This window comes from Anopheles funestus, chromosome 2RL (assembly GCF_943734845.2).
Source record: "Anopheles funestus chromosome 2RL, idAnoFuneDA-416_04, whole genome shotgun sequence".
Classification (NCBI taxonomy): Eukaryota; Metazoa; Arthropoda; class Insecta; order Diptera; family Culicidae; genus Anopheles; species Anopheles funestus.
Genome location: NC_064598.1, coordinates 20,176,240 through 20,311,472, shown reverse-complemented (window position 1 = coordinate 20,311,472; position 135,233 = coordinate 20,176,240). Strand labels below are relative to the sequence as shown.

Below are 135,233 nucleotides of genomic sequence, written 5' to 3'. Positions count from 1 at the left end.
TAAACTAACACGGGGACAATGTAACTCGATTAGAAAAATGATATATGAGCGTGCAATATTTCCGGAACTATTTATGGCACTTCGCCGTGCGGCACATTATATTGCGTACTCTTGCTTCAACCGGTATAGCGCAGCACTGTTCTTTGCCTCTTGATCGAGGTAGAAATGCTAGAAGACAGTAGGGAAGGCAAAAAAAAGATTGGACCAAACGCTTTTGCTTGTTAAAAATGGAACGAATGCAACACAAATTAAATACACCGCATGAGCTCCAGAAGCGCGCACGATGCTATCGGAGCGCAACGAAGGATTATAAAGTAAATAAAATCAAATTACTTCAGTTCTGTGAGTGTTTTTTTCTGTGCTTCAGTACCGTAGGTTGCAAGTGTTGTTTAGATTTTTGCCAATTCTACTCCTACACCAATAGATTAAGCAATATGAACAATAAATTAAAGAGTTTGTTCTATGCTGTTTTGTATCCGTTACGTTGCGCCATAGTCTTGAAAAAATGGAAATTGTAGAACAGAATGATACTCCTTCAATTAAAAAGAGATCAGTAAAAACAGCAGTGAAATATTACTTAATTTAAAAATGAGATTCGATACTGATATTTTTCCGTATGTCATTTGTCAAACATTTTGCAAATGTTTTCTAATCTTATACTTATACAGCTTATGGTTTATAATTCCACTTTCCAGTAAAATAAATATTTAACTTTAACTTAAACTGTTTCAATCACAACCACCAAACACGGCAAAACCTTTTTGCAGTCACAACCAATAAAACTGATCAGCAGAAATTCGTTAAACCCGTTTAATAGCATGATACGCTCAACATTCACTTCCCAGAACAACGAGCAAACGCTACCCCGAAAGAAGATGCACGGTTCCGTGATCACGCGAAGATCATCAATTTTCATTCATGCGGCAATGATGAGGCACCGAAAAATCGTGCCCTTTACTTTCGCATTTCATCACTTTGTTGTGTTTTTGTTCATCCATGTTTTTTTTTATTCTTTCGTTTTGTACGCACAAGAAGCCCTTCCGTATCCACATGGTCTGATCGATATTTCATTACGCCCCAAAACCGACACATACCTTTGCCCGGGTGCGAAAGGTGTTAAATAAAACTGTGTCGGTCCGGTAGAAATGGCGTGGAATTTTGGGGCGTATCGCAAATCAACAGCACACCCTGTAGCGGAGGCGCTGATTATGTGTGAATTTATTAACAAATTGCAATTCCACGCTTGCAACTGATGCACTTTCGGTTCAGGTTTTTGGCTGCCGGCGATGCTCATGATGTATCGCATAATTTGATAATTACAGAACGTGTGTAGAGCGGGTTTGTGCAGTGTGCGTTAATGCTGGGGATGCGTTTTTTATGCTCCCATCGACACTTGTACTGTTTGACCAATCTGGCCGATTCGCGTATCTGTCATAAACGAGGAAAAAACAAAAAATAAAAGATGAGTTTTGCGGTAAGTTGTGTGTTGTGGCGTCTTGTTTTTCTCTTCTTCTCTACTTACAAATTCATCCTCACGCTCAGTTTCGCCGAATTTGATGATACTGTGATCCCTTTTACATACAGCAAACGATAAATTATTAACTGTTCTTATGGATGGTAAGGATTTTTTGTTTGCTGCTACCAATTTGGTTAAGCATTGCGGTGCAATGAGCAGAACAAAACTGGGATTGAGAAAGAATGTGGTCAGATATTTGGAATACAAACATGATGCAGGCGAGTTTCATTAATTTTTTTGTCAAATTTGCGTAAAATGGAAGGACAATTCGAACAAGAATAAGTTGAAGAGCAATAGGGGCAATTATTTTAAAATTCGTAAAAAAGTAGTTCCAAACTTTTAAACGTCTACTGTTGAAAACAGTCTTGCCATTATTAAGGTCTTTATGCAAATTTAGAAATATTTTTATTTAAAGCATTTTTCTCATCACATGTTCTAGCATTTGATCATGCAGAATAAATAATTTTTCGAAAAAACCCGACCTTCGACCCGACCTTACCTAACCTTAAGAGTACAAATACCTGGGTCGACCCGTAATTACAAGCAGCTTCAGTAGGTGCAACGCTTCCGGTAGGTTTAAGAAAGCACAAGAGACTTCGACGCGTGGGTGCGGGGAGTTCAGCTCGGAACTATTGCCGACCTATAAACCTTCTTGTATTTACGAGTCAGTCCGAACCTGCTGCACCCACGCACAGAAACAAAATAATAATAGAAAGAAGTTAATAAAAAATAATAAATAATAGAAAGAATAATATAGGCCATGCGATATGAAAATCACTTAAAATATTTCGTGAACTTCAAAAACCTAATGTAGTAATGAATTAACAATCAGTCATGAAACAACAAATGGAAAAAAATAATTTTTACATATTTTCTATAGTCCTGGGCTAGTAGAATCTCCTTTTTTTCAATATTTTCATTTGTAACTACTATTTGCATACTTCCGATTACTATTACTTCACTTTTATTCTATGTATTTTGTTCTTCAAAACTAGTGTTTGTATAGTTATGTTATAGACTATAATGATAGCATGCTTGACGATTATCTTTATATTTATATTTGTATTCAAATAAGCTTAAACTAGATCTTAGCATAAGATGCTGAAATCTAAGTTATAAATACTTAATTCAGGTCATTGACATTCAATAAGGACTGTCACGATTGCTCTTGGATCCTGCTCCCAACGGAGCAGAATGTAAATATTTTTTATGAACTTTAAATTTCAATTAAGTTACACAATATTATATTTTTTGTTTAGAAAAATATAAAAAGAAACCATACACAATGCTTTGGATACCGATTCAACAGGGTCTATTATCAACAACAATCGCGTCTTCTTGCACCACCATTGTACAATCTGTTGCTTCTGTCTGCCCACGACAAACCAAACGATCGATGCTGCTTGCGTGCTGCATTGTACGAAAATAATGTGATATTTTTAATTTATTTGTATACAATTTTTCTTTCGATCAATTAACAATGGAACGCCTCCGATCTTCTCCCAATTTTCGCCGAACGTATTTGCACCACATTTGCGTTTCCATGCGGTGAAGGACGGTTCGGTGGCTCATTTAGCACACTCCAAAAAAGAAACAACCTTTTCCCCCCGGGGGGATCACGCGGCGAAGCGCCATTGTTTGTTGATTAGCGTTCGCGTACTTCCTGGCGCGCTCCGGTGGTATCCGTGAGCGAGAGCATCTTGTGAATCGTAAGCAATCGCCCATTGTGTACCGGAATGAAAGGATACCTTCCCTTGCTTTTGGTGCGACAAGTCGTTCGGAAGTCGCATATATGGGCGAAATGTTGCGCTCGTTCGTACCGTGGGGAAACCTTTGAACGGGAAGATGTTTGTCTTTGTCGGTTTGGACAATCCTCCTGGATCCTGGAAGGAGGATAAAGTAGCATCGACGGAAAACAACGCTTCGTACCACAGCGATGTGCACTTCAAGCGCGGTATCATCGTTATCATTGCGATCAGGCAAAACATTAAAAAGCTTTGTCATTTTCTTTCAAGTGCTTCGTCGCCATCAGTTGGATTTTTGGGTACCATGTACCCGGTGGGGGAATTGTCAAGCCAAGCGTACACACCCGGCGTTCGCTCCTATCTCCCAGTGGTACTTACGGAAGGTTCTCCGCACACTGTCACCGCACCGTACACCAAGCTTACGCCTTCAAAAGTCGAGTCGATGGTGAAGTGTGAATATTAAATTCTATTGTATTCTCACTTGGATTTAATTTATTTATTTTCCACCTCGCCTCCATACCCTCACCTAGGGAACAATAGAAACCTTCGGTGTGCGGAATGTACAGCTCCCACCATACCCGGGCAACCCGCGCACGCGAATTCGCGAGAGATGGATGGCAGCATCATTTCATTTGTTGCTCGCTAACCTCCCAGAGGAAACGATACGCTCGTTTCATTGTCATCTGCCGGCGAAAATCAAACATTACCGCGGTGAAAAGCTACCAGCCCGCGCTCGAGACGGGGGCCACCCAACGCGATAAGATCGCACCCGGGCAGTTTCGGGGCGAACAATCGTGCACCCGGGCCGTTATATTTATTTGGAAATGAATATTGTTGTAATTAAATTTGATTAACTTCCGACACTTGCCGTTACCGTCTAGCTGGTTCTACTACATCCCACCCTAGCGGATGGGATGGGAAGGGGTGCTCAGTCTATTTTCATTCTTTTACCATCACCATTTCGATGCGCTCGAACGCTCGCGGATGCCATTATATTGGCAATGTGAAAGCTACGTACGGTTGTTTTTTTGTGGCCGTTTCGCAAGTCAATTTAGAAGAAAACGATCCACTTCAACAACCACCGACAAAGCCCTAGCGTCAATAAACGTGCTAAAGCTCCAGCAGTTCGTCGCTCATCAGAAAATGCCACCATATTCCAAACGCCCACAGCCAAACGCTTCTGGGGGGGTGGAGCAACACAACCAGCGGGAAGTATTCCGCGAAAAACTGCCGCCGTCGTTTCGGTGAGCTCTCGATTTGCTAATTATTGGCCTTTTTTGGGGTATGAAGAAAACTTACCAATCTCATCTGCCTTCCCAATCTCATCACGTTGATAGGGACAATAAAAGGCAAACTGTTGAAATATTGATAAGCGACGCGGTTTGGCGCTTTTCGTCAAAAACGGAATCGATCTAACCGCACTGGAATAATGTTGATATGAAGAGCAAACTTCCACACCCAGGACAATAGACAATCGGCGCTGTCGGAATAGACAAAGTGATCGCGCAGTAGTAATTGCTTGGGCGTCATAATTATATTTTTCACGATACGCTTTTCATTTGTTTAATGAGTCGAACGTCCTCCCCCGATTACTACGGTGGAACCCATTATGGGCGAAATCATCTACCAAGGAGGAGTTGGAGTTGGTGAACGTATTTGCTTCATTTTCCACCATAAACGCTACAAAATGGCCAGTAAGCTTTGCAACATTTCTGCACTGTTTTTTTCCCCCAAAAACTCGTTTTGTTTTTCATTAATCCAAATGAAGGTTACACTAGCGAACGTTTTTTTCCGTGCTTTGTTTTGTACCTACCTTTTATTTGCTCAACTCAATTCAGCTCGAAAGCTCCATCTTCACCCATCCCACGCGGAACGGAACCGGCAGCATTAGGTAAAAGAAAAGGCACACGATTTTCGTCGCACGAAGCACACCCGTACACAGTGCCGAATTGGCTGACGATGTCCTTTCTGCACGGAATTGCCATCCCCGGGCCGGGCGATGCTGTGGCATGAAAAGATGGACTTGATTTATTTATCAGGCTTTAATTTCCTTCCTTTTTGCTCAATCGCAGGTCACGATTCAGCAAAATGACACTTACTAGCCAACGGCAAACTGGATGCGAAGGGGTTTGATGCGGTGATGCGGTAGACGGTAGATCTGGTTGGACGTTGCTTTCGCTTCGGCAATGACACACTGAAATCCTTTCCACACCCACACCGTCATTTGACCGAGAAGTCTTTTCAGGAATGCCTTTGCTACACGGTACACTGGGACACACCGGTGGTTCAGTTCGTTTCGGTTTTGTATGGATCTTGGAGATTCTTTTTACTTCCCACCGTATTCTCTGCGTCGCTTCCGAGTCTCATCCCCAAACCCCTCTCTTCCTCTATAAGCCCGAAAATGGCGAAAGGATAAACCTCTTTACGGAAGGATTCTGCCAGAAATTGGCAGTCTGCGTTAGCTGCTAAAAAGTCACGTCCGAACGTTGGGTGGGTGCGCCAGGTCCGTAAAGACGACAGGACAGGCATCGAATGATTCCATTACCAGCCGAACAAAGAAATAATCGACTTTTCATTGCATTCACCGACCTGGAGGGTTGCAAGTTCGATCGACTCCGGTACATCCGGTGGGACGTGAACATCCGAAATTGTGCCTGCACTGTCTACGGGTCCCCAAAATGAACCACAGTTGCTCACTATCCGTTTGTATCGTTCATTTTCAAAAGAAAAAAAAATCGAAGGCAAAAAAACGCACAACTACCCCGTGCCAGAGATTGCCCGAGAGAACTCCCAAAGACGCAAAAAGAAGGGTACGCTGTGTTCGGGACGAAAATGCCTTCATTTTCTTGCTGCTTGCCTGAAGCATCCGTCCGACACGCTGACCATGGTTTCGGGGTTCGCGCGTTGTTGCACTCCGTGCAGGCACTGTTTCGTGTGATGCAAATTTTTCGCAACCGTCCACCTTCACCTTCGGACGGGGGGGGGGAACGCATTCCAATCACGTGCCGGAAGTACAAGCTATGCTGTTTTGCATATTCTCACCATTTCATCATCTTCCCGAACGGAAGTGCCGTTGGTATGGGATCGAAATTCTTACCTGAATGGAACTAGCACTTCGGCCGAGGGTTTCTCCACCCGAGAGCCGAAATTTTCCATTATAGCTCTAATAAACACACAGAAACATGGTCAAACGTAGTGGAGTGACGCTCGAAGCATTAAAAAAAAAATAGTACAACCTACACATCCCGCTGCTGCCTGCAGGGTGGAGTGGAAAGATTCTTTTGAAAAAAGGAAGCGACAGGATGAGGATTTTGGAAAGTGTCCTCTGCTATATCATGCTCCCCCATAAGGACAATCCACTCAACGATATGCAATAGCATACGTTCTATCGAATTCGTAAAGTAGAAACACTTGAATATGCTTCATGTTTACAGTACAATAAGAACGACGCAGTAGAAATAATGGTAAATGGAAATGATTTCCTCATTGCTTTTAGAAAAGTGTGAAATAAATGTGCTTTCGTTTTTACTTGATTTTTTTTTATTAGCAATTCTATACATGTATTTACATTTGGAATGAAATTGTTAAGTATTTACAAAAACATTACATCTAAAAGGATTTCTTCTCAATCTTCAAGACTTACAAGGTATAAAAGAGCAAACACATTATTCTACCTATGAGATCTTAACAAACTCTCTCAACTCGTTTGATACATTTGGCTTATCAAACTACTTCTCAGTAATTTTACAACAATTTATTTTAACTCGTTTTATACATTTGGCTTATCAAACTTCTCTGTAATTCTACATTAGTACTCTGTTAGCTTTGAAATGATTTTGCAAGAAGTGTATTTGCAAGAAGTATTTTCTAAACAAATATTTGATTCCTTTCTGAGGAAATAATCATTTGGGATTTGACCATTGAACAAAACACACTAATAAATATCTCAGTTCTACACCTTAGACCTGAGAGTTGTGCTATGTAAAAAGGGAGAGACCAAGATATACTCTAAAATTGAGAGCTAAATGTAATCCTTATTCAGAAGAAGGCTAAGATTTGAGTTTAACTTGGTTGAGAACGGCATAGTGCAACACAAACCATAAGTCCATGGAAGATCTCATATTGAGTTGCTATGACCAGGATCAGGGCAGGATCAAAATACTCAACTTTACGAGAATACCTTGACGCATTTTTATTTATTAAACCATATTATCTAAACATGTTATCATACTATTACTTATTTGCCTTCGTGAGTGAGGATATCTCCTAATGTGTTCTCGAAAGACCAGCAATATTCGTACACAATTAGAGACTTACTGACTCTAGTACAAGGCAGACTATTATTCTAGTGTTTCTATACTTATATAATGTCATTACGATCTTATTTCTCGATCTTAACGTAAAATTAACTAAAAATAAAACAAACAAACTCCAAGTACCCCGCAACCTCACTGTATCTTTGATATCGTTATCTATTTTTCTCGTCTATTCCCCCAGAAGACGATATTATTTGGCAATCGTTCCGTAAATTCGTTACGGCTAAAGCGATACCACCGGCCAGATCCTTTTCGGACTGGCGTTGTAACGCCTTCGCCAGCAATGTCTCACATCTTTATCCACTATAAAAAGGGAAGAAAATGCTTTCCGCTCGGTAGTAAATCAGAATAACCATCCCTTTTGTATCAAGCTATGGCCTAGCTACCGGACATCCCAATGGAGACGCGCCTCGTGCTGGATGGAAAACGCACAAAAGAAACCAAACGGTCAGTACCGGTACGAATCGGAAGAAAATTTATGGCCAGAATAAATCACGAAATTGAATCGGTGCTCGTTTGTACAAAACGGGATTGATACCATATGTTTCGAATTTCATCTTTTTTCAATAATGCCAAACAAATGTTTTTACCCCCTCTGGTGGCTTTTCGGGGGTGGAGGGGTGTAACACCGATCGGTAAGAAAATCATAACCTGGCAAATGGCGACAAAAGATGTCACGGGCTAAAAGCCCATCCAGACCGGTGCGCGTATTGCACTATTGTTTCGTCGCACTTAGCAAAAGTCAATCATGTGCCGTTCCGTGTGACAAACCGGAAAATCTAACAATCCAATCCTGTATAAATATATCACTACCGATCAGACAATGCGGAGGGCTGGAGGGCGTCCAGTATGGACAGTGTCGGATGATGAAGTTGGTGCACAACGGGGCAGGTTAACGAAGCGGTGTCAGGATACGATAATGTTTGAATAAATAATTTATGAGAAACGATTTTCTGCAACCCTGAAGAAAAGAATCCTAGACCGTATCTTTCGGTATCCGGCAAACCATTTGCACCTCTGCCGATTCGCCAACACACCCCGACACACACACGTAGACAGAACCGTATGGATTTCAATCGTAGAAGCAAAAAAAAAGCTCAAATCGAAGCTGGCAATAGTGCCGAGTGTCGAAAAGATTTGAATTTATTTTCGAACATATTCAAATAAATGTATCTATATTTATGGCACGGATTTTCGGTCCCGATTTGCACCGTATGTATGGGAGTGTATCCATGCCGTAGATAGCACCAGAGTGCTTCCGTGCCCTTGCAATTGAGCCGGCATCGGTGACATTTGGTAGCGCACATACGAGAGGATTTTGGGTCCTTTTTTTTATTTCCGGCAAAGCGCATACGTTGGGGCGGTGAAATATCTGCAAAAGGTAGCATAAGGGGCGCGGTGTAAGAAGTTAACAATCGTCAAACACGTATATGATAAAGGTAAATATGACCCAGTGGAAGTATGGGCTATAGGATAAGGAGTGCATAAATTTGGCACATCCTTGCACCTTATTACTATTCCGATAGATTTGGTGAATCTTTTCCCTGGGGAAGTAGTATTGCTCAACCGTATCAATGGGAAATGTTCCATGGTGTGCTATCAGTACCAGCGGTAGGATATATTATTATTTTTGTAATATATTTTCATTTACACTAGATCACATGAATAGAAAGCTTTGTTTTAAATTATATATTGATCACGTTTTTTTAAAGATAAAAAATCGATTTAGTAATAGAGCCCACTGAACACTATCAATAAGTTATTAAACTACAAACAAAAAATCCACGTAGTCTATTAAGCGGAAAAAGGCTATTTTTGTAGTTAAGGTACTGAAAATTAAAAAAATCGTTGAAAATTAAACATTTCATTTTATTATGAAAGAAAACATGATCACGGCGTGAATTACTTTGAATATTTTAATTTGTTACAAAAAAGCTGTTTTCCATTAAAAATTTCCCAAGGAACGCCAGTTATGGCTTCCCATACTTCTTGAAGTTGTAGTGCCACAAAGGAAGAAGAAGATGTTTACCATTTGACAAAATGTTAAGACAAAAGGAATCCAAAATTAACACTTGGATTGCTAGAGCTTTAACCTCAACAAACTACAAGCAAAATATATCTAATTATTTTCAAATACGTTGACTTTATATCTTCCCTGAAGTAAAATATTAGTTTTTGCCTGCTGTATGCATATTCATTATTTTCTCTCATATAAAGATATCCAGTATATCATTTTATATTTTTCACACTTATCATCCCGGTGTGCGTTTGTGTGAGTGCCATTCCAGCACACTGCACACGATAAGAGCCGTTTCGAAGTAATACCAAAAATCCATCACATACATCATTTAAATTCCATTTAAACTTGAAATTTGTCGCAATCTTGCGCATCACTCACGGTGCAAAAAGATTGTTCCCCAAAAGCGCCCGGCGGTGAGAATAAAATACTCATACACAAGGTGGATAAGACAACAGCAGAAAAGAAAAAAACGCTAAAGTTATCTCCTTGGTCTTCTTGGCCAAAGTTGGACAAGTGCCATTTGCCAAGCGTGAAGCATATACAGCAAAGTTCCTACGCTTACACTTACGTGTAGAATGTCCTACAGTAGCAGCAGAAGAAAAAAGTGTATAAGTAAAAACATACCAAAAAAACCAAACCGAATGGACTTCTCCAAATGTTGGAACGTGCGAAACTGGGAATGCGTTCCTTTCCTCCCAAAAAAAAACATACAACCAAAGCGTGAATCTGTTTTCGGGCCAAAAGGGGGGCGATGGGTGCCAGTTAGGCAACAACTTTCAAATTAAAAAGTTTTACCTTACGCCCGAATGTGCTCACTTCACTTACAGCCAGTCGGTGTGTAAGCGCACCTCTAGTTGAGGATTGTTACTGATGGCGGAAGCTTTTTAAGACGCACACACACACACCAGAAGAACACATTCAAGATGTACTACTTTAGAAGGGAAAAAAATTTGAGATTTTTAAGGTGCGTAGTTTTGTTTCAAACATCTTTTTCAACCACTTACCCGTCTGGTTCGCTTTTCCATTCCGGGTTTATGTTTTTTTTTGTTTTATTCGAACGTGCAACATGCACAGTAACGTGTGCCGAATTTTAGCACTCGCTGGTAGCAACAAAATCATTACCGATTGAGACCCATTTCGTACAAACGATAACAAACAGTAACAGCGTACAAGAGCAACAAGGAAAAGCACACCTTTCCCCGGGATCAAGGTGAACGTGGGGAATAGGTAAAGTACATTAGACGGTGAAAGTTTGACTGTAATTTCTGTTCCCAATTTATGGATGGTTTTGCTATCAGCGACGAAAGTTTGAACGACGTTCGATGCGTGTTTCGTCGCCACACCCCCCAACACCCCATCATCTAATCCTTTTTGGGCTTAGAACGTCACACGTGGTCGGCACGTTTTACGGGCTGTGCTGATTACTCACATTCCCATCACAGCACGGGAAAACATTTTATGATTTCGTATCATTCGCTAAACGGCATTCGCTTTTTACCAGCAACGGGAGAAACACGGCAAATACGTACAATACTCATTAACGTATGGATTTTTCTTGTACGACTGCACATTGATAGGAAAAGTTGCATCGTAAAGCCGGATTTACGACCCGGATCATGTACTGCGTTGAATTTTATGCAAGCATGTTTATGGCTTTTTTTTTGTTTCAATCCAGTTTAGAAACAATTATTTGTAGGTAGTAGTATCAGTACACTTAACCCAAAAAAATAGCCGCCAAAAAACATTTAACAATAATCCTATTGTAAGCCAAATATTTCATTAAAAACTGAAATTATTTTTTTTGTATTTCCTTTTTTTTAATTCCTCTCAATTTTTGTTGTCAAACAAAATGATCTCAAAGGAGCATTTATTACGAACCGTTTATTTGGTACAGGGGTTGCGAGTTCAAGTGGTAAAGTTGGATCCTTTTCTGGATTCTGTTTCATTTGAACTAGAATGTGTTGATGTAGCTTTTGAATGCACAAACAAATCAAAACTCGGACCAGCTTTCAATTCTGTTCCATTTTGCAAGGTTTTCCGCATACCAAAGTTCCAAAAAGTGGGAATGATTTCAGTTCAACACACTCTGTTACTACTTGAATAGAATTCAAAATGAGACCCCTTTTCATTGCAAGTTGCGTTTGAAAATTATAAAACTTAAAAATGTCATGTATATTTAAATATAATTGCCTCCAGCAATTTAATAAACAAATCTCTCTCTCCTTCTCTCTCTCTTTTAAAAAAATCTGGATTTTTTTAAAAGGCAAAGTAAATAGAGCAAACAATTACTTATACCTACTGAAATACTAAATAATTAGCGATGGAGACGCCTAGTACTTTTGAAAAATGTTTTTTTTGCTTGGTTAGATTAAGACTTTTTTTACCGCATAGCCAGACCTTGCTACGGGAGGACGGTCCGGTTGGGATTTCATACCCGTTCCTTTTGTGTGGAACCAGCACCGTTTATCACATACACTACCGGTCCGCCCCAATAAACAACTAGAATTCATTTTGTTTTTTTTTTTTAAATTGATTGATGAATTGATTTTGTTTAGAAATTTTTGAACATTATAAGGGATGGAAAACTCTCGAACTCGCGTGTCAAATGGATAGACACAAACACACAACTTTATGTAAAAAAATATTCACTTTTTACATTAATATAAGTGTTTGTGAAATGTTTGTACAATGAATATGAAGTTGCTGGAAAAAATATCTATTTTTCGTTTTTCTTTTAGAAACAAATGATAACGAGCTTGTATGATGTGTGAAATGAGAATGTTTTGCCCACAATCGATTTCTTATCTACTGCTTCAAATTCTAATTAAAATGATTTCTATTGAAATTACAGCAGAATATGTTAAGGTAGATATGAAATCCTTTCTACATCAAGTGAATTACCAAAATGAAATAAATTTTTTTCTTTGTCAAACAAAATATTCTTCATATCGCAAAGTTTTGCAAGCATGAGAAGTTTATAATTTCGTTTTGTAAAAATCCGGATGAAAAATCCCTACACTGTAATTTCTATACATAAAATTTCTGCAATCCTATCCATTTGTAACGCGGTTATTACCTTCCAAAAATTCATTAAAAGCAACGAACAATGCTGAATGGAAAATTAACCCCCGCCAGCAACGATTCTGCGAAGAAGCATAATCGAACGTAACGAGCACCATTTGTGTGAACATAAATTTCGGCCCATGCCATCGAAAAAGTGCATTTAATCAGGCAAAGCGGGACGCTTGTAGAAGCAGCAAATACACATGTTCGGGTCACAAGCGCTTCTTCGTTTTGTGCCGTGATTGCAGCTAGGTTAAGGAAGGGATGTAAAGTAAAAGAGATGGTTTACACCGCTCAGTTCAGTCACACTCATACACACACATTCGGTGGCCAAATATAAAAAGTGTTCCCCCATGTACCCCCTTTTTCCGTGTGACCGTAATGGTAGAAGGGGTGATTTTTTCCCAATTTATCATCGCCACTTTTCGTCCTGACGCGAACGGGTATCAAAATACAATTTACAAGCGCCCAAGCTGTTTGCAACGCAGATGTTCAAGTGGGTGACTTTTTACAACCCATCCTTATCACGACTGCCCACACACTCCGGCACCAAAAGGCAGAAGCAATCAGCTGCACTGCCCGGTTGCAATGTAGCGCAAGTGCAAGTTGCAACGCGCGTGAAGGAAATGCATGTACATTTTTTCCTACAACAACACGCACTCACGTCTCCTCCCCCATTGAACGAGTGGTCGACAAAAAAAAGGCCAATATGATTTTTGGCGCTATAGACACGAAGTTGACATGTTAAGGCATATCTCGGAGAAGGAGAAGAAGGGAAGATGTGAAGGAAGAGTGTGTGCACCCTTCATCCCTTTTGACCATCAAAAACAACATGCTGTCCTTGGGCTTTTGGGGGTGTATCTTACGCGGGGAAAAGCCGTAGATGAAGTGCAACGGAAATATGGATGACAAAATGTTTTGAAATGATAAATGTTTCATTCTGTAAAAGCACCGCTTTCCCTCACAGGTCTCACAACGCTGGATGGGAAGCTTTTTTTCTGTTGTTTTGTTTGAAACCCGAGAAAGCTAACCAAAATCATGCCAAATGTGAGCAGCGTTGCACAAAAATGGGTGTATGATTTATTTTACCTCCGACAGATGCTGTTGCTGCTTTCGACATGTCAACACGTCACGTGGAGATGTTTGCTGCTTTTTTCTCTTTTTCCTGCATTTGAACGAGTAAAAATAAAGCTTCACGGAGGGTTGAGGAGAATGGTACAAACGGGGAGTACAAAAAAAGAACAGGACGAGAATCATCGCACTATCCCCCATCCCAGGCTGCTCAAGTCGCCGTTCTACAATCCCTTAAGCTTAGCCAATTTTAGCGAAAGCTTAAGTGAAAGGCATCCCTGTAGAATGTAACCAAACTGTCGCTTAGACATGACACGAAATATGAAAACGAAACCAAAAAAAAACCTCCTCCCTCACGAGTATGCTATCAAATGCACATTACTGCTGGTTTTGCCCGCGTATAAGCGACCAGCAGCTGTTTGTTTTATTGCTAAAGAAACCTTTATTTTTATACTGTAACAATACGACCGGGTTGTAAATACACATTGGATGACACATTAACACACAAAACAGAAGAAATGGAACAGTAAGTGCCATCTAAGCCAAACAAAGGAAACGCATTAGTGGGTTTTTGTTGTAACATTATGTGTGGACAGATGAACGTCCAGCGCACTTGTTCTTTAACAAGGTTTTGTTAAAGCAAAAAGACCATTTTAAGTGTGCGGATTGCCTACCTTTGGGGGGGTGGTTTAAATAGCTGGGCGACAGACAAAGGATTATAGTGTAATATTGATTCCAATGGTTATGTCCTATCTGTTTTACATCTCAGTGATTTTACCTCATACACTTCAGCTCGAATCTTTCTTTAATGACAATGGAAGCTTCCTGTCTTACTTATCCACCTTCGTCCATTAAAATCTCTCATAATCCACAACAACGTTTGTGTCGCCCTTGTAACTACAACAACAAAATTCCGTGTCCTGACAGCATCAACCGAGCTCGCTTGACCCATTTGATTGACTCTCGAAGCTTGAAATTCGAAAACTTACAATGAACTGTGGATCATATTTCCTTCCGGAGCGATAGTCAAAACCCCTCCCAAAAGCAGCATCCAAAGCCAATGTTTGTACAAACAACTCCAACTCGAACTCCACCTCCGGCTCCGGCTAGTGTTTTCGGGCCCAGAGCAAATGGATCGGTGCAGGAAGCATCATGCCGTATCCGTTTGCAACTTCGCTCTTCATTCAATATTGATTCGATTTCGGATAAAGTTCAAAACTTAAGATTGGCACCGACTAAAAGCAAACAATGGAATATCTTTCGCTCTCTCTCAGTTTCCTAGCTACCTCGTCCACTCTGCTAGTCCTGACTGCCCTCAGAAAGATCGATCAGCTAGCTGATATCTAAGCTGAAACTCTCCCCCCCACCGTTAAACTGTGCGCACCCATGCCCATTTGCCGGAGCAATCGTCGGTAGTGGTATACACTGGGTGCCGCCAGTCAAGGATAAGGCAAGTGTTTGTACATCGTCTTTGCTTTTGTACCATTGCACTTTGCTCTCAACCGCCGCCCCGGACCCAATGCACTTGCCACCGTTCGTAATGGAAATCCGAACCCGGTACAGAAAGCCATCCATCCTTTCCGGTGGAACTCAAAACGATCACAATCCAGGTAAAATGAGATAAGTATTCCCGTACGGGCCAACACGATAGTGCTGAAGTGCTCTCACCCGGGGGGGGGGGGAGGCCGGGCTGGGAAAAGTTACTACCCGGTTTTCTTAAGCGAAACACCCAGTATGGCTTCAAAGAAAATTGACTCCACTCCGGCAAAGTGTACCCCGGGGTTTCCGTCATCTGACTCGAAATGTCTGTTAACAGAAATAAAAAACAGACGAAAGAAAAGCTCACTCGGAAAAATGTTTGCTTCCGTACGCGAAGCATCCTCCTTTGGGGAAAGTTTTGTATTTGACCTGTACGTTCATCATGTCTTTTGCCGGAGGCATCTAGGAAATCGAATACCGCAACAAAAAACCCGTCCCCCCTCGTGCAACCGTCAAATAACTATTTATTTTTTTTCGACTTACCCGCAAACTCCAAACTCCGAAATTGAACTCATCATAATCAGCGTACGGTTTTTTTTTCGGGTGCGTGCATATAGTCGAGGGAATATGCTTGTTTGACGCATCCGTCAGGTGCAAGATGGCAAGTTTGTGTTTGAGCAGATGCAATCATTTATTCTAGAAGAAGGTTTTCCGATCGGGGAGGTTTTTTTTGTTGTTTTGTTTTTCCTTCCACCTTTCAGTATTCTGTCGCTTTTTTAAGCAAATCTTTGCCAGCAGATATGGCGCGGCAGAATGCGATCAGGAGTTGCGAGACAGCGACAAAAAAAAACCGAACAACCAATCCAATCCAATCCAATCATTCCTTTCAAGTCTTCGGCAGATACGTAATTGAATTCGGGAATTATGATCCATTTCAACATTTTCCATTTTCTTCCAAACCCCGAGATAGATCTTTAGCTTCGATACGTACGCAGAAAAGGGCTCACTTAACTTAACTGTCGGTGTGGGTTACGTTTCGCCCGCTTTTCCTCCGCACCAATAAATGAAGAGAAAAAAAACGAAAGCTTCCCCCTTTCCACTAAACAAACCGAAGGGCTGGAAGTGAGGCGGCAACCACTTGAGTTGGTTGAGGCTAAAAAGAAAATTCACCCGGCTCACCGCACACCAAGGCGACATGAGCTGAAATGGATGGTATTTCAATTTCTGCATCCGACGCCATTAGTTGTTGTGGTTAATGGTTGATTAAAAATTCATTCCATCATTCGCACTGTTCGTGTTTTTTTTTCTCTTGCAGACTCTTCGTTCGAAGCTTCCCCCAAACGCCATACTACCCATCCCGGCCGGGAAGACCACTATTTAATCGATGGTAAGGATGCCTTTACTTGCGTTGCTATTTTTCCTGAAAAACCTCCGTTCGCTTAAGGAGCCTCTTGTGGGTAATTAGCTTTCCACGCGTTCCATAGCTTTGGGCGGATCAGCTCGAAAGTCAATTAGTGAGCACCGAGGTTCGATTCATCAAAACGTAAATGCGCGCACCCTTCTCTCAGCAGATGAGATGCTATTAACAGTCAACAGTTTTTGGTGGGTGGTTCGAGCCCACTTGTGGCAATAGATTTGTATAGTGCTCCATTAGTGTGCCACGGTGAAGTAAAATATGCTTCAATTAATATTGCCTTTCACGCGCTTCAAAGATGGAGATGTTCATGTGGTATGCTTAAACAGTTAGCAGGTTGATAATTATCATTCTACGGGCAGCGATACGAAAGGACGCATTTTTAAGGACAAGACCATAATATTTAAAAAACGACCAATAAGTATGTTATAGGAAATTTTAAATCATTAAAATACAACAAGTATTCATCGATTAGGAACTACGTGAGCTAGTTTTCCTACAATACGCCTACAGTTATGCAATTTGCTATTCAAAGTGTATCATTTAAGCTCTTGACTCTTGTTGCTGGAACTTAATTCCCTCGTGCTTTCCAAAAAAGGTCTCTTTATTTGTCATGCATACGCTCTCTCGGTAAAAAGCATAATAATTAGAACAGTTTTGATGACAGCATTGATGACACTACTAAGCTGCTTAGAATCTCACCATGTTGGGGGTTAGGTTTTCTAAAGTTGAGTGTCAAAAACAGCAAACAGAAAAACTAATGCGGTACAGATAGTTGCAGATACATACGAAAATGAAATAATATTCTACATTTTCTCCTAAAAAAAATTCAACCCTTATTGTAAATAACCTACGCAACACTACAAATATTTCAGTTCTAAAAACTATTTTAGATACTAACGCGGAGTGGCATTTTCAACCCAAAAAACAAACATCCCAAAATACAAACTCATTTCACTCCAAACGCCAAAAATAATACTGTTTCGCTTCAAAGAACTGCCATCTTAATAAGAGACCCGGGAATGCAACGGTTGTCTTTGCATGCATTTCGTACGATGTTGAGCAGTGTTATTAAAACGGCACCACTCCAGTATAGGCCATATTCCGTCACGTAGAAAAGTTACGCAAAAGAAGCAAAACTATTCACCAAACCACCATCATCACGAGAGAGAGAGAGAGAGAGAGACAGAGAGCGTGCAAGGACACACCATTTTCCGGTTGTACCGTTCACCGTATCGCGCTGGGACGCTGTCCTTCTCGGTGGTTAGTTCACGGTTCTGTCCGGGTACGATGCACTATCAGCTGAAAGAGCTGCATTTGGCACGACCCAAATACGATGGGGATACCCGTGACCGTGTGTTGGCACAGGACCCGGTAAACTGGCACCTCCGGTGTCTGTCAACGCGGATGTCGAACTTTTTGATTTCTCTAATTAAACGAATAGCGAGCAGAGGTGTGGCCATGTGTATGTGGCAAACCGTTCGGTGCAATTCATAAATCGTTGCACTTTTTGAGCGTTTGTAGCATTAGCTGCACCGTTTCTTGCCTTTTATGCCTGCTACGCAAGAAGATGAGGCTGCCGCTATTGATCTGATGATGATGATGATGATGATGATGACGGTGATGTTTGCAGCATGTCACATGTAAGGGGCGTTGTACGGTCGTTGCCACATCTGCAAAACGATTGTACGGCAAATCTTTGGGGGCCAAGGGATATGGCCATCGCTAGACAATGCACATGTGCTTCCGGATGTTAATGTACGTACGTTTTAGGTGGACCGGGTGGCTTTACCAAAAACCCGGGCACAACTGACGGTACGTACCCTGTACCCCCCCGCAAAAAAGGGGTTGCAACCACACAGTTCCGGTGTGACAACCACAGCACAGCACACGTCGTTTTGTGCGATCGTCGGGTTTTGCCGTGCAGCATTGCATTGATTGAAAATTATTTTAATTGGACTTATTGAAGTGTTAAATTTATTTTCTATCGATGTGACAACAGCTGCGTACGGTGCCGAGTTGCCAGCCGAGAACCCGAGCCAAACGGATGCCGAAAAACATCGATCGACACACATAAATCGAAAAGGACGCGCGACGCAGAACCTGCAGCGGAAGCAAATGGGCTACAGTACGCGTACGAACCGAATACTTCCCAGTCTAGCAGAAGGACCCCCTCGTTCCTAACAGCCGGATGTTGCTACAAAAACTGGACTACCAACATGTTCACAACCCGTACCCGTACCCGATTGGTGATGCCGAATGCAATGGCAGCAGTTTGAGCTTTGTGAGGATGTGAGCTTCCACCACCCTCTAAAAGTGCACAGTTCCGGTAACGAAAGGTTTCCGCGCCAAAAAGGCGTAAGCAAAACACTTTCCCATCCGTGGCTGGTGTAGGCTTAGCCGAGGCCTACGTACACCTCCCGCCCCCCTTGTGTGCCGCAAAGGCAACCGTGATTTTCAATTATTTTAATTTTAATTGAATCCTAAATGGCCAACGATGTCTCCATGGCTATAGAGACACACAGTTTCCACCGTCCATTATCGCAACGCGATGCTAAGTCGACAATTGTAACCGCGTGTGCGATCGTTACGTACTATTGGATTTGCGTTTTTCTTTTTTTTTTTGCTTCCAGATTGTGCGTCCTTGCGACAGCATGAATTTAACTGAGCTTGTACGATGGACTTGTAGGTCGTTTTTTTTTTGTTCTTACCGGTTTAGTGCTTCACGGGTTTTTGATAGATTTGAGAAGTGTATTCGAGAAGAGTTAGTTCGTTTTTTATATATAAATAACAACAGTAACGTGAAATGTGTGCATTTCAATGGATGGATGCGAATGTCGTATTTCAGCGATTGAAACGAATAACATCCAGCGAGAAAGTTTATTTTGGATGTTGGATACAGTAACTTCAAATTACTGATGGGAGCATGACAGGATATTTTTTAATTTTTTATAAAATTTATGAAATTTATAAAATTTATGGCGCGCCTGAAAGTATGCAATAAGCTTTTCAAAATTATTCGTTTAGACACTAATACATTTTTAATAGTAATCCCAAATCGAGAGGTTGCATACTTTCAGGCGTCAATAAATCAATAATCAATACATTGCGATAAAATAGTTTTAAAATATTTTTTCCTGATGATTTCCAATGTGCTTTCAATAGGAAACTGTAATAAAATAATACACCTTTGTTGTGCTTAGCGAAAATAATCACGTCAATACTATCGAAGACATAAAACCAAAGCCTTACCTTTCGAGAGCTTTAATCATTGGGACGAGCCAACTTAAGTGAACTTAATTTTTATTTCAAAAATCCCATCAATAACATCCAACCACACGCTAATCTTGGGACATTAATCAGTTGGAAATAATAGCAAATATACACAACGTATTTAATGAGCCTTATAAAAATAGCAAACCCATTTCCTTAGGTAAATGGTTCCCTTTCGCGGTAAAAAAAAACATTCGTTCACAGGATGGAAGCTTAATGGGATAGGAAACAGAAACACGGAATGGCAAGTGAGAGAGCAAGAGTGGGTAAGAAAATTAAAATACCATTTAAAAACTTTATCTGTGTACGCAGTCTTCGCAGCAAGCGTCACTAGCGCCGGAGGTTAATTTGCTGCGAGTGTAGCACCAGGCATGCAAAACTTCGGTCCCCGGCCCCGGTAAAACAACACACATACACGTCAAACCAGGGGGCAATATAGGTAAACCTCGAGACATTTCACACTCCGGCGGAGGGGGGATGTAGGACAATCCGGGGTATGAGGCTGCGCGGGTTTTGCAATGTAGCATAAAAGTTGATAATCACGAAAACAAGTGAAAGGTGCGATGTTGCTGATGGTTGCACCAAAAAAACCCCTTCCCACGGGAATGGGCCACGGTCGAATGGACGGATGGTGGAGTATGTGTATAGGTTTGGATCGGGAAAGTTTGTGTTTAGCAGGCAGTTTCGAGCTTGCTCGCAGGCAAAGGCAAAGTTGGCATGTTGAAGTCGGCAAACTGTGTACAAACCCCCGGCTAGGCGACTAGACCAGACCGATGGAAAGCGCCCGGAAAAGTCCTGCCCTGATGGGTGCTGGTCGCATCGCATGTGTGCAACCGTGCCCAAGGTGTGTGTGTGTGTTTGTGGGGGGGGGGAATTTCGGTGAAGCATAACAAAATTAAAACTAGCTTGCAACCGGAGCACAAGAAACAACATTCACATATAAGGGCTATCTGGGGGCACTTCCGATGAAGGGCTGCAAAATAAGTTTCATAATCTAATTTAAATTAAATGGCAGCAATTTTTTGGTTTCTATACCCACGTGTTTCAGGGCTATCTGTTTTTTTTGTTTTGCTGCACTTTCTTGCTTCCCTTGTTTGATGGCTTCATTTTGAGGGCAGCAGCACTGCTTGGCTACACGGAAGACACGGAAGCCCGTCGATTGGCAAAACAGCAAAACAGCCGGCGTACGAACGAGTCGGGACCGTTACCTCCGGTTCGTCTCCGGTTTATTATCCTGTCGGGAAACAATTTCCTTCCCAGCACACGGTGCGGCAAGGTTCCGGGTCTAGGGTGTACCGAGCGCACAACGGGTTTCGAGTGCTTATCGTATGGCTGCTGCGTGCTAGTGCTTCCTTCTACGGGCGCCATCCCGACGACGGCCCGGTCCTGCAGCGGATATGGATGTTCGAGTGCTCGATTTTATCCTGATGCTCATGTAAAGAGTGCAGCTGAATTGAGCGACTGAAATCGCAGCCAGCTAGCGTAGCGAAGCCATCAGCAGCAGCAGCAGCCTGTAGTTCCCGGGTATCAGCAGGACCGAACGAACGAACGTCGTAACGGCACGACATACCGATTGCAGCGCGGTAATGCGCTGAAATTATGCATGCAAAACAAGATTAGACATCGTAAATTGCAATCCAATTACGAAAATAGATTTGATTTCCCGGAGCGTAAATGCGAAAGAAACTAACTGCGAATTAGTATTTATTTTAACGAATTTTGCTGGCAGTTGCACTAAGGGGACGGTACAGAACGATATACGGTCCAAGTGCAACAGATTAAAAAACCCGAACGAAGCTTATTGTTATTGATACACAACATAATCCTTATCGATGATTATTTGCTAGCGTATAATTTTAACGTTAAGCCTATTATTAAACAGCAGATCATCATCAAACATAGAACTAATGTGAACAAAATATAAAAAAAAACTCCTAGCAGAGGTCCATTGACGCCGTCCACAAAAAGAGATGATGAATGATAGACATTGGCAATGAAGACTTAAAACACAACCAAGCCATGGATACTTCCACTCAAAGAAGCTGGAAAGAAGCTGTAAGCATAGGTGGCTCATGGTCACTTTCAGCTAGTGATACGATTAATTTCCCGACTCTACACGAAATTAGGTGTCAGCCAATAGTACCATTCAATCAATTTTCGGTTAATAAATTTTCGGTCTACGATAAATTAGGCGACAGTCCCAATCAAGGTGACAGGTGTTATTTATTGCATACTGCTAGGCGCGCAAATCTAGTACAGAAATTAGCAATTAGTAGACATTAGAAGAAATGTTTTCTTATTGATTTTTTATTCGTTCACTTTCATGCATTCGATATCAAACCAATTACAGCCGTTGCCACCAATTTGGGTCACGAATTTTTTATACTGCTCATCAAATTTTGTCTGTAAACCCTCAATTTTTGACTATGCGCGTCAATTTTTTGTCTCAAAGGCATCAATTTTTGCCAGTGCGCACCAATTTTTGATTATAACGCACCAATTTTTGAATCTAAGTCATTTTTGCCATGAACTAAAAACAAGACCAATTCTCTGATTCAATTTGATGACTTACAGTCAAAAAACTTGATGCTTTACAGAAATTTTTTTTTGAGCGCTGTCAAAAATAGATGCCTTCGAGACAAAAATTGGTGACTTAGGACTAAAATTTTGTGGCAACGGCTGTATGTTGTAGTTAAGTATGGCACCAGCGAAGAACATCTCCTGCAAGACATCAGTACTAAAATGTACTAAATGTATTGTTTGTACTAAAATGATCAGAAAATGCTTCCAGGAATTCTAAGCTCTTCAATCCAATGAATCTATCCAATGAAAGAGTTAAACAAGGCAAATTAAGAAAATATTCTCTTTAAACCGGGTTTTAGATGCAAATCTTAAATAAATCTATAATGTTATACCACAAGACGCCTCCAAATAGTTTTATTTTACCTTTCTAATCTAACTGCAAAATAACTTTCAACTTGAGCAACTTGATCCTATAGCTGCTACGATCCTTTTGGCGATCATTCACGCTTGTAGTGTCGATCTGGTGGAAAACAAAACAAAAAAACCCAACCAAACAAATAAAGAAAACACGTGTTCAAATAATGCACACTTTTCTATTCTCTCAACAACAACAAACAAACAAAACGCCAATCCCCATCAAACAGCCCAAAAACCGAACTTGATGAACATAATTCCAAATTGAATCCGAATACTTTCGGAACAGTGTCCGAATCAGAAGCGGCAGTAGGAGAAAATTTATTTTAGAAAAGTTTCACATTCTCAATCACACAAAGGGCATTTATCTGGAAAAGCACCCGAGTTGATAGAGAGAGAGAGAGAGGGAGGGAAGTGATATAAAAGGCCAGGTAAAACACGAGCCACGGGAAGTGGAAACGAAAGAAAAAACTCTTTGCAAATAGTTTTGCGCAAAACTTCTGCCCGAGCTGGAAGAGCTTTATAAAGTGCGCCAGCTTTGTGTATATCGTCTCGGACGGTTCTGGCCAACTGGAAGCGAGGCCCAGCCGAATGCAAAGAGGTCACCTGCTTCATCAATTTCTTATCTTCACCTGTGCTATTTTACAATGCGAATGTGCTGTGTCGTGTGCAGGCACTGCATTGTCCTTTCTGTGACCGTTTTGGGATGCGCTTGGTATATCTTTTTTTCCCCCCCCCGCTGCACACTATCTCCACCATCGCATTTTGGGTGACCATTTTTTGAGTGAAGAAAAAAAAACTATCTCCTCTTATTCACTGGGTGCTAGCCGCAGTGCAATAAATCATCTGCGGTAGGATATTAACGACACCAACGAGCAGCCCAAGAAGACATAGAGAGAGGAAACTCGAGCGCGCGCGCGTGCCCAAACACGCACGATGGTTGGCGCGGACGGGTATTCGCGCTGCACCCGAGAAAATGCTCTTCGATACTGGCAGAACCGAAGATCGACTTCAGCAGCCCGCGGTTCCCGAAAGTGCTATACAACAAAAACTTTTTCACGCCTTTTGTGTGCGAGGAAGAGTCTGTCTCGCTGCATTCGAAACTGCCTTTTGCGTACGCGGCCCGATAACATTTTTAAGCGAGGGGGGGAAAATGATACAAACCGTTGCTGCTAGTACTGCCCTAGGCCCAAAAACCGTACCGTCGCTGGGACGCGTTAAGGCAAAACGTTGTGCCCGCCGTTCATTGTAAAAGTGCAGAAGTTAAAATGAATTTCACCAAAGTTTAATGAGGTGTACATTCGGTGGACCGTAGTTTTGGAAAGGGGGGAAAATTCTTTGACAGCCTGTGCGAACGATGAATACGGAAAGGAACTAGTATCTGGCACACCATTTTCGAAAGTGTGCCCATACCGACCCCCTTCACCCTATTCCGATCCGCATGGCGCGTTTCAAACCATGACAAGCCTTTGCCTAGAATAATGCTGCCGCAGTGTTACCGGACGAACCGTTTCGAATGGGGAAACCGTGTCGATTATCACGGGACAAAACGGGGAAAAACACGCCACGGTGTGGGATGGTGTGTGTGTGCAAAATCGGTTGCATCCTTCAGTTCCGGTACTTTTCCTGGCGTAGCGGAAAATACAATTGCGGTAATGCGGTGGGCTCTAATTCATGTGTGAATGTGCTTTCGTGTGCAGCGTCATCTAGTGCTGGTAAGGAAAAGCTCCAAGTTGCTGCCACAAAACCCGGGTTTCAGAATCTCTTATCTCTTCGTTCAACCATCCCTTCCTCTCCCCACCAAACGCCCCAAAAGACCACCCGCAAACACACACACACTTACGAAGCGATACGAAAATCGTGGAGAAAATGCAATGTGGAAATGTGCATAGTTTATCTCGTTTCTCAAGCGACTGACGAGGAAAGAACCAGAAACCCCATTCTCTAAAGCTCGACAATACCGGGACTCCGGAAATGTACCCACACACACACATACATCGTAAAAGGTTGTCAAGGGGAAGAGGGTGGAGGAGGGAGGGAAACCAGTGGCGATGGGAAAATTGCATTGTAAATTGGAAGATTTATATATTCCATTCAATGGATTCTGCTTCACTGGCAAAACCCGGTGCGAAGTGTATTGCAGGCGACATCATTTTGTTATTCGCCTTTATACGCCTTAAACTGCTACGAATCTTCGCATCCTTTGGATCGCGGTACGCTTCAGTTGCTAGGTAGGGTATATAGTGCCCTGTTTTCCTCCTCTCTCTCTCCTACTACCCGTTAGAAACTTTTCATCGCCTACTTCGCACAAGCCGGACGATGTACCAGGCAGCAAGATGGAGGTGTACACACGTGTGATGGCGACGCCGGTTATACTTTCGAGATCGTAATTGAATAGATTTAAGTGACACATTTCGCCACATGCTGATAAGAAGTGCTGTGTGTTTCCTTGCGTGCATTTTATTTTATTTTATTTTTTTTGTTTATTTCGATGCATACAGTAAGCAGTAAGCAGCAGCCGCTGTGACAAGTGCATCGGATTTAGTGTCTGTGCTGTACCAAACGTGACGTTGGAGCATTACACCTGCAAAACCATGGTTGTGGTACCGAAATAACTTTTGCGTGTTAACTACTCGCTCAATACAAAACGGAAAAGTTTTATTACTTCGGTTTCTGCTTTGGAGGATGTGGATCCATCTTGATAATTCCCCCAAAAAAAAAGAAAAAACGATGTTGATTGTAGAACCAAATATACACGAATTCTGTGTATGACAATAGCAAGCTTACGGAAACCAATCGAGCAGACATCAGAATACCTTTTGTGGTAACAATAAATATGTAATAAACAAGGAAATAAAGAAAAAATGATGACGTCACTGCTATAGAGATGAGAATAACAACTCTTTTTAGTGAGTCAACTCAGAGGAAATGAGTCGTTATTAGGAGTCAGCTCGTTTAACGAGTCATATCGGAATTATAAAAACCCGGCATAAGCGTATAAGTTAAGGTTCGGTCATTGTACTGGCTCATGAGCGTAACCATGTGGCCGTGGTGAGTCGAGTTGCAAAACGAGTAAATACGTGAGTTGAAACGAAAATGTGCGAGTGAGTTAAAACAAAAATGCTTTTAAACGAAACGTTTAATACACATGAGTTAAAACGGAATACATGTGTACAATATCTAAAAAAAAACAAATGAATATACTGCTCACTTCGCCTAACTATCAAACCCGAATAAGCGAACAAGCGGGCTAATCTGATCGACAACGACATGAAACGGGATCCGCCTCTGCTTAGAAGATTGGCAAATTTTTATTCTTTTTTTTATTTTTTAATTATTTTTTATTCTTTTTTTTATTTAAAGCATCATTTGAGTGAAAAGAAACTTATTTCAACAAATTGTAATTAAAATAAATCAAATTATAAAATTATGCAAAATTATTCAAAAAAACTAAGCCATAGGAAATTTTCAAATTTTTAAATTTTTTTTATTTTTTTATTATTTTTTATTCTTTTTTTATTTAAAGCATTATTTGAATGAAAAGAAACTTATTTCAACCAATTCGAATCAAAATAATCAAATTTTGAATCAATCAAATTTTGCTAAATATCCCCCAAAAAAAGCTTAGGAAATATCTCCCAAAAATAGCCTTAGGAAATTTTCAAATTTATAGATTTTTTTTTATTTTTTATTATTTCTTATTCTTTTTTATTTAAAGCATTGTTTGTTTGATCTATTTATAAATTTTGAAATAAAAAATAATATAAATTATTTTTTTTATTTTTTATTTTTTTATTGAAAGCATTATTTGAGTGAAAAGAAACTTATTTCAACCAGTTTGCATTAAAATACAATTTATAAATTTTGGCTGTATTCGGCTGTTTACTGCTTGATGTCACTTAAGTGTGCAACTTTCCGTAATTAATCGTCATGCTGCAGTATCCTTTCCGAGTATACTGGGAAGCCATAAAAGGAAGCCATAAAAATAGTAAGATTAACCATCTCGTTAGCACCATTCCAGTAAACGAAGTCACACTTCATCCTTTATTTTTTAGCAAACAGCTATTCCAACGTTTTCATCATTTCGTGTATTACTTTTTACCAAATAAACCGTCTTTATTGCACAAAACAAGAATATTTCAAATTCAATTGCCCACCTAATACAACGTGATAAATACGCAACCAAAGTTATAACTCAAACGCTCCATTTTATCTAATAAACCATTACACGGTTTCTATTATCCCTATAATGCTCCTGAAAGCACCTCGTTTTAGCATTACAACAATCATCACAAAACATCCACTAAATGTTTTTCCACCACCATTATGTGTTGCCCGAATGTGAAAGAACTTCACGACTAAATATCCGCACAAAATTGTACTATTTATAATCCTAATTTATATTCTTTCCACAAACGACTGCACGCTAATCCCGACATCCCGGGTCGGAGTGCTAGCGGTCAGCGCTTTGTCTGCAACCGCCAGCTTCCAAGGATACGACCGTACCCGGAGATAATCCTTTCCCGCTCCATTCTAATCGGTGGTAATTATTCATTGTCGATCGAGGATTTCACTGCCATTCTTTCAGGGCTAACGAGTCGGCAAAACGGCCTCCATCGTAAACGGATTGTCACCGTACTTGGGTTCCTTCTTTTTTTTCTTGGGCCAAGCACTGATTACAGATCCATTTCGCACCGATCGATCTGGGGAAAGTGTTTTAAATTTTCTCTTCCTTTCCAACCTGAGCCGAAAAAACAGAAAAAAAAGGAAAAAGGCATGATCCCATCCTCTGCCGGACAAATAACATAATCCGAAAGTAAACGAAATCCTCGGGGCCCCGAAATCGAGAATTGTCAGAAGTTTTAGATTAATTAAAAATATATCCCCATCACAACAGCGCGATACCCCCCCCCCCCCCCGCCCTTAAGGCAACCGGGCCGTTTCCCTAATCCGTTCGGGAAACCGGGAACGAAACAAATGAGGGTTGCCCAAGATCTTGACAACGATTTGTGTTAGTGTGCTACGGTGTGCCGGTGTACTGGGTTTTGTGGCTGCGGTCACCCACATCCAATACGCCGTACGAGATGGACGAGCGAAAAGATTGATGAATTACAACCACTAATTATTCTGATCGGTACAAATGGTGTACCCAACTGCTTTTTAGCTTTTCTTCTTGTTTTCCTCTTCTTTGGCACGAACGAATGCGGACGTGAAAAAAAAGGGGTGAAAATGGAAATGGAGGCGCCCTGTCAGTTTGAAGTGATGTACAATACAAAAAACCCACACCCCTTCACAGTTGTTCCAAGGCAACTCCCCCGGGGGTGGAATGATGGTTCGATCTGTGTTCGAAGTCGAGTCGAGTGTTTAGCAGCAAAAGCCAACGGGTTTGGATTCATCTTGAATGACTTGCGCGCCCGTAAAGCCACGGAACACTTGAACCACCCGCTGGGCGGGGGGTCGAATGATAAAGACGTTTTGCTGTTTTATTGCTATCGGCTGTAGTTTCGCAACAAAAAAAAAAAACCCCATCGCTCGATTTCTTTCAATTGGATTCGATTTTTATTTATATCCCGAGCTGCACTTCGCAGTAGTAAAAAGGACGAGTGTTTGTTTGTTTATTTATCTTTTTGTTTCCCTTTCCTCTTTTTTCTCTTTTTTTCTCTCTCTCTTTCATGTACTTAATCTCCTCATGCCATCCTCAATTGTACGTTGTGCACGTACTAAATGATAGAAGCAAAAGCAGAAGTACTTTTTCAAAAGTGGAAAGACGAAAGAAGAAAAAAATCACAAACTGCTCGAATGCTTCCGCGATAAGAACTTCCATCGGTTGGAGTGTACTGTTCTGCCAGCGTGTGGCCCCTTCAGAACCGACCGCTAGATTGCTCCGGACGCAAGGAAACGATGGTGCAACGCTTTTGTCTGCACCTGAGTGAACGTAATAAAGGATGTGATTTATTTTTATCGTTGCAATGAAAGCATTATTTGAGCTGAGCTTCTTACATTCGCTTTCGATTCGTGTACGGTGTAAAGAATTGTGTGTGATTTTTTTGTATTATGTTGTTGTTGCTGCTTATTCCATCACATCCCTTTTGTCCATGTAGACGCGAACGCGCAAAGCATAATTCATGCGCTTGTGCGAAGAAGCCTTACCAATATCCGATGCTGTATTGCGCTGTGCGATGATCGAGATTGAGGAAAGAGAAAAAGAAAAAAAGAAACAGGCGCAATAATAATAAATGCAAATCACGAACGATAAACATGATTACGTGCAATGATGTGTAATGTAACCGAGAGTAAAAAAAAACACTCGGTGGAAATAATTTTAATAGATGAACAGTAATTAAGTACCGTATTATCTGTGGTCGTTTTATTTGTGCAGTTTGAGGGTAATTTTTATATTTTTTCGCGTATTAATGATAATTGTTATGAAGTAATTATAGTCTAAACTTCTTTGTTAAACAACAAGTTTCATTAAAAAGGAATCACGAACGCTACCACGTGGTTGGTTTGGAAATATCGAAAAGTCGAATTTCTCCCTAAGAAAATTCTTGTAGCCTTACTTGATGAATACTGATGGAGTACGTTAAAGAGTAAATTAAGTTATTCCTATTATGTTCATATTTCTTAAACACATTAAGCTGTAGCATCGGAACTGACCATAGGCTGTCAATGAATAACCACTTATGAAGCACATTAACTGACCCAGTTTTTAAATACACCCCTCAGATGTGAACTTAGATGATGATTTGGCCAAGTCTTTCTAGACGCCATTGTGACGAGTTCTAGGATGATGATATAGAAGGAACAGGTGACCTTATTGGAATAGGTTGGATCGACATAAACTCGGCAACCTCCTATAGACTAGTTATATAATTAGAATGACTTCTGTTCCTTTTCCTTACCAAAGTCATCCGGTAGTGTATATTCAGTCCTCTGTACCAGACTGTACTAGAGATGAGAATAACAACTCTTTTTAGTGAGTCAACTCAGAGTGAATGAGTCGTTATTAGGAGTCAGCTCGTTTAACAATTCATATCGGAGTTATAAAAAAAATAAATGTTAAAAATAATGTTTTAAAAGAGAAAAAGCATAAAAAATAACAAAAAAATTAAAAAAAAATTTTCAACTCGAAAATTTCATAAGGCTTGCCATTTTTTTGAGCAATTTAGCAAAATTTAAAAATTTATTTTATTTTAATGCGAAATTGGTACAATAAGTTTCTTTTCATTCAAATAATGTTTTAAATTGAAAAAAAAGAATAAAAAATAATAAAAAAAACTCTTTAAATTTGAAAATTTCCTAAGGCCTTAACATTTTTTCCGCAAATTTTCGTTTCAACTCACGTATTTGCTCTTTTTGCAACTCGACTTACCACGGCTACATGCTTACACTCATGTGAGTAAGTGAAAAAAGAGTCGCTAAAACTCCTCGAGGTGAGTGAACGAAAATCGTTCAATACAACGTTTCAACTCACTGGCTCACTCTTACTCACTTTGCACATCCCTAGACTGTACCCTCGGGTGCAGGGCTGATTATCCAGCTACATCCAGTGCAAAAAAGTCAAAATTTATAGACCAATCCATACAGTTCAATGTTTGCCTCAAGGATATCTTTCTGCGATGGACTTAATCGTAATATTTCGTTTTGTGGATGCAGTGCGTGCTGAACGAACTACAATGTATATTCAAACCCTTACTGAAGGTGCCGAGTATCTATCGACAGACGTGAGATGACACAGGAACTAACACAGCGAGCGAATGGTGAAGAAGTCAATAATCATCCGAACCGGAACGTCTTCAACAAGCTTCAACCATGGAACGGGGTCAGCAGCATGGAAGGCTGCGCCCTCAAGACCATTGGTACATGAATCGCATAATCCACGCACACGGCTATGGGCCATTTAAAAAAGCCAGGTTTTCCCCCAATAAAATGTCTCCCAATATCTCCCAAACAATGTGATCTCTTAGGGATGTAGTGCCTTCATTGTGGCACTACATTCCTAAGTGATCTTGCCTTGTTCTTGGGGACAATTTGGGCAGAATAGTTTTTTTCATGAACAAGAAAGTAAAGAAAGCAACAATTATGGAGTTCTTGGCGCCGTGAGTTTCTCATGGATGTACCTCTAACGGTTGCAAAATCGTAAATCAACAATCCAATAAATCGACACCATCCAAGGACCTGATGCTCCAGGTCGATGGCGTGCAGCGGATAAATGATCAAAAATGTTTAACATCAAAGGACTACTATTTTGAGAGGCTATACCGTACCACTCCGAAAAGTTATAGTGAAGACAAGAGCTTCAGTCGATCACCAGGAGATCGACTTACTCCAATATCCCATAAAGCACACCTGATGATATTGATTTAAAATTTTATTTTTTTTTCTCTTGCGTTTTTGGGGTTACCACGCATTGTTCAAATAAGATTTTGGTCGACATCGGACGTCCTGTGTGAATTCTGTATGTTATCTACTTAAAGCTCACTAGAGCTTTTACATCACAATTTGGAACATGTTCTAACAATCACTAAAGAATCGACAAATTAGCTTCATCTCATTAACAACTAATTACAGATTAATAAGCTACTGATTTAAAGCACACATCACTACGCGCAAAACGGTATAGAAACATCAAAAAGCTTCAAACTGCTGAATATTTGAAATCTACCCTTTTTCAATTCTTCTTTATAAATGCTTTTCTTTTATAAACTTTCTTTTCGGGGTTCGTTTTTTTCTGGCCCCTGCCCCTGCCGTGCCGTCGATCGAAAGGGCCACGTTCCACGTTTTCAATTTTTAAAAACCAGAGTAACGTGCAGCCGGAACTTTTCATCATGCTGTTCAGCAGTAATTATCATTCCCATTGAATCATCCCCGACCGCTTGTTAATTATCTTCGCCAGAGCTTAAGGCACAATTGAACCCCGTTGCCCGTTGTGCACGTTTTAATTAAAGTTTTGCCCGCTGAAAAGATGAATTAACGATTTGTATTCGGGCGCGCGTGTGTGTGGGTGAATTATTTCGTATGATTTCGCATTTCACCACCGAAAGGCAGTTTCGTGAGGGTTGCGTTGTAATTGCCGCCCGATTTGCAAGGGCGCATCGCCACGCCAACCAGCCGCAAATGAGTGTGTCAGCTAAAGATTTGTTTTTCCCTTTTTTGCCCCTTTATTTCCAATGTGTCGTTTATTTTGCAACAAAAAAACATAGCATAGTGACACTGCTTTTCCGACATTTTGCTTCGTCTCAAAAGCTCTTAGCTAAACTTTACCTTTTGCCTAGGGGCGTTGGCTCTAGGAGGGGTGTTACACACCCTTCTAGGTAAGAACCATTTTTGTAAAATTACAGCAAGCTTTACGCTCCCGGCACCCGGGATTGTTGACGTTCAGTAATTTAACAAAACTCATTCCACCTACAATGGCCTGACCCAGCTATATAAAGCACCACACAAAACGGAGACATCCGTACAAAACCGAACCTGACTGCGGTAACGTTTGGTGTGGCGTGGTACTACTGTCTTGCAATTAAATTCGTGTACTCGTCAAGAGTGTTTTCCCGGGGTAAGGGGAAAAGTGTAAGCCGGCGTGGTCCTTTAAACCATTCTTTTCATCTACACTACGTGCAGTTTGATGTGAGAGTTTTCGGGTGCAAAAACGCAGGCTGCAACGCGACACCATTTTACGTGCCATTTTTGCTACACTTGGGTTTGTTCACGGTCACATTTTAATATCGCGCCCTGGGATCGCTCTGGGTAAAAGTTTTAACAGTTTCCCATTTTAATTATTGATAACTGCCAGTGCCTTCACCTTAGCTTCGTGTCGTATTTTGGTACTTCGGTGTAATTGCTTGCACAATTTGCACACAGCTAAGAACGTGTTGTACCATCTTAAAGTTAAAGAAGCCGTGTGGCAAAGCACAATGCAGGAACTGCTTTGCTCGAACAGTCGATTGTTTATGGCGCTGCTGGTGTTCCAAGGTGCCGCACTATTCGTACGATCCGACGAACCGAAACGTGATGCAAACGTAAGTTGATTTCAGTAACGGACGTAGAGATCGTGTGATCGTGTGATCGTTTCTACAAGCGTCTTTGGTACACAGTATCCTCCACCGGAATTGCTGGAGAAGATGAAACCGATGCATGATGCCTGCGTGGCTGAGACGGGTGTTTCTGAAGGTAAGAATTTCTAAGGTTAAAGATCACCTTCAAGATCAGTTGTAATAGATTGTTCAACCTCTCTCTGCTAGATGCCATCAAGCGGTTTAGTGATCAGGACATTCACGAAGATGACAAGCTGAAGTGTTACATGAACTGTCTCTTCCATCAGGCGGGTGTGGTGAACGATAAGGGTGAGTTTCATTACGTGAAAATTCAGGACTTTCTGCCCGAATCGATGCACCTTATTACGCTGAACTGGTTCAAGCGCTGTCTGTATCCGGAGGGAGAGAATGCTTGCGAGAAAGCATTCTGGCTGAACAAATGTTGGAAAACGAAGGACCCGGTACATTACTTTTTACCATAGGCTGTCTTTGAGATACTGAATTTAAAATATGAAGATGTTTCTAATATAAGTGAATTAGTTCTACTGTATCTGCAATTCAATTAAATGTGTTTAATAGTTGTGTTAAATGTCAAGATTTATTTTAAAGCAGGATATATATCTGTATTTTCCTCGGTCCGGATGGGGCGGCCTGGTGGTGTATGTGTTAAACGGCGCCGGTTCCACACGACAGGACCGGGTATCAGATCCCATCCGGATCGTCTCCCCGTAGCAAGAACTGACTATACGGATTCTTGGTGAAAATAAGTCTATTAATCCCAGAAATAGCCGACATGACCTTAGAGGTCGCTAAGCCAAGAGCAAAAAACAGAGCAGGGTTCTTAACTGCTCCAGATCCAGCAGACGACAATGATGGGAATAGAAGGGAAATGCTTCCGAACGCCTAAACAAGAAATCCAGAGGGAAAGAAACCCAAAATTTCAGACATACGGAATCACGGATCTTTGACAATCGGATGATGAATCCGAGTGTTCTATTTACATTATTGAGTGTGATTGTCCTTTGCCTTTGGCTTCCGCTTCTTACAATTCCGCTTACAGGGTGATGTTGCTGCTACGAATAAATAGAAGTTTTTGCAATTTCTGGAATTCTATTCTTTAGTGCTAATTAAAACTAATCTAGAAATTATTGTAACGGAACATTCTTCTCAATTCTCCATAACTCAGCAATACTGAGAACCGCACCCAGGTACTTGTAGCAATTAAATCTTAGTATTTCCTGTTAAAACCACCAACCGAACTTCAAAACAAAAAAAACACCATCAGACCTATTCCTTCAACAGCTATTTCATTAAAGCAAAAAAAAAGGCAACATAAAACAACAACTCTGCAATGGTTTTTATCGGCCTCGGAACTTGGCCCACTCTCGGGTACGGTTCCACACTTCCGGCATCAGTATGATTAGAGAAAGCAATCTCCTTTCCGCACAAGAGTGACCTAGCTCAAGACACCGTCGTTTTTTTTCCGCGCTTAATCTTAAGACGGCCCACGGGCAATGAGTAAGAAATTAAAACTTATTATCAGCGCCTAATTACGCCTCTCGTGCCAGTGTTCTTCGTCTCCTGGAGTGTTGATGCTCTGTAGTCCTTAAGTTGAAGTACATCACCACTTCTTCCATTCTCGTTTCGTTACTTCCACAGAAAGCTATCCCGCGCTATATCTACAACCGAGAACCTGGTGAGAATGATGCAAAAATTTGGAATATCATTAATCAAAGTTTCGACCAACGGCGAAAGAATATGGCCCCTTACGGGTGGCGAACGACTTCGCGAAGGATGGATGGCTTCGGGATATAAGTCTTAGAAGTCTAGCAACAACAGAAAAAAAACTCACCAAACTTATCCCGCTACAAACGGGGCGCGAAAAGTTAAAGCGAACCAACAATAACACCGTCAATCGTGCAATCTAGCTGGCCCTGGCCACACTGCTAGCAGGAAGCACCCACCAACTGATGCGGGATGCAACGAAAGGAAAAGTTGACACTAAAACAAGAAATACCATCGTAATAAAGGCAACAAAATGAAACAACAAAAATGGCAAGCAAAAAAAAACACAAAAAGGGTAGTAAATTGTATAACAAGCAATGGAAAATAAGAGCAAAAACCCTCCCGCTAAGTTCCCTAGTGCAGCAAGAAATGAAAACACTGTAAAACTTCCCTTTTTCTGATAAAGTATCGCCGTAATCAAGCAAATTAAAATGTAAATTAAGAGCCGCGGTACAAGTTTTACGCAACTTCTTGCCGTTTCTGTCCGCCGGTTGGCCGTGGGGGGCGGGGGGTGACACGCTTCAATTGCACATCCATTTGACTAATTAAAAACAACAACAAAACAAACACCCTCCGATGGTACCGATGCACATTGCAGAGGGTAAAAGTTCGCGACTGCATAATGCGTATATACTACAACGTTTGTACAAAAACCATCGCATAATTCAAAGGAAAAGGTATTCGCGTCGCTTCATTACCTGCATTCTTGGTGGCAAAATATTTATGTGAGTTAAGCTGTGCTGTGCCATAGGATGTTGAAGAATGTTTCTATGTATATTATTCTGAATTTACATCACTTGGACAGTTTTTAATGCAAAAAAAAAAACATTCTTACACGTCTATTACTTCTCTCTCTCTATTGAAAACTTCTTCTTCTTCTTCTTGGCGTAACGACCTCTGAGGTCATGCCGGCCATATCTGGTTTACTAGACTTTTTTTTAAAACGCGAAGTAAATAGAGCAAACAATTACTTATACTGAAATACTAAATAATTACCGATGGAGACGCCTAGTACGTTTGAAAAATGTTTTGTTTCTGCTTGGTTGGGACGGCCGAATTAAGAATTATTTTTACCGCGTAGCCGGATAGTCGGTCCTTGCTACGGGGAGACGGCCCAGATGGGATTTGATACCCTGTCGTGTGGAACCGGCACCGTTTATCACATATACCACTGGGCCCCGTGGTTATTGAAAACATTCCTCATGATAAATAATCACGATTGGTGGAATATGTCCCAATACTCATTGGGTGGTAGCTGTGATAAACGGTTATACACGACAGGACCGGGTTATCAAATCCCATTCAGACTGTCCCCTGTAGCAAGCACTGACTATCCGACTATGTGGTAAAACAAGTCTTGTAAGCCAGAAATGGCCGGCGTTACCTTAGAGGTCGTTAAGCCAAGAAGAGGGAAGACGCATAACCAACTGTAGGAATCCCAGTTCAGTTAGAACTGTTAACCGAAAGACGTGTGAAATGATCCCAAACTGAAATTCCTCTTAAATTACCAAATAACTCTTAGTGGCATTTAGAAGGAAACTGGCCTCAAAAGAAACTACAACACAAAGTGAGCTTTACGAATAAGTTAATTATCCTGCAACGCATTATGCTCACCGGGGTGTGATAAGCTATGATAGTTCATAAGGGCAGATCCTTGGCTTGGTAGATAAAAATGCAGATTGACTGCAAAACTCGGTGTAAGATTAAAATGTTTTGTCTTGAGTGAAATGGGACAAACTGTGAATTATCTCTACAATCATGAAAATCGTTAACAACTCGTGGTTCCTCCATTCTCTTCACATGCTAAATAGATCATCAAATTTTGTATGATCTCTACCCATCTCCACCATTATAAATTGGGCCTAATAATTGTAAAGTGTGTTGTGCTTCTGCAGAACAGAAAACAAACAAAAAAAAACATATCTACTCTATCATCCTGATCAAGATCTATCACATAGATCACCATTCACCACCAACGTAATCTGAGAATCGTACAATCGTGGCACGAGTTCTTCCGAGCTGTTCACCAAAGAACCGGCTTCAACATTTCTATAGTCTTTTTCATCTGTTTTATTTCCGCCCATCCTTGTGCTTTCCATTCTGCTTCCTTCAACACTTTCTAATTTAAGATCGCTTGTTGGTGAGCTTTACCGTAGTCTATACAGATTGATTTTGTAGAGCATATGAGTACGCCCGAAATTCGTGCTCTTATTCACTTTCTGAAATTCGACTCATGCCAAGCTAACATATACCTCAAGAACCACAAGATCCTGAGTGATCGTCAACTGATAGTCGGTTTTTCAGTTACGGTTAGGATCTTTAAATCAGGTACTATACATTTCTACATATGCTAAGGATATACAATTTGGTCGTTCTTACTAGAATGAAAAAAAAGTTAAACATCAAACTAAATAATCCGTCCTTTTAGCTTAGGTTCTTACAGCACCTGTTCAACTCTGTTAAGGTGAAATCTATCCTTACCTCTGAAAATCATTCTTCAAAATATGTACATCCTCAAGACATCCCGGGGATCCATATACTAGTATGATCATATTCCCAGATTTTTGTTCAGTTTTCAAAAACTAACAGTCTTCCTTTACTGATCCATCCTAATGAGCTTGCACTCATAATTCCCATGGGTCTCGAGCCCAACATCAAGGGTCATAAGACCCATAACAATCAATATTGTTTAGCATTCACAGATAATTGATTGATTGAATTATTAGAAGTGAAACTAATTATTCAGAACATAGTTAATCAAATTGTCTACTAAACGCTCCTACTAGTAGAGTTGATATTATCCACAGGAACAAGTGTTCTGAAATAGTGTTTTCTAATTAACAGATCTTCTTTAAAAAGGATCTTATCCTTATCCGGGGTGTGTTAGTACTTCAGCTGGAAGCAAAAATTGTTGTTCAAAAACATGCCTATAAACATAAACATAATTATTCATGTTCGTTTGGTTTCTTTCCGACGTGCTTGAATACTTCTTTCGCCTACAATCTCTCCCTGCACACGGAGGGAAGCAATTCTGTTTTGTTTTTGGAACAATGTTGCCGCCCGCTTCAGAATAAACTCTACAATCGATAAGAAATGATAAAACACAGCAACAGTTTTGTGGTTCAATAAACATGGTTTTGTATTATACCGATATCGATATACATGATCTTCATCCGGGAGGATATCAAACCATCAGCTCTGCTCCACCACACCCCCGGGGGCTCGGTTGCGATACGAACCAAAACGGAGGCATCCACACACGTTACACCAGACACAGCATTTGGAGAAGGCAGCCCACCCACTTCCTTCCTTAGGCCTTGACGGCGTATCGGCGGCGGGGGAACTTCGCGCGTTTACGCTGCTGCTTCAGCGTCATTCTTCTGGAGTCGCGTTTGGACAGAGCCTTACGCATAGCACGGGTCTTCTTCGGGCGCAGATCCAGCGGCACGTACTTCTTGCCCTTGTACAGCTTGCGAAGGTTCTCCTTCGTCTTCGTGTTCATCACAATGTACACGCGGGCGATCGCCTTGCGGACGACACGGATCTTCGACAGCTTCGACGGAGCACCGCCGGTGACTTTAGCCACCCGCAGGTTCAGCAGCTCCTTCTTCAGGTCCTCCAGCTGCTTGGTCAACTCCTTTTTATCCTTCGTACGAAGCTCGGAACACTTGACTTTCACCATTTTGCTGGTTTTGTGGGGTTATTTGCCACTTTTTCAAGAAGCACGCGATTGAAACACCTCCGGTCACAATCGGCAGAAACGTCGAAAAGAACGTGAAGCACCACACCACGACGTCGGTTTGGTTTATACCCGCATCGTGTTGACTTGAGTTTACCTGGTTCAGGCTGTATAACAGTTTCAACCATACCTTTTCCTTGTATTTCCAAGCAAATATGGCACACCTTGCCTAGTAACCTCGGAAAGCGTGAACTCTTCGATCCGGTCGCTTAACCCGTTGCCCTATTTCCACCGTCTTCCTGTCATTTGCTTTGATGTAGTTGTCAGCAGAATGCATAATCACCCGTCGTTGTGTGCGTGTGTGTATAAGCGAGTGTTGTCATTGCAGCTTCATCAATTGTTTTGTGCGATACTCCGACCAGTCGCTTAACTTTTTAAGGAAAACAACTCGTCCTTCTCAAGTCTCATTAGCCGTCGAAATGACTGTGGTAGATCCGACTCGTGAAAAAGCGCTGGAAGATTATAGGAAAAAGCTGCTGGAACACAAAGAGGTAGAATCTCGGCTGAAGGAAGGTAAATATTGGTTGAGGTTAGGGCAACGACGATGACTAGCGGAATAGGTCAGTCATCCGACTGTATACATTTCCCTTTTTCTGTTTCTAACGTTGCTTAATCCTTCTTCTTTGTGTAGTAAGGGAAACGTTGAAGGAGCTTACGAAACAATTCGACAAGTCGGAAAATGATTTGAAGGCTCTACAAAGTGTTGGCCAGATAGTCGGTGAAGTATTAAAGCAGCTGACGGAAGATAAATGTAAGCAAGCTGTTCGCCTTAGTGCCCTTTTGTTATCATTCACACCTTGTTTTGTTTCATATTGTATTTTTTTTTTTTGCAGTCATCGTAAAAGCGACCAACGGGCCAAGATACGTTGTGGGATGTCGCAGACAGCTGGACAAAACCAAGCTCAAATCGGGCACACGCGTAGCGCTAGATATGACTACACTAACGATCATGCGCTACCTTCCGCGAGAGGTTGATCCACTGGTATACAACATGTCGCATGAAGATCCGGGCGAAGTTACCTACTCCGCGATCGGTGGTCTGTCGGAGCAAATTCGCGAACTACGCGAGGTCATTGAACTGCCACTGCTGAACCCGGAACTGTTCCTCCGTGTCGGTATTACGCCTCCGAAGGGTTGCCTGCTTTACGGTCCCCCCGGAACGGGTAAAACCCTACTGGCCCGTGCCGTCGCTTCCCAGCTCGATGCTAACTTCCTGAAGGTGGTATCGTCGGCCATCGTGGACAAATACATCGGCGAATCGGCACGTCTTATTCGAGAGATGTTCAACTATGCGCGTGATCACCAGCCGTGCATTATTTTCATGGATGAGATTGACGCCATCGGTGGTCGGCGCTTCTCCGAAGGTACATCCGCCGATCGTGAGATCCAGCGTACACTCATGGAGCTGCTCAATCAAATGGACGGTTTCGATTCGCTCGGGCAGGTAAAAATGATCATGGCCACCAATCGGCCCGATACGCTCGATCCGGCCCTTCTTCGCCCCGGTCGTTTGGATAGAAAGATCGAAATTCCGTTACCGAATGAGCAGGCACGGTTGGAGATTTTGAAAATTCACGCCGCTCCGATTGCCAAACACGGTGACATTGACTACGAAGCGGTGGTAAAACTATCGGACAACTTCAACGGTGCCGATTTGCGCAATGTCTGTACCGAGGCCGGGTTGTTTGCTATCCGTGCGGAGCGTGAATATGTCATACAGGAAGATTTTATGAAAGCCGTCCGTAAGGTGGCCGACAACAAGCGGTTGGAAAGCAAGTTGGACTACAAACCGGTATAAAATCATTTGTCCAGGTACGGCAGCAAACTAACGAATCGCAAAGCAAACGCTGGGGGTGATTCTTTAGTTCTGTGCTACAATTTTCGTATCAGTAAAACATTTAAGTCACGTAATAAAACCAAGCGAAACAAGCGTATTTTTTGTGTTAATTATTTAGCACGCTTCTCTAAGCTTTATTTAGATTTTTTTGATCCAATTTTTTGCTTCTTACGTTCAAAGTACTCCGAAAGGTTGTCGATGCTGTGTTTGAAGAGTGTGGAATAATCACGCACTTGCTCAATCGATACTTCGCTGAACTGAGACGCGAAATTCTTCGCAAAAGGATGATCAATATTTGCTATGAATTGATGTTTATCGACAGAAAAATCATAAACCAACATTCTGGCACGTTTACTATCCTTGTCCATTACCAATAGCAATAGCTGCAATGAGTCATTCAAAGCCGCACTCAGTACGATCAAGCTTTCCTCAACCGTTAATGGATCATAGAGAAGGCTAGCATTGGGTGTACCACACTGCACTAAAGCCACCTCGAGCTTGTTCTGAACGGAACTTCTAATCACACACAGCATTTCGCTATCATCCATTGCTTTTTGAACCGTTAACCCAACTGCAGGATCCTGTAGTGAAAGCTGACATATTTCCTTCCCTGCTGCAAAATCCCATAGGCGCAGTGTTCGATCACCCGATACGGAGATGAGCTTTTGGGAGGGTGTTATTTCTATTCCACCAACGTACTCCAAGTGGCCTAAACAGTAGCCCTCGATGTTGTGACAGTCCGGATACGAGCTGACTTTAATTTTCTCATCCCGATCGCACGTTATGATTAATCTGTGGAACGAAATATAATGATCAGTAAATTATTCTAGCATCTGAATTATTTATATGATTCTTACCGTTCATCGTCACTAACCGCTAGTCCCAATATTTGGCTCATATGGCCAAGTATCCATTTAGACTTTTGTACCGAATTGCCCAACACATCAAACTCAAAACAATCGCTTTTATCCGATCCGACCAGAACACCATGTTTGGGCAGAAATTTCATGCACACAATCGTCCTCACCGTCGGAATGCTATCTCCTAAAGGCGTGGAGTAGAACTTCTCCCCATCCTGGTGCAATTGATAGCATTGTAACGTTTTATCGCTCAGCGAAACAGCCAACACTTTCGCACTTGGAGAGTACTCAAACGTTACAACGTTTGCCGGTTGGCTATTGGGTTGTTTACCATTCTGTTGTTGATTGCCGGTTTCCGTACCTTCAGCGGGTAGCTTTTGCTGTACGACAATTTTATGCAACACAGCACCGTCGGGGGAAAAGAACACAATCGCGTCCTTGATGGCTATTACGATACAGGATGAGTAAACCTTTAAATCGTACATCTTTTCCACACTAAAATTAAAACCGTCCTGGTAACGTGGTTGTACAAAAACACCGAACTGTTGACGGTTCACTTGTTTACATCCTTTTCCAGATTGACATTCCTTCACAAGGTAATTACACACCAGGAAATGGGTAATTTCAAATCATTTTCATAGGATGCTGATTTGCATTGATTTTCACACAATTTTCTGATTACTTCACATAGAAATGAAATGTACATAAAATATTGCCTATTTTAACTTAATTTTTATCTGCACCGATGTGTAATTTCAATGTGTGTGAGGTGCCAAAAAACTCCGGTACTCTTTTTTGGCGCTCTTCATATCAGTGTTCCGCTATCAATTTTCAAACAAACTGCACAGCACACACGGAGAGCAAAGGTTGCTGCTTTTTTTGGTGAGACGAAAGGTAAATATACTGCACCGGTTTCCGTGGCGATAGCGAAACCGTTATTCGGTAGCCATTGGCTAGATTTTTCGGGTCACCTGTTGGCTGTGGTTTGAAGAATTTTTCGGAAGCACCGACAGTGCCAATGGGTTGGCTAGGAAAGTGTGGTTTATTGTTGGGCTTTGGAACAGTTACGTATTTTGTGCGGTAAAATTTCCCAAATCATTATTTCGCCTCAACATTGCTTGGATGTTGACCAAATGTTTGGATCCCTTTCCACAGGTGGTACTGCATCGGCAGATTGTACGACAGCAAACGAAAGTTCCAGAACGGTGAACTGATTGTAGTGACCGGAGCCAACTCTGGCATCGGTTTAGCCACGGTGCTTGAATTAGCCGGTCGCGGATGTCATCTTGTGCTTGGGACGCGTTGTACAACGGTAGGCCAAACACTCCGTAACAGGGTGCTTCACCAGTGTCCTACCGCAACGGTTGACACATTCGTACTGAAGCTCGAATCCCTAGCCAGTGTGGCCGAATTCAGTGAAAATGTGCGCAATCTAAACAAACCACTTTACGCGCTGATAAATAACGCCGGAGCGTTTTACGTGCCACCGAGCCTAACCGAAGACAATCTGGAATATCTGTATCAGACGAACTATTTGTCACACTTTCTGCTGACATTGCGTTTGTTGCCCGCGCTCAAACAACAACCGTGTGATAGTCGCATCGTGAACGTTGTTTCGCAAGCGCATCGTTCGGTAACCGATATACCGACAAACGAGGAACGGTTTTGTGGCTCACTGTACCCCGACACAGCTTCCAATCGCTTCCGGGCGTACGCGTACAGTAAGTTCTGTTTGGTTCAGTTTTCCTACCGTTTGTCGCAACTACTTGCAGCAGCTAGCAGCAACAACCCGTCGGTACACTGTATCGATCCGGGTAACGTAGAAACGGCCATCTATCGTCACTTTCCACCATTGGCTAACCGGGTGCTTTTCTACCTACAGAAACCGTTAAGAATTTTCCTCATTAAAACACCCCACGAAGGTGCTCAGGGTATACTGTACGCGATTTTGTCCGAGAAGAAGCCACCATTCTACGTGCGCCGGTTTTGGGACAAACAAACAAACGTTTTTGACGAAATTAATCCACTGGCTCGAGAGGAACCGATTGCCGATACGCTATGGAAACGGAGCCGACAGCAGTGCAGTCACCATCTGCTGGAAATGACGCTCTAGTGCCACCGGTGTACGAAGATCCCGCGAAAGGACTGCGCAAGGAACGGATTTCCTTTCGATTCACTAGCGCAGAAAAACCTACAGAATTGTGCCGCTGTCTTGTAACGATTGGTGAGGTGACCGAAACAGGGACACATGAGACAAACTACCTAACCGCGGAATCAACTTCAGAACGATGGATTACCATCGGCACGGCACTAACACCGGTGGACTGTTACGTGGAACAGTTACTACAACAGATGCTAACGAACGAGGAAAGCAAATGTACGATCAACACCGGCCAACGTAACGCCATCACTTTTACTATGAAACTCATACGAATCGAGGATCAAAAATATTACTACGAGCTTACAGTCGCGGAATCGCTCGCACTAGCCAAATGCTACAAAGAAAATGGCGTGAAAATGTTCACCAAGTATCCACTGTTTGCTCACGCGTACTTCAACCAGGCGGCCAAATGTTTGCTTTCCTGGTCACCGATCGAACAGCTCGATCCAGCCATCGAAGGTGTTGGCACGGTGGAGCAAATGCAATCACTGCTCGAAACACTCTATCTTAACATTGCCGCCTGTCTGATCAAACAGAACCGCTACGAGGAAGTTCTGCACGTACTGCAATATACCAATAAACAGGAAAACCCCTCGGCAAAGGCAACGTATCGGAAAGCGTTGGCACAGTTTAAGGTCAAACAGTACACCGAAGCACTTGCCACACTGGAAAGGATCGATTACGCAAATAGTAAGGAGTGTGTCGCGTTACACAAGCAGATCATCCAATCGCGCCAACAGGAGGACAGCATATACAATTCCATGGTAAAAAAAATGTTCGCGTAGTCAGCTAATTTAAGCAATAAAAGAAACAATGCAGCAATTTAACGAAAAAACAGATGTTATTGCTTCAGTAAGTATATTGTACTTTTTACAATTTGGTAAAGTAAGATGATACAGGTTTTAGCTTTTGCTTCACCGGTGACACTGCCTCTTCCCCTGCAATGGAAGGACGCTTTCGTTTTGAGCTGGAAATTCCGCTGCCCGGAGTATTACTCACTCCCACGGCTAGAAGAGGTTTATTTACAATCGGCTGTGATGGTGGTTCGAGTCGGTTCAGTTCCTGCTGTAACCGCTTTGCCACATGGTAATCGTTGTGTTCGGCCATAGACTCCACCTTTATCAGCTTACCACATTCAGTGCATTTAAAATGGTCTTCTGGCTGTTCTTTTTCACTAGTGCTACTAGTGGCCATATCTGTGCTACTGGGACGTGTCGATTCCGGAGAAACTTTTGATAGAAAACGTGCGATCGATAAATTTGTTGAAGTTGATGATGATGCACTGCTGCTGCTGCTACTGCTGCCGGAACTTGTCTTTTCCGCAGTCGAGGATGTGACTGCTTTCGATGATCGTTTGCTAGGAAGCGGTGATTTGGATGCTATTTTCGATTTTAAATCATTGCGGAATTCATCTCGCTGCTGTTGGCTTAACGAGAGAGCAAAATGAAAGTCCTGATGAGATTGATATTCATACTCCGGGATCTGTTTCCTGCACTGAGGACACTCCACCGTTACGGACGCTGGTGGTTCCGGAACGGCAGCATAGAAATATTCTGCGTAAGTTGCTTTGTAATCAGAAGATTTGTCCAATGCTTCAATAGCTGAAACGGTTGCGTTTGTTTTCTCACACGACGATCGGGAATGTGATGCGATCTCTTCCGGTTTATCGTCTTGTCTAGTTTTTTGCTCAGATAAATCGGAATCTTGATCGATGTTCAAAGCTTCTCGTTGATTTTCTTCGCATAAACTGGCGATTGTTTCTTTCGTATCATCTCCCTTTTCTTCTGTAGGCTCTTTTACAGTTACAGACCCTTTATATATGGCACTTTTTGGTTGTAGGAACTGTTTTATACCTTTCTTCGGTTTAGTTTCCACTTCATTTAATTCTCCACACGTACTGGAAGCTTCTAATGGTTTTGATTTGCTGTTCTCAGCTTCGCTTTCTTTACGATCACTGGTAGAAGAAGATGCCAGCGATGCTTGATGTTGCAGGAAATGTTTTATATTCCCTCTCGGCTTGCTACTATTTTCACCGACCCCAGTTGGCTCTTCTTTTGCTTTATCAATATGTTGTGTCTCTTCATGCGATGCTTCCGTTTTGGGAGGATCAGTAGTCGCTAGTGGTTCCGAAACACTCGTACGTCGTTCCGTTTCGCTGGGCCCTCCATCGGCATTGCCCGTTTTCGACGAGTAGCTTTGAAACATTTGCTTTATTCCGCCACCTTTCCCATTGCCATTCGGTTCAAATTTCCCGGCACTTATGCCCAAAAATTTAACCGCATTATGTAAGGCCGTTGTTGAGTTGGGTTTAAAAAATCGCTCCGTGTTCCGTTTGATCGCCTCCAGTGCATCGACGGCAATGCGCTCCTTATCGTACGCTACCAACGGAATGCTTCTCGTGCTGGACACGTCCACATTATCGATCTGCTGACTGTAGCTCACCGTTAGCTGCTTCGCCGTACGATTGTTTTCGTCCATATCTTTTTCCAGCCGTTCCGTCACTTCGGACGCGAGTTCGTTCAACCAGTGATTAAGCGTTGCCAGCCCCGTAATTGCATTTTTGCCGGGAAATCGTTTACAACAGCCTATGCTTTTCGAATGAAATTTGGCAGTTACTGCCTCGAGATCGATACCGCGCGCCATCAAATACATCCAGCTGCCCATTCGCTCCTCGAAATGGTGCTGCAGCACACTCTCCGGGAACTGAACCAATTCGGACATGAACCGTATCTTGAGCACCTCACACACCTGATCGCCTAGCTTGCCACCCAAACCTTTCACCTTTTTCAGTGGCAGTGTTTCGTACAGTTTCGTAATGCTATCGATCGGTAGAATGGTCTGTTTGTTCGGCTTGTGAAAGCCGGCCGTTAGTTTAGCAAGGATTTTGTTGTGCGCAATACCAGCCGAACATTCGTAGCCCGTCTTCTCCTTGACAGCCGCACGTATCTCATTCACAATCGAGGCACCGACCAGCAGCTTGATGTCACTTTTCTTATACTCCAGCCTATCCGTTGCATTGCTCTCCGCCGACCCAGCGTCGAATGTGTTGGAAAGTTTCTTCACAAATTCACCAATATTTTCATACCCGACTGCGAACGTATTTGCAAGCTTTTCGGGCAGTAACTGAAATTTTCCCTCATTCATCTCGCGTATTCTGCTAAGCACACGCTCGGTTATATCGAGATAAGCCTCATCGATGCTAGCTCGCTCCAGCAATGGTGTAAAGCTTTTCAAAACATCTGCCACCTCCTTGCCTGCCTCACGGTACCGTGTCAAATCGGCTTTACCACGGACCTGTGGAACTTGCGGAAGCTCAATATCCGGACAGTGTTGCTTCGCTTCATCCCCACGCATGTGGCGTGTAACACCTTCTGCTCGGGCAGGATAATTTACAGCAATAATTCTGGAAGGAAGGAGACATGCATTACTTTATGCAAAACGATTTTCAGCCTATAACTTACCCTCCACCCTGCCAGGGATTGTACTGTACCACCGCTATTGGCTTTCCCCGGATGGCTGGTGTCAATTTTTCCTCCACCTGACAATAGAAACAATCCATATCGACCTGAAAGTAGCATTCAAGTTATTGTTACAATAGACGCATCTACTTGAGTTATTCGTTCCACATACCAGCACTACCACTCGATCGAATTTGTTCTTAATATTGATAGTCGTTTTACTGCTCATTTTGGCTTATTTATGCACAAAGATTACACAAACGTTTCACATTTCACAACATTTCACTCTTTTCCGTCGTACTTTCCCGCCTGAAACAATTTGACACACTGCCCGGGATACGCAAATTGTAAACAATCATCTGTTTATCATAGCTAGTTTGTGAGTTCATTTAGCAAAATTATGAATGTTTCAAAGAAAATTACTTATTTTGCTCCATTTTAATACTTGAAACCATTAATATTCAAAAAATCAGAAAATTCAAATGCAATATTTTTAGCGCGAAAGTTTCGAAACGTGCAATGTTGACAGCGCACGCTGCCACAATCACGTGCGGCGCGTGTATTTATTTTGATTTGGATTCTGTTTAGATTAGATAGATATTTATGGCTACCTCAGTGACGATTTTTACATAATGCCAAACAAAGGATCACCATGAACTGACCGTCGAAATTGTACACGCGTATGGTATCCAATGATTGGACTAGTGAAGTGGTTCCGGACAGTTACCAAAACAGCGTTTAGCAAAAAGTACCTGCTGCTAACGAATGTAGCCATATCGGTCAGCCTATCCGGTGTGGGTGATATAATCGAGCAGCATTATGAAATCTACAACGGGCAGCTAGCGGTGTGGGACCGCCAGCGGACACGGTTCATGTCAATCTCGGGCATGACGGTCGGTGTGTTCTGCCACAGCTGGTACAACTTTATGGACCGTCGGTTCCCGGGACGCACGATAGGTCTCGTGCTGAAGAAGGTGCTGATCGATCAAACCGTTGCCTCGCCTATTGTGATATTCCTCTTCTTCGCCACGCTGGCAGTGCTGAAACGTTCCTCATGGGAAGAAATGCGTCACGAGGTGCGGGAGAAGTTTATCCGGCTGTATACGGCCGAATGGATCGTTTGGCCACCGGCACAAATCGTTAACTTTTACTTCCTACCGACGAAGTATCGCGTGCTGTACGATAACACGATTTCTCTCGGGTACGATGTTTACACCAGCTATGTGATTAATGAAGATTGCGGTAGCGATCACACAGACCCGCAGACAGTAAGCCACACAAGAGACTAACCTTTACACATGGGGATTACAGCACTAATTTTTATACTATAGTTAATCTAACAATTATATCAATACCGCCAGACCGTGCCACCTGAAATAAAAAAATCTAACAATTACAATTAGCGTTGAATGAAGCGTTTAGTTTTTATTTTATGTTTGTCCTTTATAAACAGCTGCTTATGCTAGCAATATAATCGTTTGGTGTGCGCTGAAGTCGATGTATGTATGCCAAATTTAGTACTACACTCTCTCAAAACATTCCGTCGTATCGACCCAACGGTATGAGCAGGATGACAAAGAACAGAATATTCCTTAGAGCCAGCTTCCAATCGTTCGGTACCGCGTATGGCAGTAGCACGCTAGTGACGCGATGAATTTCATGCGATACGCAAACGAAGATGAACGACGTTATCAGCACATTAAGAGTAGGAAAGCCCGGTAAGAGTACCAGCACACCGTTCCGATCGGCTGCCAGCCAGATGTGGTACTGGCACAGGAACAGCTCGAGCGATATTTTGCCGAACCATGCGAAAAACGTCGAATAGCGCGTCCGCAGGATGCCGGAAATATTGCGCAACAGGATATATCCCACGATCGGAATAAACACCACGTACGAATGTACCTCTTCGCAGTCTTGTCGATTGCGGCAGAAAAACGTCCACGTCATGTAGCACCCGATACCGGTGATGGCGGCCAGCGTGGACGTAAGCGAGATTCGTTTCGAGAACAAGTTGCCATGATTGTTATCATCCACCACGGCAAATCGTTGTGAAATTTGAAAGATGGCAGCAAAGATCATACCGTACGTGATCGTATACCGGTCCAGCTTCCAGCGGTACCACCACTCGTGGATATCATCATCCGTCGTCACGAACAGTGCCTTCCAGGGGCGGGTAACAAAGATGCGTTCGAAAAACACTTCACTCATGTACAGCACTGTTACTGTGGCGAGCATCGTAATAAACTTCACCACCACGTACAGATACTGGTACGGGTTGGTTTCCGCTATCTGGGCGGTGATACGGGGCGGTAGCGAGAGCATTAAGTACATAATACTGTACCAAAACGAAAGTAGCGGCACGAAGAAGTAAAACTGGTACGGACGGTTCATGCACAGGCACAGGATGACGGTGAGAAAGTTCACCCGGAACATAACGTTTAAAAAGCGCACCAATCCGGCATTGCCCGTCTGCCACCAGTAGGTGAAGTGTGCGTATCCGGACAAAAACAAAAAGCCACTGATCAGCACCTTGATGTGCATGTAGATCGGCAGTATGTGCGAAGCTCCGGTCATGTAGTAGATCAGTATAACTATCTGCATCCAGCCCTTCAGTTCGTCCGTTTGGTCACGGTGCAGCACCTTCGTGAGCTTACTGTCCTCGGTAAAGAAGAGCCCGAGAGCGAACACATACCCGACCGGAATCCAGAAGCTAAACTCCGAGTAGTATTTGTTTTCCTTCATGAAAAAGTTCGTTCGATCACAAAGGTAGAAATAGGTCATTATGACGGCCAGTGAGGCAAGGGCCGCTATTGGAGATTGCGTATCGGCAGGTTGATTCAGCGGCATATAAGCATGTACGCCGCGCCACTTAACAATCCACTTCCGCACGTACATGGCTGTGGCAATGCTTGCGCTAAAAAAACGGAAAGAACTGGTAAATAAATATGTCCTGCTCGCATTAGAACCGCAACAACCAATACTTACCATACAGCTAAAAATGCGTACGTTGTAACCTGTATGATTGTGTATGGTTCCGCACTGCTGCAGCACGTACCATCGTTGTAATTCATGTAATCATTACAGTACATGTTCAGCAAAATCTGCACATCGTGCTTCAGCGTCAGCGAGCTTAACTTTTGCCCATCGGCAAACTCGTCCACCAACCCGGAAGCTATCATGTTTGATGAGGACCAAATTTTTGCCTCCGAGTAGAGCAAAATATTGCTTGCCGCTTGATTGATGCGATCGACATCCTCATTGCGCACATTCTTCCACTCTTCCGGTGAACTTTCCTGATCGACGGGATCTTGCAGTTTCCAGATAATTTTCGTCTTCTTCGCGTACAACCGATCGATCGGGCTGACAAGGCGGGTTAGATTTTTTTCATACGCCCGCTGCGTGTCCTCTGTCACGTTACCGCGCTGAAAGGTGGGATATGTGCAGCTGGCAATGATCAAGCTGGGTGGATCTTCCTCGTGTTCCCACTTGATGAATTCATCTATCAAGCTTTTCGATATCTCGTTTGCGTAAATGTATTCTACGCGAAGGCGTAGCTTGTAGTCCGTGAACTGTAGGTCTTCCGTGTTCTTCGTGGAGGATTGTTTAGAGTTGTTTTCGGTTTCGCTTGATCGCAGGTAGTCAATAAACTCCAGCGAAAGCGATCGCAGCCGCTCGTCGCCGATAAGTACGAAGTGATTCTGGTTACCCCAGAAGGCAAGATACCGTAGACATTTTCGTGTGTCACTAAACAAATGGAGATGATTCCCAATGAAAACGGCAAATTCAAGTTAATGCATGGGTTACTTACGTTTCAGTGTACTTGTGCAGCATGCACCCATATGGTTGCCATTCCTTGTCACCTTTGAAACGACCCGCACTGAGTAGCCATTTGCATGAATCTGAACCTACAATTGGGGAAAGGTTGGTAGGTTAATTCGGAACACAAGTGTTGCGTTACGCATTACTTACCATAGCGCAAATGAAGAAAGGCGTGATACACTACGAACCCAAGCACCATTGCAAAGGCAAGCTTTTTCGCATTGCTGGCGTTAAGATTCTGTATGAACAGCTCTGCCTTCGACAGATTACCATTGTTACCCATTTTCAGGCGGTCGGTCCGAGCGCAAAATTTCAGTTTACGGCAAACTTTATCCCTAAAATTTCATCACCTCAACTACATCGCGATGCACCAATAGCCGCAAGAAACCACAATAAAAAAAACTTTATTTTGTTGCTGCTTGGAGCAGCTTGGATGACATTTCAACCTGCATTGGTGTGCGTGGTTCGCGTGCCTAGAACATATGTACACCTTGTCAGCAATTTGTAATTGCTATTGATAGATAGATTATTAATTTACAAGATTATTGTTTTAGATTATTGTAAGATTATTGTATTTACAAGAGTTTGCAAAATGTAAATTTGTTCCGTAAATCCTTCTTTACAACGTCCCGAACAAATCAACCAAAAGAAACCTTGACCACTCGTACTGTCAGTTTTGACATTCCATCGGTTTGCTTACCACAGCTGAGTGGTGTATTGCGTAAATCTATTTACAAGACTCGCTTTCTTATCGTGTTGTATTTTACACAAATCCGCAATCAATCCGTAATTCTTCGCTCATCCGTAAGTGCAAACCGTTCAGCAACATGGTTGTGGGTGCGTTTCCGGCTGCCAAGCTTGGCGTTCTTGCCATGAAACAGATTTCCAAACCGATAGCAAATTTGCTGAAAGAGCGTGCCAAAAACAGTCCCTTCTTTCGCAAATATGTTTGCATGCCGCCGGCACAGTTCTACAACTGGATGGAGGTAAAGACGAAAATGTGGGCCCTAAACCTTGGCAAACCCACTACCGTGCCCGTCTTGAACGAAGCGATGGCCATCGACCTAGGCGCGAATTTGTTGGGCGAAATCATCATTTTCACGATAGGTGCCGGGTTACTTCTGTTGGAGTATCAAAGGTAAATTGCCGACACAACTTGCATAAGGTTGCATAAGGAAGTTTCGCAGTTCTGAACGTTTCTTTTTTTTCCCATCTTACTTCCAGGCAAGTCCGGAAAGAGGCCAACAAAGAGGAGATGATAATGCAGGAGAAACTCGAGCTGCAAGCAACTATAAACGAGCTAAACTTTCAAGTGCAACGTTTGGATACGCAGCTACGAGAAGTGGCCCGAGTTACGGCCGATCTTGGTAAGCGTGAGCTACAACCTTCCCAACCAAAAATATCTACTAAAAATGTCCATCATGCAATCTTTTCAGAATCAAAGTCATCCTGGAAGCCGAAAATATTGGATGAGCTCCCGTTCGGTAACAAGAAGAACAAAAGTGAACAGGCCCTTTATATTCCTGCCACGGTTGACCGGAAGGATTTAGCCGCTAACGCCAGTGGTAATAGAGGTGTCATTACCAACGCGTTGGAGATTATCGATAATGAAGTTTTTTATAGGGACAGCTCAGCGGACGATTCGGAAGACGAATACACCGACCAGCGCCGACCAGGCCTAGTCACGCGTAGTTTAAATTACCTCCTAGCACCCAACACTAGACCAGCGAAAGCGACCGAAAGACAAGGATAGAACCAGACGGCTCCAATGCATAATGGTGCACAGATATTGTTCATTTGTTAACCGCGCAATATTTTACTCCCCAATGTTTGGTTTCTACTGATCGACATTTATTTTTAATTTATACTACTTTAGACACAATTTGTCACAATTATGTAGCACCCAACACTAGCGCGGCAAAGGTGGCCTGTAGCATGTAAGACATGCTTAGCTGTATTATGTGCTTAACAGTAATACAATCAGCTTAAACCCAATTATGTCGGGAGCGATCTACGTTATTGCATTTTCCAGTGTTCATAGTACATCGCTCATTATATTATTATTTTTTTCTACGATCCAAGAATCTGTATTTATTAGATAGCGTCCATTCTCGTTACTGCTTCGTTTCGTTGTATCAAAATTAAATAGGCACAGCAAGCTTAAGGTTGTGGTTTCTAAAGTACCAGAAGAAGCAAATGATTGCATCCACTTAACAGCCTGGTAAAAGTTTAATACCAGTTGATTTGTGTCACAATTTTCCTATTATCGCATTGTCGAATAAGAACCAGCAAAACCAAGCTTGCGCCTATGTATGCAACACAAACCACAGATTTCCCGTAGCCAAAAGTGGTGCATGCTCGTCAACGTACAATGCTGTGATGATATCGTCACCGTGTAAATAATGAATCGCAAGAACGAAGACGCGAAGAATCAATAAATAAAAAATATAACTAAGAGTTGAAACGTACGCAACGACACACAGCTTTAACAAGCTGCTTTATTTATTAAACAAAAGTAATGGAAGCGTGCACGCTGTTTGAATAAGATGTACAGCGTTTGCTTGCTAAATCTAAACGAATACATTTATCGACGAATCGGAAAGAGAGAAAGAACCGCCTTAAATCTTACGGCTGTTACGGCTATTTACGACCGCAATCAATGCAGACCCGGGCTCGCACTTGCCACCAAAGATTTATGGGACAATTTTTGTTAAGCATTGCATTGCGACAACCTGTCTGTCTGTACCAAGGAACAAGCGTCGAATCGGGAACCTTAACCCTACATAGAGCGTTATGCATCTAACCTAACCGTTTCCTAGCCACTTTAGACGAATGAGACGGATTTGGCTGTTTCCTTTTCAAACGATTCGTCGGTGGTTTTGGGGTCGATGAACCGGGTTCGTTTTGTTCTCGATTAGTACTGGATTCTCCCGCTGCTGCTGTGTCCGCTGAGCTACTGCTCGTAGCTTCTTGCGAATCTTGGCTTACGCTTTCGTTAGTCTGAACATCTTCCTGTACCCGCGCATTCGCTGTCTCAGCTGTAGCGCTGTGTTCTGCTGTCTCGTTGTTAGGCTCCGTTTCTTGTATCCTTTCTGCAGGTTCTTCCACCGCATCGGTAGAATCAACCGACATGGTCCGCGAGCTGGCTGTGGATTCCGCGGACAATGTTCTTGAACTAGCCGATGATTCTGCAGCAGTAGAATTACGAGCCTGATCTTCATCGCGCAGCTTCACGAACCGTTTCTGCGCGGACTGAATCTGCTCTATCAACCGATGATGGAGTAGAATTTTGTCCAGACAGGCTTCACAGATCGTTTTCGGTAGTTCGTCCTCTTCGCTGATCTAATCGCATTATTTCAAAAGCGAGAAAAGGGGAGAATACACATCAGTTGACCGTAGCCCTTGCATTGGTGGAAAAATCCGAACAAATTTTTCGTTGTTCGTCTTACGCCACCTCGATTGGCAGATAGCTGTTGATTTTCTGCAGCAAGTTGTATCCGAGTCCGTCTGCGCCGTATATGAAAATCACCATACGATTCATCTTTGAGCACAGCCTACATATGAAACCAGTGCAGCATGCTTCCATTAAACTGCCCATGATAGCGATTTAAAACTCTTCAGCGCTTTCCAAACGAAGAAACACTTTTATCGACAAAGACTAGGCCTAATTATGGGGGACCTGGGAAGAATTTACGTTTACGCTTTTGTTTATTGTGAAAGTTGTCAACTTCGATCCCATTCATGGTTTGTGTACGATTCGTATAGATACGGGTATATACAGGAGCATTGTATAATAGAATACGGTGTATAGATATATTTTTTTGGTATAACATACAAATTTATTTTCAATTGAAATATTTTATTATTACAATGAACAACTCTTGAATATTTTTAAAAATTAAATGTTTTTTTTTCTTATTCACTCAACATTAATTTGGTATTATGCAGGATGAAATGAAACAACTGGAAGTATGATGAAGAAAAATTAATATTAGTAGATTATTATCTACCGCATTGAATGTCATTTTATTTTAGTGTAAATTGAAGTAATAGCTAGTTGATCTCCGGAGTAAATAGTAATAAAAAGTAGTAAATAAACAGTACGACCCAACGGTGATCGTCACATCTTTTTGGATACACCTCGTAGAACAGTATTTTTACAGTTTCGCACAGATGTATGTATGTGTGTAGGCAAAGAAATGACTAGCCGCCGTATAAACGTATCCCATGACACGTATTGATAATTGTCATCGCTAAACTGGGTTGAATTTCGGTGCACCGTAGCGCAGAAAGAGTGAAAATAGTGACGAAACTCTTAATTTACCGCAACCGTAGTGCAAGAAACGGCTTCACGTTACTATCATCCGTGTTTTCCGTGGTCTCTGCGCTATCCTGTCTGTCGTTTGCATAAGCTACGCTCGGGAAAAGTTGCTGCTTTAGCTCGGTTCACAAAAAACTGCGGCGATGGCGTCGGGGTCCGAGGGAATGTCGTGTTACACGATAATAAATCCACCCGAAATTGAGCTTTACAATGAGATGCAAATCAAACAGGATCTCGGTAAGTGGTGCACGTTTTACACGGGTTAATAAGCAAACTAATGAATACACCCTTTGGCCACTTGCAGAGAAGGGTGAAGTGAACGTTAAGATCGAAACGATGAAGAAAGTCATCCAGCTAATGTTGCAGGGCGAGCGGTTGCCGAACTTGCTGATGACGATCATCCGATTCGTGTTGCCGCTGCAAAATCACACTCTCAAGAAGCTGCTGCTAATTTACTGGGAGATAGTGCCGAAAACATCGGCCGATGGGAAGCTGCTGCAGGAGATGATACTCGTCTGCGATGCCTACCGGAAGGATCTGCAGCACCCGAACGAGTTTTTGCGCGGTGCTACATTGCGCTTTTTGTGCAAGCTCAAGGAACCGGAGCTGCTCGAACCGCTAATGCCAACCATTCGCAGCAGTCTCGAGCACCGCCACTCGTACGTGCGGCGTAACGCGGTGCTGGCCATCTTTACCATCTACAAAAACTTCGACTGGCTGGTGCCCGATGGGCCGGAGCTGATTGCAAACTTTCTCGACACACAGCAGGACATGTCGTGCAAGCGTAACGCGTTCCTCATGCTGCTGCACGCGGACCAGGAGCGTGCGCTGAACTATTTGGCCTCCTGCTTGGATCAGGTCAGCAGCTTCGGTGACATATTGCAGCTGGTCATTGTCGAGCTGATCTACAAGGTGTGTCATGCTAATCCAGCCGAACGATCGCGCTTCATTCGCTGCATCTACAATCTATTGAATTCTTCCTCGAACGCAGTGCGTTATGAGGCAGCGGGTACGCTGGTGACGCTTTCCACTGCACCGACCGCCATTAAGGCGGCCGTCAGCTGCTACATCGATCTGATCGTGAAAGAGAGCGACAACAACGTGAAGCTGATCGTGCTGGATCGGTTGATTGCGTTAAAGGAGAACGAAAACATCGAACGCATCATGCAGGAGCTCGTGATGGACGTGCTGCGGGTGCTTAGTGCCACCGATATCGAGGTACGCCGGAAGACGCTTGCGCTAGCGATGGATCTGGTGTCGTCGCGTAACATCGAGGAGATGGTGCTGGTGCTGAAGAAGGAAGTCTCCAAAACGCACAACATCGAGCATGAAGATACGGGCAAGTATCGGCAGTTGCTCGTACGTACGCTCCACACTTGTTGCATCAAGTTTCCGGACGTGGCAGCGGCCGTCATTCCCGTGCTGGTGGAATTTCTATCCGACACGAACGAACTTGCCGCTGGCGATGTGTTGGTATTCGTGCGGGAAGCGATTCAAAAGTTTTCCCACCTGCAGCCGCTGGTCATCGAGAAGCTGCTGGAAGCGTTTCCGGCCATCAAGTCGGCCAAAATCCACCGTACTACGCTGTGGATTTTGGGCGAGTATGCCAACACGCAGAAGGACATTATGGAGGTGATCGGGGTGGTCAACCGTGCACTGGGTGAGGTACCGATCGTTGAAGCGGAACAAAGCCGCCTTGCCGGTAACGATGCAACCGAAGAAGAGCAAAAAACAACCGAAACGGTAAACAGCACGAATAAAGTTACATCGGACGGCACGTACGCTACCCAGAGCGCCTTCAGCGTTGCACCGTAAGTATGCGGAAGTGATTCCGATCGAAGGGTAGGCGAAAGTTCCTGACAAATTTGTTTACTATTACAGGGTTGCCAAAAAGGTGGAACGACCACCGTTACGACAGTACATGATGGATGGTGACTTCTTCGTTGCGGCCACCCTTTGCTCGACGCTCACAAAGCTGGCCTTAAAGTTCATCCAGCTGGAGTCGAACGAAAAGAAGCAGAACCGTCTGTGCACCTGCGCCATGCTAATCATGAGCTCCATCCTTCACCTTGGCAAGTCCGGCTTGCCGACGAAAGCAATCACGAACGATGACACCGATCGGATTTATCTGTGTCTCAAGACGCTCACAATGCGGACGCCCGAAATCGTCGAAATCTTTACGCAAAGTTGCCGCAACGCCCTGGCTAACATGCTGAACGCTCAGAGCGACGAAAAGGCACAGGAAAAGAAGGACAAGCAGCAGAAGAACGCGGCCAAAATACAGCCGGACGATCCGATCGCTTTCACGCAGCTGGCGAACGGTAAGCATGATCAGCTCGGTGAGAATGTGTTCGAGCTGAGCTTGAATCAGGCACTGGCGGGCACCAAGAGTACCGCTCTGACGGACGTCGCTTCACCGAACAGCAAGCTCAACAAGGTGACGCAGCTGACCGGATTCTCCGATCCGGTTTATGCGGAAGCGTACGTACACGTGAACCAGTACGACATCGTACTGGACGTGCTGATTGTAAATCAAACTAGCGACACGCTGCAAAACTGTACGCTCGAGCTGGCCACCGTTGGTGATCTGAAGTTGGTCGAAAAACCACACCCGGTAGTGCTTGCTCCGCATGATTTCTGCAACATTAAGGCGAACGTGAAGGTATCTTCCACGGAAAATGGCATCATTTTTGGCAACATTGGTAAGTGTGTGTGTGACAATCCGGGACTGTAATTGATGAAACCCTCTATTGCTTTCAGTGTATGACACAACGTTCTCATCGAATGTGGTCGTGCTGAACACGATTCAAATCGACATCATGGATTACATCCTGCCTGCGTCCTGCACCGATACCGAATTCCGCACGATGTGGGTTGAGTTTGAGTGGGAAAACAAAGTGTCGGTCAACACGACGCTCACCGATTTGCATGACTACCTACGGCTGCTGCTCAAGTCAACCAACATGAAGTGCCTCACGCCGGAGAAGGCACTTTCGGGCCAGTGTGGTTTTATGGCGGCGAACATGTACGCGAGGTAAGCATGGGCGGCGTAATGAAATCCTCTTAGCAGGAAGATGCCAATTAGGTTACACTTAAATTCACTTTTTACATTCCAAAGGTCGATTTTCGGCGAGGATGCTTTGGCAAACTTAAGCATCGAGAAGCCCTTAGATCGACCGGATGCTCCGGTGACCGGACACATAAGAATACGCGCCAAGAGCCAGGTAAAATAATAAATATTTGGCAAAAAAATAAAATTAAACAAATGCCACTAATCTGCTCGCTCTTTCTCATCTGCAGGGTATGGCTCTAAGCTTGGGCGATAAAATTAACCACACGCAAAAGTGTTTGCAGGAGAAATTGATTGCCGCTTAAATACACTCCACCGCCAGAGCGCTCTTAGTTTTTTTTGTGAGACATTCTAGTATTCTTGCCCCATGCGCCTGCACAGGGAGATAAGTCCCACAAGCAGCCAATCCGAGTCCAATTGCAATCCACACTGAAAAAAAAGTGCGATACGTTCGAAAAATTTCAATTATAACCAAACTCACAATACACACGTGCATAGTTTGCAAGGGTTTGCTTGGTTGAGTTCTGCACTCCTTTTCTTTTATTAGACACCAGGAGCTGCATTTGTTTTGCCACTGCGTGCGTGTGGGGCAAGACCATGGGGTATCGAGTCTCCATTCCTATATTTTATCTTTATTTTTTTTTAAATAGTAACAGTTATCTACTCGTGCACCTACTCATAGCGGAACGGGGTGTTCCGGTATGAATTCTATCGCAAAATAAATAAGAAAATCTGTTTATCCATTCACGCGAGCGAAGGTGTTGCTTTCTGTATCGGTGAGAATAGAAGTAAAATGAGAAAATTTTATTTAATGTTTTTTTTTTTTGTATTTTATTTTATCAAACGCACATGTTCCACAAAACACGTGTGTCATAATCGATACGTCCATTTGAAGTTAGTACCATTTCGGTAACCATGGTGATATCGAATAACACAAAAAAGCAAGCGTTTATGTTTATCATTCAGAGCAAGAAGACAAATGACAAAACAAAAACCTACAATGAAGACGAATGGACAGTTCACATCGAAAGGGACCGATTACGCAGGTGAATATTATCATATCGGAGCTTCCGGCAGTTAGCGAGATTAACGTTGTGGTTTCGTGTTTTTTTTTATCAGAGGAAGAAGTAATATCTCACCTGTGGGTACAGCTGCTTATTCACATCAATGTTTACTTTTACGGCATTTGGCTGGTTGTGACAATAATATTTCTCAACCACGAAGCAAGTATAGCATTCGAGAAATTGGTTAAGAATCACGTTAATTTTCGATTATTCTACTCTCCCCGTACAGTTCGCCACCGTAAGCGATATAGAGAAAATACTTTCCATCCTTTCACTTGTTGTTGCAATACCACTGGAAGTCATCCGACTCTACCTTGGCCACACTGGAAATCTGATGAGTGCTGTACAATCATATTTTGCGTGCTTCTGGAAACATTACCCATATTAATGCAATTTCCTGCCTTTTTAGATACCCAGTTTTGCCGGATTTCTTATATTATCGTTGCTGATTCAGTTGCCCCTACAAATTTATCTGTTGCTGGCTACGCATACCATTAACCATACAGTCGCAACGGTGGTACAGTCCATCACGATCCTGCTGCTCGTGCTGCAGATCATCGTTGGCATACCGGCCATGCGAAAACTGTCCGCATTTCGTAGAAAACAATTTCAAATACAACGCTGGCAATACATGAACAGGAAAACCGAGGCAAAAGAGGTGAGGTGAAGAAGCAGAAAACGTTTTTTGTTCGTAGAACGCATTATATTCGATTTCGGAACGCATAAAGACACATTACATTAGGATTTTTTTTATACAAATAATGTATTCTTACCGAACTCAATTAATTTACTATGCTTTGTAGTCTCTATGTAAGTCATGTTGGGTGTAGAAATCATTAAGATGCTTTAGATTGGCACGAAAAGGTACCAAAAATTCCTCTAACGCCTTTAAATTATCCATATTGGAGTCCGAAGTGCCGAGAAGTGATGATCGCGATGGTAAATATAATTGTAGTAACTGAAATGACAATAATAATCGAATATGAAATATGTTTCGTATAAATACTCGCATCAAAGACATAACATTGAGCTCGAATGCGATGACTGGGCCTTGGAAGGCACACGTTTAATATGGCTTCAGTTTAATCACCCCGTTTCTTTTTTTTTTACTCGAAACCTAATCCCTTTCCGTTTTTTTTTTGCTTTTTAACGGCTCTTGGGTGTATTCTGTTTCTGCTCTTGATATAGTCGACCGATCTGTAAATAATGGTAAAATCTTACCTGATATGCTTTCTGTGCCAAAAACCCATGATACGGCAGCAAACATTCTTCGTACGCCTTTTTAAGGTGCGACTTCACCTGTTCGCTGCGCGTCTCGTCCTCGAGCAGATTGCGAAAGAATTGTTCCATCATTTCAAAAGCTCTGCAATATGCGACAACATAAAAACCGCGATAAAAGAGATATTTTTTTAAAGAACCAAATAATCGTCAGTTTGTACGCACCTTTTCAGCCACATTAAACCATCCGTCACAATGTCAAACGGATTATCGTTACCATCCTTGTCCTTAAGAATTAAATCCTCCAGGTACTTGAACAGTGTTTCGTTCTGTTTGTATTTGGCCGTTATTTTCTATTTCGATAAAGAGAAATATTTACACTTATTTAAACATAATTCTAAAAACACAACTTTCTCCATCGTACCTGCACATTTTGCCGCATATCTCGAACGATGGGAGAGAACAGCTTTCCGAAACATGCTGCGGGTTGATAACATATCGTAAGACATTGTGTATCGTTCCTTAACAATCACCTTACCTACCGATAGCATCGATGATTTGATTGGACGATTCGAGAAAATGTTCGGTTTCAATTTTAAAATTGTTATTCTCATCGATCACCGGGAATGGTTTCAGCTGGCGAAATAGAATCTTCGCTTCACAGACGGCGGTACCCGGTGGTGTGCTGGTCGTTTCTACGTTTTCTTCACTCATCGCACACACGTACAGTGGCAGTCGCTTCTTGCAAGTAACAAATCGAACTGTGGCTAGTTCGTTTTTACCGGTATTAAAAGAGACCCTTCCAAGCCAAAACTGGTAACTGGTTTTACCGTCTCACTCGCGACGATCCGTCGTGTTGCGATGGCTGGTCGTATATGACTGGGCATGGTAGGTTTTAATCTTATCTACGCGTAGCATTTCTAATGTTTTTATCACCGTACATCAGTCGGTCAGGAGAGACGAAAGCTTATCGTTATCGCTACGTCCACACCTTCACTACACACACCCAGCCCGGAACCTGTCATACGTGAGTAATGTGTGGTAAGAAGGATGGATGGTGTGAGTTCTGGGTTAGCTTCAGTAACGGAGACCCATCGGATGGCGGAGAATCGATATCTGGGCGGGAAAAGACGTGTGAGATACGTTAATCCATATAATTTCGGTACGATTGATGACGGTCAGAAAGGAAGGAGTAAACAAACGGAACTGCCAGCAGCAGCAGCTTACAGTTTAATAAATGTAAAGCACTAATTTGAAATTACTTCTCTTATCAGCAAATCTTGCCAATGCTACCTGCAATCCGGGAGCAATTTACAGTCATCATTATAATATAGCGTTATTTAGAACCATTACTTCAATTGTTTTCCCCATTACTATAGCATGAATAGATTGCTAGTGTTTCCTATATGGATTGTATGTATTATGTTTTATTTAATCACATTTTTGTCCTGAGCTAATACTGCTAAGATTTTCTTTGAGAATATTACCATCAGTATCCATTACAAACAACATAAGGTGCTGAAGGTTCGGTAGCTTTGGAAGCGTAAATGTGCTTGCCTGTGACTGTCCCTCTGGAAAGGTCCAACATTTATGCATCATACCATTCTCTGGCGAGCGTAATTCCGCCAGAACGATTTTCGAACCACCGTTGCATGTGACCGTTCTGGTGATGTTATCGAAATGCAGCATTCCGCTTAAACTCTTTGCCCGATTGAACCACCGATGGTAGCTAAGCGTCATTGCGCTAATGGGCGCAAAAAAGACACTATCGTTTTGCTTCGCATCTAACCGTTGCCGTAACACGTCACCTGGACGCTTGAGCTGGGTAAGCCTACCAGCCAGACCGTGTGGTTTGGTGTCGATGATACGTTTTGGTCCATTCGCACTATGGCGACCGTACAGGCCAACAAACACATTATCAATAGCATCAAATCCATCGCCCATGATGGAACTATCGGGTGTATGACCAAGATCGAATGTATGACCCATTTCATGGCAAACGGAACCGAGTGTTGTGGCAAAACAGCCGCCATACCTAAAACGAAACAGTGTTATCGTTTTTCGTTTACTAAAATAAGACACGTTTGTAGCAAGCGTTATTACGTGCGTCTGTAGTTACTGTCATCCAACAGCTTGCCACAGTCAACCGGTTGCTGGCTGGTGAATGCAGCACAAACTGCCTCCAGCGATGATGGCCACGTGTAGAGACAACCCGTGCCAAAAAGAGCCAATCCACCACCACCGAGTGCAGCATGGCCGGTAGTTTTCGTCCGGATGTTCTCATACGAGTAATCCCCATCGGAGATGCCTTCGAAGTGTGTGCTGCTGAGAAATCCGACAACCTTTACACGCTGCATGTCGTAGCATTTGGTTTGCACGAGCTCCGTAGCAAACTGATCCCAAAGTTCACCCTCCGTCATGGTGGTCGATCGTTCCCATTCCAGTGCAGAGTGGAACGGTTTGCAGGAAGATTCGAATGTAAATGTTTTTCGACCAAAACCATGTTCATGTAGCTTTTCGGCATACAAACACTGCAACAGTTCGATGGCTAGCGTTATTTTCCTACAAGCATGATCACTATCATTATGGTAATCCTGTTCATGCGACTGATATCGCCCGTTGTGTCCTTTGCAGATGATGTACAGTGGCACCACCGTAAAATGAGTGTCCGAAGCGGTGTACGTTAAGCTAATGGTTATTTTCGTATTACAATACAGCACCTTGTACACGTTTTCACCATCCACTAATCTTAGTAAAACACGAAATTTTTGACGAATTTCTTGCTTGCCCGTAACATTACCTTCGTCTTTCTTCTCTACGGCGAACGAGAATGGAACTGGTTGATTATTGTTGGCAACTATATGCAGCTTTCCATTGCAGCTTGGATTTGTGAGTTCGCCTTTGAGCAAAATGATGGAATAGTGAAATATTTCTCCTTGTTTTACATTGTTTAATTGGACTTTATGATCTAAATTGCACATTTCATTGTTGTGCAAGTGCACCGGCACGTTTATTGTTTACAACGAAACTGGAATTACGTCATCAATCAAACAGCTGATGGATTTGTGCAAGGTTGTTAGATGAAGGTATGCTTTGAATATTGTTTCCGATTCTTTCTCTATTTAATATTACACTTTGGCCTTTTACGTTTCTATATAAATAAGGAAAATTTCCCTAAATTATTTTTCTCCATAAAACAATCCCCTAAATCGGTCATTTAAATTATTTAAAGTAAATTCTCTACACATTTTTACACCATTCCCCAAGATCGATACGATGATGTGCGTCAAAACTGTCTTCGTCACAAAAAGGCCTTTTGTTTTGAACTTGCTCCGTAAAAATAACACAAGCTAAAAAAAACAGCACACAGCTTCAGTAAATATAACTCCCGCAAGGAAAACGATTCACCAAAGACACCAGGCCACTAAATGATGAAAGGTTTAACATACGGATAATTTTATAATTCGACGATTTGCGTAAACTTGCCACGATGAATTTGGGTCGATCGATACGTATCAATAAGTGCGGGGTCGTGATATTGGGCCTGCTGTTTATGTGCATTTTGTACTACCTTTGGAACAGCAATGGGTCGAATGGTGCAAGCTACGCGTTCAGCAAAAATCCGAACGAAATCAATCTGCGCAAACTGCTGATCGGTTCAATACAGGCCGCCCAGCACGGAGGGTTCGAGGTGGTGGCTGTTTCGAAAACGCGCGATCTGCACGAGCAAAGTAAAGGCAAAACTAAGGAAGGCGCAAACAATCCGGTCACTGATGCGGACTATCGGTCAAACTGTGTGATGAAAAATGGATTGTTACGAATATTTCCCAAGCTGAAGGTGATCTCCGAGGAAGACGATAGGCAGGAACAATGCGCTGAGGTACAGTTGTTCGATCTTGATCCGACCGTGCTGCCGGAGAGTGTTACAGTGCCGGACGAACGTGTCAACATAGACGACGTGGATGTGTGGATAGATCCACTAGATGCCACGCAGGAGTATACCGGTAAGCTGAATGCTTTGTACAGCAAAATCGAACGTTGATCGACAAAACTTTTATCGTGCTTTTAGAACGACTGCATGAGTACGTCACCACAATGGTATGCGTTGCGGTAAAGGGAGTTCCTACCATCGGCATCATACATAATCCCTTCACGATGAAAACAACCTGGGCATGGCGCGACAGAGCACTATCAGAATCGTTGGCAAATCTGAAGCACGATCCTGACGTAAAGCATCCAACCATTATCGTGTCCCGATCTCATGCCGGTGCTGTAAAGGAACAATCGAAGCAAATTTTTGGTGAAAACGCACAAGTCATTTCCGCCGGTGGAGCCGGTAAGTAGCGATCGTTCGGTATGATTGCGCCACAAACACAAAATTCTCACAAAACCCTTTTTTTGTTGTTTAGGCTTCAAAGTGCTCCAGGTGATACAAAACAACGCCACAGCCTACCTGCACACGACGCACATAAAAAAGTGGGACATTTGTGCCGGCGATGCCATACTGGGTGCGATTGGTGGCAGAATGAGCGATTTGCACAATGAAAATATAGTTTACCATCGGGATACACCTGCGCTCAACCCGAACGGATTATTGGCCGCCGCTCTTTCGGCAACGCATGAAGCGTACATTAAACGAATAGTGGAAAGCAAACACTTTGTACGGTAGGTATACAATCTGACTCGGTAAGCATCCGCTAACATATCCCCATGCGTGATGCGTGGGATGGAAAGTGTGTAGCGCTAAAATGCAGAAATGTAATTGTTTTCATTCCAACTTTCAATTCTGCACACCACATCACTTAAGCGTTGTAATTGTTCACACTTAGAACACGCCGCACCGGCGGCGGTAAAAAATAGTTTGCTTGTTTAAGTATTTGATCTCAACACAATCGAATACGTCGACCACAGGACAAGTGCGTTAGTTGACCAATGCGGGATGCACAAGGAAGGTTTTGTTAACTATGATTTTTAGAAAGAAAAAAGAAAGAGTTGCTAATTCTCTTTGTTACTACTACATACTATGAAATAAAGGCATCCGTAGCATACTATTTGATATAGATAAAAAAAAATGTTTGTTAGTTTTCGTTAAACGATGACGAAATTGAAAGCTCGCTGTATGACAAATTGCGTTACGCTACGTAACGCGTTATGGCAGTGTTTCTCAACCTTCACGAGTTGCAAAACTTTAATCACCAACTTTTAGGGGAAAAAACTACGTTTTGACTGTTTTTAGATTTATTTTAAGGTGATCTATCTTTATCTGCTTTAACAAACATTAAATTAAAAAAAAAAATAAAATAAATAACAGCATCTATATGCACCATAATTAAAATATTAGTAGTGTATAGGAATGTGACTAGAGTGGTGTAATTTTTAGAACAAAAATACTTATTAACCTACCCTTATCCCTACCCTTGCTCAATACAGCAAGCCCACGCGAGCGCCTTATCTGGCGTTAAACCGATCGATCACCGTTACGATCCAACCCGCATATTCGCTAACCCGTGTGTAAATCCCGGGAAAGCCAGGCCGGGCACAACCGATTCCGGTTGAAACGATCCCGATCAGCACATTGTCGCTCGTTACCAGTGGGCCACCCGAATCGGCCCAACACGCATCGACTCCTCCCGTACCCTTGCCGGCGCACAGTTGCGTACGAGCGATCGTTCGCGATCGATTGCCCCGTCGGTACATATTTTCACACTCCTCATTCCGGAACACATCGACCACAGCCCGCTGCAGTGTGTCCGCCTTATCGGCAAGGTTACGATTTTCCTGCTGCCAGCCCCATCCGGCCACCACGGCCGTCCGGCCCTCGACGCGTGCCGATCCATCCGAACCGCTGGATAGACAGATCGGCCGAACGGATGCCGTAAAGTCGATGCGCTTCGCAAGCTCCAGCAAAGCGATATCGTTCGAAGGTTTATTGCAAATGTATCCAGGATGGGGTACGATCGTCCGAATGGCCACCTCATACGCACGGTCTGCGAATGGGTCTGTGTCGATTTGATTGCCAGCAAATTCAGATCTTCGATAGAGCCCCAGTACGGCTTGGATTTGATTGGCACGCAGCACCTTATTAACACCACTTTGGGATGAGGTGAAAAAGATAAGAATTGCCATAAAATGCACTGTTCGCGTGGGTAAAAAACTGATCGCCATATACTCACCTGCACACACAATGTCCGGCCGTCAGAAGCCACCGTTCGTTAACGATTGATGCACCACAAAAGTGCCCGCCCCGTTTGGTAAGGCTGGCAATGTACGTTATTTGGCCACGGTTAGAATTCACACCACCGACGATGCGTTGCTGCTGCCGGCCACACGGTACGGATGATACTAAATTCACCCCACCGACACAGGATGTAGTTTTCCGCAATGACACAATATAATTCATTAGATTGGAAATATTTAACCACACGTACAACGTGGGCGCAACTTACGACTTATCTGCCCTTCGATGGTCGTCAGCTGGCTGAGGGTCAACACAACCGACGCAAGGTACCAACGATTCCGCACCAGATGGAACATGGTGGATAACAGCTTTGTTAACGTTAGTTGGGGAAAAAATAGTAAATTCTGAAACCTTCACCACCCGAGCTCTCGTGTGTTGGATTTGACGATTTGCTTTTTTTTTCCTTCTCCGTACTAATTCACCGCGCCAAATCCTGGGAGCTCGTGTGGTGAACGCTACGCAGTCTATGATGAACTCGCCATTATGGTTCTTCCGCGTGCACGTTTTATAAATGCACAACGAACGAATTGACACGAGGGAGCGTACACGGGGTTCAGTTGCAAAGAAACCAGAACCGCCAATATATAGCCAACAAGCGTACCAATATTATTCTCTTCCCTCCTAGTTGCGTCCTACGCGTGCAGCATCGTCACCGGCGCCGGGGCATTGTTTATCTCCGCGTGTGCGTCTTTTCTCCCTGCGCAACAAATTCAAGTTCGCGCGCGTAAACTTCGAGAGAGCAAAATGGTGCGCGCGAGAGAGCGAGCGCGCACCTCAGAGAAACTGTCACCTTCGCCGGTGTCAACGCATGATTAGTAGTTATAGCAACGCCCGGGCTACTAGAGTGTGTGCGCGCGCGAACGCCATTTCCGTGAATACTTTCTCATCGTGTGTAGGCGGCAGCAGCACGTGCGTTGTTTGGTGACGCTACGCATCCGACTCGTGTGCTCCGTCTGGTTGGTTGGTTGGTGCAGATGAGTAATCGGCTATGGGTGGTGATCGTTTACTAATATGAGCAAACCGCTCTGCTGCTAAACTGCTCACCACAAACTCAGGGTAGGGCGCTCTTCGTTAGGGCTTTGGGGATGGTTAAGATCGTTGCATTTGCTACAGTATGCACCTTGCAATGCAAATTGCATAGGATCGTAATCAGCGGAAGTTGCACTGTGGCAACAAATACGCTCGAGGGTTATTCCCTCTGAGTGCCCTGTGTTCTGTGTAGCAAACCGTGCGCTGGTTGAAGGTTTCTTATCGGTTATACCGCTGCCACGAATACGGTCATTAGTTGACATATTTCCTTTGAGAGAAACAAAAAAAATCTATTTGTTTTACTGTTCCATAATCCCCTACTGTTAATGATCGCGCTCTCGCGTCTGTCCCCACTAGAGGTCATCCAAAATTTAGCTCCAAACATTTTTGGTATCACCCCGTGCGGTGATTTACACACCCAATACGGTGTCGACCGTAAGTTGAGCCGAAGTTCAACCACTTGTTTGACGTTCAATTTACAGGTGCCACCGACACTGACCGACCCTCCGTTGTGTCGTTGACTTTAGACAAAATTTGCTCATCACGGCAAGGGTGGTTTGATCGCCATCGGAACTTTTGGGTGAGTTTTCTGCACAATCTTCACATGTCCAAGATGCTAAAGCAGGAACGAATCCTATATACTTCTCATAGATACTTTCTAGGTTAAAGATATTCAATTACAATGTTTAACCATCATTTCTATCTCCTATTTATGGATCTTTTTTAACCTTAAAAAACCCTAATATTATAGCCTCAACAATTCTTACCAATTGATCCTTCGATCGTTATCAACATATTCTTGCAGTTGATCAAAAGAACCTGTTGATTTGTGTTTCCGTGCTAACATCCCATTTGCAGAAGTAATAATTGTAGCTAAGCATCATACCCTCACGTTACACAATTGCTGTACTGTACAGCAGTCGGATCGATTCCAAGCGGGTACACCAAATGGCCGTCAGAACAATTGCGACGAGGAGGTTTTTTTTTGCTATCGAACAAATTGATACTTTTGATTGTGTTCACCGCCTTGGGCAGGACCCAATGTCACCTACAGTGAATAGAAAATTTGTGCAATGCGTCTATTATTTTTCGTTTTCATCGAACACCTTTCACACACCTTAAAGTAAATAAACAAATTCTACACACAACCTAAAACGTGTTCAATTAAAAATCTTTTACATTCGCTTAATAACACACCCTATTCAACCGGTGAGGTGCCACTATAGAGACAAAGCTGCCGGCTTTCCTATCTCGATTCTTCCACCCACTGTCGATGGGTAAACAGTTTCAAGTGTAAGGTCATGTTTCGATGTCAACTTCGATGTCGCGGTCATAGCTGGAGATATGTAATATTTCCAGCAGAATCGTCTTCATTGATTACCGATTGTTCATCACATACGATCGCAAGATGGTTATGCCAACTTTGAAGACATTAATTATCATTACAAAAATGTCACTTCCTGCCACTAAATTCCTGTCCAATGTACGGCAGGTTCCATTTGTCAGTATCCATCAAACGGAAGACAACGGAACACTGCACTTCATCCGACAGACCCCGAGCTCAATGAACTCGATCGACAGCGGTACGGATCGATTTGACAGCAAAGCTACGAGTGAGTGATCTTCATCTGTCTCACTGCACGTGACTGCAACCCGCGCTTCATCGCAACCGCCTAATGTAGTCACGTGTTTTGTTTGTCTACTGCCGGTCTGGGTGCACCGAACTTGCGCATTCTTTACGCATTCTGCGCACCCTCTTGGCGGGGGCAGTGGCAACAAAAAGAGCAGCAGGGAAACAGTCAACCCGACGATGAATTTATTATTTCACAATTTGCTGTGGAGTAGGTATCGTACCAGTAAACTGTTCGTGCACCATACCGTCGTGTTTTGCGAGGAAGTTCAAGGTTGTCATACGGTGACGCACGGTACATTGACACGTGTTGTCTTACTAAGCCTGGTCCACGCATTCCTCTTTCCTTTCTTGCTGCTGGAGTTGTGCTAGTGAAGTGTGACAACCAAACAAACACCGATTTCTTCCCTTTTTAACAGCGGGTGAGACAAGCTGGACAGAACCCGACGTTTATGCGCTTCCGTTGGATGTCGTGAAACGGAACGGTAACTAAAACAAAAGAAAATTATACACACTTTGTGTCAGTGTAACTTCGCACTTGTTGAAATTATGCGCCACGCGCTACATACAAAACCCGAAACAGTATCGACGACGGGATCCCTTTCTGTGCGCCGTATTTCATCGTGGCGACGGCTGCTGGCTGTTGCTTCATTTAAATTCATCATCAAAAAAATCATCCGTACACATAACGGTGTGTGAACCGGTGGGTGCGTAAGTGCACAAGAAAAAATGCAAATGAGTGAATCATTTAAACAGATAAACAAACGGATTATCTGTGTTTTACAATTCATTCAACTAGTATTGTTTTGCTAGCTTCTACCGTTAGTGTTTGAATTTTCTGTTCGAAACGCAATAAAAATCGTCCGAAATAGTGTTGAGGAGCTAGTTGGGAAGCAACAAAGAGAGTTCTGTTCATTTACGGTCCTTGTAAAGGATTAGCTTGTTGTGTTGCGTACAAATGGACGACATTACCAAATGTTCGACGACAAAAAGGTAGGAAAGTCGAATATCTCTTGTCGTTGTTCTAACACCTCATAGCAAGCCAAATGATCGAACATTACTGGGTACAGATTGTCCAGGTTCTTTATCAGCACATACATAACTCGCAGCTTAAAAAATGTTCCATTAGAGAAACTTAACGAAAACTCATGACCTGAAGGAAATGATGGTTACATGAGGATACTCGACTCATGCTCGCCAGTGATCAAGTGAAGCTCAACCTATCGACGATCGGAAATAAGGTTCCTGAGTTTTCAATTTTTTTCAATTTTCAATTTCAATTTATTATTATGTCTGCCGTAAGGCTACACATAGAATACTTAAAATAATTTGACTTAAACCATAATATATACCTAAAACTAAACTAAAACTAAAACTCAGAAAAAGGAAATTCATGAAAAAATAATAGTAGCTCATTGAGTATGATGAGGAGATCAAAAGGGAAATCTAAGACGATTACGAAAGGAGGATAAAGGGACGTGGAAATCAAACAAGTGGGAAGAGGAGTTAAACGATCGCAGAGCAAGGAACAATGGGTCAGAACGACCTGCTGCAGTGCGACGTCTGGGGATAATTAAGGGAGGACGAATACGGAGGGAACGGTTCGGAACATAGAGGGGGATCGAGGAAAGCAACATTGGAGAATCAATGCAATCGAGCAAGAGGGAAGCAACAAATAAGGTTTAGGCCTGATAGCGGCGGTTCTCGAGGGAGTCGATGCCGAGCAGCCGACATCTGGACTCATAATTGGGCAGGGCAGCAGAGGAACTACCCAGAAATTTGCGAACTGCAAACCTGGTGAAGGATCTCTGCACCCGTTCAATGCGCTCAATATGAATCCGAGCAGTCGGGGCCCATACTACAGAGCAATACTCCAGCAACGACCTAACCAGCGAGCAGTACAGTGCCTTCAGACACAACGGATCAGAAAAATCACGAGCAATGCGCTTTATGATGCCGAGCGTTCTCCAAGCCCTGCACACCACGGAATCGATATGAGGTCTCATGGTGAGACTAGAGTCAAGCCAAACACCCAAGTCCTTGATTACACCGACACGGGAGACCTGGACCTGATCGAGGACATACGAGTATATTAAAGGAGAGCGGGAACGGGAGAAAGAGATAATTTTACACTTATCAGGACAAAGGGACAGAAAATTACGTGTACACCAAAAGGAAAAACGGTCCAGCATGGTTTGAAGGGAAGCACAATCTACTGCCGACGAGATCGGGAAAAAAAATTTCAAATCGTCGGCATAACATAGAAACGAATCATGGGGAAGAACGGAGATCACGTCGTTCATAAACAGGACATGGAACGTCGAGTTGAAGGAAAGTGTACAGTCTGGACTGAATTTCCTGGAAATTGATTAATAACCTGGCCATGTCAGCACGAAGTATCAGAGTATTCCTTGCCACGGAAATCTTCAGTAAAAGATTCCATGTCTGAAAAGAGATCCGAGAAGTTGGATACGATCACAATTCAAGTCTTCAGCAATTGCCCAATTTTTCTCCAGAGATCGTCAGTTGAATACAGATCGAACATTTTAGGTGATCGCACGGTTTAATGCTTCAATGTTCTGCCTAAAACACCAAAGGTAGTGGAACGAATCTCAGTTGAACTCTCTGGACATTCAGTTCAAATCCATCCAGTGTGTACAACTTTTGGATTTCGTCTATACAATAAGTCTATTGAGTGTATTTACTCAGAGTGACTCAAAGATGGTATATTAAGACTTTATCTATCCTGTATTCTAGTGTTGATTATTTTCAGTGATAGTCCTAACCGAAATTATTAGTATTAAATATGTCCATTCTCCTTAGTTTAGCAAACTTTGAAATCCTGGTACTTCTTGGGACGGACCCCATGATGTGTGATATGAATCGGTTACGTGATTATGCCCTTCGTCCCCCCGGGGACGTCGGTTTTTTTAGGTCCATTATAATCATTTTATTTTTACAGGATACTTGAAATACATTTTTAAAAAGTATTAACCGTAATACAGTTTCAATTAATCTGCAGCTAGTTTATACGCATTTTTTGTTTGGTTTTTTTGTTGCAATTTTTTTTCTTCTCTCTCTCTCTCTTTCTTGTTGGATTATTAATTTTGAATTAGTGTCTGTTAGTTGGGCTTTTGGAAATTGTTTCTTTTACGTTTTTATACGAAATGTACCAAAAAAGCATTTGACTTTTAATACCGTCGTTTTTTCTGCTTCTGCTTCTTCTTCTCCTTCTTCTTTTTGCGCACTGTATCCTTCACACTTCACTCGCTGTCCCGTTTCCTGTTCCCCTCCTTACATCGGTAAATGCATTGTCAATGTTTATGTGTTTGTGTGTTTCAAAAGTAGTGTGAAAGTGTTTTTAGTGATCCAAAAGTGAAGTGAAAAGCGAATCTATTGGGTTTCTTTTTAAACATTGCGTGAAAGTGTTTGTGTGTGTATGTATATATGAGTGTTGGGGTGTTTTTCCCTTCTTTCTGTAACGGACATCGGGATGCAAGCGATGCAGTTAGTAGTTAGGCTTTTTTTCTATTAAACTTAGAAACTCTGAACTGTGTTGTATTTTTGGGTGTGGGGGAGGGGGATGATCATGATTTTATGTGTTGGAATTTTAGTGTTTTTTTTATCCTCAAATCCACCACATGTATGTGTGTATGTACAAACAGTTTTGCCGCTCAATTGTCATCGCCGCACAGACGCAAATCGCGTATCGGATGAGAGAATACGTGATTGCATCTGCATATGATGCGAGAATAATGTTTCCCATTTATTGCATGTAAAGTGAAAATATATCCTTATGGAGCATTTGCCCCATTTCTGTGTGACTAAACACACAAGAATGGTTAGGAAGTTGGTTAAAATAAGCAAAGCAATAAAAACAGAATAAATAACCGCTTATTACTAGACACGTGCATAGTGCACTATTAAACTAGACCGGCAAATGGATTGATTTTAAATCAAATAACAAAACATGTTTTTATATGCAACAATTAAATAGTGCATTAATGGATACGTTAGGGTGATGGTTGTAACTGTTTCATATCTTTTGGCCATTAATTTTGTGTTCCCCGTAACGGTTTGATACTAATAATTCCAAACAGGAAACTAGGGAAGGTCGAAAGCGCTAATAAAATAGTAATGCAATAAAACAGAAATAACAAACCGCAGACACAGCGCATAATAAATTCGCTAAGCGCAACAAACTTAAATACAAATGTGAAACAACCCTTAAATGTAACGCATATTGCCGCCGCTAATGTGTGTAAAACTATATCGCACAAAAACATACGGCATATGTTTGTTTGGAGGGCTCGTTCACAGTGTTTCAGCATTTCCTTTTTACTAGTTTTCATTAGCAATATTCAACAGAGTTTGCAGCAGAGTTGGTTTCCTTAGTTGCCATGGTTTTTTTCTGACAACCAGCAACGCGTATGCACACTCCGCACACACACGCAACAAACACACATGCACATGTTCAAGATGCAGATGCAACTTTAATGCTCACGTGTGATGTTGCACGCGGTGGTGCGCTCTATGTGCGAATGTTTCAGCATGTACGCGCGCTCATTTCTTAATTTGTGTAATGCTTGTATGTGTATGTATGTATGTATGTATGTATATATTCTATTTACAAATTTTCGAATTCATTTACGCTAAGAGTAAGTTTTTTTGTTTTCTTTTGTTTGTAGCCAAACTTAACTAGATAACATTTCGTAAACTTTTTGCTTTTTGCTTTCACGTCATATGCGTTCTGTCGTTTTTTTTCTGTTTTAGGTGTTTGCAATCATTCCCTTTCTTCGTTTGTTTTTCTTCCTCTCTACGTCTCCTGTGTTTCTGTGTTTTTTCTCTTCTGTCTGCTGCTGTTTCAGCTTGTTATCATTCCTTTCTATAGCACATGTCTCGTTTTCTGTCACTTTTAGCTGAAAAGTTTACATGTTGGATGCTAAGGGGTGAACAAAAATGGGTTAGAAAAATAGAGGAGGATGTGGGGAGGGAAGGATGGAAGGCTTAGGATACACGAAAACCACAAAAAAACACAAATGGTAAATCACAAAGAGAAACACGTTAGCCCCGTTTACTAAGCTACTATTGCGCTATGCTGCTAGTTAGCAATAATAGAGTATAGTGGTGTGATGTGCCTTAGTAGCTATTACTTATTTGCTCGGAATTAATGGCAATAGTTTGGAGTTTTGTCTTTTTTATTTGACTTGTTTTATACACATGTAGAGCTTGGTTTCTTTTTTGGGGGGGGTTTTTTTTTGAAAAAGACAACTAGAGCTGGTATTGAATGTTTTGTTACGTTTGTTTTCCTTTTTGCTTCATATATATATATATGCACCGTTGTTCCAAATGGGAGGGAGAATATCAATCGCTAAGGTAGTAAGAGAGATGATGCTGTGTAGCCCATTGTGCTAGTGTTGTTTGTTTGTAATGTTTGCTTGTAATGTGCCTTTCACTGATAGTTACATTCTGTTTCCGCTGCCATTTCTGTACCGCGCGTTCGGTTAAGGATTTTTGATTGATATTCATCTAGCAATTATTCGTCTGCAGAGTAGGTAATACCCCGTTACCGATCATGTACGTATTAATGCCACCAAACTCGTCCTTTAACAACGATTTCAACAAAGAGAATCATCAACAGATCAGGTGCGCGCAGGTCGATCGCGGTTCGATAGCAACACCTGCCGCGTGGCTCAAAAATCTGTTGCTGGAAGAATGGAGATCGCTTTTTTTTTGCCCGGGAAGTAAGTGGTGCTCTGGTTTTGGAAGTAGTTAGGAAAAAGGTGAACCGAATCACAGAACCGAAATTTGGTGGAAGAAAAGATGCAGGGGCTTTTCATCGGATCAAAAGCGATTTTAACTATGTTTTTTTGCAATTTAAACATACTAAAGATTTTATGTGTATGTTTTTGTTTTTTACATAAACTGTTTCATTTTAGTCACCCTTCTATTAGAGCGAAAGCAAATTAAACAAATCTAATTACTCCAATGGGAGAAAAACCGTTCCGTACACGGTTGCCTTCATTCTAGCCCGGTGCGAGACTTAAATGAGTTTACTTATGTTTCACTCGATTCTTTAACGGTACTGTTTTAACTATTTTTGTTACGCATTTTGCTACCTCTTCCCTTGTTTTTCTCATTCAATACGTTTTGTCAAGCGCCTCACTACATTGCAACTGCTTTGTTTGTTCTTTCACTAATGTTTTCGTGCTTCGTTCTGCTTTCCCTTCCTTCGATTGCTTCATAATTTCTGCCTTTTTTTGCTCATCACCTGCCCTTTCTATCTTCCTTTGCTTGTGTTATGTTTTCATTCCGCCCGCCCCCATCTTGTATGTATTGTATTATCACAATTGTTTATTATTGCTGATGAATCTATTCAATCAACGTTCATTTTGTTCAAACATAATAATGAGTGTATATACTTGAACGCGTGTCCTTTTTTTGTGTTCAGTGTCCTGTCGCTGTCTGTAAGCCCAGCAGTATTGGTATATGATAAAGTTTTTTGTTTTTTTTTCTTTTTTGTTCATTACTGGACTTCTTTCTCTTTCTCTCTATGTATAGCCTTGGATTAATGCTTTTTTGTTTTACTTTTTTTTTGGTTTTGCTTCTCATTTTAATAAATCGAGCATTTCCGTTTCGGTAGGATACCACAATAATATTGCAATCTTCTTTTTTTCATCATTCGCAAATTGTTGTGGAAGTTAAAACTTCCACGGTTTGTTTGTTGTTGTTGTTGTTTGCCACAATTGTTTGCCCATTCAAATGGAAAATGCGCATTTATCCACACATGCTTGTTATGCTGCACTTATATGCTTCCTTATGATTAGCTTGCTTTGCGATACAATTCACTTCGGTGTTTAGTTTTGCTAGTTTTATTTTCCCTTTCGTTTTTCGTTTGTGTGTTTGTTTGTTTGTTTGTTTGTGGTTGCCTCACGTTTGATGCTTGTCTTTTCGCCCATGCATGGGGTTTTGTAGAATTCGCTTTTGTTGCTGTCTGTATTACGTCTGGCCTGCCTTGATATGATATAAACGCGTCCATGCACATTTACTCGCTCACTGTTTGCTAAGTAAATAATGTATCATTAATAATGTATAAGTTTTGTATATTTATATTTATTATTAAAGTACGCTTTTTTGCTTTTTAATTTTTGTTTTTTTGTTTTAGTAATGTTCCTTTTCCTTTCACTATTCCAACGTTTTTTGGTGGCTATGGTTTCTGTTCGTCTTAATGCAGGTTCCACTACACTGGGGGTTTTAGTTGTTGTTGTTTTTTTTTTGTTCGTTTTGTTCACATTATTATTTGAGATTGAAGCTATATCGAGATGAAAATTTGCTTGCCATTTAAACCAGCATGTACCACAGGAAAATGACCATCCCGTTTTACTGCCTTCCGATGTTGGGTTTCGAGGTGCGGTGAAGTAAGGAAGTTAATTCAAACTTTTAACCACCACCACCATTTTCTTTCCGTCGAATGGCAAAATACCAAGCTTCAGTGTTCAGCGGATCCAGTTGATGCAATTGAGATTACTTTTACTATAACTGTGGCATGCTAGTCAACTAGTTAACGCTGGGTGCTGGGCTACATTACAAGACTGATCGTTGATTTTGGGGACGATCTATATCCACAACGTCTAGAATAGTAAAATATATGCACCCTAATGGGGAACTTTAACATAATCTACCAACTATGATCAATCGGAACAAAGCAAATTAAATATCTGTCCGTGCTAACCTTGTTCCATTTCCTTCCCGTAGCATAACCGATAGCCGAATAGCTACTTGCCGTTGCCGAATTAATGCTTTGTTGCCAACTATATGTAACGACGCTAGTTTTGCTAGGCGTTTGAAGCGTTCTGTTCATCAATTAACAAATAGGTTTTAAAAACACTATATCTCAGCGTTACTGAGCGCCCTTGCTGAGGAACAAAGTTTTAATGACACGGAGAGCATTAAGCACACACGAACATGTTCGTAAATTGTAACGAATTACACGAGAACGGTTTACCTAGCTGGTAAACCTTTATACGTCGGAATCTTTCAGACGGAAAGAGCAATTTTATTCGTTCGGTCATCACACATCACAAAATGGCATCTGCAACAACATCCCAGCACGCGCCCAGTGATATGATGATTAGCTACATCGCCTGACTGGACACTTGATACTCTCTACCTCTTTCTTTTGCTTTCCGGTCTCGGTGGGAAGAAAAAGGAAACCGCTCGAACGCAGTTCGTTCAAAACGTAGCCAAACAAGAAACGATTAAGGGTGATGTGCACATTATGCTGCAGTATTAACAACCCTAAACATTCATGTAGCATTAGTATGAAGGATCTACACTATACTGTAACGATTAAAATGTCTTAAAGAGCTGACTCTGATCACTGATTCTTTTAACAATCCGCACAACGCTTTGCCCACGTTTTTCTCGTGGATGCATCGTTGTATACACATACACACGCTGGGGAAAGGGAGTCAGGGGGAAAAAAAATCCTCGCCCAATCAAACGATTGGACGAACAAGGGGGGGAGAAGATTTTTATCCTATCCTACTGTTACTAAAAGCTGCTTTAAAAACGGACAAAACGAGCATCGTTAAGACTAACGCTAGTAACGGTAGTGGCAAACAACGAACGTGTGAGAATAATCTCGATCATCACCTGCATCTTATGCGAATGCACACTTTTTTACACAAAACGACGTGTCAAAAACTGTCCGAGAGAAGAAAACATACGAACGAAAGGACAGGATACTTTGGTCCCGCGCGGTAGCCTAAAAGTGAAACTTAAAATAATAACAACCAAAAAACAACCTAACATTCGTGCCGCAGCAAAGGCACACGCGCACTGGTTGTGACAGAACGATCATCATCTTCGTGCAGATGCAGCGAGTAGTAATGGAATTCAAAACGCAATAACGCACAACCTAGTGAAACCTAAGAGTATCGTTGTAATATTTTCACCGCCTTTTTTTCTCTAGCGCTCCTGCTCCTGTGACTTGTCTGCATTTCGCTGTCTCATATACTTGTGTTGAGGGTAAAATGGGGAGGGTAAAATTTATGCGCTCGATCTGTGCCATCATTTCGGTAAATGATCAACGTTTCTCGTTTAAGCCTAGAGCGTCCTCTTACACTAAACCAGCAAGCGGTGGCAACTGATTGACACACTCCATTGTTTTATTCCCAACTCTTCCTCATTAACGCTTATTTAAATGCAAAGCAGTCTAACGTCCGGTTGACAATGTGTTCTTCCATCTGCAGTGTTATCGGTGTATGCCGTTTTTTTTGTTTTGTTTTTTCAGTATTCGTGTTCAGTTTTCCATGCTTTGTTGTAAATCGTAGGTGGATCTTGATTAGCGCTTTTTTGCCTCAATTTCTCTATTTGCTCTCTATAGCCTTTTCTACCCGGCAGGACCACACACAACTGGAATAGTTTACACTGCTCAATTACAATCGCATGCCGTCCTGTTGTCTGTGTCGCGCCTAACATCCTTCCGTTGCTCAAACCATCAGCGATCGTAAGTGTCGCACAGCTTATTTCAGCAGATCGTGAGCCCGTTCGTTGGCCGCTGCTATCCTGGTGGCGTTGGAATCTCCCTACGGAAGTCGATAGCATAACAAGATAAGATCACTCACGCACACGGTTGGTTCGATTGGCGATTGAGTAGCAAATAGTTATTGATTCGGTGTGGAAAAGTTTGGAATAAAGGTGTTCGAAAAATCAATTCGTTTAATTATCGACTAATTTGGCAGTAGTTGAACTACACAGGTGAAAGATACAACGGAAGGCATTGTTTGGGGGGGGGGGGGGCGATTGTTTGAAATAGTAAAAAAGAGGCATAAGAGGCCGAAAAGTTTACGAAAGTAATACAAAACAAAACTAGCAGGCAATTACTTCTTCCAATTGCATCATCGCTCAAACTCAACTCAACCAATGTGTATGCTTGTGTGTGTGCTTTTGTTCCGTTTTTAGTGTACTTCTTTTTAACCTTTTTTGGATGCGCAACACATATTTGCGCAAGCATAATTGCCTACATTGTTTTATTTCTTAAAATTACACAACGAACGTAAGTTGAAAATTGAGAAACGTAGAAGATTAAAAATAAATACCAAAAAAAACCAAATGAGTTTTGTATAACGAGAAAAGAGTTTAAATAAAAGCAGTGATCAGATTATTTTACTGTTTCATAAACATTGTTTTATTCTTTAATGTCTTTGTGTGAGTCATAGTTCCTTTCTGTTCTATTGATTCTGCAGCATAATATAATAATATCACATCCTACATATATATATGTAAAAGAACGAATTGACATAAAGAAACTTATACTTAATAAATATATATATATATATATATTCCATTACACGCATAAATAGTAATATTAGAAACTATGAATGAATATACATTTAAATATATATGTAAAGAAGTAAGAAAACTACCAACTTACATTTTTCGCGTTTGTTCGTTTCGATATCCGAAATTGGAGGAGGTAAAATAATAACGATAACCATACAAGTATATGTATATATATATATGTATAGATAGGTGTGTATATTGTATATATGCACTGCTATATATATACTCGGTACCCTTTTTATTTGAGAAGCGAGTGCGCTTTTTCATTGGCCGCCTTTATCCTGTCCTCATTCGATGCGCCCTAGATTGTTGGAAGAGCATTAAAATAACGATCATGTCACATGCAATAAACATAAACATAGGTATTTATATAGTAGAGTATAGTATAGTAAGGAAAGAGTAAGAGAGGTAAGAGCAATTGATTCTCAATCAGATTATTCACTGAAATTGTACGCGCGGTATAGAGGAAGGGTGAAGAGAGGAACGAAACGTTAAAATTAACGCAAGAAACGCTTATCGACAAAAGAAAACGCAACAATGAATAGAAACGATGGTGCGCGCAAAAGGGGTTCCTCTAAAGCAGCGAACGTGAATGGAGCACGTGATAATGGTAAAGGAAGTAAAGGAAACATAACTTAAAAACAAAACACTACTGGCGGCATTCGTCTCGAACATTTTTCCGATTGTTTGTTCGACATGATAGTCATGTTGATCGATGCGAACAACTTAAGATCGAACGTGGTAATTCAAGCTAAACAAACTCACGCAATGTCGTGATTATCGTCATAAACTGATCATCACTTAACAGGGGAGGGATGTTGCCATGTGAAGATACCATGAATTGCGACTAACATTAATGGTAGAACGGGTAAGTGATTTAACAGTATCTAACATTCCAGCGAATCGAAGACGTCTCCTCGAAGACGACTTCTTTCAGAAACCACTTCCTTCACCGATCAAATCCGCTTTTTCTCTCGCTTCAAAACTTCTGTGTGCAATAAAGACAGTTAAGCATCCTTTACTAATTGCAACAAATCTAGAGCATCTTCCCATTCATGAAACAACGCGCAGAAGCAATGAGAGTAATATAAGGTGGTCGTAACCAATAGCATCCTGTTTTCTTGTTGTACAGCTATTACCGCAGAAAAACAAAGCGCGGTTGCAAAGCACAAATTAACGACATTTAAACAGTGACAAGAAAATGAATATGGTAGAAAAGAAACAAATAGTAAATGAACAAAAACCAACAGATAAGTATATGCTAACGTTTGTGAATTGTGAATTCTTCTCTATCCACAATGGTGTTTCCTTATCTGGTTTTCTTCTCTGTTGATCTCACTAGCGGAGCCGGTAGAACAACTTAATGATCAACTTTGGCACATAGAAAACAGTGGGCTCTACCTACCAAACGGATAGTATATGGATCATTAACGATACTTACTCCCATCACACATTTGGTAATGTTTCATAATATGGTTGGTAAGAAAATTCACAAAATACTCTACCGTTTGATTGCGAAGAAGTTTATCTGCCAGTCAGGTAGCGGAAACTGTCCTACACCGTAGTTTTTGACGTACAGGCGGTGCTAACAGTTGAACACCGCAAAAGTGTGGTGTTAAATGCATAACATAATAATGAACCAAGCATATAGCGGCTTTTGCAGCGCTAAGCCGTATGCGAAATCTGGGGACTAACAACACATAAAATATATTGAACAAAACAAATAACACCTTTTTCGCAACAAAAGAAAATCATTACGTCAAACGCTACGGTGTTCTTTTCCCGCCAACACTTACGACTACCGTTGGGATAAAGAGGCAAGATCACTTCCAAGATTTTGGTTTTATGTTATTTTGTTTGACAGAAAAAAACGATTTTTGCTAAACATTCCACACAGTCTGGTGGGGATCGCCAAAATGAATTACAAATCGAACATTTAAAACATCGGTTTGTCGTTTTGATTAAAGGTTATTAGAAAAGAACAACACAATCAGCTAGCGAACAAGGATAGCAAAATAAGTGAAGAGGCGTTAGAGAGCGCTTGGATTAATATAAATCGGAATATGATACAAAATCATAAGAAGCAGTAAACAGTAAGGCGAACAACGTAAATCGATCCCTTGTTGAATGTTCGACTACATTTATTAGTTCGTAAACGTGTCAACCACTCCTAGCGAGTGGCTAAATAAAGCAAAAACTGTTCTCTCATTTGCGACTCTTTATGAGTGTGCAAAAGAAAATAAAACTAAGAGCGTACTAAATAATGTACGTTAAACATAAAAAAAAAACAAATCTATCTGAAAACGGAAAGGAGGACCAACTGATACCTCCTGGATGAGTTATGCGTCTAAATGTACTGGATTTACGGTTAAATTTTGCAAACAAAATAAAATGAAAGGCAATTTGCTCTTTCTGGTTCCAATAGTTGCAAATGCAATAATTTTCACATAATGGACTCAGCTCATTTCCGTTTATACCCTTTTACAATTCTGGACAGTGGCTAGTGTTTTTTTTTAAATATAAAAATGTAGTACACACTGAACTTGAAAGCTACACAAACATGTACTAACACACTTCGATAGATTCAGGCGCATAGAAAATGAAAGATAGGTAGACAGATATAGAGAGAGAGAGATATGGCAGAAAAGACGCAAAAACAGTAGACAAACGAAAGAAAAGAAATGCACAAAAATTAATTCTTCGGTAGTTTATGGAGTAATGTTTTTGAAGGTGGTTGTTTCTAATTTGATCGAAAGCTCAGGTTTGTGTTGTGTATATGTGTAACAAACAACAACAACAACAACCGGACACAACATTATACACAGAGAGACCACAACAACGCGTGTCAACGACAGTACATAAATACTTCTCCGCTACCTTGTAATTAGCAAATGTAACGTAAAACCGAATAAACTAGAACATAGTGGTACAAAACATTACGTTTAAATACCGAACGGGATCTAATTCTGGGAGAACGAAAAGTTTAAACTAACAGCGAAGAAACATTGTGTTTGCTAATGTTTCTTCAACGAAAAACGGAAACGAAAAACAAAAAAGGTTACACACAAAACTAGAATGCGCAAGCAAAACCGCTGTTTAGAGCTTATGTTATGTTTTTATGTTTATGTTTTCTGATTGTTTTTTTTTGCACATGTGCTGCAGTAGTGGTATTGTTTTGGGTGAATTGAAAACACCAACATATAAAACTCATACACTAAAATCAAAACCGAACCAGTAAAATGGTAAAACGAATGCATGTTTTAACGATGTAATAATCTGATCAAAAAACTAAGAAAGATCATTCGGCTAAATGTATAGTAGAAAGTAGAGGGTCGGTAACAAGATGCTTCGCCGTTTCTTTCTCGTTTCGTTTTCACTTTCTCTCACACTCTCTCACTCTCGCTCTGTTCAAACTCCCACCGCTCGTGTCAGCGAGTTCGCAGATGCGGAGCAGAATTTCCAGCGAAATACCGGACCGGAAGTAACCGTCCGTGGCCATTGCCGGCAGTGTCGGCGGCGAGAGAAAGCCAACGAGCGGAGTGAAACAGGACACTTACCTTGCGATTGATTCTGTCGATCTGTCTGTTCTGATTCTCAAGCTCGGAGCCCATATCGAGCGCCATGTTTCGCAGATTACCGATCATCGTGTTCACCTGTCCCATGTTTTCCTCCATTTCATCCTCCCGCGCATCGTTCGTGATCCTGTATGGTACGGGAAAAGCGTTGCAGTTAATAAAAGGGGGGCTTTACAACGCGAAGAAAACATGCCAATTGACCGGCGTGCTTTGCATTACCTTCCGATGTAACCTGCCTGCGGGCCCAATCCATTGCGATCGTCCATTACTCGCTGGGGCTGATTGTTAACCACTTTACCGTCATCGTTGCCCTTCCAGGTACCATCGTCCTCTTTAAAGGATGCACTTCTACAAGTAAGAAATTGATTGCAAAGTTCGTTAATGAACCATTGCTATGAAGGTGATGATAGAGCATTATCATTATGCTTACTTGTTGCACGGTAAGACACAGATACCACAGCATTTTTCCATGCCACTCAGATTCTTCTCAGCTTCACGCATGTCGGCATTGATCTGGTCCATGCCCTCCTCGATTCGGTCCAATTGTTCTGTGGTGTTTTAGATAGGATTTGTGTTTGCATTTGTTTACAACATTTAGATCCGTTACGCAAACGCATGAAACATAGTTCAATTGCGCGCATATTCACACCGACCACGTTGAGGTACAAAACAAAAAGGGTGAAAATAGAAAGAAAGGGAGAGAGAGAAAGGAGCAAGAGAAAGAGCCAATTACATTTTGTAAGTAACATAGATAACGCACGTCACGATGAACGTTTTGTAACAAACAATGAATTAGTAAGTGATAAGTGAGCTGCTTATATTGTAAGTTATGAAATGCATTAGTGTATGGTTGGTAGATTTAAAGGGTAGAGAGTGAATCGAAAAGGGGTTTTTGTATGTTTGGATATACTTTTATGTAACGGATATAACGGTACTGTGAAAATTGTGCATTCAATACAAGGTAACGGCATACGGAAATTGTTTAGAAAATGTGAATTTTTGTGATTTTGCTTACTATGGAATGGGATTGAAATGTATGAAAATGATAGAACGCAACGGTAACAGAGTTTAGAAGTGATAGTATAAATAGCTAACGTGTAATTAGTAGTTATAGTGATGATAGTAATAGTTTTAGTAGTAGGTAGAATATTAAATAGTACTATGTAGCGGTAATATTTATTAGTATATTGAAAGATAAGTTTAGTAACATTACTCGAATGTCATGCAACGTTCTACACTCTCGGAGAAAAGAAAAAAAAACACAACGGAAAAGTTTGACAAATACGGAAATCGAATTTGAACAATTTGAACCAAAAAAGAAACCTAAACACAAAAACAAACTTAACTAAAAGTGTGATGCGTTAAATCAAACGGGGGAATAGAACCAAGTTACGGGGCTTTAATGGTTGGCAGCATAACTCGAAAGGCAGTCCGAGCAAAAAGGGATCATTCAAAACTATATAAAAAAACTTATTTATAAGAAATGTTCAACCAAAACGAGTAAAATCTACAGCAATTTTGTTTAACTAAATTAAACCGTCCCTAACGCAAATCGTAGGACGTTCAAAGAAAGCTAGCATCGAACGGAAACTTTGCGAGGAAAACCTTGAAGGGTTATAATAAAATTAAAAAACAACGAGTGATCATGGTCCAACGAGCATCTTTTGTAACATAAAACAAACAAAACGAAACGGAATGAAAGAAATTCTATTTCTTATTGCTATAAAGGTAAATACATTTCCTTGAGCTGCAAATTCGAACAGATTAATAAAGACGAGCAAACAAAAGTAAGGAAAATGCAACATGAGCTCAGAAGCTTCCGAGCCCATTTTGCGCCTGGAGTGTAATAATAGAAAACAAGAGATTTAATACAAGAAAAAACAATGTATAATTATATGTACTATTGTCGCTTTCGGGTTGATGTTTTGCTTTATAATATACCTGTTTGTTGTGTTGTTTTATTGATGCAGATGCAGAGTTTAGAGTGAAAAGTGCTGTGCTCATTGGTACGTTTGTTTGTTTCCGATTGGTAAGTACTTGTAAGTATGTTTTAGTGGGTGAATCATCGTTAGTTTTGCTGCGTAAGTTAAGTTCGTAGTTTGGTTTCTTTTGGGTGATTTGTGATATTTTCTTGGCTACCCTTTTTTTTTTGTTTGTTTTTGTTATACAACATTCTTATGACATTCTACATTTAGTTATGCCGTTTGCGATTCTCATTCCGTTTTGGCCCACAAACCGTTGCACAATAAAACTGTTATTAATTCGTTCGAAGCGTATGAAAAATAGAGCTAAAATGTAAGTTCACTTATATTGTTGTACAATTTGTGATTGTGGAATTTACAAATCCAGATACTTTTGAAAATAAAAAAAAAAGATTTGCAAGCAGAGGTTAGTTTAGATTTTCTACTAACGAAAATATGGTATCTCTGTTATTGTAACTAACTGTTAGATTGTTTTCAGTGGTGTGTAGAAGTTATATCTTTTTTTTTTTGGTTATTGGTATTGATTTCATCTTGCTAACTCAACAGTGGATAAGCTTACCTCCTTGTTCATCCAGCATTACGATGGTTCGCATTCCCACCTCAGTGCTCTAGATCAGAAAATATCACAAATATCAACTTAGCATCGTCTCACGTTCTAAATTGTGCGACAATCCGTCGCCAGTACAATTCTTACGTGTACAAGATCATGTATCTTAAATCTTATGGCTTATTTAGTACATTGGACAATCATTTAGCTTCTGTTTTACCACGATCCTCCAGCATAGCGTGCCTTTCACGCATCAAATCGATCATTAACTAATGGACCCAGTCATGTCAATCAGAGTGCCTTTTTGGTAATAGTTTGTGACGGTTAACAAAACTTCATTTCAACTATTTCTTGCTTGTTCCTTCGTTGTTCGTACTTTGAGGTATATTAATACTTTATCAAAACGTGTAGTATGCAATCTTCCAGTTCCCATTTTTGAGCATTGAGCACGACACCACAATTTACGCTTTACACGCATCTATTATGAGCGTTTTTTATTATTATTTTGATTTTTTTTCCACAACACAGCACGAAAACACTCACGATGTCAAAACAAATTATAATTAATAAGGCTTGAATCAATTATTCATGTAAGGACGTATGAAACAGAATTAAATATAGAAGTAAACTCACAATACACATAATACGAAGCGAACCTACGCACGAGACAGCAACAGACCAAATGAAAGATAAACGTTAATCAATTAACAAAAGTGATTAATTCGAAAACAAAACAAGCTTACAGTAAATGGAAAGCAGTTGGGTTTTAGCGTAACTAGCTACCGTACAGGATGAAAATGTAAGAAAATGTAAATAAGTTTATGTAACAGGATCAGAAGGATCTTTCCGAGAAAGGAAGAAAGAGGAAAACAGAGAAGATGTAATTATGAAATGATTGTAAACGAAATGCAAACTAGTACGGGGAAATCACAAGAGAGAATTTACATAGTATACGCAAAGCAACTATTATAAGCAGCAATTAGTGCGTCTGCATCTGTGTTGTGTAAAGGAGCGCTAGTGCGAGCAAAAGTGGAGAGAAAAGAGTAAAGGATATATTATACAAACGTAATGACATACATTTTCTATCATGAAAATAGATTGCAAGCGATATTCAACTGAACTAGAGTGTAAAATCTTAATGTAAACAAAGTTTTTAGTGCTTCGATAAAGGAAAGTGTGTGACAGGTTGATTAGCAGTATCTTCTTTCTTCCACAGACATTATGGGGGCGCGGACAGGGATCAACATAAATGGAATAATCATGAAAATACATTTCACGAGAAAACTGCAACATTAAAGATGATGACATATGTAGGAGGAAATGTAATATATGTATTAGACTTTCGAGTGTCATTTAGATGATGAATAAACCAAAAACGATTGTGAGTTTTGATGTGTTGCGGTTTGAAATGAGGAGTGTAGTCAATACATTCAACATTGGTCATTTATGTAGAATTAATTATGATTGTAGTATTTTTTTTTTGCATTCCAAAGGATTACAATATAATAGATTATGTATAGAATGTGTCCAATGATATGATGACTCACCTCCCTGATCGTCAAGGGCCACCAGGGTTCGAATCCCGGCTTCCTTGCTCTATTTTTGTATGGCGGCATTTGGAATAATCAGTAATAAGTGTCATTTGTTAATTGTTCTGCGTATACTGTAGTGATGGGCGTAACGTTTAGTTTGAATACATGGGTTTCTGGTTGTTGGTTTGTTTCTCTTTTCCAAAACGTAAAACAGATCGTTGCTCGGCAGAGGATATGGTAGAGATTTTTGGGAAATGCTTGTTGCGACCAAATATTGTTATCCTGTATCGATTGATCTGCTACGTATATGTTTCGGTATATTTTACTTTTGTAAGAACTAAAATGCTAATACTCTAATGGTGGTATCCTAATAGATGTGGCAGTTGTTAGTATAATCTAGCGCGTAATTCTTGGCGGGTTTTTTTGTCGTAGAGCTGGATAAAGTCTATTATGTGGATAATCTTAAATCGATATAATACTCCATTGCGTGGCCCACGTTTTACGATTCTTTTTACTCGCGAAATGCATGTTACTGTTTGGCATTTAACCAATTTGTTTAACGAGACAGAAATGAAACCAAAATCACAAAACACTGAACATAAATTCAACTTATACGATTGTTAATTTATTTTGTGCTCTTACACACAAAACACATACACACACAAAATAACAAAAAGGAAACAAAAATATGTTTCTTATATTATGTATCTTACTCTGGGCAATTATCCTTAAAAGAAAAGAGCGTAGAATTTCACACTAAGGTATTAATAAAAATACATAATTATTTAACCTTTTTATATGAGAAGTAACCTGTCAGTATGTTTGAAAATCAAAACACACTTTTACAACTGTACAAAATGCTCCATTTTAGTGCTACTTGTTATAGTGTTAATGATTTAAACAGGTCATATAATTTTTAAAAAACTATTAGCACATTGCGTACATTTTTTTACGAAACTAAAATACAATACGTACATTTACATTCATTTCAAAAATAAAAATGGTAAATGCTAACGAAAAGTAGTAAGTAACCCAAAAATAATAGAAAGCTTTGTTTACGTTATTTGAAATATAATTACTACAAACGGGCAAATGTTTGCCGTGCAAAACACACAGAAAACAACAAATTTTAGAAAGTTTAATTTATCATTTGTGTTTGTGGCGTGATGCAGTCACAGCTTGTTAGCAATTGTCTGCTGCGCAGTTTTATGCCCACGGCTGCACAGTTTAAAAATTTTACATATATTCACCGATTAGATGCAGGATTGACATTTTTCATAAACCACGTGTATAAATATACAAACTAATACGTTAACAATACATTGTTGAATTTATGTTCAAAGTGTTGCGAATCGTTTTTGCTTCTCTACGACTCGTGGGGGGGTACAATTATAACAAACATTTGTAAGCTATGTATACAACAAATCAATACATTTCCGCCGGATTATTGCTTGATACAATTTATCTCCGGCACAGCGGAAATAATAACAGTAGATACTCATGCATCTTTTTATTTTTTATTTAAGTAGGATAGTTTTGTAAAAGGTAGCAGAATAGGCAGAATAGTAGTGATAGTTATTTGAAAATAGCTCTATTACAAGTGATCAAGGTACAGAGACGTTCCGATAACAGTTAAACCAAGACAGAAAAAATAGGAATAGAAGAATCTTTGTTCTCTGTTTGCAACTTCATCCAGCCGTGGTTTCATTCTGGAGGAGAAGAAAGTTTAGAATTTGTGATGTGACGTAGATAGTTAGTACGATCGAATGTTTGACGTAAGTATAAGTCATAGGCATGCAACATAGATCGGGACATACAAACACACGCAGCCTCAACAAAAGTATTAAGAAAACCAAAAAGGAATTAAAATACTAGACAAAACCAAACAAGGAATAACGTATGTTATAATTCCTGTTCAATTGTATTTCTTACGGCAACTGAAAAAGGAAACTGGAGGAACAGAGCATTGTTGTTTTTTTTGTCTTGTTGTAAAGACAATTGCTTTACACTGCAATCAAGGAGAATGAAAAACTGACCGTGATTGATCGTTATAAGCTTAAGAAAGATTAGTTAACGAATTCTATAAGTAACACATCAAATTCTTTTTAATTCATTCAGAACTATATTAAAACGCGACGCAAAATAAACACTCATGAGAAATTGGAACATCGATAAAGTATTAAACAAAAACACAACATTTAGTAATACAGTGAAGAAACGGAAAACATTAATCTTCTATTATTGCGCCACGTATTTGAAAACACTTCAAATGAAGGAAAACAAACACATTGGTAAAGAAAAGTAAAACAAACATAAAAACAGCTATTGGACAATATGGCAGGCTTGGGTACAGGACGGTTTAAATTGACATGACTGCTTTTGGGATTGAAAATCGATGACAGAATCGACAGTTTCTCTCGATCGATCGAATAACCATGAGCAAAACATAGCATAATAACGAACTAAGAGTTACTAGCTTACTAGTTTGGATGTAGTAAAACAAAACGGTTTTGATAACACAACTTTACCGGACCATTTTAGGAGGCGTTTCAAGCATTTTACAGAACAACGTTTCAAAACGCTATGGAAGACAACATTTTATTGGCCGGCGCCGTTCTAAAGTAATCTGTACTAATTTGTATTGCGATGGCACCTCCAATTGCGTGGAGTAGTAGTGCAGTTCCTCTACCAAAAACGTTTCGCATCCATCGTCACGGTTTCTAAAGGAGCTGCCAGTATTCGCAGGACAAGCGCATACATGGTAATGCGACAAAACAGTACAAAATGGATTGTTCTTACCTCCTCGCATAGTGCCAGCATTCGGCGGGTACTGTCCAAGGACTAATGGTTGAGAGCCACGAAAATCATGAAAGTGTACAGAAAGCATAGAAGAAACGGTTTGAATATATAAGCATATATATACGTGTTGCTATCGGGTTTCTGGGGGTATCGTGGCCCATAGATGATGTATGCAGAGCATGTTCCATACCTCATCGACCACCTGCTGCTGTTTAATTTGGAGCTCCTGCAGCTCCGTTTTTGGTACGCCTGCACCATTTTCCACCTGCGGTGCTGCTGCCGGCATTCTGTAAATTAGAAAGTTTATAAATATCATGTTTGTATCATCGGTACACAACTAAAAATGATGCTATTTTTTGAAAGTAATGTTACCGCGAAGTGCATTTTTGGGGGCACAGAAACATTTTACTACTAAGAGGAATAGAATCAATCAGTCTAATGCGTCAAATTACGCTTTTAATTACTAATTCATCCACTAGATGTGCGCCATGGAAATGGCGAATAAACATAATGCGTATTAAATGTTTAAACATTAACATTTAAATTGAATTGAATCGGATCGACGGTTAACGTTTCATCATGCTAAAACACGACTGTCCTTCAAAATGCTCCAACCATTGCAAGCATAGCAACAAACAAAGACTTTCTTTGCATCTTGGCTCATCAAACGTATTCACGCATCATACACTCGAAAGACAATTGCCAGAGATGTTAGCCAAATGTATGTTTTTTTGTCTGGTACATACTATCTCCCTTATTAATGGCACCTCTGGTCACTTCAATGTGAAAGGCCAAACAAACAAAAGGGAAACGAGCGAATCCCACTGCTTTAGCGCTAAATTGACAAAAATCGGGCATCATCAGCACATCTTTGGAGCCTTCATGGGGGTGTCTTTCTAGGTGCGTACTCCCCAAAAAATCAATATCATAAGGTTGATACGGTAAAAAACAACAACCGGGAAGGGCCGATTTGAGTATGCGCCAAGCATCAGCGTTTTATCTGTGGTGTAGCGTTGCATTGGTCCCGTTCTTACACCCGCGCTCTAAACGCGTATGTCTCATCCTTTTTAACGCAATGACTGCGGTCTTCTCGTCCTGTCTCGAGGATGTGATGGGGCTCGGCGTGGAAAAAAGGACATAAATTAGCGATAGGAATTGTCTCGAAGGGCATTCCAACTTCACTGCCGTCCGTCGCTTTTTTTTTACATTAAATGACCAATAGAGACATGGAGTGGACTGGTCCGTTTCAGGTTGAAACGGAGTGATCCGCGTCTTTAGACTTGACCCTGAAATGATGTCGCTGCATACGTGTGTATGCGTAGCGCGCGCGGCCACCCGCATAAGGACATGTGTGTGCCAAAACAGTGCCAATTCGAGCATAGTGCTGCGCTTCGTGCGTGCGCCAAGAAAGGGCGTAGCACAACATCATACACCGAAGGGGTACTCTTCTCACAGCGGGCACACCTTTGCAAAAATGGAAGGAATTCCGCACAGCTTCAGCACATGATGACTTCATCCCGAATGATTCAATTAAACCGAAACGATATCTTGTTTCTGAGTCACAGTTGAGCCTCACAGATCACCACTCAAATTATCACATTCCACCATCGCCCGTCCGGAAAGGCAACACAGCACCAACGGTACCAAATGTTCCCTGCATCGATTTTTCTGCGGATGCCACCCCGAACGCAATAAAAATGCACTAATATAAAGAACTTTTCACCAATTACCTGGTTTAGTTTGGGGTGGTTTCGAGGACAGTTAAAGCGTTGAAGAAATAACGAGCTGCTTCGAAAAGCGATCGACAGAGGTTTTGGAAAAGTTTGACGCAGACACAATTTTCACTCTTCGATTCCGAGCACCAGTTCGGTTCTACCACAGGTTTCGTTCAAAATAGCGAAGGCTTTGACGTTTTCGTTAAAAAAAAATAGCGAAGCGTTTGACGTCCACGGAAATCAACGAAACTATTTCGCTTTTCGTGGAAATTTTTGAATAATTTTCATAATCAATTAATACAAGCAAAACGTTTATACTTTTTACATGTTGCAATTGATCAGAAATGTAAATTAAAACCCGATTTGAAAGGACTCCATTTCTCCCGTTTTGAATTCTACCAGAAACAAATACAGTGAGTGACAAAAACTATCACAGTTATGTTTACAATATCATGTTATTTTCGTTTATTCATCAACATACCAGCTTCTAGATTGTATCATGTGTTCACAGATGTATCCGCTATTTTTTGGCTCATAATTTGATACTTAAATTACAACAGTTTTTGATTGCTGATGACGGTTTGCTACTATTTTGCAACCCAGTGTAGAAACAATGGTTGATCCTTGAGCAAATCGAATCTGTAACTTCTGCTTGTTTTACGTTTTCTAAAAATTCATCAATCCCTCAAATATTTCTGATTTTATAAGCAACGTTTTAAAATTTACTTAAAATAATAAATGTATTGTTTTTGTCAAAAGCGATGACCATTACACCAGCCACATTCACTTTGACAGCAGCTGCTCGTAGACGTTTTGTTGTGTATTTTTTAGTTGATTACCATCGGCATTTTCCGTAACAATTGGCACCGACAGAATGAGTGAAACCGACGGGATCCACATAGAATACGCAGACGAACAAGAATTGATTCGAGAATTTCGCCGGTTTATGAGTGATCCTGAAACAAGAGAAAAGGCTGCCAATTATCTTTACGAATCGCTGGTGGATGAAACCATCCTAGGGATCGCGTACGAAGTGCACCATGCCTTCAAGACGGGCTCCGGTGCAGCAGTGGAAGGCGAACCAGAGGACAGCAAACCGTACACGATCGTCGATCAACCGGATATGGACGTGTTCGGGTCGTCCAACACTAAAAAAGCTATAGACTGCCACTGTCCGAACTGCAATCGTATTGTAGCCGCGTCCAGATTTGCACCCCATCTGGAAAAGTGCATGGGTAAGATGGACTGGTTGTGCGTAATTGATGTATTCAGTATTTAATGCTCGCTGGAATATTACAGGCATGGGAAGAAACTCATCACGCATTGCGAGTAGACGTATAGCGAATACGCGTGACGTTGGTACCGGCAATTATTTCGGTGGCGACGAGGATGACGAAGACGATGCGGATTGGTCCGGTGAGAAGAGGAAAAAGAAGATCTCTCAAGTGCGTACTAATGGGAGTAAGAAAAATGGCAAAACCTCATGAAAGTAGGTGCACGTATGGGGTTGATAATGGTAGTGCTTCTGAGCATCTGCGTGCTGACCACATACATGCGCGATGTTATGGACTGAATGGACGGCAAACAGGCAACCCCTTACGGATGAAAGCGAATGTGGGATGCATTCCAAGCTTGAGTATTTGAACACAACCAACGGAACTATTGTAAACCCTCGTGTAAACTAAAATGTTCGGTTGAATCTCACCATAACGTTGTACTTGCACTTTGCCAAGGTAGCAATTATTGCCAAAAACAACCTTCACCTAAACCAAGCCACATATATTTGGGAAGGAATATATGCAAATGTTGTAATATGTTATGTGAAAACCCGTATATCCTATGAACGGCAGGTGCAAATGAATTGAACATAGCTTCCAATTTTCTGTATATCTTTACTACACACACCTAGGCTAGCCAAAATAAATAAATAATGTGAAATGATATCCACATACTCGCACTAGATTCTGTCTGCCGAGCGTACGAAGAGGTTTCCCTGTTGATGTTAATCTTTGATTGCAGTGAGTCGAATTATGTAAATAAAGCAAGATTTTCACAATGATAGAATCCATAACTGTAGTGCGTCAAGGCCTGAAATCATATATGATCAACTGGACTGCGCCCGATCTACTTTATCTATCGGGCGTGCAACGAATTCTCCCAACGTAAATATAGATCAAGTGCAGTTTATGTGTGTTTGCGTGTCGCCACCGCTCGGCCGTAAATTAATATCCAGAATTAATGTGTGTTTATTTTTAAGATCATTCGACCAGATGGACCGACAGACAGCTCCGACACGTCTCGCAAACCACGGAGTACATTTTGTTTACTTTTTTTTGCGTTTTGCGTTGGTTTCTCTCATTCGTCCAGCGTGCATAAAAAAACGGGGTTCGCGATCACACACAGTTCGATGCCGCAACGGCCGCTCTCTCGCGGTTTTATTATGGTTTCTCTCTCTCTCTCGCGCGCGCGCCCACCCCCAACTTAGGGGATGTTTGTTCGCGCGTCGTTCATTGCGCTTGTATTTCAAAGTTTTAAACAGCTCGGTGTAGTTTGATCCAGGCGCATACGCGGTTCGTTAGCTCGTTGCTATGGCTTCCGTATCCGGCATACTGTGCTGAAGTCAAGGGAAATATCGTCATGACGGTATGTGACATCTCCGGTTCAAGGTAAAAAGGAATCGGCCCTCCAGAACCGGTTTGTCTCAAAAATAAGTGCGATCGCCTGTTATTCATATCCGTGTGTTACCAACATGATTCATTCGAACGTGCCCATACGATGCTGTGTTTTGATGAGATCATAAGTTACTCGCCGAAGCATACGCAATGAGGTAATGCGTTATTTCTAAGTCACAGAGGAATGCATAGTTTAAATCCGTACGACCATCAAGGACGGGCCAGTTTTAATTTATTCATGGTGTGCAGCTGTGTTTATTGTTGATTTAGCAGGCTGTGCTGAATAATACGAAAACAGGAAAAATCAAACCGTTCGGCTGTATTCGTTTTGCTCGCACTAATTCAAAGCTTGCTAGTAGAGTGAAAATTGTACGGCACACGACTGGATCATGACCGTTCTGTGCTCTCATCATCGGATAGTTGAAAGGGAACCGTCCAAAGTTAATCCCCGCTGGAAATGTAAGTAAACGAATGCGTGCTAGTAATTAACTAATTTGTGCACCCCTTATCGTGTCTCTTTTTATCGCTTCGTTCCGTCCTTCCAGCATGTACCGTATTCTCACTGCTGCTGATAGTTTCCTCGTGTTTGGTGGTTAGTTTCAGTCTGCATGGGTTAATTGCAGACTACAAAAATCATTGCTTGCTTAAAGCAAACTTACATATCGTTGCGAAAACAGGCGACAATGGAACCATTCCCACCGGAGCGAACCAAACGGATGTTCAGTGTAATGTATTAAAGTGTGCCGGTTAAACGAAACAAGCATTAATTTATGTATACCTATCCTTGCATACCAACAGATGGAATTGACGAATATTGGACCAACTGGAACAGTGGAACCTATTGCGACACACTGAAAAATATGCCACTCTTTCAGGGAATATGTTGCACTATATGGCTAGCGATTTTCCTCATTCACGGTCCAGGAGGGTGAGTAGAAAGGAAGTGAGAGAATCCCACCTAGTGCACGTACCTTTCCATTCTATACCGAAACCTGTATTTGTTTCATCCTTATTTTACTTCTTTCCAGAATTCTACCACAACCGTGGCGTATAGTGTTTCCATCTCTCATATTTTTCCTGGGCTGCCTAATAGTGTCCCTGCTAACGGCAAGCTTCATTACCCAGGGACTTACCCATCTGTGTGCCGAATTTCAGAAAGTGGACTCACTTCAAGGTCTTAGCTGTGCGCGGTTAATCGTTTACTTTTCATTAGTTCAGGAAAACACAACGGCAGTGCAGGTGGATAAGAACTATTTCCTAACGCTTGTCTTTTCCTGGGTATGGTTCGGTGCTACCGTGTTTGGATTCTGCATAATACTCCTCCGGATCGTACTGATGCCCGACTTTGAACTGTTCCGCGTGGTGATTTCAATGCACGGAGGTCGCAAAGGTTTGTAGCCCGATGGATGGGCCACTGTAGCTTTATTTCTAACTCAACTCCATTCATGTTCCTCCTTTCCATTCACCTAGACCTTCCCATGCTGCCGGTAAAAGAACGTGCTAGTTGTGATAGTTCGGAACTATGATGTTTGATTTTTGGTGGATAAATTTGTTGAAGTGTACAGAGTGTCGTGGGAATATAAGAGTGATACTAAAAAAACACATATTGAATTAATTTTTCTCTTCGCTTAATTGATGCAGGTCGATCAGGTTTTACTGATCTCGTTTTAAAAAGATTTTGTAATCTTAAAGAAATAACATTAAATAAATATTTAGTCATCGCTTAAAGCAGTGATGTGCCGTCCGTTTCATACTCTTTGTATAGTGTTAAAATATACATAAAAAATTTAAAACAGATACGGAGTTGAAAAAAAGGACAGACCAAGGTAAGAGAAATCATTCAACGACATTATTTTTGGTTATTTATTAGTAGCGGCGCCTGTCGGACCGTTTCCTCTGTAGGAAGGACTGCTACGGCAAGCATAATCTAGAAGGTCGATACGCGAAGAAAACATTTTAAGTTTAAGCTAGGCTAACGGTTTTATTCTTATTTCTTTCTACAACCGTTAAGGGGGCTTGGCCAGAAGGAACCGTTGACCAGTTGTTCTTTTTTATTCCTCCATAAGCGAAAAACATCCTTGTCTTGATAAGATTTGAACAAAGGACGGTCTTGTAACTTACCATGTGACTGCCTATTTCATAATTCCCGCCAAAGAATACAACATTTAAACTAACCGCATATCACATGTTGTTAGCATGCTTTCTTCTAGGCAGATCCGTTAAATTTTAACCTCAAGCTATAGATATCAAATGTTTATTATTCCTTTTAATATTTTCAGAAACAATCAGTTATAAGCTCTTCTTTCCAAATATGCAAATTTTAGTAAAAAATATTTTATAAACTGTCAAAATGCAGTGCCGCTCGTCACTACCCGTGATGCCGGTGCGTGCTGTCAAGCTTTGTTGTGGCTGCGAAACAATTCCGCAACAACAATGTTTCCAGCTGTGCTCGTGCATTAATAACAGCAAAATACAACACACACACGCAATGAGTCTGAAAGGTAAAGATCATCATTAATTTCTGTGAGTATGGTGTGCTACATAACGCACAGAGAGACAATGGAAGGCTACTGCTATCTACAGCATAAGCACACTCAACAGGCGGCACGTAGAATTGATTATTTGTTTATCGTCAACGAGCTGATTAGTGCCACAAATGGATAGCCACATCCGCTGATAACGTGCCGTGTGGGTTATTGTTTGCACTGAATTTGCAACAAAGTGCCGGCGCATTACGGCTAGCGTTAGTTTTCTACCAGTACCCTCCTACATTTGACGTGCGTTCGTACGATATTTGCAATGAACCATTAAATCTTACCTCGAGGCGGCAGCATCACTGGCGGAAATCGTCACCACTACAAACCCGCCTGTATACGCGCTGGACGGAGAAAGATCGATGCTGCTTAGCGTGCGGGCCGCGAAGCCTTCGGTGGCTTTCCTTGGGAGTGTGGCACGGTCAAACGCGCGACGAGGTGGTAAAAGTGAAAGTACGATACATAGTCGCTTGCGATCCGGTTGAACGTTTGTGTGTTGGTCTAGACATCTCACGCAGCTGTTTTTACTACCATCTTGTGATCGTGGCTGTCGAGACAGACACGCGTTTGGCCCTTATTGGTTTGCAAGCAATAGACAACGTAACAGCAGTGGCTTAAATTTATCGACAAAAATTCATTGTTTGATTAGGTGCTTTCCATACTTGATCGTTCGCTGCGATCGTGCCAATCGATTGCACTAGTGTATGAAATTGTAATAAAAGGTGATCATTTTGAAACTAATTTGTTCATTTGTTTGAAAGTGTAGACCACCATTATGGACATTGCAAAATTGTACTAAACATCAGATAATCCCTAATTATTGTTGTATGTTCTTACGCTCTAGCCCTCCATCAACATGACGTACAACTTGGATGAATTAAAGAAACGTTCCGCGGTAGCGAATACCTCACACAACATTCGCAACAATCTACAACCCGCGCCCAAACATGAAAAAGTGCCGGAATCATCAAAAAACATCACGGACATCACCCGTACCCATCGGACAGCGTACGTAATCTTCTTCTCGCTGCTGCTGGATCTGCTTGCGTTCACGATGATACTGCCGCTGCTTCCATCCCTGCTCGAGTATTATCGGAAGAATGATAACCAGCTGTACGGCTATCTGGCGAACAGTATTAAGCAGTTCCAGGTGTGGATCGGTGCCCCGGAACGGTTCACCAGCGTCCTGTTCGGCGGTGCGCTCGGATCCATGTTTAGTTTCCTCCAGTTCTTGAGCAGCCCGATCGTCGGAGCGCTGTCCGATTATTACGGTCGTAAACCGCTCATGCTACTGTGCGCGGTAGGTGAAAGGTGAAAGCGATTGAACTCGCGAACCATTTTAACCGTTTGCTTTTTCGTTCGATTTTAGACCGGCATTGCAGCGTCGTACGGAATTTGGGCCTACTCGGAATCATTCCTGCTGTTTGTGATCGCACGTTTCGTCGGTGGGATCAGCAAGGGCAATGTTTCGCTCTGTATGGCCGTAATAACGGATGTTTCCAACCAGCAGAACCGTGGCAAAGCGATGGCTCTGGTAGGGATAGCGTTTTCGCTCGGTTTTATAGCGGGTCCAATGATCGGTGCTATGTTTTCACGCTTTTCGGACAAAACGGGTACGCTGTGGTTTTTCGCACCGGCCATGTTTGCGATGCTGCTGGCCGTTGCCGACATTCTGTTTCTGGCGGTGTGTATGAAGGAAACACTGCCGAAGGAGAAGCGATCGAACCGTATCATCAATTCGTTGTCGCATGCTATCGATCATATCAGTATTAGAGCGTTGTTTCGCTTTTCCGCGGTGGAAAATCTTTCCCAGAAGGATGTGCGCTCTCTACGGAGTTTGGGCGTAACGTACTTTCTGTACCTATTTCTGTACTCTGGCCTTGAGTTTACGGTGACATTTTTGATGTACCACAAATTTGGCTACACATCGATCGATCAAGCGAAAGTGTTCCTCACCACAGGTGCGTACAAGAACACGAAACATTAATTTTGTTTTATTAATATTAATTATTCTTCTAGGAGTGCTAATGGCATTACTGCAGGGTTCGGTTGTGCGCCGACTGCCCGATCGGTTGGTTAAAACTTCCGCAGTATTTGGACTGTATTTAATCATCCCGGCCTTCATCATTGTCGGTTTGGCGGAGTCTTCCCTTATGCTTTACTTGGGCATGATTTTATTTGCCATCTGTAAGAATTCTCTCTTGCCCTTTGGTGTATATAAAAGTAAGATTTATTTTAATGCTTTTTGGACGTTTTGTTTCAGCAACCGCCTTCGTTGTAACGTGCATGACCACAATCACATCAAAGTACGGTGATTTCCATCAGAAAGGTACCGTGCTGGGAGTGTTTCGATCACTGGGAGCGCTTGCACGTGCGGTCGGTCCGATTGTTGCGTCCGTAGCGTTCTGGGGTGTAGGTGCACGGGTCACTTACATTGCCGGAGGTATGCTGCTACTGTGGCCCGCACTAATGCTGCAGTACTTAAAGCTGTGAATTGTGTGAAATCCCACCGTAATTGCTGGTTGTCTTTTTTCCGTCTTTTGTATTGTTATATTATACATATATTTATGAAACAAATTATCCTTATTGATATTCTTACAGTATTCTGTAAAATTCCTTATCGACATGCTTTTATGTAAAAACAAAAGTCTTGTTGAGGTTTCGAATCTCCGATGTATTCGGGAAGTATTTTTCTAAAAAAAACATTATTAGATTCTGTATCGTAAGAAGATAATGTAGAACAGCAAATGTTAGGCAACACAGAGAGGAATAAAACAGTATTCAATGGATTAGTTAAAGAAAGTGTTGAATTTAAAAGGACAGAAACTATAGCAATATTGTAAAGAAAAAGATTAGCAATGTACAGTACTAATCAACACCGGCGATCATCATAAAAAGTTTACATTGATAAAGCAACACTTCGAAAAGATACATTTGAACATCACTTATAACAATGTGTTTTTATTTCTTATTAAGTACAATTACGAATGTATAAACCATTTTCAAAAATTAAGCGACATAGCAGTGTAAACACAGTTCATTGGTTTCCATTTGGTGAGAATGAATGAGGTGATTCTTTTTTCCATTTATAAATTAGTATCGAACTAAAAGATTTGAATGTAGCTTCGTTTTTACCTTCACTGTTGAGTATTTTAAGCTAACCACTACAAGTACGTATGAGATTGTTTGATGTTTTGGTGTAATGTGCGCGATTTTGTAAGCCACCCAGCCGTGTGTCCATGGTCAGCTGATGTAATACCATTTGCCCAGTACGGCAAGTGTTACCCCACCGAGCACAATGCTGCTGCGTTGCAATGCTGATGTACCGGAGCATATTCCATCTACCTCGATCATATGATCGATACAGCGGCAGCGCCCATGATAGCAACTCGTGTCCCGATCGATACAATTGTCGTTCACCTCACAGATTCCGTTCAAGTGTACCGAAGAAACACATTTCTGTAAGGAAAGTAAATAATGCTATTAAGCAGGGAAAAGATATGCGCTTCGCAGTTCGTTATACGTACAAATCCTGCCTCGTGGAATCGGCTAGCGCACGTACACCGGCCCGCAGTAATGCCATCCGTTCCGGTTGTAATGCGGCACTGCGAATGGGGAATGTTGTACAGACATTGAATGTTTTCCTCGCAGAGATCATAAATTTTGCTCGCAACTGCAACAAGAAAAAAAGCATAAAAGAACAATTTTAAATGCCGAATCAGAACCATTATAAAAGCATGGTACGTACTGGGCAAACAGCGATTCCGCATCTCGTTCAGCACGTGACTGACGCGACACGTACAGATCTCCTGTGCACAGCGCGAATTATCCGTCACGCATTCCTCATCCCGATAACACTGATCACCGAGTTTCGCATCGTGCAAACACCTGTTACGGTCCGTATTCGGATGTTTGCCCGGTGTACACACGCAGATCCCATCCCGACAGTACGTATCATTTCCGATGCAATTGTTCGTCAGCCGACAGTATTCGCCCAGAAAGCTCGTCTTGTAGCAACGTTTCTCCCGCTCGACGTAGTGCGCTCCATCCACGCATTGGCAGGAATTGTCACGGCATTCCGAATTGCCCGTACTCAGCGTATACTGGCACTGGTCGTTGTGTAGACAGTAGTCCCCAATATCGGTTGCCGCTGGTAGGATAAACAAACACGAGTGTATTAATGTGATGCCGCAGATATGTGATCGTAACACTGACCGCCCCCGCAAGACGCTTGGGTGTATGGTGTTAGTAAGCGTTAGCCAAACGGTGTTACCTCTTAAGCATCGACGCGTGTTATTACTGTCTGTCACGGCGAAGTAACCGGCCATGCACGAACAAACGCCATACTCGTGGACCGAGTTGTACCGTTCGCAGTACGCCTGCACCGGACATTCATCGTCCGTACGGCAAACGTTCGCCGTTCCTGTAGGGTAAGTATTTTATTTTTTATATTTTAAACTAAAATCAATTATTCTGACCAGTTCAATATAAGTATGGTACAAAGCATGATCGTTAACTGTTTACTTTTGCTGTAAGCTAACATGCGTTCGACTACTTCAATTCGAAGGGTTTTAACCTCGATCGTGGTGCGATCTTGCTTATGGCCGGGGTACAATTGCGTGTATTGCATTACGCGCCAAGATGCTTGAATCTCACGCACACCGTATGGAGGGTTCGTGATCATTGTTAAGGGATAACATAAAGCTTTTTCTTTCAATCTAATCTTTACGTGCCCCTAAACACGCTTCCGAAGTGCTTCCTTAGCCTCGATTCGATGTGGAGTTAATGCTTTAAATATCTTCCTCACTCATATACCCGTTTTTTAGTTCTGCTTTTTCCATTCCTTTTCGCTGCCCTCCCGTTCCTTGCTGAGAGCCAATCATTTTAAGCATAGCAGCATGCCGATGTTATGTAAATCGAGAATAATGAATCTCGTATCTACTTCATCCGAATGGTTCATACACTCCAGCACACATGGGTATCCACTTCCGTCCAACCCGTTTCTTCTTGCATTCAAATCGCCGGACTGTTACACCCCATCTTCAACCCTTTGCGCTCCGGCTCGGTAGATCGCTGAAAACGGAAGTACGCGAAGGCCATTTGCATCTGCCAGTACACACCTTTTTAAAGTGCAACCGAGAGGGCGCAGTCGTTACAGTGTTTCGGGTGTATCGATCAGTGCTCAAATGTGCGTTTTTATCCCATTTTTTTTTGCAGCTGCTGGTTACAGTTCGGTTAGTGAACCGTGAAGGCTACGAAACTAAGAAACTAGTACTTGGGTTGGGTTTTTATGCTAATGGGGCTCTTCTTCATCAAAGAAGCTTCATTTCACAATTGATCTAAATTCAATGTAGGTCAGATAAACTATTATAAATACCTAATGGAAAACTTTATTCTTCAAAGTTACTAAAACTAACAAGCATAATTCTATTCCTTTGTCCCATGACTGAAACGACCAGAATTCTCTTTAGGGTGTTCAAGAGCTAATACAAAATATATTGTTTCCTCTGTTTCCGCCCCCCCCTTACACCCCACCTAAGAAAGGAATCTTGATCGGTCGATTGACCGATTTATAATCAACCCTTAGGTTCGATCACTTATAATTTTATTGTTAGCCCATCCAATCAATTTCCACCGAAGTGCCAATCAATAATGATTAATGCATAACCGTGGCACAAATCGGTTTTTTTTTGGCTGTTGAAATTTATGCTGTGATAGCCCATCCCGTGATAACACACCCCCAATACACACACACACACGAATGCAGTCATATCGGAACCATATTACATGCCCAAATCGCATGCGGTTTTTTTGATAGATCTGTCTCTGCTTAGTCGCCTGTCCACTGCACCTCTTTCGATGGATTTAGTTTTTTTTTCTATTTGCGTAGCACACACTCGATCGTGTTTTTGTTAGTCACATATTTGGTCACACCATTAAAACGAACGTTATCATCATTTTACAACGCAATCTACTTGTTTCCGAGGTTATTACTGTACTGAATTTTTGTACCATTTTCACAACAACGCAACGTCGTTGAGATCACTCGATCGATCAAACAAATGCGAAACGGCAAAAGCATGCACACACACACAAACACTGAGGGTCAACACAACAAAACAACAAACCCGCTCGCCACTTACGCCGTATAAACGTTTGACACTGCACAACACTGCTGATGGTGGCCAGTAGCAAGAGCACAGCAACGCCGACCGTCATCCATCGTAGACTTCCGGGCGTCGTCGTCGTCGTCGTCCGTTTGTACCGACCGGTTGCATCGATCGCGCACATGGTCCACACGTCCATTGCTACGGCACGGTATGATCGCGTAGCACCGACAACATTACGCCCCGGAATCGAATAGCACACTGATCCACATTTTCTCTTTTTGCGGCCCCGGTCATCGGAACCCATGGTACGAAAAAAAAAACCAGCGGGGAGGGAAAAGGAAAGGAGAAGATTAGGGGGATTTGGGATAGGGAGCGTTGGTAGGTGAGGCGGGTGAATTTGCCTTCTACTGTTGGTGCAGCAACAACGATTGGGGTGGAAGCGCAAGAGTAAAACCACCCCAAAAAAAAAACCAACCCCTCGATGCTGCGCACTAAACAACAATGGAACGTGATGGAATTGCGCGGTCAATCTGTTTTTTTTTGTGAGTTTCCCTCCCCTGTTTCCTCAACCTTCCTGTGGTGCGCTGCTGTATTTCTCATTCCGATTCATTGGTCTTCTCCATTGTGTGTGGTGGAACTATGGTAAAACAAAATTGTTCTAGCTGATGGTATTTAATTTGCGAATATGGCTGGAGAATTTATTATTTTGTTTAAAATAATAGTTATGTCTAAAGTGGGGCTTTCTTTCTTTTCCTTACCTCTTTAAATACATCTCTGTTAGATCGTGCCTTCCATATGCATTTGTTTAGTTTTAATTTAACCACGTAATCGGCAAGACTATCCTTTCAGATTCAAATTCAATCCAAGATCTTCTAACCACTAGGAGCCCTGCAGCCCTTTCTTGGGGATGCTCTAAATCAATTTCGAGTTCAACGATTTGTATCCAATACTGGATTCTTTCCATGGAATTCACCTTGGAAAAAAGGTCGAAATAGGTGAAGAATTTGAACATCAACTTATGTAAAATGGTTCTAACATTCATTTCAACTAAAAAAAATTGGAAATTTGAAAACTCGAAATTTGAAAATTCTTAAGCAATTTAAAAAATCATAAAGAGTTTTTCTACTTAAATCAACATATACAAGCAAGTCATTACGCTGGTTAACATAGTTTTACTAATGCCGAAAAATGCCAATTGTAAAACTAAAGAAAAATCGCTTACCATCTGTTTTGCAACGCTTGATCTTACCTTAATCTTATCGTGATCTTTTCCTTGCTCGTAGCATCTAATATGAATTTCAAAAGAGAAGAATAATTCAATAATCCTCTCTTGAGTAAATTATTACGCTTTATGTAATTTAATCAGCTTTCATGTACGAAATTTCCATTCTGTCCTAACGTTACCAAGGTGTTGAACCATAGTGACTGTGGCCTCCCCCCCCCAAAACCAGTCGGTACGGGAAAGGGGCAACGAGTTTTCACGGTGCAATCAATCGACAATTACATCGCTTCGGGGCTTGGCCGAGGAAAAACTCGAAACAGTACAGTTGTTGATACAGACGGATTTGGAACTTTGGAGGTTCCCCGACCTTCACCCCCCAACCCTCCCGGTGGCTTACCAAGTTTTGTGGATGCCAGCGCATGAATCTCACCACCCGTTCAACCTCGAAAATGATGAACCACTGGCAAACGCCAGCATGCCATTGTCTTTTTTTTATTTCCCCAACACAACAACAGCATGAAGAAACACAAAACGCAAACGCAAGATGAAAATGGAAAATACAGAGAGAGAGAGAGAGAGAGAAGCTAAAAACAAACGGTTGAAAAGCAAAAACATACGCACGGTAACGCTTACGCGTGGAATCGGGGTTGTGCGGTATGGGAACTAAACGGAAGCTGGACGATTTTAAATAAAAACTAAACAGCAAAAGAAAAATTACATAATCACATTGCCAATGAATTGGCTGACAACTTTTCTAACTTTTGTTTTGTGCGGCCCCATTAAAAGCACATTGAATTGGCGAGTGGTTTTAATTAGCTTTTGTTAGACAAAGTATAATCAGCGATCCGAATTGTGGGTTAAATAGATCAGTTTGTTCAAACCAGCTGACATGAATGACAATAACGTGGGAATGCTACTATTACCATGTAAAAGCGTTAATTAATGTAGGGAAATTTGAAATTATACACCAATTATGCAACGGTGAAAGCGTCTGGTAATAGCGGGAATTCGAAGCCAAAAGTTTATTCAACTTCAACTTAAATAATTAAGTAAAGTTGACAAAGTTTTTTGAAATGCAATACAAAACAAAGATTCATACATTTAAATATTAAATTTAAATAAAAATATTACGAAATGATCGATTGAACAAGATGATGACTGGAGCAAATTTCGTACATTTCATCATTACGTTCGATAAGTTGCTGTGGGCACGATCAGGATGTTGCACGCTTACATGAATGCTACAACACCTTCCATGTAATCATTAGACGATCCTTCAATGTACTTATTTACTGAAATTCAATTACCTTTATACCCCGATTAGACGAGGACCAGCACACATTACGGATGTTGGTGATTAAGCGACTGTCAATCGAACGGGATCGAAAGGCGTACCTTTTGGGTAGCCTCGGCCGTACAAAACAACAACGCTAATGAGCCACTTTACAAAAAAAACCATCGAGTTGGACGTGGAACCGAGGAAGCCGGCTGCTCTACATTGCCCATCGGGTGTGCGATTTATCAACGGTTGATTATGATAAGCGTAGCTTTCGATAACATCATCCTTTTTCGGTCGATGGTGATTCGTTGACTTCTGTAAAACGGTTGATGACTGTAGCCTGGAAGAAACGAACCGATCAATTAGCTGTGTTCGGTGAAGAAAGACCCCCGTTTCCCTTCACCTTTTTGGGACTGAAACGCTTTTTTGGGGCAAAGGTTGGTATCGCAGCGACACAGAAGCTAATAATGCAACGCTCAACAGGTGGTACTACAACGTGCTTCAGTGGGACGTTTTAGTGATGCCGTTCCAGACCAGACCAGGCAAAGGTAATTGTGTACCACCGAACGGTAAACAGTTTCCAAATCGATACGAATGATAACGATCAATAGGCCGATAGGCGATGAAGAATTTTGTGTGGGGAAACATCAAAAAACCATGGACATCGATTAGTTATCAAAACGTGCACCATCCGATCCGGGAAGATTGTTTATTGGCGGGTGGGACGATTTTAATCATGCCGTTTGATGAGCTAGACTTCATAATTTTGTGGCCCCCGAGTGTTCAGTTTCTTCCTCGAAACGAAACAAATTTATTGACGTCAACTGTTAATGCTTGCCAATCGGTACAAACTGGTGAAGTAAATGGATTACAATCCAAACTGTAGTCTTTGATCCGTGCGTTGATCAAAACCGCATCGATGATACACCCCGATAGGAGTGTGATTTATTAGAATCATACCGGTCGCTTGCCGTCCCCTGTTATCGCAAGGTGTAGTCCAGCCGATGACGTTTAATGGCGATCAATTATTGAGCAAAGGTCAGCCTGAGTGTAGCGTGCCTCAAGGAATTTCGCAATCGCTGATTTGTCGGGCGAATGGGGCGAATAATACAAAACGCGTAACGCGTTAACGAAAATTCTTACATTTATTTTAACCACCTTATTTAAGGAGCCACTAACACATTTATCTAGCGGTTTAACTACTATTTTGGGTTTTGTCACATTTGTCACTTAAATTCGAAGTCACTCAGCACCGTATGTACATGGGGTTTAGGTTATCGACGCCCATGAAGCGGACGCTATATTACATCGATCGGTGACGCCGGATCGTCTTCATCATCGTCACGATCCTCGCTCGAGCCACGGTCCGAGTAGCTGTCGGTGCTCTTTCCATCAAACTCCATCGAAGATGACGTTCTTCGTCCATACCGTGCCATTCCTTCATCCGCACCATCATCTTCATCGTTTTCGGACGTGTATTTGCTGTGGGCAGGACGGTTTGCTGCCCCATTCGTACCGGTGGTGGATGACATTTTGGCCACATCGCTCATACCGTCGGACGAACCAAGCCCGTCCGTCGATTGGCAGACACTGTTGGCTCTTCGCCACTTAGCACGACGGTTCTGGAACCATGTTTTAACCTATATTTGGGTGGAAGGAGAAAAAAAGGAACGAAACTTTAAATACGCTTCAACATTTAAATATTCCTCCATAAACAGCAACTAACCTGCCGATCGCTAAGCTTCAGCTGGATGGCTAAATTTCGACGATCTTCCGGCGACAGGTACTTGTGGTTGGAAAAACGCTTCTCCAAACTTTGCGTCTGTTGGGGTGTAAAGCGAACCTGGCCACCCTTACGTTTGGAACCGCAGGTAGGCAGCAGATAGCTGTACGGGTGAGGATAGAATGGCCAAACACGGGGTGATGCTGCAAAAAAAAAATTGGAAAGAAAAACAAAACCATTAGCACAGAGCTGCCTAAGTTTGGCTATTCGGAAAATACCCAACACTGGGGAGTCACTGACTTTGTTTGTACAATATTATACGAGTACGTGGCAGAATTGTTTCTTTAATTCAATATATACCGGCAAAAAGGGATAAGGGATGCGATGGGAACAAATACGACACCATTTCCTGTTCCGCATACGTAACGAAGCGCACACACACACTGCGGTTTGCATGCCGTGGGCTGTGCTGTGCTATTTATCTTATCCTTCGATCTCTGCAACCATTGCCGGAAGCGGAAGCTTGATTTAATTTGTATCAATTATCTTTGCAAACCCACATCCCACCACGGTACACAGGGAGTACAACCACGTGCGTTTTTTTTTCTCCACGAAAAGATTAAGAGAGTATCGCATACACTGAACTCTCGAACCACACAAATGTAAACGGATCCCACTCATGACAGCAAATTTTTCTGCCTACTACTAATGTGGTTCAATTTGTTTCACTATTTCGCTTCCTAAAACACACATCGTGTCCTGGGTTTGCTCCAGTGCGTCTGAAAGGAACCGGAATTAACGACAAAGACACACGGCCATGGTGTGAGGTGTGTTTGCCCGGTGGCAACAAAATCACTGTACGTGCAAAGGGTGCAATTTTCGCTAATCGAGTGAAACGATAAAGCCAACACCGCAGTACCGCGGGGCAAAGAAAGCAGCACAAACCGGGGGTTTCGATGATATCGGTTGATAGGGAGTATATTATACCCCGGGGCGGGTGCTGACAGCCGTTATCTATCGGTTTAGGTTGCCGGAAGAGATTTCCGTGTAAACGGGTTGCCGTACGAAATCACGAGACAATGATACGCCAATAAATGTCTTCTTTAGCGTGAATGTGCAACATAATGATTGTTAGTGTCAAGTTTAGATTTTTTCTAGTTCATTTACTATTCATTTTAAGTATCCCAAACATTATATAAATCACACATTCAAGTATCAAGTAAAACCTTTTGTTAAGTATACTGCATAAAATCTGTTTGCGCCTGCAATGTATGCAATTCTAGTGTGTCTACTAAGTGTGTAACGGTAGTGTAATGCTAGCTATAGGAACTACAATAATTGCATCAGGACTAGGGAAATATGAATAAATTTGTTTGATGAAAAGTTCTTTAGTAAATTCTCTAGTTCTCCATTTATTATCACAAAGCCTAATCATTTTGTTTACGTGTTTTCTTTTGCTAATTCTGCAAGCTCCTCAATTGCGACGATAATGGATAACGGAATCGGAAAAAAGTGAACCAATTATTATTATTTCATCTGCAGTAAAACAAATACCTGCAGAAACCCATTTCTGTACCTTCAAATGAAGCTATTCATTCCACTCGTACCCGATTACGATCAAGGTGAAGGAAATGTTAAAAAAAATCGTTTGTCATTCGAATGCGAAACGATTAGGGGATCGGGAACATCGGCCACTTCACAGGCATGATCTCGCTTACCAGCAATTAGAACGCAATGCCGCAAGTCACACAACGCACTCCCCTGTACCCATGATTACTAGTCATCGTCCCTCTTGATGAGAGGCAGACGCAAACAACGTAACGGCGAAAAGCGAATCCTTAATCCCTGATAGCGCTGCAAAACCTGAAGGCTGGCCGATGTGTCACCCGGTGTTTAGTATAGATAAACGCCGAACGGCAAATAGGCGACGAGGCCGTGATTTTGACGTGATGAGCGTTTGTATGCGACATTTGTGAGAAATAACATGATTTATCCACACTCGATTGGGTAACACGTTCGCTCGTCCATATTTAACTTCACACACAGGTGAGACGGCCGAGACGTCGATAGTTAGCCCTAGTCCCCTATTCTCCGCCACGAGTTTTGTGTGGTGGTTAGGGGACATGTGAGAAGAATGAAAAAAAAAAACACACATAATTAAACATAATCATTGGTCGGTGTTTTGCTTGTAGCAACTGTTTGCTATTTAGTGGCCCGGGGCGTCTGTCTGGCGGTGTCATCGGCGGTTGGGTTTATCAGCGATTGGAAGGTATTTAGGACCACATCGACCATATAGATGACAGTCGGTACAAGGGGTTAAATCGGATCGACGCAAGGTGCTGATAATTTTTCTATTAAGTCAGTTTGCCCCGAAAATCAAATGGCACTAATATCCCAAAGGGTGGAAAGCTCCCTTTCCCCATCCCATTCATTACTTCCCTCCCTTCTCCCCAAGGCTAGATGATAGACTGCGAAAGTGTGTGAGTGATATGTGATCTATGATAAAACTGAAAACAGCACCTTAATCCTTTGCGTCTATTGGCGGCTCCACTGTGCTTCCACGAGTGTTTCGTTTCGTTTTTTTCAAACACCAAAAAACCAACGACACACGGTGACCGTATCGAGCAGGGAATGACTCTGGTCCCTACTCTGCTCCCTCTTATGTCTAATAAATAAAGTAAGCTTTAGAGGTTGTTTGAGCACGGGATTTCGATGTTGGCGCCAGGAGCCTTTATTTAATTTTAGATTGATAGCCACCGTCGATCGCCGTTCAATCGTTGTTATGCCGTAGCGGCATTAAGCTTCTTACGACGGCTACGAACCTCACCCCAAAAAAAAAAAACACCCAAAAACACTGAATGAGTGATCAAATAGTTTGACGAACGTGGCGTCAGTGACAGAGCGCATCAGACAGCGTTTGTTTGCATATGCATTTGCTTACACGGTTGTAATACAACTCCCCGGTCGACAGTTGCGGGCGACGCGATACGATCCTGTACCACATTGTCGATCGATCTATCGTACATATACGATCGGTTTCTAGGTGCTACCGGATCGGTAGATTATTTCGATGGTGTAATCTTTTTTTGTACGGTTTACCAAATGTTTATCCGCTATACTCGATTCGATTTTTTGTCCGATGAGTTTAATGTTGGGATAATTTACCGTCGGATCAACTACGAGATCTAAGGTAAGAGATAACATTTATGTTTGAGGTATATGAGTCGAGCAAGTTGAGAAGCAGAAATTTTATGTGTTTTTTAATTTTTTTCTGAGCTTACCTTTAAGCTTATTATTTTCTATTTCATATCGTTTTATTTGTCCAGTGTCTGTCTTCTTTTTGCTTACATGAACATGAACAACCAACATCTGGCTTAATCCACAATCTTTAATGATCATTAGTCTCAATACTTTTAATTATTAAAATAGGGTTAATTGACCATAAAGCTACGGATGAGTAACTTTGCTTTACTCAACTACATTGCATTATATTTTCTCCCAGTAATTAGGCAATAGAAAAAACGATTCGAAATTATAAATTTATGATGGATTTATAAAAGAATCATTAAAGAATATGAAGAATAGATTAAATTGAAAATCTTTAAATGACGATTTAAAACGTTAGTCTAGAGGTTAATGTTTAACCGATTTGTAATGACATGGTTGAAAAGTAAGTCCTGTGTTCAGGCTTATCTTGGGCTACAGATTTTTCAGGACAATTTTGATCTTTTGTTTTACTTGTTTTAGTTATATCGTTGGTTTAGTTTGCATCAACGAACATATATGTATATGTTCGTTGCTTTTATATTTTTAGTACTTTAGGTTTATAGTTTTAAGTGAATAATCGATAATCTATTCTTTTTGAAAAATCTGAAAAAATTGTTTGACTTTTTTACTTTTATTTTTACTACTTAGTTACTTTTTACTACTATCATTTCCATTGAAAGTTAGTTTAGTCAAGCTCTGTTTTAGTATATTTAGCATTGAGTGAAATTAGTTTGCACTGAAGAAACCATCAGATATTTCAATCCTAATAAAGCCTGTAAAACAGGCTGAATAAACTATCCTTAAGGCTCCAAGAATTCCTACCAAGCATACCCAATATCAGATGCAAACGCAAACAGATTCGTCCTTTTCCCTTTTGCCTTGCGCCTTTCAATTTTCCCACACTTTCACCACCAGGGAAACCAGGGTATGACACACGGAAGCAACTCACCCAACGTCAAGTTATAAAAACATCAATCTCAGGACGCAACCGCAACCGAGTTAGCTTCTGGAAACCGACCCAATAACCGCTTGCATCTGACAAACGATCTACCGGCCGGCCAGCAGTCTCTCTTTCACCGTGTCTTATCACAACACCAGCGCACAAATATCGTGCAAATAACAAAATACAACCCTGTTGTTGTACCGCGCACAAACGTACAGTGGGTATTCGTGGCCGTAACGGCCGTAAATCAATTGGCAGCTCGATTAGAGTAGTCGGGCGTAAGTTGGGGGTACGCACATTAATAAATCTTGCAGGTGAAAGATTACTCGTTCGATGGGTTCGTTGGGCGGCTTCTTTCATGTTGGGTGCCGAGTACAAATTGAATTCGGTACCAATTGCCCCATTCTTGTGCTCAGCAGTGTGGGGCCCTGTATGAAGGGGTAGAAGAGCCAGGTGACTGCAGGCTTCTAATGTTTTTTTTGGGCACTGGTTAGTGCTAGGTGCGTTTGGAGTGCTTTCTCACATATCTAGCAACACTTCAACAACACCCCGAAACCGAAATCGTCCGGATGTTGGCCGAAATTGTCCCAATTGCCGGGGACGGAGGTTGATGGAACTCTTTATTTCATGATTTGTGCCCGTATCGATAACGAATGCGAATGCGGGTATTAACAATGCTTTTGATCGGTGGTTTATAACCGTGCTTAAAGTGCTTACCTACCCCCGGTAGGGTTGTAGCTTATTGGTTTGATTTCGCAAATACTCCTAAAAATAATTATTACACATCTTTGATATACTGATAATGAGGAAATCGGATTATCATGCTATTGAAGCACGTTTGGCAAAAGGGATTAATTCGCACCACAAAAAGGAAGGTGAAAGTCATTTTCAGCTTTTCGGTCTCAATTTTAAGGCGTAGTCGATTAGTGCTGCGCGATACGTTAGTTTAGTAGTGTTTTCAAATGTCACTTTCAATCCGGTAACGCTTTTACATTGAAAGTAGTTACAGATCCTTTTATCGTTCCATTTTGAAGTACATAATGTGTTTTTTTTTTCATTTTCCGTTGATATAACGTAAAATATATCCTTTTTTTTAACGTATATCGTAACAAATTATTTGTTTCAAATAAATGCTTCGTTATGTGTTTTCCAAAAAAAACGTTTACACATTTATTTCTGGTGGTTTCTGCTCAAAACAGCAAGTGCACAAACAAAACAAATACTAACAGAAAACAATTATTTCTGCATAATTTTATTACAAAATCTGCAAATATTGAGCACAGTTTTCTCTGAAAAGCTTAATTACCTTTAGGAACATTCTATCATATCTATTTGCCTTTAGCATTATTTTAATAATCAACTTTACAACTACGGGATTTATCAACTCAAGTAAATTAGGTCTAATTATGTTTTCTTACATTCAAATGTCCAGAACTAACCTTTGTGTAACACGGAAGCATAATGCTCCAGATAAGCGGCATTGAGCGGATTGAACGCCGGCATCCCGAACTGTAGCGGGATCGGTATGACGTTTTTGGAAAAATCCAACAGCCCCGGATACATGGCGGTGGGTTTTTTCGGCGATTCTGACCGTCCCGTTGTTCCATTGCTGCCGGCACTGATCGCGAGCGGTGATGCAAGTACGGGTGAACCCGGTGGCGTACCACAATCCGGAGGGAGCGCGGTATGACTCTGTAACGTACCACTGCCGTAACTGCTGCCCGATGCCGAATGTCCTACCGAATGGCCCGATCCGGTCTCACTGGACAAACTGTTGGCGGTGCTGGTACCAGCCAGCCGCCCGGTATGATGATGATGCTGGTAGAGCAGATTCTGCTGTTCGACACGCTGCTGATGCAGTATGTCATCGATCCGGAAGGATGATTTACGTTTCGATGAACCCATTTTCATTTTCTTTCAAGTGTGTTATTACTGTTATATCCTTCCTCAATGCAGACCCCAAAGGTTTGATAGGTTTTACTGGCTTGTTTTTGTTTTTTTTTCGTCTTCTTCAACACATCACAGCATCAAACGGTACACGATCACATATCACAAACGATGATCACCAAAAAAACGCACAAAAAGAGCTTTTCAGCGGAACAAGCAAACACAAAAAACAGACACACAACACCTAACCGAACTCTATTCAAACCGGCAATAAACGCTCCTACTGGAAACCGTTCCGACGTTCGGGCTACCAATCTGTGACTAACGAGTTTTATCAATCCGACGCATTATATACATTAATACTGTTTATTAGAATTCGAATTCGAATTTCGATTTCGGCTGATAACGCGCTCTGTAACCCTCGCTCGGGGTGTCGACGATAAAGGGGCGACCGTTTTTTGGTTGCGTATCGTGGTAGGTTTCCATTTTTTTTCTCTTCTTCTGTTTGTTTGTTTGGTTCGCCTTTCCCTGTACCATTCCCCCGGTGGTTGTGGTTGTGGATTGATTCTGCAATTTTTTTTTATATCACCGCTTCCACCTTCTTCCGTAACAATTTGTTTGCCAAAAAGCCGAAGGATATGGCTCTAAACTGGCTAATGATGCTTTTTTTTGCGCGGGTAATCGGAATGGTTCTCTGCCTGTGTGTATGTTTATTTTTTATTGCCAAATTTACTTTTAAAGCTTGCTGACAGGTAATGTGATAAATATGATGCAATTCATTGATGGCGGGTTGGGGGTTTTGTACAAGCGCAAAATGGAAGTTTACTGTGCCATTGTATGACATATTCATAAGAAACAAAATTGAAATTGCTGTAATCTGTACAAAAATTCTTCTTTTTTACACAATTTTCAAGCGATATTACAACTAAATAAATCAAACATAATAAAGAAGAAAACAATAAGTGACTAAATTCTTGTTAAACTCACACAATAATAAATTAAACTTAATGAATAAATTAGAGTTATACTAAACCAAAAAAAAGTGACACATTGTGACTAAAATCAAGCCATTTGACCAAAGGATAGTCAAACAAGGATGAAATCGTTCAATCGAGGGATAAAGAAGTGTTTTGTTTGTATATAAAGAATCAATATTCAAAATGGGTTTATAGACATTTCTGATGGACCTTTCTAAAATAAACTTCAGCTGCTAGGCATAAGAATAAATAGGCCATTCAAGGGCCTGATGAGTTAAGACTGATGTAAGTGGATTCAAGGAACCGCAAGCAAGGTACCGAATTCGATCTGCTCCTCCTTCTAAAGACATTGGGAAACCCGTATTATTCCAGATACACTCCAATGCATCCTCTTGCATCTTGGGAAATTATCAAGAATGAAGATGTGATCAAGTTTTTCAAGAAAAGTGACATCAGCATCGGAAGATGAAACCCTTTATGAAGAGAAGAGAACCGTTATGAGACCCTTTTTGAAGAGAAGTGATCATAAGGTTCAGGCTATTGGTGAGTACAAATTTAGAGAAATTTATATTCATGTTTAGTTTAGTTAACAGTATAGTGATTATAATATTTTTAAAAAAGTATCTGAATACCAAAGAAAAATTCTGAAAAATCCAAATGGACAACATCGCACAAATTCAATGAAATTTTTGTAGGCCGTTGACATACCTATTGTCTATGAAGGAATGAAACATTTTATTTAAAAAATCTATAAAGAAAGCATGAAGAATTTCCAGCTTCTTCAGGTACATCAATTGCTAATCGGTTGTACAAATGAAATTGTGTATTTGATACGATCATCATTAACTAACTTTTAACAGCTCTTTCTATGTCTTGAAATCCCAATTATAATCTAATACTCCAAATAACCTTTTCCTTGTATAATTTTTTCTTATTGTTAAAAAAAACATTTGTTTGTAATCTAAAAATTCGTTATAATGCATGAAGCTTTATTCTTCGAATTTCATTTGCGCCATTGTTCCATTTCATAGATAACATGCGAATTTAATCTTTCACTCGTGATACACGCGCAATTTTTGGAAATGCGTTTGCTTGCGGTAACACAATACGCATTCCAGCTGTAATTTTACCACCAACAAAAATGTAACCAGATGTGGGCCCAAAAGATATTTCATATCAAAGAAAGATGTTTCATTCCAATGTAATATTTACCGTTCGAAGCAAAAGACGAAAGAAGAAGGAAAAACACAAACCTTTATCAAGAACAATCTTTCTAACGGCGGAGGAACGAAACGGCTTAAGACGCCATTTAATTTAAACATCGTTTTTCGGTGAAATTGTTGAATTGAAAAATACACGCACATTTTTTTTTTGGCTTTTCATACGTTGTTGTCGTTGTTTGATTGATCGAATATCGGAAACGGAATAAACAAATATTCGAAGGAATCAGTTTTTTGAAGCGTGCACACGTTTTGTGGTTTATTTTGTGTTGTTTTTTCCCGTCTTCGTCTTCGTCTCCTCCCCTAATCGGTAAACATTTGGTAAAAGGAGATGACGGCTTTTGGGTTGTTAAATACGGGAAAAGCAGATTTACCGGCGGTGTATCGAAAAGGTTAACAAAACAGTTACGACATCATGATTGAAGGTTTGCTTGATGTGGAAAAATTCCCAAAAATTTGTAATCAAGCGTAAATGGAATTTTGTTCAACATTATTACACAACGAATTAAAGATTCAAATTCAATATCATCAATTAAATGATCATTTGCAGCAATTCATTCATTAATGATCGTCCCAAACCATCGTCGAAACTGATCGTATCATCTACTAAAGACAGCTTAAACGATCTCAACGCACAACGCTGGAAGCCGAACATTACACCACTCATCTTCTTCACGCACGGGTGCTCCCGTACTCGTTAGGCAAACAGAATGTGACACAAATTCAATTAGCTTAAGATAAATAAATAAATATACCACCATCCACCATAAAACAGCCACGCAAAATGGTGAGGCCACCCGGCGAAGTACACGCAACTGTGAACCACGATCACCGCGATCACGTTTACGCATGATATGGATGGAATGTTTTCCTTTCGAATGGGTTTTCCCGGCATCGCTGGTTAGTTAGGTGGAATGACTTTAGGAGCATATAGTGTGTGTGTGTGTGTCTGTGTAGGTGTATTTTTTCTTGCTTTGTTTTACCAAAAATCAAGTAGCTGCCATGCCGTCGAACCGCCGCTGTCACACTTTCCATATGGGTTCGGTTACGGGATCGGTTTCGCTTTTGCGGGCCTCCGATCGGTGGTAACTCGAAGGTAGCTAACGGCCACCATGTGTATGATGTTTAGCTATGGGTTAAAAAAAGAAAATAAATAACTGACACAACCCGACCGAGTTGTAATGTGTGAAACGTAAGGAAAAGGGTTCCGTTCCTAAATAGATTCCGTAAGCTTTCGCTAACGGATTGGTTGATTTGGAAACTATTTTTTTTTTGCTGGCACTAATTTCCATCTAAGATTTATAAGAAGATTCTGTGGAAGTTGTTTTATGAAACAGATTAATCAAGACTATTTATTAAGTTACATTTTTATCACATAAGCTTTTCAGCATACTTAACAATATTTAGTGATTAATAATTCGACTTTTGTAAAATTGCGTTCAGCATAGACATGATATTAAAAACATCCTTTTTTCACCACCACTAGCCAAGTCGTAATATGCAAATCTTCTTTAGTTTTCAACCCAAAACCAACCCATATATTATCGTCTCAAAACAGTTACTTCATTTTTAAAAATGATACCACAAAAACTGAAGAGCAGAAAACTATTACCAAATGCATACGCTCTCAAACCTTTTCACCATTCTAAACATCTCGCTTCGGTCCGCATATCCGTAAACACAGAATCGGAGTCGGAAAAATATCCATTAGCCGTTACTGGAAACCGCAGTGTCAATATAGTGCAGTGTCGTAATCGATACTGTTAATAGAATAATCGGTGCCCGAAAAGGTCGGTGCGCGCGCTTTACGGACACTTTGACACATTGAGGCCAAAAACCCGACATCGGTGTTGCGGATTACGGACCACAGCTTGGAACTTAATAAGATAATGGATAAAGAAGAACGGAGGTACGTGGTTGTGTGGTACTTTTAAGTGAAGAAAAAATATGTAAAGGAAGCAGCACAGGTTTAATAAATGAAATCGTTTTTAAATGTAAAATACTGTGTAATAAATTTTAGTAAAATAAATTTAATATTATGTAATATATAATTGAAGATTGTAATTTAGTAGTAAACCAATAGAAAAACAATTGAAAAAAAACATGATAGATAAATGGCGGTAATTTACAAACCAAAAAGAGATCAAATCCACCGCTAGAAAGACCACACGCAGCAGCAATCGCACTAAAGCTTCGCCACGGAACAGGGCATCAACTGTGGTGCACAGTGAAGAGCCCTACGTGCCATTAGGCCTTTGCCACCAGCACCAGTATTTATGGCGGGTAAGCAAACAAATCTCGCTTTGTTAGCTTTAGATGTATCGGATCTGTATCGGATTACCGGCAACATCTGCTTTTACATGGGAACTGCTATGGTTCCGTGATGTATCCTGGTCCACAGAACAACTGCAACAACTGTAGCATTTCGCTTGTGTTGTAGATAACAAGGCCTTAGGGGGAGGGAAATGGGGAGGGAAATTTTGTACGGAACCTGTCACCCCGAAAACAAAACAAACATATGTAATGAAGGAAGTGAAATTTATGTGAAAAGTGTCATATCTCTTTGTCAAAGAAAAAAAGCTATCGAACGCACCATAAACGATTATACCGACTTTCATAACATTGAAAAAGAAATAAAAATGAAATTGAACACTTTAATGTTTATGTTATGTTTAATGAATCTTTAGAAACTAAATAGAAAATTCATTCTCCTTAGTTAGTGTATTACTTATCTAAAAAAATATTAAATAACCTGTTATTCTACTTCATAATTTCTATCATTTTTGCTGTCGTTTGCGATTGATTTCTCAGTTTTAAAGCTTTTTTTTAACACTGTTATTATACATGTAAACGCAATTATATAACTTATTAATGCAATAGTAGTTGTAATTTCTATTTTTTGTTTTTTTTTTGTACCTGATAACGATAAAAACTACAAATCAACAAATTTGTTTTACTATGACAAACACATTAAATGTGATGGAGCCACGTGGTGTTTTTCTTCTATAATTTATATCTACTAGAAGAACAGAAACTTTGTTTCTTTATGTAAAATATATTTTAACAACTATTTCTTGTGTTTTCATTAACAAAGTATCGAAAAAACGTGGCTAGAAAACGAAAGATTCGTCCCTATCCATGTAAAATTGAACAACACACCTAAGCCACGCCCCCTTTTCCACGGCAATGGCGCACACAAAATGGCTAACAGCGGGTGAATTTATATTGAATTGTACAACTTGTGACACTGGAGTATACTCTAAAACAAAAGCGATTATATGATTCATATCAAATGACGTATTTCCTTCTTTATTTTTTTTCTGTTATCCTACAATGATAAGCTACTCCAATCTGTCCTTAATTGTGTTGTGCTTTGTCACAGTTAACAAGCGCTTTGTTTGTTCTACCTACCAAAAAAAAAGACACAATATGGCTTTTGTCTGCTTAAACAACAGACAATTTAGTACACCTTTTGTAGTACACGCTAGCACGCCAAGGTGCTATTTTAGTGGCCGGTGCATGATAAGTCTAATTAAATTTCGATATCGGCTAAATCCAAAGACGCGCGGATTATTGTCTGTTCCTCTGCCGGTAGGATTAAATGGATTGTGCAAATGATAAGGAGAGAAAGTGTAGCGTTACGTCTTGCCGACCGACGCTGGTGCCCTTGGTAATCATTTCTGTGCACGTGTTAGGGAGCTAAAACGGTTATAAATTTATTTTAGAAAAACTGTTTCAAATAATTAAATGAGTGATGACATGAGTTGTTAAATTTGCCTTATTAATGCTCATTTAACACACCATGTAACGGCTTCCTAAGGAAACAAGTTACCTAAACGTCTCCTCCCTAATACTACAGCTTATCGACACTCCTGAGCAACTCCCAAACAGGGTTCGTTAAATCACGATCAAGTAGGCGCGTTTCTTGCTTATCGACACGAAATGTTCCCACTTCCACAAACCCCACACTAATACCGTCCTCCCCCAAAAGCAAACGGATTACGAACAGCAAAGTTCCACAAAAAGGTGTTAACAAAACGAAAAAAAGGAAAAAAACTAAATTCATCACCACCATTTATACACATCGGCACGATAAACGTCAGTCGTCCCAGGGCCCCAAAGGGATGTACGGTCTGTATTTGACAATCTAATGCCCGTGTACGCTCGATTAAAAATGCATGCCCTTGGCCACCCAATCCACGGGTGCCCACTCCCGTTGACGTCGTCAACGGTGTTTAGCTAATTCACGCGAACGTATCTATTTATATTGTATTATATCTTATCGAATCGTTCAGTGGCCCCGGCTTCAGTGGCAAGGCTTAATCCGCCCGAACAGTCCACTCACGGACACAATCCGGCAACAATTCGTGATGCGTGTTTGCAAAAACCCCCGTTAATCAGGCGCATTAGCACACCTATCGCACCGGGTTATCGTGATTTCTAGAATCACCCAACATCGGGGGAATCGGGTGGCCCGCCGGCCACCCTTTATCTTGTCCCGATGCTACTACCGTATGATGGTGTGTTTCATGTATGCCGAAGAACATCGTGGATTCATGGTGTGCTGCCCAGTTATCATTACCCTCTTACCAGGGCGGGTTACACATTTTATCGGACGTTTTGGATTTAGTGGAGTGGATCGGTAATGTGTGTCTGAAACACCCCGTATACAATCATGTGTATAGGAATCATGTTTGATCCCGCTTTATGACGTGCCTATAAATCATCCTCATTCTTTTTTGGGGTCCCGGTTGGCTCATCGCTTGGCGGCTTATCGCTGTCACACACTAAATCGGGACACTAATCCCAAAACCTTCTTATTTAAAATTCAATCAAAAAAAGCTAATGTTTGTACGGTTAAGTTTTACCAGGTGGAAAAATTTAGATACATAGCACGACAGAGTTAAAGTGTCGGATCGACAAACCGACAAAGGAAAGCGCTTGTAACACGTTTGAAGTAGGACAGCTTGGACATTGAAATGAACTTCTTTAATGAAGATGCATTCGGAGGCGCATTATATTCTCATCCATTTCATATAAACATCCTTTCCATTGATTGTTTCATTTACTCAGGGGGGGTAGAGTGAATAAAGCGTGCCCTAAAGTACATAACAAATCATCTCACTAGCCTGCTGGTCTATTTCTGTGCCTGGATGTGCCCTGCCTTGTATGTAGCCAAACGATATATGGAGGGCGGTGATGAACGGCGTATGAGCAAATGTTGCTGCGCACAGCAGCCCTTCGTACGAATGCTTGCTGGTGGTTGGTGAAGATCTTTCCCATGTTTCATCTTTCAGTTTGATTTCCGCACGCGTTGTGAAAAGTTCGACGGTGTCACATCGGTGTGCCGTACATTCACTTCGATTTTACGGTCGGTGCTTGTGTGGGGAACGACCATTCTCACGCTATTTAGTCATTATGAACAGTGCATCCGGTAGTGAAAGAGTTAGCAATAGCAGAACATGTGGAGGAGGATCGTCCAGTGGCGGCATGGGTGGTGTGGGTTCGAATTTCCGCGTACCCAAATGTGCCCGCTGCCGTAACCATGGTGTCATTTCGGGGTTGCGTGGCCATAAGAAGCTATGCTCGTACCGGAACTGTCGTTGTGCCAAGTGTGAGCTAATACTGTCCCGGCAAAAGATAATGGCTGCACAGGTTGGTGTACGAATGGATGCTGCAAAGTGTCCGTGTGGGGTGAAAATAAGAGAAACAAACGGAAAATTTAACAAACGACAGCTAAGCGTTCTTTATATGATGATGGTTGTTGAATCAAGTTCAAATGACTGGACTGACTGTCCTGGGCTTTATGGTGGAAATAAATCTTGATACGATTATAAATAGAAAAGATAACACTTTTAAGGGGTGATATAGACTAAAAGGCTGTAAAACTATAGACTGATGTAGATTAGAACGCTTAAAGAAATTTAAATAGCGAATATTTTTAAAAATCGTGAAAAAGTGATATCACTCAGGATCACTGACATCACGAACTGTTTATCCTCCTACAAATAAATGAAGTCAAGGAAAGCCTTAAAAGTCAGGACAAGACTTCTTGAAGTTTTAGTGCCGCTGAATAAGTAAAAACTCTCCCCGTATATCTTTCCGTTAATTGAATTTTATTTAATAAATTAAATTCATTTTCTGTTGTGATAATATGTGTATATCAGTGATTATAGTCCTGAATCCTAAATCCTGAAATTTACTGACTGTGACCTTTTTTTATAGCAGAATCAATACTTAGATTGAGCAGCTTCATTCAAAAGCTTTTCAATTGTATAAAAATTATGCTAAAAAATCTTGGTTTAATATTTTTACTTTAGCTAATACGAAAGACGAAACCCTATTCAAAAAAAAAATTCATGAACAACGAAAGCAATAGTATTAACTAACAGTACGATCAAGTATCAAGCAGGATTTCTTTTAATTATTTATTTATTTATAATTAATGATTACGGCTTTGGCGTTTCTTTTACTTGTTCAGTGTCTATTTTGAATTTGCAAGACCCGAAAGTAAGTGTTAGAAATTATTAGAAGTTATTATCATAAAGTAATTCGATTCGATAGAAAATTGATGTTCAATTGTAAATTAAATGACAGGGAGGTGGATTTCAATGCTGTAGATCGTTTTAAATGGTTTGTTAAAAGTCAAATGTTTCCACGTGGCGCTACCAAGTCCACGTGGCGCATTGGATTAGGAGTAGGCTAATTAGGGCAACTCCAGAGTAAGTTATAGCCGTATTCTAGAGTCAATCGATGGAAGAGGCACATGAGCGAGTGTCGTGACTCTTATGTGTGATCTAAAGCTAATCAGTTGGGCAAACTTCGGGTTTAAAATCAATGACAATTTTGATAATTTTACATAATTCATAGATTGCATTGGCCATTGTATTATTTTTGGTTCCATCCAAAATACAGGTCGCCCTAAAACGACAGCAAGCAGTGGAAGATGCTATAGCCCTACGGTTAGCCTCGACCGAAACTGGAACACAGCTGGAGGTGTTACCGCCAGGTAAAATTTACGGTATGACCGTCACGAAACCCTGTCCCTCACCATCACCCTCCTCCTCGACGGCCTCGGTTGATGTTATCTCATCAACATCATCGGACGGTCTTAGTGGCTTCGAAACAACCGAAGAAGTACGTTTGGGTAGACCAAAAGGTATGTTTTACTAATCGCATCCTGGCCCTAATGCACCATACGTCATTAATGCACTTTACTGTCACAGCAACAGGAAACGTAACGGTGTCCCAAAATGCGCTGGACATGCTAGCCAAGCTGTTTCCACACCGCAAACGATCCGTACTGGAACTGATCCTTAAACGATGCGATTCTGACCTGCTAAAGGCGATTGAACAGTGTAGCCAAACGCAGAATATTAGCGCCTTTAAACCACCAACCCCAGCAGCAGTCGCTGGATCTGCGCCAAACACCAATACTCCAATGGTATGGATGGCGTACGTAATGTCCTTAATGTTTTAAGTGTACTAATAACGCTTTGCTCTGTATTCGGTTTCAGACCCAACCATCGATCAGTCCGACCGGCTATTCCCCATTCATTGCATATCCAAAATGGCTACTACCGATGTCCATACCGGTGTCTTTTAGTCACATTGCACCTAACCTAGCGCCGCGATGCACCCTTCCCAACTGCGTTATGTGTGTCCATCATCCGATGTAATGCTCTCGTTTTTATGCTAATGGTTTAACTATATGTAAGATTTGCATTTTGACCTTTACAAATAAAGAAAATGCCTAAGATTGTGATTGGATTACATTGCAGTGGATTAAAATGTAAGAGAAACTGTGCAAAATAAATATTTGTCTACGGAAGTTGACCTAGCAGGAACTATTCCGACGATATTCGGTATAATTTGTTCAGTTGGAGGAATTAATAAAACACATTTGTACAACAAATTCTGTACGTTTTACTCCCTCACTAAACGCTTAGCAATTGTCGCGTTTGCGAACGTGATTCAGAAAAAAATTGCGAAAATCCATGTAAAAACAATTGCGAAAAGTCGCTATATGTGTAGTTTCAGCGAAAAATCGCTAGTTGAAGCGCGACTTGACCCCACGATAGTTTTCTGTAATGGCGGCCAGGATAGCCCGATTTTGCTGGCAATAGCAAGGTCGACAAATACAAATTCAAAAATTAGATCGGTTGAGTGTCATTAAATATTGTAAATTTAAAAAAAAAAACGGAGTGCCTTTTTACTTTTGAAAGTACGTACGTGTTATATATATATGATTATTGTGAATGTAAATAATATTTTTAAAACAGAAGAATGTTATTTCGAAAAAAATCTCATCTCGTGGACATTTCCCAAAAAATTCTAAAAATTTTAAAATTTCCTAAAGCTATAGCCTTATTTTTTTTGGGAAATTTAGCAAAATTCATAAATTGATGATTTTTTTTAATGCGAAATAAGTTAATGTTGAAGTTAACAATAAGTTAATAAGTTTAATGTTGAAATAAGTTTCTTTTCACTCAAATAATACTTTAAATAAAAAAAGAATAAAAAATAATAAAAAAAAATTCAAAAAATTTGAAAATTTTCTAAGGCTATATGTAGCTTTAGCTTTTTTTTGAGTAATTTTGCAAAATTTTATTAATTGATTTATTTTAAGGTGAATTGGTTGAAATAAGTTTCTTTTCACTCAAATAATGCTTTAAATAAAAAAATAATAAAAAATGAAAAAAAAAATTAATTGACGCGGTGGACAAAAACACCTTCGTTCACTTATTTATCTTCAATCTTTATCTGTATCTACAATTTCTTCTGGCTACCGGAACATGACAAGATTTTCCAGCGCACACAAGTAAACAAAACGGACAAATCTGCGGTACTGTTAGCAGCATCCGTTGTCTGTATCACAGGAGTCAGCAGCATCCGGCGACGAGCTTTCTTGATAGTTCGTTGTTTTGAAACATCGTCACTGGGCTAAAAAAACTTGCCTTTCTCATCGACAATAAAATTATTACTTATTATAATTTTCTTTTTTACTTATTATAATTATTTTTTTCTAAATTAATTTAATTTAATTCAAGATTGTTTTCTCGCTACCGGCTCGATTAAAAACGTAAACAAACCTTGCACGAGAAAAATTAAACATCGTTGAAGTCGCGCCAGAATCGCAAAATTATTTTGGAAAATTGAGCTACTTTTGTCACATTCGCAAATGCGACAATTGCTAAGCATGTAGTGACGGGGTTACGTCGTAAATGGATGATCTTTATCCGAAAATGATGAACGGGAATGTTTTGTGCTAAACAGCGGTCGTGGTTTGTAACTGTGCTAAAGAAAGCTTGTGTGCGCGGATTGTTTTCAAGTAAAATTAATTTCTCGCATACAATCGTGCCTCGATTAAAGCCTTTTAGGCCGTGGCCAGACTTACGAAGTCTTTACATGATTAATCCTAGTGGCGTTTATGTAACTTAACTTACTTTACTTTTAAATGTAAAATCCGCCTGAATCGGAACGAAAAACACACGTGCAGTGACGTAGGTTGCGATATGCACATATAACGATTATATGCTTTCTCGCTCTGCCTTACTAACAATCAAACCCGACAAAGAGAGATAGCGTGCTGGTTTGAGTGACAGGGAGCCTTAACCGAAACACACCGCAATGAATCGAAAATTGGTTGAATTTCTGGTTAAGTTTTACGTCCAGCGTCTTAAAATAATCGTTTTCAACAATACAGATGCATAAAATAGATGGGAATATAAATATTTCACTTGGTAAATACGTTTGTGAACCTAATTTATTCCTAGTGTTGTTATAAAAATATCGGTAATAATAATTAAAATCAGTAACGATGTACAATGCAAGCGCAATCGAACTTATTCGAACAATTCCAGTATTTCTGGTTTGTTTGTCTTGCGCAATGATTGTTTCAAGTGAGATTTTATAAAATTTAATAACGATTCAATCATTGCATAAGTTGAAGCTATTTTTTTTATGAAAATAAAAAGAAATAATTCCTCATCGGTACCAACCACAGTGTCAAGAGTGCAAAATTCGAAGATGTATTGATTGTCGATCTTCGAACTATCTCAACTTCGGCAACATTCGGGTCGCATGTTTATAGACGCACGATCCAGTTCTGGAAAGCGACGCCAAGCGACGCCATCGAAAAATCGGCCATTTTCAAAAAGTCGTGCTTGCGAACGGACGGTGTTTCGTACATGTGAAAGTTATTTTTTACAGACTTGGTGTGTCGGTTCTCCATAGCGGTACAGTTCGCAAGCGTTCCTCGCTCTTCTTATTTGCCAAGTTCTCGAAAAATAATTGTACAAACACTTTTATCAAAATGACGGATGTTTCGGCTAAAACGTAAGTTCCCATGTTTCGTGAATCGTTAGCGGCGGTGGTGTGCTTGTAAATTTCCCTATCCAGTACTGCGTGAGCGCGCTTTTCTGAGAGTGATGCGAAACCGCGCGAGAGCGTGTGTGTGCGTGTGTGCATGTGAGACGCGAGGGGGGGAGTTCTTTTTTTTTTATTTGGTTCTTAACCACATCCCCAAGTGCAAACCATCTTTCCCAATCACACCCCCGCCACTGTTTCCGTGTGTGCGAGTTCGCTAACGGACAATTTGTTTTCTCTCCCGGCAGTGAAAAGACCCCGGTCACCACCACTGAAAAGGAGGTCGAATCGGATGAGGCGACGCCACAAGTAGCGCCTGCCGATGCGACAGAGGAATCTGCAACCACCGAAAAAACTGCCGTTGAAACCGATGGTGCTGCCGTCGACGCTGCGGAAGTAGCGGACAAGAACGGTGAAGAAGAGCCGGCCAAGGCAGACAAAGACAACGGTGTCGCTACGGAGGAGGAGGCTGCCACAGAGGGCGAACCGAAAGAGTCCTCGAACGAGGATGGTGAGGACGCCAAGGAGCTGGACGGTGCTGACAAAGCGGCCGAAGCCACCAAGAGGAAAGCCACCACCGACGTGAAGGCTGACGGTGCTGTCGTGGAGGTTGACGGTGCCGAGCATACGACGCCCGAAAAGAAGGCCAAACTTGACGATAGCAGCGACGCCAAAGCTGCTGAAGAAGTTTCCACTTAGGACCGTACATAAACAAACTTAACTTTATAATTAATCATCGTCAATATCTCGATACAAACCTTCATACATTCAATAAACTATTCTTTCTGGAGTAACTAAACACACACACATACATACGCGTGTTGGCTTTTTGTAAGTGCGCATCAGTAAAATTATCGAGGGTGGTTGGTGTTGATTGAATCATTTTTTTTGCGCCAAATGGAAATGCGTTCCGGGTTGTTTTTCGGTGGATGAAAAGTAAGTTCGCAAGGTGAGCAGGAAAATTCATCGAAGAAGCTGGGTTGGAGGTATCATTTTCGCTCTCGGCTGTCTTCAAAACAAGCAAAAATGCGCTACTTTTCCCGCTTGTACCTATGCCTGTTCGCGCTGTATATACAACAATGTGTCGTTAAAAATATGACGCTGCGAGACACAGGAAAAATGGGTGAAGAAAAAAAACATTCATTGCATTAATCCAAGTAAGCTGCTGCTCCTGCCGTACGGTGTGTGTGCAGTGGCGCTAATGGCAACGGAGCGAAGCGAACAAAAAAAAATCGGAGGGAAAAAAAGCGTCGCCTGCTTTCTCATCGGCAACCACTTTTCTGACGTCCCTGCCCTTGGTGTGCTGGTGATGGCTCACGCATGCAAAAGAATAAATAAAGCCGAAAGCGAAACACGGGTCAAAAGAAAGAACGAAACAAAAAGGAAGCAGCAAGCAAAAAGCAACCAACACACACCGGCCGGGACGGAAGAAACTGCGGAACAAAGAAATAATGCGCGGTTTACCGGTAGGCAAGGGCAGATGTTACCCAAACCCGGGCCCGAGACCCAGATATACCGGGCCGATGAAGGTGTACCTTTTCTCGGAAGGGAATGACGCTTGGCGGTGGTGTACGCAGTTAAACGCGTCTCGCACCATTTTCAGGAAGTAGTTGTTTTTAGTGAGGAAATTAAAACCATCCAAGTATGCGATGTGTTCTAAAGTAGTGAGAAGCAAATGGAAAATGCCATGATTGCAAGAAGCGAATGGAAAACGCTGTGGATATGTATTTTCCACAGCAAACATATCGCAGCATCCAGAATTTTCTATTCCAAGAACCGATGTATTCCTATTTCCCGCAACTTTCTGAGAGGAGAGTGAAAAAAGTACATTCCACCCGCACTATAGTGGTAATACATTATCATTTAGATTTTAAAAACTAGTTTCTAAGTTAAACTCAGTATAGACATGTGAAGGTTGATAACAGTAACCAAACTATTTCTTAGAAAAAGGCACAAAAACATTTGTAAGGGCGCGAAAAAGTTATCAAGTTTTATAAAGTAGGTGCTCCGGCGCGCCACCGCAACACGCTACAGTGTGTGTGTGTGTGCTGTGTGCGGGAGCGAGTGCGTGGTGTGTGCATATGCGGGTGTGTGAGTGTAAAAGGTGGCATTCATGGAAGGGGAGAAATATTGGTTCTGTTTCCGCGCATTTTTTTTTCTCGCTTGTTTCAAATATATTTTATACCACGGTTTTTGATTGCCTGATGCCATATAGTAGAAACAGCGACCGTCCCAATCCATCCCAATTGAAAACCTTTTCCGATTCCAGAGCGCTTCACCGCAAAGTGTGCCCGGTTTCTAAAAGGAATCTAAAAGGTTTCCATTTCATCGCCTTCAAGTGGAAGTTTGCATGAAAGACAGCGCACGCCATTTCCGTCCGGTCTCGGATTGCATTATAGCACCCGCGGAACGGTTTGGCTGTGAGGTGGACGCGGTCTCCGAAAGGAACCCGAATCCGGGAATATACGGGGCCATGTTTTGCACCTCGCTACCGGTGTGGTCCTGTCACCGGCCGATGATGGTGGTGGTGGTGGGCACGGTCATTTTCAAGGATTATGAATGGCCTTGAAATGTAGTGTGGGACAGGCGGGTGTAAGAAGTGCTCTTTACCAGACGAGGATCGCATCTTCTCAGCATGCTTGCAGGGGTTTTCAGCCGACAGTAACAATGTATCGCCGAAATCGAAACATTAAACACTAAAGCAGAGGGAAGTACACTGTTTCTCTTTAAACTGGCTTGCTTTAGCTGTTTGACAGACTTTGTAAAGTAAAGCAAAATATAATAACAGCGGTTTGCATTTAATCAATCAAATGTTTTGACACATGCAAACTGTGATTTACAGTTTGTTTCGCATGAGCACCCCTGCAAAAGTAATGGAGAGAGTACCGCGTGTGCGCGCGTATACTCCCCCTCTCTATCGCTCGCTCACTCTCTCGCGCTCGCTTGCTCTAGCGGCGAAGGAGGAGAAAACCGATCGAACCGTAGTAATGAGATGTCATCGAAAAAGACCGGCAAGTGAGAAAAGAAGAAGAATGCTCTGGATACACAACCGCGCGCACGCACGCACACACACACACGACCGTTCACGCGCGCACTCACACACGTACACACGTGTAGGTAGGCAGCAGTATAATAGCGTGAACATACGCGCATACATACGACGATACGTATGATCTGACAAAACCTTTCCGGCATACAGGAAAGGATATTCAAGTGATCTTTACCCTCGGAATCGTATCCCTTCTCATCATCATGCTGCCTGTAGGTCAAAAAAGGCGTCATGCAGCTGTCCCAGTGGCAGCTGCAATAAATATGTTTCTCTTTTCGGGATACATGACGAAGCCGCCCGGTTCAATTGCAGGCAGTTAAAATTAATGTTTTTCGAGCGTTTCCATCCTGTTGGACGAAATGCGCTCATTAGTATGGATCGAAAGTAGCCAATGTAGGAAACCGCATGCGATTTTGGCAATCTTTTAGAACATTCTTTGCACATCTGGGCAAATAAAGCAATAGCTCCAATTGCTTCGAATACAGTCTGCTTGCAATCGCTTCTGCAGATAATGCACATATATTATCGTTTTGTTAAAACATGCTTTAAAGTTTGTCCACACTATGGACGCTCCTCCTACAGTGGAACGATATCAGGTGGCGACGCACGCTATTGCTTGTTGTACTTATCAACATTTTTTTCCATAGCTCCATATCTGCCATAGAACGGGGAATGTTAGGCATCATCACATCGACCACATCGCCAAGATAGCTGATGTGTGTCGCGACGCGAATTGCTAAGCAAACAGAATCGATAGCCTATATGCGCGTATTCTACCTTTTTTGTTAGTTTCCTACCAACACAGTAAACGCGATACGTCACCACAATGTTGGATGGAGTTTGTGGAGAAGGTCTAATTTAATCTAATAATTTAGTATCGCACTGTGGAAGATATTGCAGACATTGGGATATACGCTTTCTGATTAGTACAGAGTCTCACGATCGCCAGATCTCTGTAGATCAGTTCATTGCCTCGAAACACACCCGACGTGAGATCAAATCCAAGCTCTACTCTACTAAAAAATAATAAGGAGTAATGTAATTTTATAATAAAGAGTTTCTATGCAATAAAAAGTAATACGACAAAAGATGTATCCTCATATGGTTGTTCAGACTCTTGTCTAAATTCCTGTATATTGACTTTTTTTACTTCTTAAAAGTAAATGGGAAAATTATCGAAAAGAATATCGCAGAAAATAAAACAAAATGTAAAATATGAAACTATTTCATTGAAATATTTCACGATTATTGCTTGAAGTTTGACAGTTCACGATGCGTAGTGTAAATATAGCACAATATATCTTGCAATTGTGATGACAAATGTTCAATTAATTGTTGCCTTTCTGTTCCCGTGCAGTGTTCTTTATTTTATAATTTGTTTACAACGCAATAACAGAAATGAAGCTTTTCAAAATAATTAAATTAATTAGTCATCAAAACGTCGGCTATGGAAGCAAATGAACTGTCAAAATTTGTTCATCGGGTACCGACACGAACAGCGCCATCTAGCGTGAACAATCCGTTCGCGTGGAGAGAAGCCATCGAAACGGACAATTTTCATTGAACGCGTATAAACTAATGAGAGCGAGCGAGACAGCGGCCGACCAAACGGCATTAGCAAAGGATAGCACGAGAGTCATTTGTATTACACCTTCGTCTCTAAAAAATATGCTTCTGTTTTCCTTCGTCGGTCGGTGCTTTGGTTCAAAATAGTGAAAAATTACACGCGCACATCCTTCCGAAACGGTTCGCGATGTGTCCTGGAACGGTGCGTGACTAATAGTAGTGCAGAAGTTACGTACAATCGTGCCTCCGTGCGGAAAGGCACACGTCCTGAATGCCCCCGTCGTCGGTGGACGGTGTCGGTCGTCGGCAGTCCGTGTGAACCAAACCAACCACGGAACGCTTGCCATTTTTGATGCTATATACAAACGCGAGCTAGACCGCACACAAAGGTGTTTTGCAGCCGCGCTGGTGACCTCTATAATCCGTGGAGGAAAATCGAACACCCATACACACCCGCAAATAGGCAGCAAGCTGTGACGAAGAACAATTTAACCACCATGAAAGTAATGCACGGCGACGACGGCATCTTTGTCGGCGTGAATCTTGCTTGCTGAAAACTCACACCCCTCCCCAGAAGGAGGCGGAATCGCATCCCTTAATCTTTTCCCACCCTCCCACCAAAAAAAAAACATTCGATATCGGTTGCATTCGTCGGTTTACTACGATTTGTAAGAAAGAGAGGAAGACAGACAGAGAGCGGAAGGATGCGGGGTGTATGCAGTTTGTGAAAAAAAGAAAACAATAATAACATTTCATCAAACAAAAATGGCCGGAGCGCAGATCACCTGCGAGAATGATCCGAATTTCGGCATCATTCTTTCGTTTATGGAACAGTTCGGCACGTTTTTGGACATTGGCGAGCTGAATATAGGCGAACTGAAGTCATGGCTCGAAAACAATGAAGCTGGTAAGCTGGCGGTGCTTTTGTGAATGGACGATGAAAAAAAAACTGAAAACCCCATGTCGTCACGCAATTTATGCTTGTGTTCTTCTTCTCTCTCCCTTTCAGTGCCACAAGCGCTGGTCGATCTGCATATCAAGCTGATGCGAAAGATAAACAAAAAAGTACCGGCTGCCCGGTGGGAGTTAGCGCTGGCCAAATTTGCCCATTCGTACTCGCACCAAGACGCATGGGAAATCGAACGTTTTGGGTACAAAACGGCCAACCTAGCCGTGAAGCTGCGAGTGTTTAAGGTATGCCGGTTAACAAAACAAATGGCTTTGCATGTATGGCTTAACAACCTTTGTCGGGATGGTTTCATTTTAGGCACTGCTGGAAGGACAGTTTGATTTGAATACAAAGTTCAAAACACAAATTAATACGACCGGTGCGGGCGACTTGCGACTAGATCCGCTGGGACGCGATCGGCAGGGTAACTGCTATTGGTACTTCATGGACGAAAGTGCCAACCTGCAGATCTATCAATCCGATCCCGAAATGGAAACATGGACACTGGTGGCAAGGTAAGGGGACATACTTCTTTCGCGTTTCTGTTTGGCGCATATCAATATTCACATGTCGATGTTTTCTGTCTTTCTAGTAATCGGGACGAGTTTGTCAACATGATCGAAATGTTGAAGGATAACCGGCCTATCGAACCACTCTCCACAGTTAATGCTCCGGACGACGAGGAAGATAGTGCGGGCAGTATGAGCGAATCGGAAGCAATGAAACTCGATACCTCAATACCTGCACCGTCAGAGGTACCGCCAAGCTTGATCATATCTCGCCGTACGTACAAAACACCCGATCAGCTTGACAGCGCAATGCCGGCTGCGGAGGATGATAATGAACCGGTGAAGCAGGAGACATCTTCCACCAACGAACCAGAAGTTGAAAAAGCGATAGCAGATCCACCGAAGCTCCAAGAAGTTAACGAAGAAAGCAAAGAAGTTGAAGATTCCGTGCCCCCGAAGCCACATGAAGACATGAAGACTGAACCCGTCGTGGGGAAGGACACTGATGGAGCGGAGCAAGATGAACCGATGCCGGAAACAGCATGTGAGAAGGATTCGACAGGCACAGCAGAAACCGTTAAAATGGAAGTGGATGAAGAAGTACCAGCGGTGATTGTTGAACCGAAGAAGGAGCAAACGAACTCAGCAAAGGAGACACCCTTGCCCATTGGGGAACAAAAAGAATCTGGAACGATTTTAGATGATAATGATAAGGATGAAGCAGCAGCAACGGATTCGAAACAGTCCGAAGAAGCAGTACCGAAGGCAGAAGAAACTCCTGTAGAAAAGCAGACAAATACGAAAGAATCTCGCTCAGAGAGTGATGAACCGATGGAGGCGATGGACAAGCTTGTTAACAAAACGGGTACAACAACAGCAGGGAAGAATGAAGATGTTGGTGAGCCGATCGAAGATCCTCCGTTGGTAGTGAAAGGGGAGGGCAGCGGTGCCGACTGTAACAGTGGAATTGAGCCAATGTTCAGTGAGATCATCGAGGAACCGGTGATGTTTTTCTTTGGTGTGGGTGCTGGCCGTGAAAATGATATGGGTAATACGAAAAAGATCGAGACGGCTACCGCACCGGCGGTACCGGAATCGAATGCAGCGACCAATTCCAAGGAACCGGAGGGTGCGAATGCTTGCAGTACGTTAGGATCGTCCAAAACTGGCAACGGTGAAACCGAATTGCCACAAAACAGGGAAGGAAATGATGTTGAGGAGGAGGAGGAAATAGACTTATCGCGCAAGGTGGTACCAACCAAAGAGAACGAAACGATGGCCGAGATGGACCATGCAGAGAAAGGTGGGCTAGATAGTAGTGAAGCGGATGTACCGGCTGATAAGAAGGCAAGTGCGCGTGGAAAGCGGAATGATAAACCAACGGTTGCAGCAAACGAACCGGCGATAGTAGCGCAAGCAGACAAACCGGTAGAAAAGAGACGTGGTTCTAGGAAAAGCAATACGCCTAAAAAGGCATTCGATTTATCCGTAACAGCGACTACACTGCAGATGATGGAACCGGATGAAGAGATCAGCAAGGACACCGGCTTCAAGGTGGAAAGCGATGTAGAGAAACCTTTGGAAAATGTCAAAGTGAGTGAAAACGTTGCTAAAAATGGCGATCATACCGTTCCTTCCTCTACGGATGCGGTACCGAAGGAGGAATTGAAGCCCCAACCGGAAGCACTGGCAAAAAAGGAGAAAGATCGAGAATTGTCACCACCCAGCAAACAGCGATCAAATAGTATGGCCACAAATGAAATAGTGAAAAGTGAACCAGTGAAGGACGAAGATCAGAAAGAATCGAACGATCTTGATGAGACACCACAGACGACGCCACTCAAAGTTCCAACAATGGAGCAGAGTAAAAATGAAGATGATCGTGTATCAAATGCGAAACCGGCGGAGAAGAATGAAACCGAAGACGACCGGCCAGAAGGTGGTGAGCTGGAAGGTGACAGTCCACCAAAGCGCAAGCGCCGTCATCGGAATGGATTGGGTAAGTATAATGTTCCTTAGTCTTTAGTGCTGTTGAATGCTTCTCTTTCTCACCCAACCTCTTTGCTTACCGTTGTGTACTTTGTAGTGGATGGGCTTGATATTTCGATGGTGCTGGATGCCGGCTCGGATGGGGGAAACAATCCGCCGGTTCGGCAATCGCGCCGCATTGCTATGCAGAAGATCAAGGAAGAAACCAATCGGCGCGAAATCGAGGATCAGATGCTGAAGAAGATGAAAGCGGATGCGGTGAAAAAGAAGAAGGATTTGGGCATGAAGATTTCCGACGATGATTATCGGGCGGAGCGTACCTCACCGGACCATTCCTCCGATAGCAGCTCCGACGATGGAGTTGGTGCGGATGGGCGCAGGCGAAAGAAGAAGAAAAAGAAGAAAAGGGGAAGTCTTCATCAGCAGGCACAGCAGTTGCAACAGTTGGCCAAGAAGCAATCCACCTGGAACAGTGCGTCACCATCGGAAAGCAGCTCCGAAACGGAGGCGGAAGATTACTTTGCGGAACCGTACCATTCGGAGGAGGACGTGCGCCGGAGCCATGTGCTTAAGTCGGATCACGAGTTTTCGCCCGAATCCGACCTGGAGACGGAAGTGCCAGCGCAGCCACTGAAACGCGCACGAACGGCCCGAAAAGCAAGACGCACGCGTGACGAAGCGGAGGAAGAGGAGGAGGAAGATGAAGACGATGGCGGTGAGGATCATGCGTGTCAGGAGTGCAAAAAGACGGACCAGCCGGAATGGATACTGTTGTGCGATTCGTGTGATAAGGGTTACCACTGTGCGTGCCTGAAACCGGTGCTTTTCACCATTCCCGAGGGTGACTGGTTCTGTCCGGTTTGTTTGCATCGGCAGCTGATAGAGCGTTTACAATCGAAGCTGGTACTGTACGATGCGCTGCGGACAAAGCTGGAAGCGGAAGCGAAGCGCCGTGAGGAGGAGGAGCAAACGGCTCGGGAAGCGGAGCTGGCCGAACAGGCACTGGCAAACGAGCGTGAAGAGCAACTGCGAGCGCAGAGACGTGCGCGCCAGCAGCAACGTTTGCTGGATCGTGCCGATGCCGAAGGTCGTCGATCGCGATCCGGTTCGGAGGAAGAATCTTCCAGGGATCGGCGCCGGCGAAGGCAGCGGCACCGAAACAGACGTGCACCGAGAAAACGATCCCAGTCACGATCGGGCGACAGTAGCTCGGATGGGTTGAACAGTGGTGGAAGTAGCGATGGGAGTGGCAGTGGTAGCGAAAGCAAAAGCAGCACTGACTCGGACGATATTCCGATCTATAAGCTGCGACGTCGCGCTTCGGCAAAGGTGAGCTACAAATTTAACGAATACGATAACCTGATCGATTCGGCTATCC

General features: G+C 41.7%; 25 protein-coding genes across 37 annotated transcripts in view; 14 read left to right on the top strand and 11 right to left on the bottom strand.

Moving 5' to 3' along the window:
- Positions 1-32,291: 32,291 nt before the first annotated feature.
- On the top strand, positions 32,292-33,422 carry LOC125763134 (general odorant-binding protein 83a-like). Of its 2 annotated transcripts, none has more exons than XM_049425974.1 (4): positions 32,292-32,387; positions 32,625-32,850; positions 32,926-33,001; positions 33,073-33,422. In XM_049425974.1, exons 2-4 carry the CDS (start codon positions 32,746-32,748, stop codon positions 33,345-33,347), a joined length of 456 nt encoding a protein of 151 aa, XP_049281931.1. In that variant the 5' UTR covers positions 32,292-32,387; positions 32,625-32,745; the 3' UTR covers positions 33,348-33,422. The 2 variants fall into 2 exon arrangements, with proteins under 2 accessions (XP_049281931.1, XP_049281930.1); XM_049425973.1 differs by having other exon boundaries at positions 32,301-32,531.
- A 4,341-nt stretch (positions 33,423-37,763) lies between these two features.
- On the bottom strand, positions 37,764-38,432 carry LOC125763139 (60S ribosomal protein L35). The gene has a single exon (XM_049425978.1). The coding sequence runs from the start codon at positions 38,330-38,332 to the stop codon at positions 37,961-37,963; it is 372 nt and encodes a 123-aa protein (XP_049281935.1). The 5' UTR covers positions 38,333-38,432; the 3' UTR covers positions 37,764-37,960.
- A 214-nt stretch (positions 38,433-38,646) lies between these two features.
- Positions 38,647-40,323, top strand: LOC125763091 (26S proteasome regulatory subunit 10B). Its single transcript, XM_049425906.1, has 3 exons — positions 38,647-38,902; positions 39,021-39,140; positions 39,223-40,323. Exons 1-3 carry the CDS (start codon positions 38,809-38,811, stop codon positions 40,185-40,187), a joined length of 1,179 nt encoding a protein of 392 aa, XP_049281863.1. The 5' UTR covers positions 38,647-38,808; the 3' UTR covers positions 40,188-40,323.
- LOC125763093 (tRNA (guanine-N(7)-)-methyltransferase non-catalytic subunit wuho) lies at positions 40,307-41,735 on the bottom strand. Its single transcript, XM_049425909.1, has 2 exons — positions 41,084-41,735; positions 40,307-41,018 (listed from the first exon to the last, which is right to left on the bottom strand). The coding sequence occupies exons 1-2, from the start codon at positions 41,569-41,571 to the stop codon at positions 40,361-40,363; spliced, it is 1,146 nt and encodes a 381-aa protein (XP_049281866.1). The 5' UTR covers positions 41,572-41,735; the 3' UTR covers positions 40,307-40,360.
- An 86-nt stretch (positions 41,736-41,821) lies between these two features.
- LOC125763101 (uncharacterized) lies at positions 41,822-43,326 on the top strand. Of its 2 annotated transcripts, XM_049425931.1 has the most exons (3): positions 41,822-42,166; positions 42,242-42,807; positions 42,969-43,123. In XM_049425931.1, the coding sequence occupies exons 1-3, from the start codon at positions 42,105-42,107 to the stop codon at positions 42,992-42,994; spliced, it is 654 nt and encodes a 217-aa protein (XP_049281888.1). In that variant the 5' UTR covers positions 41,822-42,104; the 3' UTR covers positions 42,995-43,123. The 2 variants fall into 2 exon arrangements, with proteins under 2 accessions (XP_049281888.1, XP_049281886.1); XM_049425929.1 differs by having other exon boundaries at positions 41,834-42,166; positions 42,242-43,326.
- Positions 43,327-43,504: 178 nt separating this feature from the next.
- LOC125765227 (uncharacterized) lies at positions 43,505-44,032 on the top strand. Its single transcript, XM_049430142.1, has one exon. It carries the CDS (start codon positions 43,505-43,507, stop codon positions 44,030-44,032), a length of 528 nt encoding a protein of 175 aa, XP_049286099.1.
- A 37-nt stretch (positions 44,033-44,069) lies between these two features.
- LOC125763049 (DNA polymerase eta) lies at positions 44,070-47,092 on the bottom strand. Its single transcript, XM_049425802.1, has 3 exons — positions 46,878-47,092; positions 46,709-46,812; positions 44,070-46,650 (listed from the first exon to the last, which is right to left on the bottom strand). Exons 1-3 carry the CDS (start codon positions 46,932-46,934, stop codon positions 44,118-44,120), a joined length of 2,694 nt encoding a protein of 897 aa, XP_049281759.1. The 5' UTR covers positions 46,935-47,092; the 3' UTR covers positions 44,070-44,117.
- Positions 47,093-47,198: 106 nt separating this feature from the next.
- Positions 47,199-48,115, top strand: LOC125763124 (mpv17-like protein 2). The gene has a single exon (XM_049425962.1). It carries the CDS (start codon positions 47,398-47,400, stop codon positions 47,992-47,994), a length of 597 nt encoding a protein of 198 aa, XP_049281919.1. The 5' UTR covers positions 47,199-47,397; the 3' UTR covers positions 47,995-48,115.
- Positions 48,105-50,941, bottom strand: LOC125763054 (N-acetylneuraminate 9-O-acetyltransferase). Its single transcript, XM_049425825.1, has 4 exons — positions 50,675-50,941; positions 50,514-50,610; positions 49,691-50,449; positions 48,105-49,619 (listed from the first exon to the last, which is right to left on the bottom strand). Exons 1-4 carry the CDS (start codon positions 50,805-50,807, stop codon positions 48,236-48,238), a joined length of 2,373 nt encoding a protein of 790 aa, XP_049281782.1. The 5' UTR covers positions 50,808-50,941; the 3' UTR covers positions 48,105-48,235.
- A 261-nt stretch (positions 50,942-51,202) lies between these two features.
- Positions 51,203-52,992, top strand: LOC125763112 (putative OPA3-like protein CG13603). 2 transcript variants are annotated; one of them, XM_049425948.1, is made up of 4 exons: positions 51,203-51,662; positions 51,749-51,891; positions 51,961-52,089; positions 52,148-52,992. In XM_049425948.1, exons 1-4 carry the CDS (start codon positions 51,352-51,354, stop codon positions 52,204-52,206), a joined length of 642 nt encoding a protein of 213 aa, XP_049281905.1. In that variant the 5' UTR covers positions 51,203-51,351; the 3' UTR covers positions 52,207-52,992. The 2 variants fall into 2 exon arrangements, with proteins under 2 accessions (XP_049281905.1, XP_049281902.1); XM_049425945.1 differs by having other exon boundaries at positions 51,207-51,662; positions 51,961-52,992.
- LOC125763120 (uncharacterized) lies at positions 52,983-54,303 on the bottom strand. The gene is made up of 2 exons (XM_049425956.1): positions 53,979-54,303; positions 52,983-53,866 (listed from the first exon to the last, which is right to left on the bottom strand). The coding sequence occupies exons 1-2, from the start codon at positions 54,120-54,122 to the stop codon at positions 53,324-53,326; spliced, it is 687 nt and encodes a 228-aa protein (XP_049281913.1). The 5' UTR covers positions 54,123-54,303; the 3' UTR covers positions 52,983-53,323.
- Positions 54,304-54,726: 423 nt separating this feature from the next.
- LOC125763047 (coatomer subunit beta) lies at positions 54,727-58,667 on the top strand. The gene is made up of 6 exons (XM_049425799.1): positions 54,727-55,082; positions 55,150-56,656; positions 56,727-57,547; positions 57,606-57,879; positions 57,964-58,069; positions 58,146-58,667. Exons 1-6 carry the CDS (start codon positions 54,989-54,991, stop codon positions 58,218-58,220), a joined length of 2,877 nt encoding a protein of 958 aa, XP_049281756.1. The 5' UTR covers positions 54,727-54,988; the 3' UTR covers positions 58,221-58,667.
- A 96-nt stretch (positions 58,668-58,763) lies between these two features.
- Positions 58,764-59,730, top strand: LOC125763125 (transmembrane protein 17-like). Of its 2 annotated transcripts, XM_049425964.1 has the most exons (4): positions 58,764-58,961; positions 59,035-59,138; positions 59,209-59,322; positions 59,389-59,730. In XM_049425964.1, the coding sequence occupies exons 1-4, from the start codon at positions 58,895-58,897 to the stop codon at positions 59,644-59,646; spliced, it is 543 nt and encodes a 180-aa protein (XP_049281921.1). In that variant the 5' UTR covers positions 58,764-58,894; the 3' UTR covers positions 59,647-59,730. The 2 variants fall into 2 exon arrangements, with proteins under 2 accessions (XP_049281921.1, XP_049281920.1); XM_049425963.1 differs by having other exon boundaries at positions 58,764-59,138.
- A 39-nt stretch (positions 59,731-59,769) lies between these two features.
- LOC125763121 (uncharacterized) lies at positions 59,770-63,102 on the bottom strand. Its single transcript, XM_049425957.1, has 6 exons — positions 62,998-63,102; positions 60,740-61,313; positions 60,622-60,677; positions 60,423-60,550; positions 60,201-60,342; positions 59,770-59,937 (listed from the first exon to the last, which is right to left on the bottom strand). The coding sequence occupies exons 2-6, from the start codon at positions 60,909-60,911 to the stop codon at positions 59,770-59,772; spliced, it is 666 nt and encodes a 221-aa protein (XP_049281914.1). The 5' UTR covers positions 60,912-61,313; positions 62,998-63,102.
- Positions 61,320-63,268, bottom strand: LOC125763080 (uncharacterized). Its single transcript, XM_049425879.1, has 2 exons — positions 62,301-63,268; positions 61,320-62,232 (listed from the first exon to the last, which is right to left on the bottom strand). The coding sequence occupies exons 1-2, from the start codon at positions 63,176-63,178 to the stop codon at positions 61,629-61,631; spliced, it is 1,482 nt and encodes a 493-aa protein (XP_049281836.1). The 5' UTR covers positions 63,179-63,268; the 3' UTR covers positions 61,320-61,628.
- Positions 63,269-63,518: 250 nt separating this feature from the next.
- LOC125763099 (putative inositol monophosphatase 3) lies at positions 63,519-65,390 on the top strand. The gene is made up of 3 exons (XM_049425924.1): positions 63,519-64,201; positions 64,267-64,533; positions 64,607-65,390. The coding sequence occupies exons 1-3, from the start codon at positions 63,688-63,690 to the stop codon at positions 64,864-64,866; spliced, it is 1,041 nt and encodes a 346-aa protein (XP_049281881.1). The 5' UTR covers positions 63,519-63,687; the 3' UTR covers positions 64,867-65,390.
- A 13-nt stretch (positions 65,391-65,403) lies between these two features.
- LOC125763108 (trypsin-1-like) lies at positions 65,404-70,073 on the bottom strand. Its single transcript, XM_049425941.1, has 3 exons — positions 66,644-70,073; positions 66,371-66,539; positions 65,404-66,288 (listed from the first exon to the last, which is right to left on the bottom strand). The coding sequence occupies exons 1-3, from the start codon at positions 66,729-66,731 to the stop codon at positions 65,646-65,648; spliced, it is 900 nt and encodes a 299-aa protein (XP_049281898.1). The 5' UTR covers positions 66,732-70,073; the 3' UTR covers positions 65,404-65,645.
- Positions 70,074-72,019: 1,946 nt separating this feature from the next.
- Positions 72,020-91,766, bottom strand: LOC125763122 (synaptosomal-associated protein 25). 4 transcript variants are annotated; one of them, XR_007418299.1, is made up of 9 exons: positions 91,607-91,766; positions 90,067-90,163; positions 89,877-89,918; positions 87,093-87,141; positions 83,447-83,564; positions 83,236-83,364; positions 82,999-83,143; positions 79,533-79,742; positions 72,020-78,684 (listed from the first exon to the last, which is right to left on the bottom strand). XR_007418299.1 is itself a non-coding variant. In XM_049425960.1 (8 exons), the coding sequence occupies exons 2-8, from the start codon at positions 90,160-90,162 to the stop codon at positions 78,622-78,624; spliced, it is 642 nt and encodes a 213-aa protein (XP_049281917.1). In that variant the 5' UTR covers position 90,163; positions 91,607-91,766; the 3' UTR covers positions 72,020-78,621. The 4 variants fall into 4 exon arrangements, 2 of the variants coding, with proteins under 2 accessions (XP_049281917.1, XP_049281915.1); XR_007418300.1 differs by lacking the exon at positions 87,093-87,141 and adding an exon at positions 85,558-85,606; XM_049425960.1 differs by lacking the exon at positions 79,533-79,742.
- A 572-nt stretch (positions 91,767-92,338) lies between these two features.
- LOC125763130 (SAGA-associated factor 11 homolog) lies at positions 92,339-93,542 on the top strand. Its single transcript, XM_049425968.1, has 2 exons — positions 92,339-92,826; positions 92,891-93,542. Exons 1-2 carry the CDS (start codon positions 92,466-92,468, stop codon positions 93,076-93,078), a joined length of 549 nt encoding a protein of 182 aa, XP_049281925.1. The 5' UTR covers positions 92,339-92,465; the 3' UTR covers positions 93,079-93,542.
- Positions 93,543-93,769: 227 nt separating this feature from the next.
- On the top strand, positions 93,770-99,736 carry LOC125763081 (major facilitator superfamily domain-containing protein 10). 4 transcript variants are annotated; one of them, XM_049425883.1, is made up of 8 exons: positions 93,770-94,722; positions 94,809-94,988; positions 95,062-95,191; positions 95,292-95,592; positions 97,642-98,097; positions 98,167-98,758; positions 98,817-98,984; positions 99,061-99,736. In XM_049425883.1, the coding sequence occupies exons 1-8, from the start codon at positions 94,653-94,655 to the stop codon at positions 99,288-99,290; spliced, it is 2,127 nt and encodes a 708-aa protein (XP_049281840.1). In that variant the 5' UTR covers positions 93,770-94,652; the 3' UTR covers positions 99,291-99,736. The 4 variants fall into 4 exon arrangements, with proteins under 4 accessions (XP_049281840.1, XP_049281837.1, XP_049281839.1 ...); XM_049425880.1 differs by lacking the exons at positions 93,770-94,722; positions 94,809-94,988; positions 95,062-95,191; positions 95,292-95,592 and adding an exon at positions 96,648-96,764 and having other exon boundaries at positions 99,061-99,594; XM_049425882.1 differs by lacking the exons at positions 93,770-94,722; positions 94,809-94,988; positions 95,062-95,191; positions 95,292-95,592 and adding an exon at positions 97,148-97,250 and having other exon boundaries at positions 99,061-99,594.
- Positions 99,727-103,328, bottom strand: LOC125763090 (prion-like-(Q/N-rich) domain-bearing protein 25). 2 transcript variants are annotated; one of them, XM_049425904.1, is made up of 5 exons: positions 102,941-103,328; positions 101,071-101,220; positions 100,546-100,947; positions 100,325-100,470; positions 99,727-100,256 (listed from the first exon to the last, which is right to left on the bottom strand). In XM_049425904.1, exons 1-5 carry the CDS (start codon positions 103,209-103,211, stop codon positions 100,041-100,043), a joined length of 1,185 nt encoding a protein of 394 aa, XP_049281861.1. In that variant the 5' UTR covers positions 103,212-103,328; the 3' UTR covers positions 99,727-100,040. The 2 variants fall into 2 exon arrangements, with proteins under 2 accessions (XP_049281861.1, XP_049281862.1); XM_049425905.1 differs by lacking the exon at positions 101,071-101,220 and having other exon boundaries at positions 102,941-103,327.
- Positions 103,329-106,537: 3,209 nt separating this feature from the next.
- On the bottom strand, positions 106,538-114,176 carry LOC125763102 (hematopoietically-expressed homeobox protein hhex). The gene is made up of 3 exons (XM_049425932.1): positions 112,781-114,176; positions 107,135-107,334; positions 106,538-107,048 (listed from the first exon to the last, which is right to left on the bottom strand). Exons 1-3 carry the CDS (start codon positions 113,250-113,252, stop codon positions 106,707-106,709), a joined length of 1,014 nt encoding a protein of 337 aa, XP_049281889.1. The 5' UTR covers positions 113,253-114,176; the 3' UTR covers positions 106,538-106,706.
- A 6,391-nt stretch (positions 114,177-120,567) lies between these two features.
- On the top strand, positions 120,568-123,643 carry LOC125763146 (doublesex- and mab-3-related transcription factor dmd-4-like). Its single transcript, XM_049425987.1, has 4 exons — positions 120,568-121,080; positions 122,341-122,584; positions 122,652-122,869; positions 122,943-123,643. The coding sequence occupies exons 1-4, from the start codon at positions 120,844-120,846 to the stop codon at positions 123,102-123,104; spliced, it is 861 nt and encodes a 286-aa protein (XP_049281944.1). The 5' UTR covers positions 120,568-120,843; the 3' UTR covers positions 123,105-123,643.
- Positions 123,644-125,570: 1,927 nt separating this feature from the next.
- Positions 125,571-126,604, top strand: LOC125763133 (uncharacterized). Its single transcript, XM_049425972.1, has 2 exons — positions 125,571-125,763; positions 126,042-126,604. Exons 1-2 carry the CDS (start codon positions 125,741-125,743, stop codon positions 126,490-126,492), a joined length of 474 nt encoding a protein of 157 aa, XP_049281929.1. The 5' UTR covers positions 125,571-125,740; the 3' UTR covers positions 126,493-126,604.
- A 3,817-nt stretch (positions 126,605-130,421) lies between these two features.
- LOC125763029 (remodeling and spacing factor 1) overlaps positions 130,422-135,233 on the top strand; it is a 9,318-nt gene continuing 4,506 nt past the window's right edge. The window contains exons 1-5 of one of the 2 annotated variants that reach the window (XM_049425749.1): positions 130,422-131,315; positions 131,418-131,602; positions 131,676-131,872; positions 131,950-133,865; positions 133,953-135,233. The exon at positions 133,953-135,233 is cut by the window's right edge and continues 2,721 nt beyond it. In XM_049425749.1, the coding sequence (XP_049281706.1) occupies positions 131,174-131,315; positions 131,418-131,602; positions 131,676-131,872; positions 131,950-133,865; positions 133,953-135,233 (3,721 nt within the window). In that variant the 5' untranslated portion in view covers positions 130,422-131,173. The remainder of the gene's footprint in view (positions 131,316-131,417; positions 131,603-131,675; positions 131,873-131,949; positions 133,866-133,952) is intronic. The other variant, XM_049425750.1, reaches the window with a different exon arrangement.

Bases quoted from the DNA above. Each gene is read 5' to 3' on its own strand.
- LOC125763090 (XM_049425904.1), bottom strand. From the start codon at position 103,211: ATGGGTTCCGATGACCGGGGCCGCAAAAAGAGAAAATGTGGATCAGTG. The intron at 101,221-102,940 runs GTAAGTGGCGAG...CTTACCCTACAG, and splicing joins GTGTCAAACGTTTATACGGC to GAACGGCGAACGTTTGCCGT. The intron at 100,948-101,070 runs GTAACACCGTTT...TTATCCTACCAG, and splicing joins CACGCGTCGATGCTTAAGAG to CGGCAACCGATATTGGGGAC.
- LOC125763102 (XM_049425932.1), bottom strand. From the start codon at position 113,252: ATGAAAATGGGTTCATCGAAACGTAAATCATCCTTCCGGATCGATGAC. The intron at 107,335-112,780 runs GTTAGTTCTGGA...TTTTTTTTGCAG, and splicing joins TGCTTCCGTGTTACACAAAG to CATCACCCCGTGTTTGGCCA. The intron at 107,049-107,134 runs GTTAGTTGCTGT...ACCCAAATATAG, and splicing joins TGAAGCTTAGCGATCGGCAG to GTTAAAACATGGTTCCAGAA.
- LOC125765227 (XM_049430142.1), top strand. From the start codon at position 43,505: ATGAAACTCATACGAATCGAGGATCAAAAATATTACTACGAGCTTACA.
- LOC125763099 (XM_049425924.1), top strand. From the start codon at position 63,688: ATGAATTTGGGTCGATCGATACGTATCAATAAGTGCGGGGTCGTGATA. The intron at 64,202-64,266 runs GTAAGCTGAATG...TCGTGCTTTTAG, and splicing joins TGCCACGCAGGAGTATACCG to AACGACTGCATGAGTACGTC. The intron at 64,534-64,606 runs GTAAGTAGCGAT...TTTGTTGTTTAG, and splicing joins CATTTCCGCCGGTGGAGCCG to GCTTCAAAGTGCTCCAGGTG.
- LOC125763146 (XM_049425987.1), top strand. From the start codon at position 120,844: ATGAACAGTGCATCCGGTAGTGAAAGAGTTAGCAATAGCAGAACATGT. The intron at 121,081-122,340 runs GTTGGTGTACGA...TCCAAAATACAG, and splicing joins AAAAGATAATGGCTGCACAG to GTCGCCCTAAAACGACAGCA. The intron at 122,870-122,942 runs GTATGGATGGCG...ATTCGGTTTCAG, and splicing joins CAAACACCAATACTCCAATG to ACCCAACCATCGATCAGTCC.
- LOC125763091 (XM_049425906.1), top strand. From the start codon at position 38,809: ATGACTGTGGTAGATCCGACTCGTGAAAAAGCGCTGGAAGATTATAGG. The intron at 38,903-39,020 runs GTAAATATTGGT...TTCTTTGTGTAG, and splicing joins AGAATCTCGGCTGAAGGAAG to TAAGGGAAACGTTGAAGGAG. The intron at 39,141-39,222 runs GTAAGCAAGCTG...TTTTTTTTGCAG, and splicing joins GCAGCTGACGGAAGATAAAT to TCATCGTAAAAGCGACCAAC.
- LOC125763121 (XM_049425957.1), bottom strand. From the start codon at position 60,911: ATGAGTGAAGAAAACGTAGAAACGACCAGCACACCACCGGGTACCGCC. The intron at 60,678-60,739 runs GTAGGTAAGGTG...ATCAACCCGCAG, and splicing joins TCAAATCATCGATGCTATCG to CATGTTTCGGAAAGCTGTTC. The intron at 60,343-60,422 runs GTGCGTACAAAC...CGCATATTGCAG, and splicing joins GGTTTAATGTGGCTGAAAAG to AGCTTTTGAAATGATGGAAC.
- LOC125763108 (XM_049425941.1), bottom strand. From the start codon at position 66,731: ATGTTCCATCTGGTGCGGAATCGTTGGTACCTTGCGTCGGTTGTGTTG. The intron at 66,540-66,643 runs GTAAGTTGCGCC...GGGTGAATTTAG, and splicing joins CATCGAAGGGCAGATAAGTC to TATCATCCGTACCGTGTGGC. The intron at 66,289-66,370 runs GTGAGTATATGG...CTCATCCCAAAG, and splicing joins GCCGGACATTGTGTGTGCAG to TGGTGTTAATAAGGTGCTGC.
- LOC125763101 (XM_049425929.1), top strand. From the start codon at position 42,105: ATGGGTTGGCTAGGAAAGTGTGGTTTATTGTTGGGCTTTGGAACAGTT. The intron at 42,167-42,241 runs GTAAAATTTCCC...CCCTTTCCACAG, and splicing joins ACAGTTACGTATTTTGTGCG to GTGGTACTGCATCGGCAGAT.
- LOC125763120 (XM_049425956.1), bottom strand. From the start codon at position 54,122: ATGGGCAGTTTAATGGAAGCATGCTGCACTGGTTTCATATGTAGGCTG. The intron at 53,867-53,978 runs GTGGCGTAAGAC...TAATGCGATTAG, and splicing joins ACAGCTATCTGCCAATCGAG to ATCAGCGAAGAGGACGAACT.
- LOC125763047 (XM_049425799.1), top strand. From the start codon at position 54,989: ATGGCGTCGGGGTCCGAGGGAATGTCGTGTTACACGATAATAAATCCA. The intron at 57,548-57,605 runs GTAAGTGTGTGT...TATTGCTTTCAG, and splicing joins CATCATTTTTGGCAACATTG to TGTATGACACAACGTTCTCA. The intron at 58,070-58,145 runs GTAAAATAATAA...TCTCATCTGCAG, and splicing joins GAATACGCGCCAAGAGCCAG to GGTATGGCTCTAAGCTTGGG.
- LOC125763049 (XM_049425802.1), bottom strand. From the start codon at position 46,934: ATGAGCAGTAAAACGACTATCAATATTAAGAACAAATTCGATCGAGTG. The intron at 46,813-46,877 runs GTATGTGGAACG...TGCTACTTTCAG, and splicing joins TCGATCGAGTGGTAGTGCTG to GTCGATATGGATTGTTTCTA. The intron at 46,651-46,708 runs GTAAGTTATAGG...CCTTCCTTCCAG, and splicing joins AATCCCTGGCAGGGTGGAGG to AATTATTGCTGTAAATTATC.
- LOC125763130 (XM_049425968.1), top strand. From the start codon at position 92,466: ATGAGTGAAACCGACGGGATCCACATAGAATACGCAGACGAACAAGAA. The intron at 92,827-92,890 runs GTAAGATGGACT...GGAATATTACAG, and splicing joins CCATCTGGAAAAGTGCATGG to GCATGGGAAGAAACTCATCA.
- LOC125763054 (XM_049425825.1), bottom strand. From the start codon at position 50,807: ATGGGTAACAATGGTAATCTGTCGAAGGCAGAGCTGTTCATACAGAAT. The intron at 50,611-50,674 runs GTAAGTAATGCG...CCCCAATTGTAG, and splicing joins CTTTCTTCATTTGCGCTATG to GTTCAGATTCATGCAAATGG. The intron at 50,450-50,513 runs GTAAGTAACCCA...CCATTTGTTTAG, and splicing joins CTGCACAAGTACACTGAAAC to TGACACACGAAAATGTCTAC.
- LOC125763134 (XM_049425974.1), top strand. From the start codon at position 32,746: ATGCAGGAACTGCTTTGCTCGAACAGTCGATTGTTTATGGCGCTGCTG. The intron at 32,851-32,925 runs GTAAGTTGATTT...TTTGGTACACAG, and splicing joins AACCGAAACGTGATGCAAAC to TATCCTCCACCGGAATTGCT. The intron at 33,002-33,072 runs GTAAGAATTTCT...TCTCTCTGCTAG, and splicing joins TGAGACGGGTGTTTCTGAAG to ATGCCATCAAGCGGTTTAGT.
- LOC125763093 (XM_049425909.1), bottom strand. From the start codon at position 41,571: ATGTACGATTTAAAGGTTTACTCATCCTGTATCGTAATAGCCATCAAG. The intron at 41,019-41,083 runs GTAAGAATCATA...TTCGTTCCACAG, and splicing joins GCGGTTAGTGACGATGAACG to ATTAATCATAACGTGCGATC.
- LOC125763080 (XM_049425879.1), bottom strand. From the start codon at position 63,178: ATGTGCAATTTAGATCATAAAGTCCAATTAAACAATGTAAAACAAGGA. The intron at 62,233-62,300 runs GTAATAACGCTT...GTTTCGTTTTAG, and splicing joins GACAGTAACTACAGACGCAC to GTATGGCGGCTGTTTTGCCA.
- LOC125763125 (XM_049425963.1), top strand. From the start codon at position 58,926: ATGGACAGTTCACATCGAAAGGGACCGATTACGCAGGTGAATATTATC. The intron at 59,139-59,208 runs GCAAGTATAGCA...CTCCCCGTACAG, and splicing joins TAATATTTCTCAACCACGAA to TTCGCCACCGTAAGCGATAT. The intron at 59,323-59,388 runs GTACAATCATAT...CTGCCTTTTTAG, and splicing joins CTGGAAATCTGATGAGTGCT to ATACCCAGTTTTGCCGGATT.
- LOC125763124 (XM_049425962.1), top strand. From the start codon at position 47,398: ATGATTGGACTAGTGAAGTGGTTCCGGACAGTTACCAAAACAGCGTTT.
- LOC125763139 (XM_049425978.1), bottom strand. From the start codon at position 38,332: ATGGTGAAAGTCAAGTGTTCCGAGCTTCGTACGAAGGATAAAAAGGAG.
- LOC125763133 (XM_049425972.1), top strand. From the start codon at position 125,741: ATGACGGATGTTTCGGCTAAAAC. The intron at 125,764-126,041 runs GTAAGTTCCCAT...CTCTCCCGGCAG, and splicing joins ACGGATGTTTCGGCTAAAAC to TGAAAAGACCCCGGTCACCA.
- LOC125763112 (XM_049425945.1), top strand. From the start codon at position 51,352: ATGGTTGTGGGTGCGTTTCCGGCTGCCAAGCTTGGCGTTCTTGCCATG. The intron at 51,663-51,748 runs GTAAATTGCCGA...TCTTACTTCCAG, and splicing joins CTTCTGTTGGAGTATCAAAG to GCAAGTCCGGAAAGAGGCCA. The intron at 51,892-51,960 runs GTAAGCGTGAGC...CAATCTTTTCAG, and splicing joins CCGAGTTACGGCCGATCTTG to AATCAAAGTCATCCTGGAAG.
- LOC125763122 (XM_049425960.1), bottom strand. From the start codon at position 90,162: ATGCCGGCAGCAGCACCGCAGGTGGAAAATGGTGCAGGCGTACCAAAA. The intron at 87,142-89,876 runs GTAAGAACAATC...ATACAAAAATAG, and splicing joins TGCTGGCACTATGCGAGGAG to AGCAAGGAAGCCGGGATTCG. The intron at 78,685-82,998 runs GTAAGTGTCCTG...CGACTTCCGTAG, and splicing joins TCGACAGAATCAATCGCAAG to GGAGATTCCAACGCCACCAG.
- LOC125763081 (XM_049425883.1), top strand. From the start codon at position 94,653: ATGACCGTTCTGTGCTCTCATCATCGGATAGTTGAAAGGGAACCGTCC. The intron at 94,723-94,808 runs GTAAGTAAACGA...CCGTCCTTCCAG, and splicing joins AGTTAATCCCCGCTGGAAAT to CATGTACCGTATTCTCACTG. The intron at 95,192-95,291 runs GTGAGTAGAAAG...ACTTCTTTCCAG, and splicing joins CTCATTCACGGTCCAGGAGG to AATTCTACCACAACCGTGGC.